This window comes from Diprion similis, chromosome 4, assembly GCF_021155765.1.
Source record: "Diprion similis isolate iyDipSimi1 chromosome 4, iyDipSimi1.1, whole genome shotgun sequence".
NCBI lineage: Eukaryota > Metazoa > Arthropoda > Insecta > Hymenoptera > Diprionidae > Diprion > Diprion similis.
The window spans coordinates 18,046,021-18,182,536 of record NC_060108.1 but is presented as its reverse complement, the minus strand read 5'-3'; the positions used below and the strand labels follow the sequence as shown (position 1 = coordinate 18,182,536).

The window sequence follows — 136,516 nt, the reverse complement described above, 5'->3', positions numbered from 1 at the left end:
CGGAATAGGGCATGCAAAAATTATTTGCAGCTTTTTTCGAAGTCGTCGAAATTTATGCCAAGAATCCAAAGGGGTTCGCCTTACTTTTTTGGTCATTTTTGGAGTCGAAAATTTCTCGTCTCGCAATCGATTTGTATGACCATCTCTAGAGTAATTGGACCGCCAGGAACTCAAAAAACACATAAAAAACAGCGTAGGACCAGCAGCAGAGAAATGACGATGAAAATCATTAGTTTTTCGGCCGTAACTTTTCAGCTATCGCTCGCAGCGTATTGGGACTGCGCTTAATCGATTTCTCTCGCGAAATTACGTCGGAATAGGGCATGCGAAAATTAATTGCAGCTTTTTCCGAAGTCGTCGAAATTTTCGCCAAAATTCCAAAGGGGTTAGCCTTACTTTTTTGGTCATTTTCGGAGCCGAAAATTTTTCGTCTCGGAATCGATTTGTATGACCATCCTCAGTGTAATTGGACCACCAGGAACTCAGAAAACACATCAAAAACAGCGTAGGACCAGCAGCAGAGAAATGACGGTGAAAATCGTGAGTTTTTCGGCCGTAACTTTTCAGCTATCGCTCGCAGCGTATTGGGACTGCGCTTAATCGATTTCTCTCGCAAAATTACGTCGGAATAGGGCATGCGAAAATAATCGCAGCTTTTTTCAAAGTCGTCGAAATTTTCGCCAAAAATCCAAAGGGGTTAGCCTTACTTTTTTGGTCATTTTTGGAGTCGAAAATTTCTCGTCTCGCAATCGATTTGTATGACCATCTTTAGAGTAATTGGACCGCCAGGAACTCAAAAAACACACAAAAAACAGCGTAGGACCAGCAGCAGAGAAATGACGACGAAAATCATGAGTTTTTCGGCCGTAACTTTTCAGCTATCGCTCGCAGCGTATTGGGACTGCGCTTAATCGATTTCTCTCGCAAAATTACGTCGGAATGGGGCATGCAAAAATTAATTGCAGCTTTTTTCGAAGTCGTCGAAATTTTCGCCAAAAATCCAAAGGGGTTAGCCTTACTTTTTTGGTCATTTTCGGAGTCGAGAATTTCTCGTCTCGCAATCGATTTGTATGACCGTCTTTAGAGTAATTGGACCGCCAGGAACTCAAAAAGCACATAAAAAACAGCGTAGGACCAGCAGCAGAGAAATGACGCTGAAAATCATGAGTTTTTCGGCCGTAACTTTTCAGCTATCGCTCGCAGCGTATTGGGACTGCGCTTAATCAATTTCTCTCGCGAAATTACGTCGGAATAGGGCATGCGAAAATTAATTGCAGCTCTTTTCAAAGTCGTCGAAATTTTCGCCAAAAATCCAAAGGGGTTAGCCTTACTTTTTTGGTCATTTTCGGAGTCGAAAATTTTTCGTCTCGCAATCGATTTGTATGACCATCTTTGGAGTAATTGGACCGTCAGGAACTCAAAAAACACATAAAAAACAGCGTAGGACCAGCAGCAGAGAAATGACGATGAAAATCATGAGTTTTTCGGCCGTAACTTTTCAGCTATCGCTCGCAGCGTATTGGGACTGCGCTTAATCGATTTCTCTCGCGAAATTACGTCGGAATAGGGCATGCGAAAATCAATTGCAGCTCTTTTCAAAGTCGTCGAAATTTTCGCTAAAATTCCAAAGGGGTTAGCCTTACTTTTTTGGTCATTTTCGAAGCCGAAAATTTTTCGTCTCGGAATCGATTTGTATGACCATCCTTAGTGTAATTGGACCACCGGGAACTCAGAAAACACATCAAAAACAGCGTAGGACCAGCAGCAGAGAAATGACGATGAAAATCATGAGTTTTTCGGCCGTAACTTTTCAGCTATCGCTCGCAGCGTATTGGGACTGCGCTTAATCGAGTTCTCTCGCGAAATTACGTCGGAATAGGGCATGCGAAAATCAATTGCAGCTCGTTTCAAAGTCGTCGAAATTTTCGCCAAAATTCCAAAGGGGTTAGCCTTACTTTTTTGGTCATTTTCGAAGCCGAAAATTTTTCGTCTCTTAATCGATTTGTATGACCATCCTTAGTGTAATTGGACCACCAGGAACTCAGAAAACACATCAAAAACAGCGTAGGACCAGCAGCAGAGAAATGACGATGAAAATCATTAGTTTTTCGGCCGTAACTTTTCAGCTATCGCTCGCAGCGTATTGGGACTGCGCTTAATCGATTTCTCTCGCGAAATTACGTCGGAATGGCGCATGCGAAAATTAATTGCAGCTCTTTTCAAAGTCGTCGAAATTTTCGCCAAAATTCCAAAGGGGTTAGCCTTACTTTTTTGGTCATTTTCAGAGCCGAAAATTTTTCGTCTCGAAATCGATTTGTATGACCATCCTTAGTGTAATTGGACCACCAGGAACTCAGAAAACACATCAAAAACAGCGTAGGACCAGCAGCAGAGAAATGACGATGAAAATCATGAGTTTTTCGGCCGTAACTTTTCAGCTATCGCTCGCAGCGTATTGGGACTGCGCTTAATTGATTTCTCTCGCAAAATTACGTCGGAATAGGGCATGCGAAAATTAATTGCAGCTCTTTTCAAAGTCGTCGAAATTTTCGCCAAAATTCCAAAGGGGTTAGCCTTACTTTTTTGGTCATTTTCGAAGCCGAAAATTTTTCGTCTTGGAATCGATTTGTATGACCATCCTTAGTGTAATTGGACCACCGGGAACTCAGAAAACACATCAAAAACAGCGTAGGACCAGCAGCAGAGAAATGACGAGGAAAATCATGAGTTTTTCGGCCGTAACTTTTCAGCTATCGCTCGCAGCGTATTGGGAGTGCGCTTAATCGATTTCTCTCGCGAAATTACGTCGGAATAGGGCATGCGAAAATCAATTGCAGCTCTTTTCAAAGTCGTCGAAATTTTCGCCAAAATTCCAAAGGGGTTAGCCTTACTTTTTTGGTCATTATCGGAGCCGAAAATTTTTCGTCTCGGAATCGATTTGTATGACCATCCTTAGTGTAATTGGACCACCAGGAACTCAGAAAACACATCAAAAACAGCGTAGGACCAGCAGCAGAGAAATGACGATGAAAATCATTAGTTTTTCGGCCGTAACTTTTCAGCTATCGCTCGCAGCGTATTGGGACTGCGCTTAATCGATTTCTCTCGCAAAATTACGTCGGAATGGGGCATGCGAAAATTAATTGCAGCTCTTTTCAAAGTCGTCGAAATTTTCGTCAAAATTCCAAAGGGGTTAGCCTTACTTTTTTGGTCATTTTCGAAGCCGAAAATTTTTCGTCTCGGAATCGATTTGTATGACCATCCTTAGTGTAATTGGACCACCGGGAACTCAGAAAACACATCAAAAACAGCGTAGGACCAGCAGCAGAGAAATGACGAGGAAAATCATGAGTTTTTCGGCCGTAACTTTTCAGCTATCGCTCGCAGCGTATTGGGACTGCGCTTAATCGATTTCTCTCGCGAAATTACGTCGGAATAGGGCATGCGAAAATTAATTGCAGCTCTTTTCAAAGTCGTCGAAATTTTCGCCAAAATTCCAAAGGGGTTAGCCTTACTTTTTTGGTCATTTTCGAAGCCGAAAATTTTTCGTCTCGGAATCGATTTGTATGACCATCCTTAGTGTAATTGGACCACCAGGAACTCAGAAAACACATCAAAAACAGCGTAGGACCAGCAGCAGAGAAATGACGATGAAAATCATTAGTTTTTCGGCCGTAACTTTTCAGCTATCGCTCGCAGCGTATTGGGACTGCGCTTAATCGATTTCTTTCGCAAAATTACGTCGGAATAGGGCATGCGGAAATTAATTGCAGCTCTTTTCAAAGTCGTCGAAATTTTCGCCAAAATTCCAAAGGGGTTAGCCTTACTTTTTTGGTCATTTTTGAAGCCGAAAATTTTTCGTCTCGGAATCGATTTGTATGACCATCCTTAGTGTAATTGGACCACCAGGAACTCAGAAAACACATCAAAAACAGCGTAGGACCAGCAGCAGAGAAATGACGATGAAAATCATTAGTTTTTCGGCCGTAACTTTTCAGCTATCGCTCGCAGCGTATTGGGACTGCGCTTAATCGATTTCTCTCGCAAAATTACGTCGGAATGGGGCATGCGAAAATTAATTGCAGCTCTTTTCAAAGTCGTCGAAATTTTCGTCAAAATTCCAAAGGGGTTAGCCTTACTTTTTTGGTCATTTTCGAAGCCGAAAATTTTTCGTCTCGGAATCGATTTGTATGACCATCCTTAGTGTAATTGGACTACCGGGAACTCAGAAAACACATCAAAAACAGCGTAGGACCAGCAGCAGAGAAATGACGAGGAAAATCATGAGTTTTTCGGCCGTAACTTTTCAGCTATCGCTCGCAGCGTATTGGGACTGCGCTTAATCGATTTCTCTCGCGAAATTACGTCGGAATAGGGCATGCGAAAATTAATTGCAGCTCTTTTCAAAGTCGTCGAAATTTTCGCCAAAATTCCAAAGGGGTTAGCCTTACTTTTTTGGTCATTTTCGAAGCCGAAAATTTTTCGTCTCGGAATCGATTTGTATGACCATCCTTAGTGTAATTGGACCACCAGGAACTCAGAAAACACATCAAAAACAGCGTAGGACCAGCAGCAGAGAAATGACGATGAAAATCATTAGTTTTTCGGCCGTAACTTTTCAGCTATCGCTCGCAGCGTATTGGGACTGCGCTTAATCGATTTCTTTCGCAAAATTACGTCGGAATAGGGCATGCGGAAATTAATTGCAGCTCTTTTCAAAGTCGTCGAAATTTTCGCCAAAATTCCAAAGGGGTTAGCCTTACTTTTTTGGTCATTTTTGAAGCCGAAAATTTTTCGTCTCGGAATCGATTTGTATGACCATCCTTAGTGTAATTGGACCACCAGGAACTCAGAAAACACATCAAAAACAGCGTAGGACCAGCAGCAGAGAAATGACGATGAAAATCATTAGTTTTTCGGCCGTAACTTTTCAGCTATCGCTCGCAGCGTATTGGGACTGCGCTTAATCGATTTCTCTCGCGAAATTACGTCGGAATAGGGCATGCGAAAATTAATTGCAGCTTTTTTCGAAGTCGTCGAAATTTTCGCCAAAATTCCAAAGGGGTTAGCCTTACTTTTTTGGTCATTTTCGGAGCCGAAAATTTTTCGTCTCGGAATCGATTTGTATGACCATCTTCAGTGTAATTGGACCACCAGGAACTCAGAAAACACATCAAAAACAGCGTAGGACCAGCAGCAGAGAAATGACGGTGAAAATCGTGAGTTTTTCGGCCGTAACTTTTCAGCTATCGCTCGCAGCGTATTGGGACTGCGCTTAATCGATTTCTCTCGCAAAATTACGTCGGAATAGGGCATGCAAAAATTAATTGCAGCTTTTTTCAAAGTCGTCGAAATTTTCGCCAAAAATCCAAAGGGGTTAGCCTTACTTTTTTGGTCATTTTTGGAGTCGAAAATTTCTCGTCTCGCAATCGATTTGTATGACCATCTCTAGAGTAATTGGACCGCCAGGAACTCAAAAAACACATAAAAAACAGCGTAGGACCAGCAGCAGAGAAATGACGACGAAAATCATGAGTTTTTCGGCCGTAACTTTTCAGCTATCGCTCGCAGCGTATTGGGACTGCGCTTAATCGATTTCTCTCGCAAAATTACGTCGGAATGGGGCATGCAAAAATTAATTGCAGCTTTTTTCGAAGTCGTCGAAATTTTCGCCAAAAATCCAAAGGGGTTAGCCTTACTTTTTTGGTCATTTTTAGAGCCGAAAATTTTTCGTCTCGGAATCGATTTGTATGACCATCCTTAGTGTAATTGGACCACCAGGAACTCAGAAAACACATCAAAAACAGCGTAGGACCAGCAGCAGAGAAATGACGATGAAAATCATTAGTTTTTCGGCCGTAACTTTTCAGCTATCGCTCGCAGCGTATTGGGACTGCGCTTAATCGATTTCTCTCGCAAAATTACGTCGGAATAGGGCTCGCGAAAATTAATTGGAGCTCTTTTCGAAGTCGTCGAAATTTTCGCCAAAATTCCAAAGGGGTTAGCCTTACTTTTTTGGTCATTTTCGAAGCCGAAAATTTTTCGTCTCGGAATCGATTTGTATGACCATCCTTAGTGTAATTGGACCACCAGGAACTCAGAAAACACATCAAAAACAGCGTAGGACCAGCAGCAGAGAAATGACGAGGAAAATCATGAGTTTTTCGGCCGTAACTTTTCAGCTATCGCTCGCAGCGTATTGGGACTGCGCTTAATCGATTTCTCTCGCGAAATTACGTCGAAATAGAGCATGCGAAAATTAATTGCAGCTCTTTTTAAAGTCGTCGAAATTTTCGCCAAAAATCCAAAGGGGTTAGCCTTACTTTTTTGGTCATTTTCGGAGTCGAAAATTTTTCGTCTCGCAATCGATTTGTATGACCATCTTTGGAGTAATTGGACCGCCAGGAACTCAAAAAACACATAAAAAACAGCGTAGGACCAGCAGCAGAGAAATGACGATGAAAATCATGAGTTTTTCGGCCGTAACTTTTCAGCTATCGCTCGCAGCGTATTGGGACTGCGCTTAATCGATTTCTCTCGCGAAATTACGTCGGAATAGGGCATGCGAAAATTAATTGCAGCTCTTTTCAAAGTCGTCGAAATTTTCGCCAAAATTCCAAAGGGGTTAGCCTTACTTTTTTGGTCATTTTCGGAGCCGAAAATTTTTTGTCTCGAAATCGATTTGTATGACCATCCTTAGTGTAATTGGACCACCAGGAACTCAGAAAACACATCAAAAACAGCGTAGGACCAGCAGCAGAGAAATGACGATGAAAATCATTAGTTTTTCGGCCGTTACTTTTCAGCTATCGCTCGCAGCGTATTGGGACTGCGCTTAATCGATTTCTCTCGCAAAATTACGTCGGAATAGGGCATGCGAAAATTAATTGCAGCTCTTTTCGAAGTCGTCGAAATTTTCGCCAAAATTCCAAAGGGGTTAGCCTTACTTTTTTGGTCATTTTCGGAGCCGAAAATTTTTCGTCTCGGAATCGATTTGTATGACCATCCTTAGTGTAATTGGACCACCAGGAACTCAGAAAACACATCAAAAACAGCGTAGGACCAGCAGCAGAGAAATGACGGTGAAAATCGTGAGTTTTTCGGCCGTATCTTTTCAGCTATCGCTCGCAGCGTATTGGGACTGCGCTTAATCGATTTCTCTCGCAAAATTACGTCGGAATAGGGCATGCAAGAATTAATTGCAGCTTTTTTCGAAGTCGTCGAAATTTTCGCCAAAAATCCAAAGGGGTTAGCCTTACTTTTTTGGTCATTTTCGAAGTCGAAAATTTCTCGTCTCGCAATCGATTTGTATGACCATCTTCAGAGTAATTAGACCGCCAGGAACTCAAAAAACACAGTAAAAACAGCGTAGGACCAGCAGCAGAGAAATGACGACGAAAATCATGAGTTTTTCGGCCGTAACTTTTCAGCTATCGCTCGCAGCGTATTGGGACTGCGCTCAATCGATTTCTCTCGCAAAATTACGTCGGAATAGGGCATGCGAAAATTAATTGCAGCTCTTTTCAAAGTCGTCGAAATTTTCGCCAAAATTCCAAAGGGGTTAGCCTTACTTTTTTGGTCATTTTCGAAGCCGAAAATTTTTCGTCTCGGAATCGATTTGTATGACCATCGTTAGTGTAATTGGACCACCAGGAACTCAGAAAACACATCAAAAACAGGGTAGGACCAGCAGCAGAGAAATGACGATGAAAATCATGAGTTTTTCGGCCGTAACTTTTCAGCTATCGCTCGCAGCGAATTGGGACTACGCTTAATCGATTTCTCTCGCGAGATTACGTCGGAATGGGGCTTGCGAAAATTAATTGCAGCTCTTTTCAAAGTCGTCGAAATTTTCGCCAAAATTCCAAAGGGGTTAGCCTTACTTTTTTGGTCATTTTCGAAGCCGAAAATTTTTCGTCTCGGAATCGATTTGTATGACCATCCTTAGTGTAATTGGACCACCAGGAACTCAGAAAACACATCAAAAACAGCGTAGGACCAGCAGCAGAGAAATGACGATGAAAATCATTAGTTTTTCGGCCGTAACTTTTCAGCTATCGCTCGCAGCGTATTGGGACTGCGCTCAATCGATTTCTTTCGCAAAATTACGTCGGAATAGGGCATGCGGAAATTAATTGCAGCTCTTTTCAAAGTCGTCGAAATTTTCGCCAAAATTCCAAAGGGGTTAGCCTTACTTTTTTGGTCATTTTCGAAGCCGAAAATTTTTCGTTTCGGAATCGATTTGTATGACCATCCTTAGTGTAATTGGACCACCGGGAACTCAGAAAACACATCAAAAACAGCGTAGGACCAGCAGCAGAGAAATGACGAGGAAAATCATGAGTTTTTCGGCCGTAACTTTTCAGCTATCGCTCGCAGCGTATTGGGACTGCGCTCAATCGATTTCTCTCGCGAAATTACGTCGGAATGGGGCTTGCGAAAATTAATTGCAGCTCTTTTCAAAGTCGTCGAAATTTTCGCCAAAATTCCAAAGGGGTTAGCCTTAATTTTTTGGTCATTTTCGAAGCCGAAAATTTTTCGTCTCGGAATCGATTTGTATGACCATCCTTAGTGTAATTGGACCACCAGGAACTCAGAAAACACATCAAAAACAGCGTAGGACCAGCAGCAGAGAAATGACGATGAAAATCATTAGTTTTTCGGCCGTAACTTTTCAGCTATCGCTCGCAGCGTATTGGGACTGCGCTTAATCGATTTCTTTCGCAAAATTACGTCGGAATAGGGCATGCGGAAATTAATTGCAGCTCTTTTCAAAGTCGTCGAAATTTTCGCCAAAATTCCAAAGGGGTTAGCCTTACTTTTTTGGTCATTTTTGAAGCCGAGAATTTTTCGTCCCGGAATCGATTTGTATGACCATCCTTAGTGTAATTGGACCACCAGGAACTCAGAAAACACATCAAAAACAGCGTAGGACCAGCAGCAGAGAAATGACGATGAAAATCATTAGTTTTTCGGCCGTCACTTTTCAGCTATCGCTCGCAGCGTATTGGGACTGCGCTTAATCGATTTCTCTCGCAAAATTACGTCGGAATAGGGCATGCGAAAATTAATTGCAGCTCTTTTCAAAGTCGTCGAAATTTTCGCCAAAATTCCAAAGGGGTTAGCCTTACTTTTTTGGTCATTTTCGAAGCCGAAAATTTTTCGTCTCGGAATCGATTTGTATGACCATCCTTAGTGTAATTGGACCACCGGGAACTCAGAAAACACATCAAAAACAGCGTAGGACCAGCAGCAGAGAAATGACGAGGAAAATCATGAGTTTTTCGGCCGTAACTTTTCAGCTATCGCTCGCAGCGTATTGGGACTGCGCTTAATCGATTTCTCTCGCGAAATTACGTCGGAATAGGGCATGCGAAAATTAATTGCAGCTCTTTTCAAAGTCGTCGAAATTTTCGCCAAAATTCCAAAGGGGTTAGCCTTACTTTTTTGGTCATTTTCGAAGCCGAAAATTTTTCGTCTCGGAATCGATTTGTATGACCATCCTTAGTGTAATTGGACCACCAGGAACTCAGAAAACACATCAAAAACAGCGTAGGACCAGCAGCAGAGAAATGACGATGAAAATCATTAGTTTTTCGGCCGTAACTTTTCAGCTATCGCTCGCAGCGTATTGGGACTGCGCTTAATCGATTTCTTTCGCAAAATTACGTCGGAATAGGGCATGCGGAAATTAATTGCAGCTCTTTTCAAAGTCGTCGAAATTTTCGCCAAAATTCCAAAGGGGTTAGCCTTACTTTTTTGGTCATTTTTGAAGCCGAAAATTTTTCGTCTCGGAATCGATTTGTATGACCATCCTTAGTGTAATTGGACCACCAGGAACTCAGAAAACACATCAAAAACAGCGTAGGACCAGCAGCAGAGAAATGACGATGAAAATCATTAGTTTTTCGGCCGTAACTTTTCAGCTATCGCTCGCAGCGTATTGGGACTGCGCTTAATCGATTTCTCTCGCGAAATTACGTCGGAATAGGGCATGCGAAAATTAATTGCAGCTTTTTTCGAAGTCGTCGAAATTTTCGCCAAAATTCCAAAGGGGTTAGCCTTACTTTTTTGGTCATTTTCGGAGCCGAAAATTTTTCGTCTCGGAATCGATTTGTATGACCATCTTCAGTGTAATTGGACCACCAGGAACTCAGAAAACACATCAAAAACAGCGTAGGACCAGCAGCAGAGAAATGACGGTGAAAATCGTGAGTTTTTCGGCCGTAACTTTTCAGCTATCGCTCGCAGCGTATTGGGACTGCGCTTAATCGATTTCTCTCGCAAAATTACGTCGGAATAGGGCATGCAAAAATTAATTGCAGCTTTTTTCAAAGTCGTCGAAATTTTCGCCAAAAATCCAAAGGGGTTAGCCTTACTTTTTTGGTCATTTTTGGAGTCGAAAATTTCTCGTCTCGCAATCGATTTGTATGACCATCTCTAGAGTAATTGGACCGCCAGGAACTCAAAAAACACATAAAAAACAGCGTAGGACCAGCAGCAGAGAAATGACGACGAAAATCATGAGTTTTTCGGCCGTAACTTTTCAGCTATCGCTCGCAGCGTATTGGGACTGCGCTTAATCGATTTCTCTCGCAAAATTACGTCGGAATGGGGCATGCAAAAATTAATTGCAGCTTTTTTCGAAGTCGTCGAAATTTTCGCCAAAAATCCAAAGGGGTTAGCCTTACTTTTTTGGTCATTTTTAGAGCCGAAAATTTTTCGTCTCGGAATCGATTTGTATGACCATCCTTAGTGTAATTGGACCACCAGGAACTCAGAAAACACATCAAAAACAGCGTAGGACCAGCAGCAGAGAAATGACGATGAAAATCATTAGTTTTTCGGCCGTAACTTTTCAGCTATCGCTCGCAGCGTATTGGGACTGCGCTTAATCGATTTCTCTCGCAAAATTACGTCGGAATAGGGCTCGCGAAAATTAATTGGAGCTCTTTTCAAAGTCGTCGAAATTTTCGCCAAAATTCCAAAGGGGTTAGCCTTACTTTTTTGGTCATTTTCGAAGCCGAAAATTTTTCGTCTCGGAATCGATTTGTATGACCATCCTTAGTGTAATTGGACCACCAGGAACTCAGAAAACACATCAAAAACAGCGTAGGACCAGCAGCAGAGAAATGACGAGGAAAATCATGAGTTTTTCGGCCGTAACTTTTCAGCTATCGCTCGCAGCGTATTGGGACTGCGCTTAATCGATTTCTCTCGCGAAATTACGTCGAAATAGGGCATGCGAAAATTAATTGCAGCTCTTTTTAAAGTCGTCGAAATTTTCGCCAAAAATCCAAAGGGGTTAGCCTTACTTTTTTGGTCATTTTCGGAGTCGAAAATTTTTCGTCTCGCAATCGATTTGTATGACCATCTTTGGAGTAATTGGACCGCCAGGAACTCAAAAAACACATAAAAAACAGCGTAGGACCAGCAGCAGAGAAATGACGATGAAAATCATGAGTTTTTCGGCCGTAACTTTTCAGCTATCGCTCGCAGCGTATTGGGACTGCGCTTAATCGATTTCTCTCGCGAAATTACGTCGGAATAGGGCATGCGAAAATTAATTGCAGCTCTTTTCAAAGTCGTCGAAATTTTCGCCAAAATTCCAAAGGGGTTAGCCTTACTTTTTTGGTCATTTTCGGAGCCGAAAATTTTTTGTCTCGAAATCGATTTGTATGACCATCCTTAGTGTAATTGGACCACCAGGAACTCAGAAAACACATCAAAAACAGCGTAGGACCAGCAGCAGAGAAATGACGATGAAAATCATTAGTTTTTCGGCCGTAACTTTTCAGCTATCGCTCGCAGCGTATTGGGACTGCGCTTAATCGATTTCTCTCGCAAAATTACGTCGGAATAGGGCATGCGAAAATTAATTGCAGCTCTTTTCGAAGTCGTCGAAATTTTCGCCAAAATTCCAAAGGGGTTAGCCTTACTTTTTTGGTCATTTTCGGAGCCGAAAATTTTTCGTCTCGGAATCGATTTGTATGACCATCCTTAGTGTAATTGGACCACCAGGAACTCAGAAAACACATCAAAAACAGCGTAGGACCAGCAGCAGAGAAATGACGGTGAAAATCGTGAGTTTTTCGGCCGTATCTTTTCAGCTATCGCTCGCAGCGTATTGGGACTGCGCTTAATCGATTTCTCTCGCAAAATTACGTCGGAATAGGGCATGCAAGAATTAATTGCAGCTTTTTTCGAAGTCGTCGAAATTTTCGCCAAAAATCCAAAGGGGTTAGCCTTACTTTTTTGGTCATTTTCGAAGTCGAAAATTTCTCGTCTCGCAATCGATTTGTATGACCATCTTCAGAGTAATTAGACCGCCAGGAACTCAAAAAACACAGTAAAAACAGCGTAGGACCAGCAGCAGAGAAATGACGACGAAAATCATGAGTTTTTCGGCCGTAACTTTTCAGCTATCGCTCGCAGCGTATTGGGACTGCGCTCAATCGATTTCTCTCGCAAAATTACGTCGGAATAGGGCATGCGAAAATTAATTGCAGCTCTTTTCAAAGTCGTCGAAATTTTCGCCAAAATTCCAAAGGGGTTAGCCTTACTTTTTTGGTCATTTTCGAAGCCGAAAATTTTTCGTCTCGCAATCGATTTGTATGACCATCCTTAGTGTAATTGGACCACCAGGAACTCAGAAAACACATCAAAAACAGGGTAGGACCAGCAGCAGAGAAATGACGATGAAAATCATGAGTTTTTCGGCCGTAACTTTTCAGCTATCGCTCGCAGCGAATTGGGACTACGCTTAATCGATTTCTCTCGCGAGATTACGTCGGAATGGGGCTTGCGAAAATTAATTGCAGCTCTTTTCAAAGTCGTCGAAATTTTCGCCAAAATTCCAAAGGGGTTAGCCTTACTTTTTTGGTCATTTTCGAAGCCGAAAATTTTTCGTCTCGGAATCGATTTGTATGACCATCCTTAGTGTAATTGGACCACCAGGAACTCAGAAAACACATCAAAAACAGCGTAGGACCAGCAGCAGAGAAATGACGATGAAAATCATTAGTTTTTCGGCCGTAACTTTTCAGCTATCGCTCGCAGCGTATTGGGACTGCGCTCAATCGATTTCTTTCGCAAAATTACGTCGGAATAGGGCATGCGGAAATTAATTGCAGCTCTTTTCAAAGTCGTCGAAATTTTCGCCAAAATTCCAAAGGGGTTAGCCTTACTTTTTTGGTCATTTTCGAAGCCGAAAATTTTTCGTTTCGGAATCGATTTGTATGACCATCCTTAGTGTAATTGGACCACCGGGAACTCAGAAAACACATCAAAAACAGCGTAGGACCAGCAGCAGAGAAATGACGAGGAAAATCATGAGTTTTTCGGCCGTAACTTTTCAGCTATCGCTCGCAGCGTATTGGGACTGCGCTCAATCGATTTCTCTCGCGAAATTACGTCGGAATGGGGCTTGCGAAAATTAATTGCAGCTCTTTTCAAAGTCGTCGAAATTTTCGCCAAAATTCCAAAGGGGTTAGCCTTACTTTTTTGGTCATTTTCGAAGCCGAAAATTTTTCGTCTCGGAATCGATTTGTATGACCATCCTTAGTGTAATTGGACCACCAGGAACTCAGAAAACACATCAAAAACAGCGTAGGACCAGCAGCAGAGAAATGACGATGAAAATCATTAGTTTTTCGGCCGTAACTTTTCAGCTATCGCTCGCAGCGTATTGGGACTGCGCTTAATCGATTTCTTTCGCAAAATTACGTCGGAATAGGGCATGCGGAAATTAATTGCAGCTCTTTTCAAAGTCGTCGAAATTTTCGCCAAAATTCCAAAGGGGTTAGCCTTACTTTTTTGGTCATTTTTGAAGCCGAGAATTTTTCGTCCCGGAATCGATTTGTATGACCATCCTTAGTGTAATTGGACCACCAGGAACTCAGAAAACACATCAAAAACAGCGTAGGACCAGCAGCAGAGAAATGACGATGAAAATCATTAGTTTTTCGGCCGTCACTTTTCAGCTATCGCTCGCAGCGTATTGGGACTGCGCTTAATCGATTTCTCTCGCAAAATTACGTCGGAATAGGGCATGCGAAAATTAATTGCAGCTCTTTTCAAAGTCGTCGAAATTTTCGCCAAAATTCCAAAGGAGTTAGCCTTACTTTTTTGGTCATTTTCGAAGCCGAAAATTTTTCGTCTCGGAATCGATTTGTATGACCATCCTTAGTGTAATTGGACCACCAGGAACTCAGAAAACACATCAAAAACAGCGTAGGACCAGCAGCAGAGAAATGACGATGAAAATCATTAGTTTTTCGGCCGTAACTTTTCAGCTATCGCTCGCAGCGTATTGGGACTGCGCTTAATCGATTTCTCTCGCAAAATTACGTCGGAATAGGGCATGCGAAAATTAATTGCAGCTCTTTTCGAAGTCGTCGAAATTTTCGCCAAAATTCCAAAGGGGTTAGCCTTACTTTTTTGGTCATTTTCGGAGCCGAAAATTTTTCGTCTCGGAATCGATTTGTATGACCATCCTTAGTGTCATTGGACCACCAGGAACTCAGAAAACACATCAAAAACAGCGTAGGACCAGCAGCAGAGAAATGACGGTGAAAATCGTGAGTTTTTCGGCCGTATCTTTTCAGCTATCGCTCGCAGCGTATTGGGACTGCGCTTAATCGATTTCTCTCGCAAAATTACGTCGGAATAGGGCATGCAAGAATTAATTGCAGCTTTTTTCGAAGTCGTCGAAATTTTCGCCAAAAATCCAAAGGGGTTAGCCTTACTTTTTTGGTCATTTTCGAAGTCGAAAATTTCTCGTCTCGCAATCGATTTGTATGACCATCTTCAGAGTAATTAGACCGCCAGGAACTCAAAAAACACAGTAAAAACAGCGTAGGACCAGCAGCAGAGAAATGACGACGAAAATCATGAGTTTTTCGGCCGTAACTTTTCAGCTATCGCTCGCAGCGTATTGGGACTGCGCTCAATCGATTTCTCTCGCAAAATTACGTCGGAATAGGGCATGCGAAAATTAATTGCAGCTCTTTTCAAAGTCGTCGAAATTTTCGCCAAAATTCCAAAGGGGTTAGCCTTACTTTTTTGGTCATTTTCGAAGCCGAAAATTTTTCGTCTCGGAATCGATTTGTATGACCATCCTTAGTGTAATTGGACCACCAGGAACTCAGAAAACACATCAAAAACAGGGTAGGACCAGCAGCAGAGAAATGACGATGAAAATCATGAGTTTTTCGGCCGTAACTTTTCAGCTATCGCTCGCAGCGAATTGGGACTACGCTTAATCGATTTCTCTCGCGAGATTACGTCGGAATGGGGCTTGCGAAAATTAATTGCAGCTCTTTTCAAAGTCGTCGAAATTTTCGCCAAAATTCCAAAGGGGTTAGCCTTACTTTTTTGGTCATTTTCGAAGCCGAAAATTTTTCGTCTCGGAATCGATTTGTATGACCATCCTTAGTGTAATTGGACCACCAGGAACTCAGAAAACACATCAAAAACAGCGTAGGACCAGCAGCAGAGAAATGACGATGAAAATCATTAGTTTTTCGGCCGTAACTTTTCAGCTATCGCTCGCAGCGTATTGGGACTGCGCTCAATCGATTTCTTTCGCAAAATTACGTCGGAATAGGGCATGCGGAAATTAATTGCAGCTCTTTTCAAAGTCGTCGAAATTTTCGCCAAAATTCCAAAGGGGTTAGCCTTACTTTTTTGGTCATTTTCGAAGCCGAAAATTTTTCGTTTCGGAATCGATTTGTATGACCATCCTTAGTGTAATTGGACCACCGGGAACTCAGAAAACACATCAAAAACAGCGTAGGACCAGCAGCAGAGAAATGACGAGGAAAATCATGAGTTTTTCGGCCGTAACTTTTCAGCTATCGCTCGCAGCGTATTGGGACTGCGCTCAATCGATTTCTCTCGCGAAATTACGTCGGAATGGGGCTTGCGAAAATTAATTGCAGCTCTTTTCAAAGTCGTCGAAATTTTCGCCAAAATTCCAAAGGGGTTAGCCTTACTTTTTTGGTCATTTTCGAAGCCGAAAATTTTTCGTCTCGGAATCGATTTGTATGACCATCCTTAGTGTAATTGGACCACCAGGAACTCAGAAAACACATCAAAAACAGCGTAGGACCAGCAGCAGAGAAATGACGATGAAAATCATTAGTTTTTCGGCCGTAACTTTTCAGCTATCGCTCGCAGCGTATTGGGACTGCGCTTAATCGATTTCTTTCGCAAAATTACGTCGGAATAGGGCATGCGGAAATTAATTGCAGCTCTTTTCAAAGTCGTCGAAATTTTCGCCAAAATTCCAAAGGGGTTAGCCTTACTTTTTTGGTCATTTTTGAAGCCGAGAATTTTTCGTCCCGGAATCGATTTGTATGACCATCCTTAGTGTAATTGGACCACCAGGAACTCAGAAAACACATCAAAAACAGCGTAGGACCAGCAGCAGAGAAATGACGATGAAAATCATTAGTTTTTCGGCCGTCACTTTTCAGCTATCGCTCGCAGCGTATTGGGACTGCGCTTAATCGATTTCTCTCGCAAAATTACGTCGGAATAGGGCATGCGAAAATTAATTGCAGCTCTTTTCAAAGTCGTCGAAATTTTCGCCAAAATTCCAAAGGGGTTAGCCTTACTTTTTTGGTCATTTTCGAAGCCGAAAATTTTTCGTCTCGGAATCGATTTGTATGACCATCCTTAGTGTAATTGGACCACCAGGAACTCAGAAAACACATCAAAAACAGCGTAGGACCAGCAGCAGAGAAATGACGAGGAAAATCATGAGTTTTTCGGCCGTAACTTTTCAGCTATCGCTCGCAGCGTATTGGGACTGCGCTTAATCGATTTCTCTCGCGAAATTACGTCGGAATAGGGCATGCGAAAATTAATTGCAGCTCTTTTCAAAGTCGTCGAAATTTTCGCCAAAATTCCAAAGGGGTTAGCCTTACTTTTTTGGTCATTTTCGGATTCGAAAATTTCTCGTCTCGCAATCGATTTGTATGACCATCTTTGGAGTAATTGGACCGCCAGGAACTCAAAAAACACATAAAAAACAGCGTAGGACCAGCAGCAGAGAAATGACGATGAAAATCATGAGTTTTTCGGCCGTAACTTTTCAGCTATCGCTCGCAGCGTATTGGGACTGCGCTTAATCGATTTCTCTCGCGAAATTACGTCGGAATAGGGCATGCGAAAATTAATTGCAGCTCTTTTCGAAGTCGTCGAAATTTTCGCCAAAAATCCAAAGGGGTTAGCCTTACTTTTTTGGTCATTTTCGGAGTCGAAAATTTTTCGTCTCGCAATCGATTTGTATGACCATCTTTGGAGTAATTGGACCGCCAGGAACTCAGAAAACACATCAAAAACAGCGTAGGACCAGCAGCAGAGAAATGACGATGAAAATCATTAGTTTTTCGGCCGTAACTTTTCAGCTATCGCTCGCAGCGTATTGGGACTGCGCTTAATCGATTTCTCTCGCAAAATTACGTCGGAATAGGGCATGCGAAAATTAATTGCAGCTCTTTTCGAAGTCGTCGAAATTTTCGCCAAAATTCCAAAGGGGTTAGCCTTACTTTTTTGGTCATTTTCGGAGCCGAAAATTTTTCGTCTCGGAATCGATTTGTATGACCATCCTCAGTGCAATTGGACCACCAGGAACTCAGAAAACACATCAAAAACAGCGTAGGACCAGCAGCAGAGAAATGACGGTGAAAATCGTGAGTTTTTCGGCCGTATCTTTTCAGCTATCGCTCGCAGCGTATTGGGACTGCGCTTAATCGATTTTTCTCGCAAAATTACGTCGGAATAGGGCATGCAAAAATTAATTGCAGCTTTTTTCGAAGTCGTCGAAATTTATGCCAAAAATCCAAAGGGGTTAGCCTTACTTTTTTGGTCATTTTTGGAGTCGAAAATTTCTCGTCTCGCAATCGATTTGTATGACCATCTTTAGTGTAATTGGACCACCAGGAACTCAGAAAACACATCAAAAACAGCGTAGGACCAGCAGCAGAGAAATGACGGTGAAAATCGTGAGTTTTTCGGCCGTATCTTTTCAGCTATCGCTCGCAGCGTATTGGGACTGCGCTTAATCGATTTCTCTCGCAAAATTACGTCGGAATAGGGCATGCAAGAATTAATTGCAGCTTTTTTCAAAGTCGTCGAAATTTTCGCCAAAAATCCAAAGGGGTTAGCCTTACTTTTTTGGTCATTTTCGAAGTCGAAAATTTCTCGTCTCGCAATCGATTTGTATGACCATCTTCAGAGTAATTAGACCGCCAGGAACTCAAAAAACACAGTAAAAACAGCGTAGGACCAGCAGCAGAGAAATGACGACGAAAATCATGAGTTTTTCGGCCGTAACTTTTCAGCTATCGCTCGCAGCGTATTGGGACTGCGCTCAATCGATTTCTCTCGCAAAATTACGTCGGAATAGGGCATGCGAAAATTAATTGCAGCTCTTTTCAAAGTCGTCGAAATTTTCGCCAAAATTCCAAAGGGGTTAGCCTTACTTTTTTGGTCATTTTCGAAGCCGAAAATTTTTCGTCTCGGAATCGATTTGTATGACCATCCTTAGTGTAATTGGACCACCAGGAACTCAGAAAACACATCAAAAACAGGGTAGGACCAGCAGCAGAGAAATGACGATGAAAATCATGAGTTTTTCGGCCGTAACTTTTCAGCTATCGCTCGCAGCGAATTGGGACTACGCTTAATCGATTTCTCTCGCGAGATTACGTCGGAATGGGGCTTGCGAAAATTAATTGCAGCTCTTTTCAAAGTCGTCGAAATTTTCGCCAAAATTCCAAAGGGGTTAGCCTTACTTTTTTGGTCATTTTCGAAGCCGAAAATTTTTCGTCTCGGAATCGATTTGTATGACCATCCTTAGTGTAATTGGACCACCAGGAACTCAGAAAACACATCAAAAACAGCGTAGGACCAGCAGCAGAGAAATGACGATGAAAATCATTAGTTTTTCGGCCGTAACTTTTCAGCTATCGCTCGCAGCGTATTGGGACTGCGCTCAATCGATTTCTTTCGCAAAATTACGTCGGAATAGGGCATGCGGAAATTAATTGCAGCTCTTTTCAAAGTCGTCGAAATTTTCGCCAAAATTCCAAAGGGGTTAGCCTTACTTTTTTGGTCATTTTCGAAGCCGAAAATTTTTCGTTTCGGAATCGATTTGTATGACCATCCTTAGTGTAATTGGACCACCGGGAACTCAGAAAACACATCAAAAACAGCGTAGGACCAGCAGCAGAGAAATGACGAGGAAAATCATGAGTTTTTCGGCCGTAACTTTTCAGCTATCGCTCGCAGCGTATTGGGACTGCGCTCAATCGATTTCTCTCGCGAAATTACGTCGGAATGGGGCTTGCGAAAATTAATTGCAGCTCTTTTCAAAGTCGTCGAAATTTTCGCCAAAATTCCAAAGGGGTTAGCCTTACTTTTTTGGTCATTTTCGAAGCCGAAAATTTTTCGTCTCGGAATCGATTTGTATGACCATCCTTAGTGTAATTGGACCACCAGGAACTCAGAAAACACATCAAAAACAGCGTAGGACCAGCAGCAGAGAAATGACGATGAAAATCATTAGTTTTTCGGCCGTAACTTTTCAGCTATCGCTCGCAGCGTATTGGGACTGCGCTTAATCGATTTCTTTCGCAAAATTACGTCGGAATAGGGCATGCGGAAATTAATTGCAGCTCTTTTCAAAGTCGTCGAAATTTTCGCCAAAATTCCAAAGGGGTTAGCCTTACTTTTTTGGTCATTTTTGAAGCCGAGAATTTTTCGTCCCGGAATCGATTTGTATGACCATCCTTAGTGTAATTGGACCACCAGGAACTCAGAAAACACATCAAAAACAGCGTAGGACCAGCAGCAGAGAAATGACGATGAAAATCATTAGTTTTTCGGCCGTCACTTTTCAGCTATCGCTCGCAGCGTATTGGGACTGCGCTTAATCGATTTCTCTCGCAAAATTACGTCGGAATAGGGCATGCGAAAATTAATTGCAGCTCTTTTCAAAGTCGTCGAAATTTTCGCCAAAATTCCAAAGGGGTTAGCCTTACTTTTTTGGTCATTTTCGAAGCCGAAAATTTTTCGTCTCGGAATCGATTTGTATGACCATCCTTAGTGTGATTGGACCACCAGGAACTCAGAAAACACATCAAAAACAGCGTAGGACCAGCAGCAGAGAAATGACGAGGAAAATCATGAGTTTTTCGGCCGTAACTTTTCAGCTATCGCTCGCAGCGTATTGGGACTGCGCTTAATCGATTTCTCTCGCGAAATTACGTCGGAATAGGGCATGCGAAAATTAATTGCAGCTCTTTTCAAAGTCGTCGAAATTTTCGCCAAAATTCCAAAGGGGTTAGCCTTACTTTTTTGGTCATTTTCGGATTCGAAAATTTCTCGTCTCGCAATCGATTTGTATGACCATCTTTGGAGTAATTGGACCGCCAGGAACTCAAAAAACACATAAAAAACAGCGTAGGACCAGCAGCAGAGAAATGACGATGAAAATCATGAGTTTTTCGGCCGTAACTTTTCAGCTATCGCTCGCAGCGTATTGGGACTGCGCTTAATCGATTTCTCTCGCGAAATTACGTCGGAATAGGGCATGCGAAAATTAATTGCAGCTCTTTTCGAAGTCGTCGAAATTTTCGCCAAAAATCCAAAGGGGTTAGCCTTACTTTTTTGGTCATTTTCGGAGTCGAAAATTTTTCGTCTCGCAATCGATTTGTATGACCATCTTTGGAGTAATTGGACCGCCAGGAACTCAGAAAACACATCAAAAACAGCGTAGGACCAGCAGCAGAGAAATGACGATGAAAATCATTAGTTTTTCGGCCGTAACTTTTCAGCTATCGCTCGCAGCGTATTGGGACTGCGCTTAATCGATTTCTCTCGCAAAATTACGTCGGAATAGGGCATGCGAAAATTAATTGCAGCTCTTTTCGAAGTCGTCGAAATTTTCGCCAAAATTCCAAAGGGGTTAGCCTTACTTTTTTGGTCATTTTCGGAGCCGAAAATTTTTCGTCTCGGAATCGATTTGTATGACCATCCTCAGTGTAATTGGACCACCAGGAACTCAGAAAACACATCAAAAACAGCGTAGGACCAGCAGCAGAGAAATGACGGTGAAAATCGTGAGTTTTTCGGCCGTATCTTTTCAGCTATCGCTCGCAGCGTATTGGGACTGCGCTTAATCGATTTTTCTCGCAAAATTACGTCGGAATAGGGCATGCAAAAATTAATTGCAGCTTTTTTCGAAGTCGTCGAAATTTATGCCAAAAATCCAAAGGGGTTAGCCTTACTTTTTTGGTCATTTTTGGAGTCGAAAATTTCTCGTCTCGCAATCGATTTGTATGACCATCTTTAGAGTAATTGGACCGCCAGGAACTCAAAAAACACATAAAAAACAGCGTAGGACCAGCAGCAGAGAAATGACGATGAAAATCATGAGTTTTTCGGCCGTAACTTTTCAGCTATCGCTCGCAGCGAATTGGGACTGCGCTTAATCGATTCCTCTCGCGAAATTACGTCGGAATGGGGCTTGCGAAAATTAATTGCAGCTCTTTTCAAAGTCGTCAAAATTTTCGCCAAAATTCCAAAGGGGTTAGCCTTACTTTTTTGGTCATTTTCGAAGCCGAAAATTTTTCGTCTCGGAATCGATTTGTATGACCATCCTTAGTGTAATTGGACCACCAGGAACTCAGAAAACACATCAAAAACAGCGTAGGACCAGCAGCAGAGAAATGACGATGAAAATCATTAGTTTTTCGGCCGTAACTTTTCAGCTATCGCTCGCAGCGTATTGGGACTGCGCTTAATCGATTTCTCTCGCAAAATTACGTCGGAATAGGGCATGCGAAAATTAATTGCAGCTCTTTTCAAAGTCGTCGAAATTTTCGCCAAAATTCCAAAGGGGTGAGCCTTACTTTTTTGGTCATTTTCGAAGCCTAAAATTTTTCGTCTTGGAATCGATTTGTATGACCATCCATAGTGTAATTGGACCACCAGGAACTCAGAAAACACATCAAAAACAGCGTAGGACCAGCAGCAGAGAAATGACGATGAAAATCATGAGTTTTTCGGCCGTAACTTTTCAGCTATCGCTCGCAGCGTATTGGGACTGCGCTTAATCGATTTCTCTCGCGAAATTACGTCGGAATGGGGCTTGCGAAAATTAATTGCAGCTTTTTTCAAAGTCGTCGAAATTTTCGCCAAAAATCCAAAGGGGTTAGCCTTACTTTTTTGGTCATTTTCGGAGTCGAAAATTTCTCGTCTTGCAATCGATTTGTATGACCATCTTTAGAGTAATTGGACCGCCAGGAACTCAAAAAACACATAAAAAACAGCGTAGGACCAGCAGCAGAGAAATGACGACGAAAATCATGAGTTTTTCGGCCGTAACTTTTCAGCTATCGCTCGCAGCGTATTGGGACTGCGCTTAATCGATTTCTCTCGCAAAATTACGTCGGAATAGGGCATGCGAAAATTAATTGCAGCTCTTTTCGAAGTCGTCGAAATTTTCGCCAAAATTCCAAAGGGGTTAGCCTTACTTTTTTGGTCATTTTTGGAGCCAAAAATTTTTCGTCTCGGAATCGATTTGTATGACCATCCTCAGTGTAATTGGACCACCAGGAACTCAGAAAACACATCAAAAACAGCGTAGGACCAGCAGCAGAGAAATGACGGTGAAAATCGTGAGTTTTTCGGCCGTAACTTTTCAGCTATCGCTCGCAGCGTATTGGGACTGCGCTTAATCGATTTCTCTCGCAAAATTACGTCGGAATAGGGCATGCAAAAATTAATTGCAGCTTTTTTCAAAGTCGTCGAAATTTTCGCCAAAAATCCAAAGGGGTTAGCCTTACTTTTTTGGTCATTTTCGGAGTCGAAAATTTCTCGTCTCGCAATCGATTTGTATGACCATCTTTAGAGTAATTGGACCACCAGGAACTCAGAAAACACATCAAAAACAGCGTAGGACCAGCAGCAGAGAAATGACGGTGAAAATCGTGAGTTTTTCGGCCGTAACTTTTCAGCTATCGCTCGCAGCGTATTGGGACTGCGCTTAATCGATTTCTCTCGCAAAATTACGTCGGAATAGGGCATGCAAAAATTAATTGCAGCTTTTTTCAAAGTCATCGAAATTTTCGCCAAAAATCCAAAGGGGTTAGCCTTACTTTTTTGGTCATTTTCGGAGTCGAAAATTTCTCGTCTCACAATCGATTTGTATGACCATCTTTAGAGTAATTGGACCGCCAGGAACTCAAAAAACACATAAAAAACAGCGTAGGACCAGCAGCAGAGAAATGACGACGAAAATCATGAGTTTTCCGGCCGTAACTTTTCAGCTATCGCTCGCAGCGTATTGGGACTGCGCTTAATCGATTTCTCTCGCAAAATTACGTCGGAATAGGGCATGCGAAAATTAATTGCAGCTCTTTTCGAAGTCGTCGAAATTTTCGCCAAAATTCCAAAGGGGTTAGCCTTACTTTTTTGGTCATTTTCGGAGCCGAAAATTTTTCGTCTCGGAATCGATTTGTATGACCATCCTCAGTGTAATTGGACCACCAGGAACTCAGAAAACACATCAAAAACAGCGTAGGACCAGCAGCAGAGAAATGACGGTGAAAATCGTGAGTTTTTCGGCCGTAACTTTTCAGCTATCGCTCGCAGCGTATTGGGACTGCGCTTAATCGATTTCTCTCGCAAAATTACGTCGGAATAGGGCATGCAAAAATTAATTGCAGCTTTTTTCAAAGTCATCGAAATTTTCGCCAAAAATCCAAAGGGGTTAGCCTTACTTTTTTGGTCATTTTCGGAGTCGAAAATTTCTCGTCTCACAATCGATTTGTATGACCATCTTGAGAGTAATTGGACCGCCAGGAACTCAAAAAACACATAAAAAACAGCGTAGGACCAGCAGCAGAGAAATGACGACGAAAATCATGAGTTTTTCGGCCGTAACTTTTCAGCTATCGCTCGCAGCGTATTGGGACTGCGCTTAATCGATTTCTCCCGCAAAATTACGTCGGAATAGGGCATGCGAAAATCAATTGCAGCTCTTTTCAAAGTCGTCGAAATTTTCGCCAAAATTCCAAAGGGGTTAGCCTTACTTTTTTGGTCATTTTCGGAGCCGAAAATTTTTCGTCTCGGAATCGATTTGTATGACCATCCTTAGTGTAATTGGACCACCAGGAACTCAGAAAACACATCAAAAACAGCGTAGGACCAGCAGCAGACAAATGACGATGAAAATCATGAGTTTTTCGGCCGTAACTTTTCAGCTATCGCTCGCAGCGTATTGGGACTGCGCTTAATCGATTTCTCTCGCAAAATTACGTCGGAATAGGGTATGCGAAAATTAATTGCAGCTTTTTTCAAAGTCGTCGAAATTTTCCCCAAAAATCCAAAGGGGTTAGCCTCACTTTCTTGGTTATTTTTGGAGCCGAGAATTTTTTGTCTCGGAATCGATTCGTACGACCCTCCTCAGACTAACCGGACGCCCAGGAACTCAGAAAACACTACAAAAATCGCGTAGGACCAACAGCAAAGAAATTGCGACAAAAAGACCAGCAGCAGAAAAATTGAGAAAGTACGTCTCTCGTTTTTTGGCTGTAACTTTTGATCTGTTGCTCGCAGCGCATTCGGACTGCGGTCAATCGATTCCTCTTGCAAAATCTCGTCGGAACAGTTCATCATCGAACTGGATTTAGCGTTTTCGAAACTGTCATAATTCTTAACAAATATCCAGAGACCGTCCTTACTCCGTATCATGATCTTCGGAGTAAAGAACTTCTCGTCTGTGAATCAATTCCTGCGATCTTTCACCGACCGATCGGACCTCAAGGCTTCTAAAAAAGGCGTCAACTTTGTTGTGGGACCAACAGCTTAGAACATACGAAGGAGATGTGGAAAAACTCAATGATGCATTCATTCCATCCTAAGTTACATCAAATATTAACAATACAATATCGTACGTAATATATTGTGTGTTGCAGAGGTGCGTTGCGCATCTACGCAAGCCGCAATTCGAACTCACATACTCTATAATATTACGACAAAGACTATGTGCCATAACAATTTTCCTAGTCTGCTTGAGATAACGTATATTGCACTCAGTCTTCCAGTTATAATAACCATACTTATTACGTTACATTCAATCATCATTTTGCATTTCTTTTTTTTCGTACTCTTATACTGTAAGTATATGTCACTTTATGTGGTAACTTGTTAAATTACTACACGCTGACACTTGGGCACTCGTACTAGAATCATAGCATATTGAATAAACTGTAAGTGAATTGAAACGAAAACTTTGTAGCAATGAGTTTGTCATTTTCATTTCCCTTCGCTTAAGACCGGTATGAAATTGATGGTTTTTAGCAATTACTTTTGATCCGTTGCTCGCAGCGTATTCGAACTGTGTTAAGTTGATTTCTCTCACGAAATTACGGCGATATAGTGCACCAAAGAATTGTTTGCAGCATTTATCAAAGTGATCAAAATCTTCACCAAAAGTCCAAAGGGTTCAGTCTGACTTTATTTTTGAGCAAAAACTTTCTAGTTACATAATCATGTGGTATGTCCCTTTCCAGACTAATTGGACCCTCAGGAACGCAAAACTAGTATCGAAGGGAGCAAAGGAATATCACTTGAATTATTCAAGTCCTCATATCTCGAACACAAGAAAGGTATTATAACATCCTTCTACATGCAATTCACCACAAAAACACTCCAATATATCTTAATTTAACGTCAAGCCCGAGAAATGGCATGATCTCAGAGTCATCCCAATAGTAAATTCCTGGTTAAATAACTTGATACTATGTGCTCAAATTTGAGTAAATTTTTATTGATTAATATCAACCTATCTTATACTTTAACAATCAGTATCCTGTTTTGTGATGTCCCCAATTTTTTCGTGTGTGTATACATACTCGATCGCAAGAATATTTCGAAAAAAAAAAATATGATCGTTTATTTTAGAATTATACTGGTTGATTGGTGTGATGGGAGGGGCCAGATTTTAGCATGATGGAGTATAAAACACCCAATTTCTCAAAATTAAATTATTTCTTGTGACACTACACTACGTTTGAGAAATCTTGCTATATTATCCTTTTCCGAATCAAACTTATGTATGGTCTCCATTCCATTCTCTTTAGCATCATTAATCAATTCTTTCGTAAATTTCTCCAAATCTTCTTTTCGCAAGTCTACCATGAATTTTCGTGATTCCACAAGTATTCTTGCATTGAGCTTTGCCAATGGTATCACATTTGATAAATGTTTCGTCATGTTATGGGCAATCCAGATCAGGTCAAATTTCTGTATAAATTCCTGCTTGTTTTTATACTTATTAATAGCTGTCAATGGATGAAAGATTACCTAGAGGTGTAACAAGTGAAATTTTATTAGGATTAAAACATTTATTTTGATATGATAAATAAAATGTGTAGATCCATACTTTGAAATCCGGAATATTTTTCCAAACAATTTTTCTCTTCCGACGATCATACTCATCACCTGTCGACCATGTCTCCTGTTCAATATCATTGTTTGGTATTTCTGTTATTATTACTGCATTGAGAAGGGACGGATCTCGATGAGCAGCGACCACATCCTCGCACATGGGTTCATTACATCTAGTTTCGTGTATGGCACGCATAACTTCACGCTCAGCAATGTCGGTGGCTCTCTGTTTTCTGTCAAGTATTATATTACAAATTAACAATACGACTCGGGATATTGTAATTTTAACTTAATATTCATACACTGCGTGAAAAATTTCCATCAATTTTCACTATCCAATAAAGACCTTTCCATTTTTTTTCTTTTCATTTTGTCAACACTCGAAAACACGGAGAATTTGAAAAATTACATTAACACTGGAACTACTAGACCATGGCAGTCAAAATGACTGGTTTTACAATTTCATTCTTAAATTCCTACCTTATGTAACATTGTTCTTCCGCAATGATGTAATGACTTAGCCATAACTAAAAGAGTAGCATAATGAATTTTATTTTTGTTTTATTCATTCTAAATCAAATTAATTTTGTATCATAGCTACTTATACCAATACCAATCGTTATGACTGGAACTTATCAAAGTGTAAAAAGGTCCGAAAATCTATTGATAGAACCCAAAAACGTTTAATTAGATTTCGTCGAACACCATATCCGATCTGGTGTCACAATATAAACATAAACAGAAACATAGCTGTAACGTAACGTAAAACTGCTCATCAGTGGATTTGGGGTTTCATTGCACACAGTCACACTGTATAAGAGAGTCGTTGGAATAGGACCTAATTTTCTTTTCTACAATGATATTTTACAAGCGCTCAAAATGACAAAACAATTGAAATATATTCTTACTGATTTGTCAATTCTCATTAAAGGACTATTGGTGAGAAAGTAATAAATCGATAAACATAAAAATACTCTAATACTACGTATTTTTAACAGACCAGTCAAAATGGCTGGTTTTGGTAGAACTAACATTGTTTCAATTTCGGTAGTTCTAGTGTTAACTGACAGCAACTGTGTATATATGGATTTTAATGATGTACCGACACCATTTATAAGTTATAGTTTAGTTCTGAGTTACATCTGTAAATTGATTTATTTATTTTTACTAGATTACTCTTTTTTTTTTTCAATTCCCAAACTCCATGTAAAGTATGGCCCAACATTAATGTCTCCCATGTAGGCATAGTGTATAAACCCTTTCCCATGACTTATAATGTTGTTGATGAGAGTGGGATTACTCCTTGCAGGTTCACCTTCTATCCATGTGAAGGCAATACCGGTCCCTCTCCAAAATCTGCAGAAAAAATCCATGTATGTATTCGTTCAAATTTAGGCTACTCACACTGACAATTCATGTGTTAATACTGAAATTCGTGAAGAGTGCTCAGCTAAGTACATCATTGTCATAAATTCTGAAGGTTGACCTGTACTCATGGAGCGTTAAATTGGTATTTTCTCTATACTTCAACACCATGTGATAATCCCAGTCAAAAACACCCTCTCGGCAATCGTATCGTACCTCTAATGCTTTCCGTATTCTGCGATCCCAATATTCCATAATGGGAATACCTTCGCAAGTTGCTCTTATCCAAAACCTATAGATGTACATACGTAATAGAAAAAACTTGCATCCGATGTTATTAGGAGAATGTCAAGATAGGTAATGACACCAAATCTGGTACAAACTTGAAAATTGATTCCAAACTATCTCTGTCCTTGTGCTTAAGCTTTTCCAAGTTCACCCACGGACAGTTCACACTTTGTGTTGGAATATCAATCAAGCTCTGAACTCGTTGCACTAAATATTTTGCTGTTGCTGGTCTTAACAGTATGTTTCCCATCAACTCCAAATAATATCTTGTAGCTTCTTGTAGTCCTTCAGTAGGGAATAAGGTACAATATTTGATGGGGAAAATTCCGTGGCTGTTAGATATGCTTTTGGTGTAATATTTTTTTTTGTGAAGGTTGAAAATTCAATGTATAAGGCTAAGAATCCCATATCTGTTCATTAGTTGAAACTATATTCACACTTTGTTGAAAAATTTTTAATAATTTTTGGATCATCAAAGTTTACATTTTCTCTATGCGTTTTCGGGAATTATTCTTGACGAATAATGATTTTTCATTGCATGTAAAATTCTACTAAGCTCACCTAATCCCACTTCAAGGATGGTACTCAAAAGCAGAATAGATCTTGCAATTTGTTCCAGAAATGGTTCTATTACATGAAAGTTGATACTGCGTCTTTTATGCTTGTAGGCTGATGCGATAGTTTTAACAATATGACGAGCATCACCCGAACCTAGGATCAAAACTTCCAGAGGTACATCTAAATCATCGTCTTCATTTTCCCTTATTTCTTGCCTCAGGTCCAATGGTTGACTGTAACCCCACCACATCGCGAATATTTAATCAAGAAATAATATAGATTTTTCTTTTTATTCTTCAGATTGACTATGATCTAAAGAGGTTGACTAATGAATAGACGCGATAGGAAACTAATAGCAGTTGCGTATAGCAACCACAGTTGCTACGGTTTCTATAGTTACGTGATGTATGTACCAAAGTCCCCTACAGTTACATAATCCAACCAATTTTTTTTCAAAAAGACCCATTCTCTTTGTCATCAAGTTTTTAGTTTCATTACCCTTATCATTATATTTTCAAGCGTATAAAGTTAGAAACCCGATTACATAAATTTTAATCATAACACAGCACTTGCTATTTGCCAATTAGTAATGATAATTATAACTTATCACATATAAAACCATTTATTTATTTCACATAATATAGGTTCTATACGATACAGTTAAAAATAGGTATTGTAATAGAACCTCATTCTTCAAGAAGCTTATACTTCTCTATAGTATTAACAATTCTGATATAGATAACTTACAGTTTTAAGTTAAAATTACTTGTCTCTTTTTTTCTGAGCCCGTTTATTTCCGCAACGTTGCAAAATCTCAGTAACATGGCTTTTGTGCTGAAAGATTGCTACAAGCTGCGTGCGAGCCTCATTCATCCCCTCACTAATTAGGCTACTCCGCTGCATATTTCCTTTTATCAATTCATTGGCACGCTCCAATCCTTCCTCTTGCCTTCCTCGGCCACCCTGTTGTGACTCGAGCATTGACAAGGTTGACTTCAATTTTTCATGCACCTAAGAAAATTTGTTCAAATTTATTGGTACATGTCATATTCAGTTGGAAATTTTTCATGGGCTTAAAATTTGTTTGACAAACAATATCCAACATTGCAATCACTTTGCATACTTGTTTTTCAAGATCTGCTAAATCCTCCATCTGTGTTGTGAGATGATACACTTTCCAACCATTCAATTTCTGCAGAACATGTTTTTGTTGTGCCAATTCAGCCACTGTTGGTCTACGCTCTTCTCGCGGGCGCACGTCACTAGGTCTTCGATAATGGTGTAATCTGCTATCGCATCTATTTTTCCATGATGATCCTTTTGATTGATCAAACCAGAGAGAACAAAATAAACCAATTTTACGACCTTTAAATTAAGCAGTCTACAATAGAACATCATGCAATCTCACTTCTTTGCCTCACATCTCTGACTCCACGTAAAGTCGGTGAAGTGGAGGATGTTTGTGAGAATTATTGATATACTTTGAAATCACAATCTTACCTAACAATGATGGTGTTGGTCGGCTTCTGACAGGTACAGAAGTTTGTTGTTGAGTACTGAACGAATGATCTTGCTGATTATTAGAAGATTGTTTTTTATCATGATTCACCTTATCTTTCATTTCTGTTTTAATTTCTTTCTTAATCTTCTCTTCAGTAATAAATTGCATCTCCTCCTCGGTACACCTTGGTTCAGTTAATTCAACACCCGTAAGTTGTTGTTTACGGGGTTTTTTCCGTGGTGACATTTCAACTGTGGGATTGATAGTGATTCTCGATTGTTCAGGCTCTTCATCCAGGCCAGGAGATGAAGTTGCTGACACCGTCGTAGAGCCAGAACTCTGGCAACCACCAGGGTCCCGATCTCCTCTTGGAGAACCCGGCGGACTCGAGGTTGGTACTGCTGGAGGTAAAGATGCCAACACTGGCACTAAATTCTTAGCTGCACCTGCAGGACAAAACAATGACTCAATTACGCAATTATACGAAATACATCCTAACAAAACTAGACAACTATGACTAGAGGTCATTAGTTGTTTTTCAAAGCATTTAACTAACGAGGTACTTATAGAAAATGAAAATAGCTGTGCATAGAACAAAGCTTGAGCCTATACATCCTCAAAACTTAATTACAGTAAAATTTGAGATATTAGTGTATAAGAATGGCTAACTGAATATTAGGAACCTAGTACTGCAACCTACTTTTTGCAGGCGAACTGTCATGGTCTCGCTTTCTTAATATACTTGGTCTAGGCGAAGCGTTAGGCTTAACATGTGGCTCCTCATACCCTGGCTCAACCAGAAGTCTCACCGGTTGAATAGAAGCTTGACGATACTGAGGATATGCACCTACGAACATAACAGAAACAATCCAATAATATCTTCATTATAATAAATTCTTGTGATCCCTAATTTTTCAGTGCTTTAGAATTTCAATAAACACCATATGTTACTTGTAATATCTTTAAGCAAATGGCTTACTGATATACAACCTACAGTTGCATATAAAGTACATCATATGAACCAAACAACTTGAAATCAGAATCCATTTCACGCGCCCTGAAATCCAACTCAATCAACTACACACTTACCAGAAGCTTCAAATGAGTAATAAGTAGTGGATTGTGGGGAGTGCAAGTATTGACCTTGAACAGATTGCGTCGCACCGGACCCAGTGATTGGTGTGTTTGTTGAAACTCTTAGCCCAGGTTGTTGGGTGGAAGTTTTAAGCTGAACAGTTTGAGATAATGCTGTTGGTTGAGTAGTCTTCACAACAGCCGGCATAACTCTTGTTGAAGACATTGGCAGAGGGTGCAGAGGCATAACGTTTCCAGATATCCGAGCAACAGATGGAGAATTTTGCTGGGTACCTCTCGGTATACCAGAGACATTTGCTGTTGTCGTAATGACACGAGCAACTGCACCAATGTTTGGAAGGGAAGTTACTGTTTGAACAACACGAGGCGAGCATTGTTGCGGCTGTTGCGGCTGTTGTTGTTGCTGATGTTGTTGTTGCTGTTGCTGGACCTAATAGATGGAATAAAATATATTCAATGAGAATGGAATATCTTCGCATAATTAACAGTGAGTTTTTATAGTTAGCGAGGATGCAGAAATTAAATGCGGCATTAAGAGAAAATTATATATCACGAAAACAGTAAGATTTTTGAGAAAAGATATTTGTTATTTATAACCATAAGGTATTGTAAAATCGGTTAAAAAACTGACCTGTTGTTGAGGAATCACTATACGACTAACGGTTCCACTTTGTGTGCTCACACCTGTATTGATTGCCAATTGTCTCCCAACATTTGGTTGAATTGATCCAGTTGTAGCTATTCTACTAGTAGTAGACATCACAGGTGCAGATACAGTCATTCGATTGACTGTGCCAGGAGTGGTTAATGGCCTGCTCGTTTGATTTGTCTGAAATCAACAATGAGTTGATTGTATATGCAACGCTTTCAAATCTTTTGAGCACTAATAAAACTGAATTTATAGTTTATCCATTTTTCTAACAATATTATTTGCGAATTCAAAGTAAAAACCAACTGACTGAGGTGATAAGATCTATAAAACTAGAAATACCGGGATCGTTTGAGCCAAGGATCTTCCAAGCTGTGGGGTCAGGTTGATCTGCGGTATTGGCAGTCTCGACTGGGTAACTGGTATTCGAGTAATAGTACTACTACTTTGTAATACTGGTGCAACCAATCGAGCTGGTGCAGAGGAAACTCCCGTAACTACAGTAGCCTGTACTGGCCTCCCAGACGGAGGTGTTATTAGTCTAGTTTGCTGGCTTGAATACACAGGAGTCACAGGTTTCGTAACTCTACTCACAGCTGGGGCAATGTGTCGTTGAGGCTGTGTAGCGTATACAACAGACGTCGCTTTTGGCTGCCACTGTGTGCTCGACGATGTTGTATTTGGACTATTATCAGGAAAATAATAAACAGTAACAACCACAACAACAACAATATAAAGAATTCATATTTACATCCATTATTGGAACTGAATTTAATAAAAATGAGTTTAAACAGAATTCATTCTCAAATGGAGCAAAATGGAGTTTACACAAAACATTTAAATTGGAAATTATCCAATTTGCTACTTGCATGGTTTGAGCTAGGATAAAAAAAATAACAAACAATTAAAGACTTGCCCTATTGACTTAAAATGACAAAAAGTGCATACCCAGGCCTTGAGATCGGTACCGGCTGACTAGTACTTGCTCTAACAATTGGAGTAGCAACCGTAGATCTAGGAGCCGAAATGTTAGCCACTGCAGCTGGACCTCGAGGCACATGATAAGTTGCAGGTATGCTTGAAACGATTTGTGGTGTCTGCTGAGGTTGGTCCCTCTGCCTTTCCACACTGTTTAACATCCCGGGAGATATTATCCTTACCGTTGAACCAACAGGACATAACTGTAATAGGAAGATGTTGAAATGCCAGTCAATAAATCTAGTATTTTGAATTTATCTGTATTCACGTTGGATTTATACTAGAAATTTGAGTAAAAAATTATTGAATGATGGGTTTCAATATCTGACAATATTCAAGTAAACTCAACAAATTTTTTCATCTATTATCAATAACATGCAATATGTAGGCAATTATTACATCTTGAATTAGATTTTGTAAAATTATGTATACGATCTTTGGCAGATCTTTTTATTCAAATATGCTTGCATTCCAACCTGAATCAACCATTGTGAGAATAATGATTATTTTTTTGCTAAATTCTTTGCTACTGGGGACTTACAATTCATTTATAAATATCTCATTATCAGATATTCACATTTTCATAGATGGAAACATTAAAAGCAATATTGACAAAATAATTTGTCCCAATAATACTGGAAACTTTTTGTAAGGTGAAAGCCAATGATTCATACTAGTTGATTAAAATGAGCAAGACCATATCATATACAAACAGAAATATTCTTTAGTATAAATTAGTTTTCACATCACCGTTGCAGTAATTTTGCTCTGTTCTGTTGATACATTTCCAGGTTGACTGAGAGGTTTCATCAAAGACAGTTTTGGATTAAGATCCAGAGATACAGATTTTCCAAGAAGTGCAGATGATGTACCAACAATTGTCTGCTGAGGCTGAATACTTGGAACACTACTCGGAGCAATGTTTTGAGTATTCTGAATCGCAGTTATATTTTGTAAAGTTTGGCTGACCTCCGGTGGCCTCTTTTCGACGCCACTACTATCCAAGGGATTCATATTAGGGTTCATTGCTTTTTTGGCTGAAATATCATCAAGCATTAATCAGGTTTAAATATAGGACAAGTACTGCATCTATATCACAGGGCTGTCCAAGACCCAAATTATTTCTCTCTGTTTTCGTTGTTCACTGATTATTGTCATTTTCTAACCATTTCAACACATTTATTTTCACAATTTCCATAAAAAAGAAGGTGAAAAGTTATAGAGGTTAAATAACCCATTAAAAATTACTATTGCTTCAGCCCAAGATTTTATTAAATTTCTCATATATTTCTAGATGTGTACAGTTTAGCTTGAAAATTGACAGAAGTTGAGAAACTTTTCGGAAGTTGATTACAAACTAGACCGTACCTCTACTACACACCACAATGTGATAGTGTCGTTACTTTAGAAAGGAAGAACGTAAATTAAACACTTATAAAGGAAGTGCGACAATGTTTCATTGATTCTTTCTGTAACTTATCCATTTGACTTGTAATTCAACTTTCAACGAACCAGCTTGTTACTAATTTTTTTAGTTATTGGTTGAAACCTCACATCTGACCGCTACCCGCTAGGAGCCTTTAGCTTCGTGGGGTTCCGAAAACAACTAAAAAATACCTGCTAAGCTGCTACGAGCAAAAATTACCATGGAATTACGAAAAGGTAGAGCGATGGAAATTTACTTCCCTATCCGGCCACTCGGCCAGTGCCAAAATCAGCGCTGCAACATAGTGTACTGCAATTATTCTAGACAACGGATTCACGTTTAATCGGTCTAATATCCACTTTTCGCGACCCTAATGAGATTCGAAATTGCTGGTAATGAGAATAATACTTTTGGCGAAGGGTCCATTCTGTTCGCTTGCAAATGTACTTCATGAACAACTAAAAGCCACTGTTTTCTACGAATTTGCATCCCCGCAACTTCGTATTTTCCGAATTTAGACATTACTCCACAGACAATTCTTTCACTTCCGTACAATCTAAAAATCTCCATTTTTTCTTCTACCTGTAGACTACATTCATCTGTATGAGGACAAGTGCCGAAACATTTTCTTCCATTTTTTCATTCCGATCATGAACAACGTAACTCTAGCCTCCAACTTTTAATTTTCTTTTATTAGTATACGACGCCAATTGAAAATGCACCTGAAATTAGGCTCAGGTTGGAAGGGATTGTCAGGTGACGTGCCATACATGTACAAGTTGTACACTAATATACATATGCTGTATGGATGTATAAGCGATTCCACGTGTACATACGCACCAAAGAGCGTATCAGGCAGCAGGGGACTTGCAGGGAACGTATCCTGACGTCGGTGTCCCCCCTGCGCATACCCTCACCTGGGTCACCTGGCCTAGCCAGGTTCTAGACTCTCTATAGTATGGGATACTCGAGTCGAACGGTTCACGTCGCGTATCAGGTAAGCGAATGCGGTCCGCTGTTTTATTCACACTTTGCCACTAAACGCGCTAATTTGGGCTCGCCTATCGAAGCGTCAAGTAGGTAAACAATTGTCAATCGTAACCATTTTCCGGCAATTGTTTATTACCTGCTCAAGTATTCTTATAAGATTCAATGCGCAATATAATAAATGTACGTATCGTGTCACACCCACACGTCAAAGGATTTACAACATTTCACTCACTGCCAGTATAATTTTCACAACAATACCAACATCACGTAAGTCATTAGAATTTTTGTTACGTACGCACAGTTTGAGTAAAAAGGCATTACGAAATGGTTTCTCCGAATTCTTTTGTGCACTCGTATCTTTAAACTCGGTAATTATATTGTAGAAATATGAAAGAAAATTATTTTTTAATGTTTGCAGTGTTGAATATAATTATTTTTTCGTCATTTTCACTTATGTTTTTAATTGTTTCAAAGTGATAACAAACTTTAGTTATCATTAATGTTAACGAATTCTCAATTTAACACCAAACTCTTGCTCATCCAGAAAAAATGAGCTCGCTGTCTCAAGACACAACCGACGATGTGCGAACATCCAAGTCACCGAATTCATCTGGGGATGTACGGGACAAGACTAAGAATTGGGTCCAATTTGATGATGAAACTCCACCAGAAACGCCAGCACGTTTAAAACCACCCGAGAAGGTAGAAAAATCAAATGAAAATAATCCTGTGGTAATGAGACCAGACACGGTAGCTGTGAATGTTGAGAAAATAGTTAACTCTGAAGAAGTGGTCGAAGGTGCACGAAACAAGTCGAACGATGAATACAGTGGTGCAGTAATAGCCACCGAATCAGTTCATATTAATCTAGATAGATCTGGTCTAAACAGATCTATATCCTCAGAAGGACCTGACCTAAATTTACCATCTGATATTAGAGTGTCGGATCCAAAAAGTGCTTCTTTGAAAACAATTGACCTTCGGGATACTTCGAATGGGAGACCAAGCACTAATAACGTTATTAGCACGCCGATTGGTAACATTAGGCAGGGCTTTGCCAATGGGGACACAATTGTCACACTTTTACCGGTTAACACAAGATGGCCTTGGATTACACCCGCTAAATTTCGACCAGAGTTGGTTCCTGAAGAATTAATGGCTCAGGGTTTAACCGTAAGTTCAACTCATCACTATAACATATTATTATTCAGAGTAATAGTCATGAATGCATTACTTGTGAATTATTCACAGTATTCACAAAGTTATTCACAAAGTGTTTCATAAAACTCATTAATTAAATATTTCATTTTTCAGCTTACAGTAGAAGATTATGTGTATATAATGGGAGTACTTGTGAACGATGTTCGATTCAATATGTACAACATATGCTACAAACGTATTCTCGTTTTATGGATATTTACTGCCTTTGTAGTATTACTGGGATTGTTATTCTCAGGAGTAACAGGATTGACTTTGTTCGGTCTTGGTGTTATGTGGCTAGTCTTGAATGCAGCTGCAATATTTTTGTGCATGTTTGTTAAGATAAAATTGAACCATAATCTAGAAAAATGTATGGCTCAAGTCAACCGCCATTTATTGCGACACAAGATATTACTGGGATTAGATGACCGTGGCAAAATATCATGCCATAAAGTCAACTTGTGTTTTATTTATTTTGACACGACCGATTGCATTGTAAGTATGAAAACGAAAACATGATTGATATTGTAACCATTTCACAGAGCATTGCTGGACAAAGAATGTATCTCATATTAGCTTGATAACCAATTGATATAAAGTAATAAAACAAGTATACAACAAGGAGAAATTGGATTTAAGAGAAAAACGGAAATCTTATTTTTTGTGAAAGCTCGAAATGATGATTTTTCGGAAAAACACATTGAAAAAAGTCCCTTGCTAGTTCAGTACTTGCCAGCGAGTCCCTTGAGTGCCGATTTTAGTCTTACTATTTTTTTCAGAAAAAATTGCAAGAAGTAATTGAGAGGGAGGAGCGAGAAGGCAGAGTCATAGGAGGTGATGAGGCAGCTGAATCAAAACGTAGACAGGACCTGCAACAAAGAATGGATATTGATGACAGTGATATCGTTATACAGGGTAGCACAACTACGAGAGTATCACGCAAACAGGTCAGTATAAATTCCATAATTTCTACGATGAGTCAAACAGTGTGTTGAATGATATTCGTTGCTTGGCAATTTATAATAGTAAATTAAATTTGGTTTACAATCCCATCCACAAATACTAGCATCGAGCATTAATCAGAAATAACAAGAAAACTGATGATGTCTTTGATAGTCATACAAAAAAATATTATGTTTTCAAAGCTAAATTTTTAAATCACCTGAATTCAAAACGGGAACTATATTAAGTTTTATGGCTTCCACATTTCGTTAAAGCTTTGTAAATAGTTTCTCATCTAGAACTGGACTAGAATTTGTACTATTGTCATATCTTTCTGTTAATTGTAACATTTTATGAGGTGAGTCAAGAAACAGGAAGGCAACTGTATTCTGCTTTAAATAAAGCTGAAGTAAAATACCAAACAAAAATTTTCGAAAGATTTGGGAAAATTATGCCACAACTCATATTATTTGACAAAAGAAAATTTACCATACGGTTCTAAATAATTGCCCTAAAACGAATTTCAAAACAATTTGATAAGATATCGTTTATGAAACTATTCGTTTTACTTTTGTATCCAATTAAAAGTATCCTACAGTTGCTCTTCATTCTTTGACCTACTTTGTGGTATTACAATGTAAATTTTATCAATACCCGATCACACGTATCATATTATTTATTTTATCACGTCATTACAATTATTTTACTTAAAATGATATATTAGGCAAAGGGCGAACTAGTACTTTGTCGGTACGTACAACGATGGGCTAAGGACTACTTGCGACGACGTTTGGATTGGACAGTTGAGGAGGAGGGGGGTAACCCTTCATGTCCACGTCATTCCGCATCCTCTTTATGTCCTTGTCAATATATTGAGGAATGGTTAAGAAATAAGCCTCGTATTCAGGGTAGGGATTTCTGCCCTGCATGGAGTGGGTTTCTGAGGGATAGGGGGATCTAGCAATTGATCAAAATGTACTTGATGCATTATAGTTTTTCCTCCAGAGCTCAATGTTAACATTGTTATTCTCATGGACAGTTTGTTTTTATATTTCTAATCAAAAGGAATTAGTAATTATTCAATTCAGTTATTTTCTGTTCTGAGTCTTTTAAATGTTAGCTTCTACCTCAAAATTTATGTCTTGAAATGGTTATATTGATGACAGTTTATCAGTTTTTTGTGATACGACGTGCCAAAATATGTTTACCTTTATTTTGGTCTGCATTATAAGTTGATTCGAAAAGATCGTCCATCTTGAGGATCTGCATTTTATATAAAGTTGAAATGGTTGATTGCTATTTCAGAAACAAGTTATAGAATTTAGAACAATGGTGGGAAAAAATATTCATATAGGAGGCCATAGATTATGGTAAAAATGTTGAGTGAATCCCAGATTGAAATAGATCTGAATAAGATATGCAATACCGTGTTGATTGATGTTAATCTACGTAACACATAGCAGCAAGAAAGTACTAGTTAAAACTTGGATTTGCAGGTTGAAAAGAAAATCCATTCCAATACTGTTAAACTTTCGAAATGTATAGAAATAATGTAATACTAATTTAATTTCACAAATCTATTTCCGACCTTCTTCCTATTTTGCTCTTTACATCACATAAAAAAAAATTAATTGTTCGACAATACCCAAGATAGAACTGTATTTTTATCATATTTATAACATATGTCATTACTCAACAAACATATGTATATTGAAATAATCACATCAAGTTCTGTCAATTTCGACTTACGTTAATATTTTTTCAATTTCCTTTGAGAAAATATCTGGCATTGTTAGTCAATATTTGTACTAGTATAAAATGCATGAAGGTATTGAATTTCAAACATTTGAATGTGAAGTGGTATTATTGTATGCAGTATTATTCGAATACACGAACACAATTAAGTATTTATGTTTTGAATAACAATGATTCATTCCATAAAAACGTGGCAGACATAAATTTTTTCAAATAAATCTATACACGCAAGAGGTTTGGAGTATACAATAAAAAATGTTGTAAATTTGTAGTATATGCATCACTTTGCAACTAAATTATACATCTCTCAACCGTTCCGTGTTACAAGTTGTTTCTTTGAATTGCTTGCATTACATGCTACATTTCACTTCTTGAAGTTGAGTCAACTCTTAAAAATCTTCAAATAAAAATTTGTTTTCTGAGATTTTAAGAATATTTTCGAATACATTATATAAATTAATTAATTTTCTCTACTGAAGCATCAAATTTTGTTGACCACTGTGTTTTGTATTCTAAATTTAGCATTATTGTCAATAATGTTGAAGTACTGTCCACATTATATAGATGTAATTGTACAATGCTGAATAATTATTATTAGTGCTTTAGTTTTTTAACAACTGCAGATTGCTTATTTATTTACTCAATCTGACTGCTTTTTTTGGCGCTTGTAATAAGTCACGATGAGCCAACAGATTCTGCAGTTTTGATGGCAGTGACAACATAAAACACATTTCACCAATACTGGGAAGTTGCATGGCCATTTTGTATGTCGATTGGGTGTTTTTACTAAATTCATAACCAAAAAAACTAATCCCGTATGCTGCTATCACCTGTTTTCTAAAAATTCAGCTATGCACAAACTTACAATTAATGTTTATTACCTAAAAGTAAATAGAAGGTATTGAACGGTGCTGGTCTGTGTTGGTAGGAGCGGGCGGAGTTGCTGCTGCTGAGATATGCGTCTAGATGGGCGCGACACTTTGCAAGGCGCAGACTTGACCTGGTTATAGATTCCCAGGAACGAAATAGAACTGTTGTGGGGACATCGGTCGCACCACGACACTGCGTCTCCGCCCGCTGCCCCTGCCAGTTTATAGAAGATCACCTCAAATACAAACCCAAAGGCAAGTTGACCATACGTCGATTCTTTTCAATTCCAAATTATGGCTTCAAATGATAGGGGCAGTGTATGATCTGTGGAAATTTCAAACGTACCTTTATTTTTCCAAATTGCATTCTGAAACAGATGTGTGCTGAAAATGTCCTAGTTTTATTGGTCGGTTGGTCAGTATTAACTTTATAACTAAATGAAACGATAATTGTAAAGAGATTTGAAGAATGATTAGAAAACACCTGATCTGAAAACGTTATTTCTCACATCGTAAGATACTTGTGTTAGATATGTGACGCAATGGTTACCTTTCTGACGAATATTCACTCATTGAATGTAACATGAAACATTGCACTCTGATACATAACCGTATAAAATACAGGTACTTAATGGGATGAAAGAATTTTTTTTGAAACGCTTGAATCTGAAAAGTTCCTATTCAATATCTCATTATGGCTATAAATTTTTCAGTATTCAACGAAGAATACATACTTTGCACTAGAGCACACTTCGGCATATTTGTCACAAAATAGCACTATACGTTGCACATTTTTATTGTTATTCCATCCATTTTTTATTTTCACACATTGCGACGATAAAAACTGTACGCACTGCTATTTAGTCACACTGTAAATAACCCATTATACTTTGGTTGGAGTTTGACAGATAACACACTTCAATGAAATATTGCAACAATGAGGCAAGTCAAAGGCTAATGTTGAAAATTTCAAAGTTGAAGATTTAAAAATTCATGAAGAGTAAATCAAATTGCTTCATCATTGCATAATACCATTCTCTATTCTATGTCGATTATACTAGTTTAAGTGGTGTATAATTGATTATTTTGTTTGAGCAGTTTGATGAATAGTTCTTTGTAGTGATCAAGATATTTCATTTATGGATTTTAAATTTTTTCGTTAATCTAATTTAGTGCGCTTCTCCAATAGTACCTCTTTCCCTATTTCGTACTCAAACGCTTCCCCCACCAATGGCTAAGTCCTATGGCTCTTAACACAGTGCCCTGCGCTATGCGTGCGCTATAGTGCTTTCCTTGGAATCAAAGTTATTTTCCTACACACCCATCAGTGGCAGCGTTGAAAGCGGACTATACTATTACAGAAATATTGAAAAAAAGTGATAAAATCCAAGTATTGCTCAATCAAAATATGTATATATAACAGCTATTTTAAACATGCTTTTTGGTGGTAGATCTTTGGTATTTTAAAAGACTGACTTTGCAATCTAATTGATCTATGTATTCATAGAAAAAAATCTCATGTTCACAATACTTCATAAATATTGGTGCTAGAAAATCGAATAAACGATGTTGTATGTATTATAGCAGTATTCAGATTTACTTACTTACTTATTTACTTATTATGGAAAGCAATGTGTATAATGCAAGTTTTAACACATTCAACTCATCTTTGCAATGAGAATAATGTAAACCATAATCGTACTATACTTTATACGCTGATCAAATGGCAGTAAAGAAGCAAATATCAGTTCAGCGGTCTTTTAAAGACAATAATAATTATAATATTTGTACAGTAGGAATTTGAAATTCATTACCTTGATTGATTGTTGCAAAGCATTCTCGGGAATCATTGAATTGGTATTGATCATTTCTACTGTACGAATTGATATATGTTTTTTATCACACGTACATGAAAAGTGGGGCTTTGGTAATAAACATGTAACACTTCAATTCTCCGTCCCTATTGAGTTTGGTTAGCTAATTTTAGCATTTCCAATGAAGTATAATTAACAAGCTTAGATTAGAGTTCTATAGTTCTTACTCAATGTTACACAAATCACCTGGATTGAATTTATAAATTCTGAGGTAACAAAAACAAATGCAAAGCGTTTGATATATAATTATTAAAGTAACAAATGATATATTTTTATGTACACATATTATGTATCCTTGTTATAAACTGTATTAAATACTTATTATACAATTTTATTTCCGTTTTTTTCTCATTTATTTCCTCATATAGATCGATGTCATCTTCGAGTTACTTACTTCATTACCGATTATTTGTTCAATACTATATTTTTTTTGTTTATTCAACCATCATTCATCTGCTTTTACTATCTACTTTCAAACAAGGGCTCAGTTAAAATTGGTTGTATGCCCAAGTTACTAACAGAAAGTAGAGAGCGGAAAGGAGTGAATATTTGTTACTATTTGAGCATGTAATACAGTAAGACAGTGAATATCGAACAGAGGTAAAAAATCTGTGTTCATCGCACGCATTATAATTGACATTGCACTGCTTACCATTTTTTAAATTGCTGATCATCCGTCGTTGCATTGAACAAACGACAATAATTAAAAAGAAACTTCACTTTTTACAGGGAGTCTTTGCACACTTTTTAACAATTGGTTGGGTTATGAATAGAACGTTGTGATTAATATTAACATAACAATTTCACGCAGCTGGACAAAAAACATTACAGGTGGCAGTTTTATCGGATTCTCAGACACATTAACTGCATACAGCTTGTTCACAATTACCAACTTTGTAAGTATTAGAAATGGGACTATAATAAACATGTATTGAATTATTAATTGTAATGTCAGTCCGCTTTGGTTATATGGCAAATAATTAGAATAAGTTTTCACAAAGTTAATTTGATTCACCTTTCCGCTAACAGAATTATTTAACAACTGCCATCTTGACATTAACTTTAAATACAATAAGAAGGCGCTTGAAATGGGCCTGTTTAATTCATTTCACCAATAGGTTTGCACCTTTGGCCAGACACAAACACTACACAAGGCATCTCGGATATGTTTCGACCAATTTACTGTACGTTATTGCATCCTAGATTGTAACAAATCAATTTGGCTAATGGCATACTATAACTCATTCTTCGAATTTTACAGGATATCCACCTGGTTTCACTTGGTGCGCTTATCTTAGTGATCCTGCTGTTAGAGTCAACACGTTACCAGATTTAAATTACCATTAATACTAATTGTCTTACAATTAAAACTTGATGCACAAAATTCTTGCAACTTATTTTTTCAGTCAACTCAATTTTTTTTTAAATCCAACTAATGAATACTGAGTGCTTGGCAACTCATTTTACAAAATAATTTCATGTTCTGATGAATCAATCCATTATTTATCGTAGAATTATTATGTAATGCGAGAACTTTGTAAAGGCACCTGAGTTCAAGCAAAACATAATAGTATTCTCTTGGAAGAATATTGTGCCTTTGATACGAAGTTTGGATAAGAATAAATAGATTTTGACGGGTCGAGAATGTATCGATATATACAATGTGACTGAAAAGTGCCTATTTATTAGTTTGCAAAAAATTATACTAGCATTCTCAAATATATATCTATTGCTTTATAATTCTCCAATGTGAAATATCTTCACATTTGGATTTCAACAAACCTCAGATGTATAAAAATATATAAATATTGCAACTCTGTATGTGCAAATATTTCTCAATCAAAGAATCCACTTTTGAAATTCACTAATCACGATCTGCTTCCGAATTTTGCAAACAAATCTACTCCCAAGTGGTATTTTAATATTCTATGTATAACTACTGTGTACAGGCATTAATCCATTGATTCAAACTTTTATCCATATTTTCAAGTTTTCCATGTAAGTTTGAAGATTCATGAATGGTACTTTTCAAAAGTGGCTTTAAATCTGTTGAGCGTCTTGTCTTCCGAACAACTTGACAACAGGAATCAGATTCAAGTGCACTTTGATTATCTTATTGTACAACATTCCAAGTCTAATATTCGCAGTATATTGTGAGTACATGTTTTTTCTTTGCTGATCGACAAAAATAAGTAAACAGACACTTATGCATACTGTACACTAGGCTTCAGCTAAGATGATTTTGCAAATGAGAAATTGGAAGTTTTCGGCAAAAACTTGTTATACTGTGTGGCTGAAATTAATATGGTAATATGCACTGAAGATGTAATCTTTGCAGGTAGAGAGTAACTATTGAATTACTATTTGAGCTATTGCTAATGATGATGTTAACACATTCTTCAGTAAGGATCTTTGCAGTCTACAAAGTATTTTTTATTTTTATTCTTATAATTCTCGATAAGTTCAAAGAAGTAGTAATTTGTGAGTTTAAAAAAAACTCATTTGAAGAATTTAATTATCACAGATGAATATTGTGATGTAGCATAAATTATGTTTAAAGTAAAATTGTGCCTTTTATACAGGGTGAATAAACCTTTCTAAACCTCGTGGTAAGGGAACTTTGTAGCTATGAACGATGACTTGGAAATATTTATGTGAATTTAATCAAATATTTACACGTGATAAATAAGTAGTACTGTTGTGTCCCGTGGGAATATTTTAATTCCTGACATACTACAACTTGCAGATACCCAAAATCTGTTGGTAAAATTTGAATTTAATTTTTGTAAGTGGACTGTAATAATAAAAAAAATTTTAAATCACGTTACAAAACAGCACATTACGCACATTCCATATGACATATCGCAAACGAATATTACAATTTAGAATCTCAAGAGTATATTTACCTTCTTTTAAGTGTGTACCTATATGCGTATCTCGATGTTGAACGTCCATATACCGTAGTTTAAAGGGGCTAGAGTTAACAAAAGTCTTTGAGACAGTAAATTGGTTTTTGACAAACTTAATAGTAATGGAATGAAAAAAAATTGTATTTGAAGGAGAAAAGTTTCACACCTCGATTTCAGATACTTTGAATGTGATGTCTAATTTTTTTATGTTTCAAATAAATTTTGAATCATGATTCATAAAGGGACATTAGGTGATTCCTTTACAAAATAGCTGTCCAATTTTTATAAACTTGTTCATACTTTACAGTGAAAGAGTTTTTACCATTACTAAATTTAGATTACGCTTAGTGTCCTCGAATCCCCGAGTAAGTGTATTAAAATAAGTTAACAATATCGAGTTATTAACATATCATCTGTAGTTTATAACGAAATATGTTTATCATTACATTGAATTAAAGTAAATTAGGATACATAGTACGTAAAACAATTTATAAGTATATTACTTTTTAGCTAGATATTGAAAATTACATTTGTTGATTATACTTATGCATATTGTGATTACACATTATAAACAATCATCATTGTTACTGTTTAACAAGGGCATCTTGAGCTTGTTTCCTTATACCCTCAGCCATCCTTTGCATCTCTACATTGGCACTTTGCAATGACTCATTTTTCATCGACAATGCGCCACTTAACTTTTTTAAACTTTCTTTAACATTTAAATATATTTTCAACCTTGCATACACAGATTCTGCATCATTCGTATTCATCGGATAATGCAAATTTTCACCACCGGATTCCTCTATAAATAATACAAGTTAAAGGTATGAATTTTCTCAAATTTCTTTAGCTGATTATATCGACTTTGAATAAATAAAATATTAAATTAGACATGAGAAGTTATAATTAGTAATCCAGTAAATTATTATTGATACTTGATCTACGTACCCTTGTTATTGAATATGAAAACCACATCATCTTTATTCGCATTGAGAATATCTTCCAATACCTGTTCAGGTAATAGCGGATGAGGCCTCGGCGGTAAATTATTTTTTTTATTTCCAAACATATTCAGCTATCAATTTTCTTTTTATACAATCAATTAACTTTCTTCACATGTTTTAACAATACTGGCGTTGACAGACTTCAGTCAACGATACTGGTCAACTAATTTTTAGGTTATTTATAATCCCTTGGGAAGTTCGTAGTTTGAAAATATGCAATAAATTTTTTGTTACCGAGTGTTACTGCAGTTTTACTTAGTTTTTACTTGTGACTTTTGTGAGCACTTGTGAATCTAGATTATTACTGCTTCGTGGTCTAGATCACTAGATTTTGACGTGCAGCACAGACTGCACGCACCAGGTGGCACTTTTCTGCTTTTTCGGCATTCCTATTGGCCAAGACCCCGGCTGCAGCATTTTGCTGCCCGTCGAGTTATCAAAAAAAAAAAAAAAAGAAGTGTTCGCTGACCTCACGAAGTAAATAAAAAGGCTGGACAGCAACAAAAACAAATATCAAATGCTGTTATTTTCGAGGTCAATATTTACTTAGGAATCTTTAATATTAAAAGTTAATTTTCATGACATTGTGTAGTAATCGTCACCGTTATGAGTCCAAGGCGAAAAACTCCGAGAAGGTTAAGAATTTCGAGTATTCAAAAAACCTACAACAATCGACGTACTTCACTGAATGTGAACTTAAGCTACGTTTCAGACCCAAGTTTATCGCCTCACGAAAATAGCGTGAATTCAGACAATGTGAATAATACTATCGTTGTGAAAAGCCCATCGAGGTTCCAAGCTACCTCAAGAAGATCGCTAGCCCAAAACCACACGTTTAAGAGATCCAGCTCCAAGCTACGGTGTATAAATGAAAGTGGTGATAATAATAATGACTCTACGGAAGGAGTTACTGGTGAAAATGTTGAAAATAAAATTACCAACGAAAGTAGCAGATTGTCAAATAAAGCAAAGATGTATGGAATCAGACCTTCCTTCGTTAGGCTAACTAGCACACCTGTAACAGGTAGACATGGAATGGGGCTTGGTCCTAATAATTTGCAAGAAATGTTTTCGCCGTCAGTAAATACCAGGCACTCCAATGCTCTTAAGCCAGTTTGTTTTCCCCTTCAAGTAAGATCCATATTTTGTGTAAAGTTCTGGCAACGGTTTTGTAGTTTGCGCTTAGACATGAAATGGATACAGCCCAAACAAAGGTATCATAAGTTTTATTTTGAATTTCCAGGGTGAAATCTTTGCCTCTTCTGGGACCACAGTTATGGAGACTCCAATGGACATCACGTCTGTCCAAGGACAATCAATTTTGAATTCCAACCAACAGAGATCTGATATCACGCCAAACTCACATCGTGATACAAACAAAAGTGACAATGCCTCATTTTTTATTCCAGATACAGATCCATTAATATATGTAGAAAAGAGAGTAGATACCAGAGTTATTTTAGACTCTGAAGAACAAGATGTCAGTATTCATACAGTACGCACCTCACTGAATGTAAATACGTCGTTAGACTCTAGGTTCAGCTCAGTGCCAAATGCAAGTCTTTGTGACCCCATAAACATTAGCAAAAATCAATCCGTTATTCATGATCAAGTAAATGGCACTGATGATAACTCACAATCTTCAGAGGACAGTGATCCTACAAATTCTTTAATAATTACTACCGCTTTAATTGAACATGACAATTTGTCAAATGACTATAATGAACAAATAGCTAACGAAGAGACTGTTAACAATTTGGAATCTTCAAGAGAATTTGATTTTCCACACAACGCGTCTTTTCTTGATAGTATACCACAAAATAATAAATCTTGCAACGAGCAAAACCATGCTACTATTTCAGTAAAACTAAATGAAATAAACAGAGCGACAAATACTCCTCAGACAAACGATAAGGAAAATACAACTTGGAGCAGAAAACCTATTCGTAATATGCGAACAGACTTGTTGAATTCAGATGCTAGGAATGACAGCAGGTCATCGGATACTTTGTAAGTTACTCTCATGTAAATTGTGTTTTTTAACATTCAATTTCAATTTTTCATCCATAACACAATATGTCATCTACGAATTGTGTCAAATTGTCTTAAAGCAATTGACATAAAAGTAAATCATTTACGTAATTTTATATTGCTATTATAGATCATTAGAGAGTCTACATCATAGCAGCCTTCACCCAAGAGTTGATCAACCCAATGTAATTCGTGGTTTGTCTAAAAAACCAGTTGGGAAAGGGAAGAAAAAATTATTGAGATTGAATATATCTGAAATGGTAGACTTGTCGCCAGTGTCAACTCAAATAGTGCCGGAAATTCCGTTGGTTTCTAAAAGACGGGTCAAAACACGTAATAAAACGGCTAAAAAAATTCCCAAAACTAAGGGTCCTAATAAGAAGCTGATAGCTTTGGCTGACGACAATACCGAAGAAATTGAACCAATACCAGAGAAAGTAAAAAGGATCAGAAAACTAAAGGCAAAAAAAATCGTGATTAATAAGATGGCAGATATTGATCTATGGAAACAAATGAATGAAAATGCTCATACTCTCAATGAAAGCTGCGACAGTATCAGCTCAGCCATGGGAAGAACGTCTCTAGCCGATTTTCAACCAAAAAACCAGCTTACTCAAAACACAAACAAAAAGCAAAGACCAAAAATAATAATAGTAGCGACTGGATTATCGATAGAGTAAGTGTCTTATTGTTTTTTTGTTTTGTTTTTAAGTTTCTTTCATAAAAGTTTTTCAAACATTTTTTCATAACAATCTAGGCAAAAATTATTGGTACAAAATACCATTACAATGCTGAGATCAGCCAGACTACAAAAAATTGTGACTCGCCATACCACACATGTTATTAGCAATGGCACACGTACTGTAAATTTGCTTCGTGGACTACTCAGGGGTTGTTGGCTAGTGAGTTATGATTGGATTACAAAGGCACGCGAGGCTAAGGAATGGGTGGATGCAGAAAAATACGAGATGGTCAATTTTTCTGAAGCCGTACAAGTGAGTTTCAAAGAATCCAATAAATTTATAACAAAGTCTCCTGTTTGCATATGTCGGTTTTTGTAGGAAAACCGCAAGGAAAAGCAACTACTTCGTACAGCATATGTGTCGGAAATATTTCTTACATGCGGGCTGATACATATTAAAGATAAGACGTCTACTCCAGCTTCAATTTTAGAAGAACTGGTTTGCATGGCAAGTGGTCGAATTACCAGGAAACCAGAAGAATCTAAGATAATTGTTGGCCGTGGAGGACTAAAAGAAGCTTGGATTTTAGACTCAATAACACGTGGAGAAATTCAACCTTTAGAACTTTATTCGAAGAAAAGGCCACCTCGATAATTTAGTTCTGAAGTATATAGGATAACTCAGGATTATCGCCCCATAGACTACCAATATGTTCCTCGTGAAAATTTGCGAATGACACGTTTTTTACGATAGTCCTGAGTCATCTTGTATACATATTCTTGCAAGTAGAACTTGTTGCAAATCTACATTTGATTGCAAAAATCTCTGAAATTGAGAAATTTATACTTAACGGAGGTATAATACGTAGGGAAGAATCAATGAAAAAATGTAGAGATTTACATACTTTATATGTATGTATATTATTATAAAATAGGTATTTACTTTTAAACGACTGAGTTAAATTTTCATGTAAAATATCCGGGATCATTTACGTTCCCGTGACATTTTGTACATTTGTATATTTGACATAGCTAATATTTATATATTTATTTATATACTCTAGATGAAAGTCGTTCTTAATGACTTTGACAGGCGCAGTTTATTAGCAAATCATTCAATTAGATCTTATAAATGATCGCGAAAAATATTTATCGCTTCGTAAATATATATGTATGTACAATGGGGTATAATTAAGAATAATTTACTTCTTTTTGATGAACATTGATTAAATTCAACAATCTTCTGTACTGTCAAATCCGTTTTCGGAGTGAGAGTGAAAATAAATGAAAAATCATAAAAACTTACCAGAGCCACAAGTCAACCATTGAAGTCCCTAGCCCTGCGATCCATGTAGAGGTATAGAGATCTTGCGGGAAATTCACAACACGTGCAGCACCGAATCAGCCGATTCGTCCCAACTGACGGCGCATTTTCCACTGATAACTGCCGTGGTGGGATTTCGGTCCGGATTGATAGCTCGGAGCCACTCGGAACTACTCGGAGGTGAAGTGCTGTCTCTTTCTACTAGCTACTGCGTGGACAGTCTAAGCAAAAATGTTATGTTAGTTATTCACGCAGTTGATTTAGCCCGATTCCTCCAACCTTAATCGAAGTTTAAACTAAGTTCAGCCTATCTTCGAATGATCTCCAAACCATACAGAAAAACTTAAACTTCGTTTAAACTGTGTCGCGGGTAATAGGCGTAAGCTTTTTGAAAGACTGTACCAGTGCGAGAGAGACGGCACTTCATCTCCGAGCTATCGCTTTCGGCGTTGACTGAAGATTAAAGACTGACTAAAGCCAGCCAAATGCTGAGCCATGCAATGAGAGTTCCACTTGTATTACAGTTCGGTGACCAAACTCTGCTGTATTTAACATCACGGATGCAGAGGATATTTGTATTTGTTCAGTTTCGAGACTTTTAACCATTTCGATTACTGATTTCCATAGAAGTATTCTGTTTCATTCAGTGCTTACCTGATACTAGATACAGTAGAGTATTGGTCGGTTAGTGACATGCAGTACTTACCGACCAAGCACCTTGAAATCTAGTCTAAGCGCTCTAGGCTTCTACTAGTAAAATCAGAGAGCAGCACGGGCAGCATAGAGTTAGTGATCAGTGGTCAGGAGGTAATCCTAGACTCTTTAATATTACTTCTATTATTACTTCCTGTCAGTGGTGAACGTGGGGGAAGGTTAGGTTAGCATAACAGTCCAGTGCGAAATTAATTACGAAGCTGTCAAATTGACAGATGTTTGCTGAAATATGTTTTTGGTGATCTATCAAAATTAAAAACACGTCACTCTCAGCCTAGAATCATGGATGATAATGACAATACGTGAGTGACAATTGAAGAACCCTGCGAATATAACTAGTTTCTTATAATATCTTGTTTTGTTTTTTTGCGGGTTGAATTATTTCACCAAGCATTTCCTCGATCCTACAGAATAATTGAGTCATTGAATTTCTGTCGCACTTAGATACGAAGTTCGGATGTTACACAAAATTTGTGAAAGTAAACTCATCCTTTCACTGACCAACTATAATATATTGTTGTTTGATTCATTATCTTTTTTTATTTTATTTTCACCTAGATATGTATAATACAGTTTTTTTCAACGTTTCTAGAGGAAATAGAATTATACTAATAAAGTGATATTGGGTTAGCCAATATATTGATAACAATAATAATCAGAACATACAGTATGACTAATCACTAGATAGTTGCTCACTATCATATGTAATTTGCTATTTTTTTATAGTTAGTATGGCGTGTACAACAGATTACTATTCGCATTAGTAAGATACATATATATATATACATCATTCTAGAAGAAAGTGAGATCTTGTAATCATACTTTTTCTAGCTCGCTTGGATGGGATTCTCCGTCTCCAGACACCTGCATCCCTTTCCCAAGACACAATGCAACGATTATTACAGATGTCTACTCCGGAATCCCAGAAAATTTATTGTTGAATACTATTGGTTTCTTGGTAAAATATGGTTATCCTTTTTTTATTTTTTGTTATGTTTTAAACCTTTTTTTCATTGTAATATACATCAATTGTACCATTTTCTTTGTTACTTGATAGCAAATAAAACTTTCCTTTTTTTTCTTCAGATATTAGTACTGATATTTGGATTACTGCGGAAAAGAGCATGGAACTATGGGAGACTTGCCTTATTACAAAAATCCGATAATAGATGGACTGAATTATTTTATGGGGATAATGATGGTAGAGAAATTGATGTTGTGGGTGTCGAGGCTTCCGTTAATTTCCAACTAGCTCACGTGGACAGGGGATTCCTATCATGGATCGTCACTGCGTTTAGAATAACGTTAGTATAACGAATACGACAAAACTATAAATTATCAATAGAATACGAATATAATGTTTTATCTTGAAATTGAACAAATTGGATCTAAAGAGTGGGTCTAAAGGGAGAGATTCCTTAATATGGAAGATCAACAATTCCATTTGTATTTACTTCTACTGATTTTCAGAGATGAAGAGTTACTGAGACGTGCAGGCCCAGATGGCTTGCTTTACGTTTCATTTGAGCGGTATTTGATACTGTTGACAGCATTAATGACAGCAGCTGCTCTTTGCATCGCTTTACCAATTAATTTTCACGGGAATTTGCAAGGCAATGGGACAAGATTTGGTCACACGACTCTGTCTAATATTGATCCTACTTCCGACTGGGTTTGGGTCCATAGTCTCCTAATTTTGTCTTATCTTCCAATCGGAAGTATTATAATGAGACGTTTCATGAAACAGGTAATAATATACTCCTCTTTTCAAAACTGATCTATTTGAAAAATAACAAAAATATTCTAATCCAAGAAGACATAATCTATGGTTTTAATGGAAATATGATTTTCGTTACAGGTTCGAGATGCTAGACCAGCTGGAGAACTTGCTGCTAGAACATTACTCATTACAGATATACCAAAGCACCAATGTAACGTAGAAGCTCTTACTCAATATTTCAGGTATACATAACTAAATGTATTGTTCCATTATTATTGTCCTGATATGTCTCCAAATTGTAATACTGGTAGTGATGAAAAAACAAAATCTCATTATTAAATTTTACTAGATTACTATCAGAGAATTTTGGTAGAAGTATGAACCAATGAGAATTACTATCATTGTTCACTTTTGATGGTTGTGTGGACCTTGTTAGTTTTTTTTAGTAAAAATTTAACAGTGTCTGATTTATAGAGAAGCATTTCCTACACTCACAGTCGAAGATGTAACTCTGGCACACGATATCAAGCGGCTCACGGAACTAGACCTTCAAAGAGATTGTGCAGAGCAAGCAAGGTTGTACTGTGAAAATTATGCAAAGCAGCGGCCACCTTTAAAAATGTATCCATATCCTTGTGGAGAAGTTCTTGGTTGCTGTTGTCATACGGTATGTGATGCAAGGATAAGTTCGACGTGAGAATGTATACATCTGGTTTTAGTAATACTATATTTTCACGCACCAGGTGGATGCCCAAGAGTTTTATGCACTGGAAGAATTCAAGCTAACTGCGTTGGTTGATGAGGAAAGAAAAGCAGCTTTAGCTAGGCCACTAGGAATGGCATTTGTTACATTGGGTATGTTGAAAGAAATCCTGAAATTATACAACGCGAAAGTTGCTTTTTGTATCAGTGGTTGAGTAATTTCTGGTTAAATAACTTGTAGCTTGCATTAGAAATACTTATTTTCAAATTTTTCAGGTACACCAGGTGCAGCTAGAACTATGAAAAGACAATTGAGACTATCTCCGACTATAAAATGGTCAGTTAATTATGCTCCAGCACCATCAGACATATTTTGGGAAAATTTAAGCATAGCTAGACCTTGCTGGTACCTCAATGCCGTTTTAATCAATTTGATACTTGGTGTCACCTTGTTCTTCCTTACCACACCTGCGGTAAGTCATTTGAATTCAAATACATACTTTTATAATAATTATAAAATACTCATAGAATGCAATGAAAACTCATTGCCTGAATATTCTTTTCACCCTTTAGGTCATAGTATCAGCTTTGAATAAAATACCAATTACAGGAGAAATAAGTAATTTGAGTCCCTTAGTTTCCTCCTTCTTGCCAACAGTGATGTTAGTAAGCGTAGCTGCTGTGATGCCAGCATTGGTTGGCAAAAGTGAAGCGTTGGTAAAACATTGGACTAGAAGTGGTTTAAATCGAGCAGTTATGCGAAAAACTTTACTACTGCTGCTACTGATGGTCCTCATATTGCCAAGTCTGGGATTGACTAGTGCACAAGCACTTTTAAGTTGGACCGTCAATGTTAGTAATGGCACAGCAAATAGGTGGGAATGTGTATTTTTACCAGATCAGGTAAAGTACCATTTGGAATTTTTTCATATTCATCTAATGAATAGCATCTTAAAATTAAATTAATTTACTTACTTTATTAGGGTGCTCTATTCGTGAACTACGTAGTGACTGCCGCGCTTGTGGGATGTGGGTTGGAATTAGTGAGATTTCCTGAACTAGCTCTGTACACATTCAGATTATGCGTAGCCAGAAGTCGTGCTGAACGTGTTGCAGTCAGGAGAGCAGTATTATGGGAATTTCCACTTGGAGCCCACTATGCATGGCTGTTACTTGTCTTTACCATGACCACGGTCTACAGTTTAGCCTGTCCGTTGATAACACCGTTCGGATTGTTGTACTTATGTGTCAAACATCTGGTACGTGGAAACTGAATTTTAAAAATGATATCAATTTTGATGAACCTGTTTTCTATCATAGGAAAAACCACGTAATTGCTATTCTTTGAGATTTCTGATTTGTTATGTTATCTCTTTTTTCACAGGTTGACAGACATAATCTGTCCTTTGCTTACGGACCTAGTATAGGTGGAGGTCGACTTGCTGGAGCAGCTACCTCAGCAGCAGGTGTTGCTCCTGTTTTAGCTCAAACAAGTCTTTTAGCACTAGGTATAGTGCGTAGAGGTCTTTCTCCGCTTGCTGCAGTTCAGCTTATTGGACTAGCCATCAGTGTTTTGGGTCTTGTTACTGGTGCATCATTACCCACATCAAAATCAAAAGTAAGACTCAGTTATTCAGTATTGAATTAATAATATCAGTACTCTGTGAACCGAAAGAAAAAAGAAGAAAGGATTAGCGCTCACTTTACTTGCATTCAAATTTAGTAGCTCCTCTAGTCTAGAATATTCACCTTTTTAGATGCAAACCCCAAGAGGGGATCTGGGTACGGCACAAAGTTTTATACCACCAGTATTGAGAGTAAAACCTATACCAAATAGTCCTGTGGAAACTGGTGTCCAGAATTCGACTGCTACTCTATCATCAGAAATCGTTGAGGATCTCTCCGATGTTCCCACTGACTCCAACATGGTGGTAATGCAAGAAAGTCCAAGGTTGTATCAAGATTATGGACGGGAACCAAGGGTTTAATTTATTCCAGTGGAGAATTATTTTTGTTTTGATTTTTAAATTACTGTGGTTATTTTTAAATGATTATTTTGGGATTCTATACATACTAAATAATTTTGTAAAATGATTTTTTCTTACAGCTAACCAAGTAAACTCATATCATCCAGAAAGTGGATTCTGATGTGACAAAAAGTTTGCATTATGATTAAAGTTATCAAAAATTATCGCTATGTTCGACTCATCTGTGCTTGAAGAGTATAAATACCGTATAAACAATAGATGAAATAGTCTACACAGCTTCTTTAATCAAGTTTATCAGAGATCTACTAAAACATTGCTTACCTATTCTAAGGTTATAAATTTTTATACATCGATAATTTTATATGGCTTCAATGAGTTTCACATCCAATTTTTGATAGCAGAGTAAATATATGTAGTGTAAATAAGAGAATTGCTTTGATAGAAATATTTTGTGGTAGCTAATAAATACCAAGAACTATGAATATTTACATTATTATCTTCGAAATATTATAAACCACATAAAACTTGTGAGATTAATATTAAATTCTATACATAGTAATATATATTTACATCAGAGTGGTCCTTATTTAGGGCTCGGACGAATTTTTTATCATTCGCCTCCCATATCGAATACAAATAATTCAAAAATAATCCCCTCATTTTTTCAGATTTTCATCTCAACTCTAACTCGAAACCTCTGCCTGTAAGAGGATGGATTTCCCCATTTAAATACATGTATTTTGTCTGCATTGTCAGTATATATTTTCTTGTCAGAGTAATAATTTTCAAAAAAATCTGCAACTGCGAGATTTTAGTGGGCGTTGGTGCTACTATCTGATAAAAAATCCACATCATCATATCAGGCAAGCTAGACGAATTGCACACCCACTAAACGAAAAATTCGAATCTAGAGGGTGTGTATATTTTAATTATTACTGTTACAATAAAATATGCACTGAGAATATAGCCATAACACGTGTATTCTAAGTAAGGAAATCCATCCTTTTTTTCGATCGATATGGAATCGATTTGGTGTGCGAATGATAAAAATCTCGTCCAAGGTCTAAATAAAGGCCACTAATATACATTCTACACAAATAGTCAGATGTAAAAACTTGTAAAAATATTAATGTAACTTCGTTAAGGTATATAGAAATTACGTATACATATATAAAATTATAGTTGATTTGTAATATATGTATAAGCCAGTAAACTTTACAAATTAATATTATTTTGGATTTATTATTACGCATTCATTGGGGATCTGTAGTTCACTTAAGGTATCTACGAAATAATACCTGCTATAAATGCTTACTGGAAAACTAAAAAGTTTCTTCAAATCGCTTTTGTCAACTTTTTTTCATTAGTTATTCATACATTAAAAAGTACTCTAAGAGATCAAATAATGATGGTCGTAATCGCTGCTTAAAGAAACTTTTGACACACCATACAGGATTCAAATGACATATAACGGATGTACACTAATTTGTATAATAAAATTTTTGTGATATGAGTATGAGAGTTGGTTTCATGAATTATGAAGTGAGCACGATGGTGAATGGCAGTGATTGACGTCCAAAAAGCATTGTAATACGTGGAGGTAATAATTTAACAAGTTGCTGATCATTTTAAAGTGAAGATAGTTTTTAAAATCCACATCTCTGTATCGGATAAGGTTGCGATTGGACTCAAAACTTCATTTCAAACTAATATGCACGCAGCAAGATATCAGTCCTTGTATCCATAGGTATCAAATGAATACGATTTTTTTTTTGATCGTGAACTAGCTAAAATAATGATTGGTTTTAAGTAGAATCACCTTTTCATACTTTTAATGCACATCTTACTAATACACAGTTCAAGTAACAATAAATCCTAAATCAATGAATACTTTACAATGGATAGTTTATTTTGAAACCCACAACTTAAATCCTATTTTAACCCTTTGCGTCTGTTTGTGTACTCCCAGCCACCAAACAACACCCATGTCCAATTTAATACGACCGCAAAGGGTTAATGCAGTAAATGTGGCGTTTTTTAAAAGTATTTTTCACCTATAGAGCGCATTTTACACTATATACAATTTCTAAAACACATTAAGAAAAAAAAAATGGGATTTACTGTTTGCAAGTTTTATTACTTTTATAATTTTTTAAAATTATAAATTTTCAAAACGTAACAAATTTCAAAGACCGTCGTTAACATTGATCATACTGTATAATGTATGTATAATAAATCTATCTATCTTTACTAGCGATTAGATTACTATAAGAAAGTTTTATTCACACCAAACAATTCATATCCATGTACTACGACGGCATGTTAACATGTGTTAATTACTTGAATCACCTGGGAACATATTGTCATTACCCTATTGCCATCATTGAATTATTATTAGGCATGTGTAATTGCCCACACAATTTCAATAATTAAAATGACTGTTGAAGAATATTATTTTTTGTTTATTATTTTCTACTTTAAGTAAAAAGAGTACTCATAAACGGATTTTATGTTTGTTTTATTCTACCATATCGAACAAAACAAAAACTATTTTTCACGTAATTTAAATGAAAGTAAAAATTGTCAGAAACTTTGAGTAAGTTCAGATTCTATACATTCATCATTTTTCATGCACGACCGGATTATGTTATTTCATTAGTGATTATATTGTTAGTTAACAACTGTATCATTTTTTGGTAAAAGGAGTATGTTATGGAGAGGGATAAATTGGTAGAAGTGCTAACCGTTCATCTCGAGTAATATAACTTCATACCTATTAGTCCTTTTTTTGTCCAACATTAAAAGGATCTTGATATATTTTTGTTTAATCTTTAATGTAATTTTTATACTACAAATGAATAGTCCCTCAATATAATTTTAACTGTAATTAGTTCTACCATATGCATACACACCAATTAACTGTTTCTCAATAATTTTTTTCGCCATTTAAAACGCTACCTCCGATTATCGCTTCTAATTGACTAGAGGTCAAAGCGTTCAGAGTTTTTGCTGCTTCTTCTTGCCGCTGCTTCCTTACAGAGAACCGCCGGGATAATGGCGTGTTTTTTTTCGATATCTTTTTTTTACCGACTTCACTAACTGGCTGAATTCCATTTCCAACTTGTTCATCGTCGTCCTCTTTCTGGGATTCCTCTCCCTCCTCGCTACTTCCGTGTACCTGTCAAAAGTAAATATTTATTTGTGTTTAAATCTCTAACGACTGCTTGATCCGAAATAATATTCTGAGATATAATAGTACAATTTTTATTCTCTACCAGAAATGTCTTACTTTATTGCACGGGTAAGGAACTACAATACCTCAATGATAGAAACTCTTGGAGAAGGATCTCTGGTTGGTGGGTTTCCAGTTATAAGTGGACTACTGAATTCAATTGGAGATTCCGCTTTTTCAGTTTCAGTATCATTATCGGATTCATTATTATCAGAACCTATGGTTCCATGGGAGTTACAAATAAACCCTCCTTTATCACCATATTCTGTTAACTTTCCTTCGATGTGAACTGTGTGAAAAGTATTTCTTGTCAATTATGTTTATTTTTTCACAATAACTCATGACGATTTCAACGTTAAAGTAGGCTATCTTTTTCTTTGCTACATCATTTACAATACGAATTAGATCACGTTGTACGAAATGAAAATTGAAAAAAAAAAAAAAAGGAAATTCACTATTTTAATCCTAAAATGATGTAGAACATTCAGAAATATAAAAAAAAAATGCAAGCTTTATTGAGACGCAAAACTCTGTACTATGAAAGATAATAATTATTTTAGTACTAGTACTTACTTTGACAAAATGCTGTGCTACAAAATGAGCAATGAGCTGAAGTTCTACGACTGCATGCAGCACAATGATGCCAAGGGCAGCTAAATCTTGATTCCGTGTCTTCAAAAGTAACACACGATTTATGATACCTCTTACCACAAGTTTTCTGATCACATTGTAGTAAATCGTCATCTGATATTTTATTCCCACATGTCCAGCATGACTTTACTTTACCAGATCTAAGAATAAAGTCAAATCTTATAGTTATATTATATAGTATGAAGAAGTTAAACTTGAAAATTTGCAGGAAATTCTATAAAGTTACCGATAACGACATGAGCTGAAACAACAAAATTACCGCTTTTGTTTTGAAATTTTTTTTTCCTGCGTGGTATTCAGTTGCTGCATCAGTTTCGGGGCCTTCAGCCCAATAAATCCACTGCAATTCGGCGAACCACAAAGGCATGGCTTCCGAGTTTCTCCATCACAAGCCAAGTTGTAATTAAAAGTTAATTCTTCATCAATTTCTATGTCTCTGAGTGCGAAGAGGCCTATTCGCGTATCACCATTCACTGTCCACTTTTGCGTTTCGCAATTTGGTTGGCAGGAGTGATCTTAAAATGACAAAGAATGAAGAAAGTAGCATATTTCAGTTCAGGAGTGACAGATGGCTTGGTTTCTCGTAATATATACTTACTCATGAACCGGCTAAGGTTACCCTTAGGTTCAGCATCAATCATTCGGAAGTTATCTATGGTTAGAAAATAGAAATTTTCATCTTTTAATTCTTTCTTGCGATGTAACCTACGTTTGTACTCAGCTTCGTCAATGACTTCGCCTACATATTCTACTACGAACTGGCCAGATTTTATTGCTTCAAGGGCTTTAAGTCCCCATCCTCTTCCAGCAGTATGGAAAGGTATCATAGAGGGATATTGCCGCCTAACAAACGCTTGATTTCCGCACTTGGGTCCTGCTGGACATATCCCCGAACTACATTCAACGGAGAGGATGCGATTTAAGCAATCTGTTTCTGGGGCACAAGGATTATCCCAATCTGCATCGCATTCACAAGCAGCAATACTCTCGACTTCAACAGGCTTAACGTTTCCCACAGGCTTGTTCACCTGCAGCAGGAATTTGATTCAATTTTATTCTAAATTAAATAATATCAAGCATCCAATGTTAACAGTGTCACTTTCTGTAAACTATAATAGTAGTTGTATTCAAGAAGTTTCACTGGCAGTCTGCATGGTCATAAACGTATGCAATAAAATTGATTACGACCAAAGTTAATTTGGAATTGGTTTATCAAGTAAAGGTATAATTTAGGGATTTTCTATTGTCTTAGAGAAAAAAAAAAACCATACGAAAACAAATCTAGTTGCACATCAACAATTACAATTTTCTTGAGTTTCATTGCAGACTGTGCGAAAAAGCCTAGAATACAACTACCTGTACAGTAATTAAAAGTAACACAGTAACTACAGGTTATTTGGTATTTATGTAAAGAAAACGTTAGTATAATACCTTGAGTTTTACATAATGTGGAGGCTTCAAGTCTTTTGGACCATTTTCCTTAACAGCAGCAGCTCTTTCTATCTTTAATCGAAGATGCATCTCTTGAGCTTCTTCCAATGCCTTTCTATATGCTTCATCAACGTATTTTTTACCTGTTGAAGTTTTGGTATTCGCATCGCCATCTTGGTAAAGAAATGCTCTGCCTCTATAAAAGATAAAAAAACAAAAACAATTAGGTGTTCTGTTTTCAGATCTGTAAAATGGAAGTACCTAAGTGAAAAACTTGAGAAAATTTTTCTCATTGTTATGTTAAATAACAAAAGGCTTACTCACATAATCGCAAAGGAATGACTATTTTAAATTGAAAAGAAAGTATTTCTATAGTGTTTATATCCTGTTTACCTGTGGACCCAGTAGTAGTTCTTAGTTCCGAGAAACATAACGCAAAATTCACCAGGGGTGTGAGGAATAGTGAGCACGTTGTGAGGTATTTCGTGAGGATAACAGATAATTGAAGGCCACCATCTATAGTTACCCAACTTTACCCATGTTACCTCACCATATAGTGGTAAACGCCCAGTTTCACAGTCTTCACAAATAAAGGCACCATCTGGTGCATCTATTCCTACGATTAGGAATATTAAATTCTCAGACAATTAAATTGTACAGAAAATGATTTTGGAAAATGAAAATTTTTAAATGAATTTGAAAATGAATTAATTTAGCATATAAAAATACAGTTTCTTTTTACTATAAGGAGTATTATAATTTACCTAGACATTCCGGATGGAAAGAAGTTGGACAAGTGTCGCAGCATATCAGACTACCACCTTGCGTGCACAGAAAACACCACGCAGCATTCAGCGGAGGATGAGGAGCTTTGTAGTGTTTCGGACAAATGATTTGACTACCAGTTAATATACCTGAACCAGCTGGAAGGCAGATTATTGATGGATGGTAGGATGACGGACATCGCACACATCGAACCAGCTTTTCGTTCGGTGACCTCAAATGATTACTATCTCGAGGATTGTCTGAGCTACAAGTGTGGCATACGTGATACGGACAATACAGTCGTCCACCTTGCCAGTGCGACTAATGTTGGTTAAAAGAAAAAAAAAAAGAAAACATTCAGTTACTGGAGAATCATGAACAGAAGTATATAATCAATAAACTAAGGGTTATGGAAATAATATAGCATATTAATATTTCCTCAGTTTTCAGTGATGATAATTAGAGCAAAATTAAATTGAATTAGACAACTGAGATCAAGTTTTCAATTGGATAGATGAAAGAACAATGCAGATATTTGTAATTACAATACCGCAGGGTAAAGCAAGAAGTTTATCATTTCAGAAGCTTGTAAAATCTGAGTAAGTCTAGCAACAGGATTACATGCTATTTTTGATTATTGAGAATGTGGGGACTTTTGAGAAATGATATACTTCTGGCTCTGCGAATGCCATAGAAAATCGTAAAATCTCTTCTTATAATGGAGATCCTGTAAGTTATTCGACAAAGTAATTGACCTTTTAAAAAAAAATATTTAGTCAATATGAATAAATCACCTGTGGCCAAGGTTTCAAGCACGCTGAATGATAATGTTTTCCACAAGCAAAAACTGTGCACCTAATTCTATCACCTTCTCGTTCATTGCATATAAAACAGGCTGGTGCAACGCCAGATAAACAGTCTATGCACTTGAATGCTTCTTCTTCAGACTGTTCAACCGGGTCATCGCTTTTGTCTGCAAAATAATAGAAAGTTTAGCAAGAAAAACGGTTGCTGTTTACCGAAATTAAGCTCGGACAAATTCACTTATACCATATCACTACCATAGACTAATATCTCACCTTCCGTTTTGTCATTGGATTCAACTTCTTCCTGATTATTCTCATCCTCTTCTCCTGATATTTCCTTGGTGTCTCTAGAATTATCAAACAACTCATCCTCAGTAATATTCCCATCTATGCTATTTTCAGGGCTAGATTCACCCGGTTTGACACATGACAAATGAAAATACGAGTAACAAGGTCCTCTGCATCTCGTAAGCTTGCCAGTTTTTTCACATATTTGACACACTCGTTCCTGCTTCATACCTTTGAATAAATTATGAAGTCGTTTTTTTTTTCCATTCGTATTTTCAATCGTACCAGCATCAGGTTTTTCTGCACTTGACTTCAGTTTTTTGTTCGTCGTGAAGATCTGCTCCTCTTCTAATGAGACATTTACCTCTTCTGTTTCCTCTTCAGATGAGGAGGAACTTTCCTTTATATGGCGTCTTCCCTTCACTGGCGAACTGTTATTTTGCTTTAATCGCACCTGATACGAACTTTTGGAAGCAATGTTCATGCTGCCCCAAGTCTTTTTCAAATATCTTCGAATTTCTGATTCCGAAGCATCAGGCTGTTCTTCCTGTATTCTATCTCTGTTTCTTTCAAAATAAATTTCAAAATCACCTTCCACTATTTTTTTCAATTTCTTAGGTTTTGGTTTTTTAGGAAGCGGTGCTTCGTCGCTTGAATCTTTGTGACTAGAGGGTGGCGTCGGTGGTGTATTTGCACTTAGATTCACTTCCGCCTTACTGTCATTGTTTTCACGTTTCTGTTTACGTGATTTTGGTTTTTCTAGCTTCTCATCAGTATCCACTTCCGAATCAGCCTGTGAGAACGATAGTAAAGGATAATTTTTTAGAACAAAATAGGTATAAAAAAAATTGATTGATAACTTTTCTATTAGAAAGAGACTGATTATCAGATAAATCTTACGTTTTCTGCCTTCATTCGTTTTGGCGAAGTTTTGTTATTATCAGGCGAAAGTTTCCTTTTGCGAACTATTGTTTTCTCTTTAGAATTCGTTTTCGGTGCCTCCGTTGCCACAGATTTGAGTAACTTTATTGGCGGTTTAAATACTTCAGCTCGTTGTTCATTAGTCATCGTCAAGACATCTGTAGCCTCTGAGACAGCTTTGTCCCATTTAGGTTTCATACCAGACTTAACAATGAATGCTGCTGCATATTTAGGGTCTTTTTTTTTTATTTCTGGGGTCAATGACTCAGCTAGGGTTTCGAAATTCTTAATACCACTAAAAGGGATCATATAATGGGATTTTACCCAATTATGCCGTCCTTTATCACCAAAATACTGGACGTGTATGCCCATTTGCTGTGCCCTACCAGTTCCTGATCAATAGAAATTAAGTCAATTTCCAAGCGATGTAAATATTTGATAATGCTCAATTCATGTAACACTTACGTAACACTTTGTGATATATCATCGTCACTGGTTCTAAAGTAACAACACAAGGCCAAAATGGAAAAGTGCCGATCCGTGCCCAGGCTAACTGACCTAACAGCCAATTACACTCCATATCACTACTCAGGTTACTTGCATCTTTTGATAAATTTAAAGTACTATTAAAACTCTCTGCTGGAGAAGGATTTGAAACGGATTTAACTTGGTCTTCAAAAATTTTTTTACTCGTACTTCCACCGTTTCCATTTATGCTTTGGCTAGAGAGTTCTTGCTTGTTAGAGAGCAGGTTATAATCACTCTGAAATGTAGAACAATTGAATTCATTTATTTATTGATTTTTTTTGAGCCTACAATTTTTATCATTGCATTATAAATATAGAACTCGAAATATTCCCTTTTTTCAACTAATTCCCACTTAGAGCTGAGCAAAATATGTCTGAATCTGATATATTTGATATAGAATTATTTGTTTCATAGGAAATAATGTATAAAATATGACAGGTTTGTTTATAAGTATAATACCAACTGAGTATTTAAATTTTGTACTAATGGATAAGGTAAAATGTCTTTTGTGTACTGTGTGCATCTCATATTCTAAAACAATACCGCAAAAGCTGCTACCGTGCTACTACATGCTACTTTAAATACCTGCAAGGCACTTTTGCCCATTGAAAACAAATGAAAATCAATTGGTGTGTGTGTGTGTGTATGTGTGTTTATATATATATCTCATGCTGCACATGAGTGATATGCACTAGCTGTATTAAAGACCATTTCGCACTCAGTTAACTTGACTGAAACATTGTATCAGTGTTTATTTCCGATTCATAAAAAAAATTGGAAAAGCTCTTCACGGTAGTCATATTTACTAAAGATTAAAAGAAGATTTAAATAATATTTATATCAGTTCTGTGGTTCAAATGAGAATACAAATATAAACGTGAACCATTCGGATTTCAAATAAAATAAATGAACCATAATTATATTAGCATGATATAGCTATTGGCAATGTCAGCACCGAATGGTGTTAATTTTTGTAAAATTAATTATAAGTGTCTGAAGATAACAAAAAAGATTGTTTGTTCAAAATCAAATTACTTTGGTAAATGGATATACATGGGTTATCTTTGTACCTGAAAACTGTCAATTATGAGCAAAGATGTTTAAAGCTACAAATTTTGGCACAGTACGTAAGATTAATTTTGGATCTAATAATTTAACTATAAAAGAGAAGGGTCAATGTATACGAAAGCTGGAAAATATTTGGGGCAATTAGATTCATCAATGCAAAGATGAAAGGCCGGCACTACATTAAATATGTCAAATATACTGGGTTCTACAAAGATGGTATTATTATAGCGGTAATAAAGTGTAGAAATGAAAGCGTATAAACATTGAACTGCGGCTTGCAGCTTGACACTTGATTGTTGAGGAAGTTAAAGGATAAAAATGGGCAAGCGATAACTTGGAGTGAAATAGAAAAGTTTGAATGAAAAGTTTAAAAATTAGGGGACGCTAGCTTTTAGAAACGAATGATCTTACCGAAGGCAAGCTGCCATGCAGCTTTGACTTTATTATTCTTCCATATCGGCTTGTGTTAGGTGAATGATTGACAGATTTAGAATCTGTTAAGCCATTAACAGTATCCGATGAATCCTGGGTTTTGGTGGAATCATTGGCTCCGCTTTCCGTTACAGTAGATCCGAAATTTTTGGTATTATTCGTGGACGCCTCTTTTGGCCCCTCTGCATTGAAAGCACTCATAACTCTCTGCGTTGTTGATACATTTGGCAGTTGTGTGTCTGTGAAATACGTATAATTAATGATATCTGCATACAAGATCAACTTTGATAGTTTTTTCTTGGTCAATGATGATAATATTTTTTGAACACGGATCAAAATTCATTCTCACTACACGAGGAAGTGGTGGTGTTCGTTGCTACTAGGGTAGGTAGCCTGAATGAGAGTGCGATGGCCGAATGCAAAGTGTGTGCCGCTTTTCAGAATGGTCTGATTTACCCAGTACTTCAAATGCTTATTGACGTTCTCGATTGAATTTCGGAAGGTTTGGTTCGGCCCGGTTAGTTGAACAAATTCCACTGCTATCTTAATTCTTACTACAGACGAGAACGTCTGATTATTGATGATAATGAAATTACACGGGGAACGGAGCTGCTGAGCTGCAACAGGGCGCGTTTCCCGCGATTTCTATGGCCCGTTGCACGCACAGTCGGTAATGCCGACAATCCACGACAGATGTCATCAGATGTTATGTAGAGTCTCCCAAAAACAAGTCCTCAAATCGAAGAACGGCAACGCACATAAGACTCTGTGTTACTTCTACAGTGATTCTGTAGTGACTCTATCCTGAGGATTTATAGCACAAATAATACGATCGAATATTTACAGTTGGTTTGATCTTTACATAAGGTTTTTTGATTCATTTGCCGAAAATCGAACACGAATGTTTGGTTGAAAATCGCGCTGATGGCGCTAGTGCGAGAGTCTTGTCGCTGCTTCCGAGTTCCGGTCCCACCAGCACCTCTGTCCTCTCTTTTGTAGCTAACAATCGGTTAAAATGGTGAGTTTCGTGGCGTTATGCAGCATAATCTTGAAATATCCAACGAATCCTTGAAGATACCCTGTGAATTTATTGTGGAAATGCATGAGCGATATTTCAGTAGAGTTTCACACTAGATATTTCGCCGACTTTATCGTTTTACCTTAACTTTACCGGATGCCTTACCTATGATGAAAGTCCTGTCGTCAGTCCCGAGAAGACATGGCGTGATTTGACCACATGTTTATGATTTTGACAGTTCTGAGCACACTTATGATACATATTGATTGGTATGTTTCAGTCGCTCGTTATACCGGAAAAGTTTCAGCACATTCTTCGTGTTATGGGCACGAACATCGATGGTAATATAAAGGTTATGTTCGCCATGACTGCCATCAAAGGTGTCGGACGGCGTTACGCGAATATTGTTCTCAAGAAGGCCGACGTAGACTTGGACAAGCGTGCTGGGGAATGTTCTGAAGAGGAGGTAACGAAAAAACTTACTTCAATCAACTCTTGCTCAATCGCGTCAAAATTGATTACTTCGTCCGAGGTCAACCATGATATACCTAACCTCTTCTGCTCTCTTCTCAAATTGAGACATCCTTCCGATCTTTTGACATTAACAGTTCAAATTGGATTCCTGCAATGTGTAAAAATTTATTACTGAACTGATTTACAGATCGTGCTTCACACAACAATGACAATGTTTCAGTATCAGGGTAGAGAACAAAAATTATTCTTCTCAGTTAAAGACTATTTCCCTTAGTAATCAAGTGTCTATCCTTGTCATATCAATAAGTTATCAATCTATGTAACTGTAGTAACGAAATCTGCATTCTCAACAGGTGGAGAAGATCATCACGATCATGTCTAATCCAAGGCAATACAAAATTCCGGACTGGTTTCTTAACAGACAAAAAGACATCGTCGACGGCAAGTACTCTCAGGTAAGGGATGAATGAGAGCCAGTTATTATTACCAATGAAAATTAATTTTGAGTATTTAGAGTATGCACGGATAAACGGCGGTGTTTACTTTTACTTTGTATAACATCGCTGGTAGCCTGTGCTAAATAAACTGCATTACGGTTCACTCTTTGATGATACAGTATTGCAAAAAGTGTTCCAAATAGCTAGAAACTAGAATGCAACAAAGTTAAAAGTCAAATCACTCTTGCACAGTTTTTCTTTTTTTTTTTTATAAACTATCTTTCCATTCACACCATTTGCATGTATATTCAACAGTTGACCAGTTCGAATTTGGACTCTAAATTACGTGAGGATTTGGAACGTATGAAGAAAATTCGTGCTCACCGGGGTTTGAGACACTACTGGGGTCTCCGTGTCCGAGGTCAGCACACTAAGACTACTGGTCGTCGTGGACGCACTGTCGGTGTATCGAAGAAGAAGTAATTTTACACGTTATTGGATAACAATAAATATTGAAAACCCTATTCTAATTTGTGTATTCATTACTTTGAGTAAACCTATCCTAATTGAGCACACGCTAAAGTTTTTGATTAGCAGATTATTCTTTTTTTTTTTCACACATCTTAATTATTGCGTCACATATTATCGTATGTGATAGTTGACAAGTTTAGCTTTCATGTCTAAACACCGAACATCCACGGGAAGAATTCAAGTTATTACTACTATTATTAATACCAGTGACACGATGAGAATTCATTTTTGCCGTAAGAAAAAAATCTATCTCGTCAGGTTCAAATCGAGGTAATTATTATCAATTTTAATCTGGTAATTCAAAGGATACAGGTCTTTAATCCATATCACGTTTAAGAATTCAACCCTCAGCTGGCTGATTATTTGATATTATATAAAAAATAGTTATAAGATTAATATGATCCTCGTATATTTTTACTCAAAACCCTTCAAATGTTTCTTCTTAAAGCAAAAGAATATTTTACGTCTGAAAATAGGTTGTAGAAACAGGGATTCCCTATTCATTGTCATTTGCCCCACCAAGTCGAAAGATGAATAAATTAGAAGTAACTATTTTTTTTCTAACTATTATAAATATAAAAACTATTTAAAATTGTTTAGTAATTTATTTTCAAATTGCATAATTTGAATATTGAAATATTCTGGTAAGCTATTGTTCTGACTGTAATGGACTGATTCATTACTTTTGTGTTCCTTATTGCTTTAACTTCATTTTTGCTATTAACATTAGAACTAATAATAGAAGATGATAATAATTATTCAAATTTCCATGATATGCGTATATTTGTAAATATTTTTTCCATCCATAAAGTGAAAAAAGGTCACAACATTAGATGTACTTCATTAATTTGCATTACAATCAATTCAAAATTATAGTGTTTCAAATTTATTTATATATGGTAGGGTTTTTATTCTTTTTTCACTGAAATCTTTAAAAAAAAAGATATACAATTACTCCCAAACTGGGCATTACTAAAATTCGTATTAGTTGATCAACGAACAACAAGTTTCAACTTAAATCATTGTTATGCCAGTAATTCCTTATTCTGAATTGATTACCATCAACGAAGTACATAATGGTTATGATATGAAAACAATGATGAATGTTAAACTTTCACAGTAGATATTATACAAAATTTAATGTACTTTAAAACATGATTCATTGAGTTATTTATTTATTCATTTCTATTACCAGAATATACCTAAGTGTATATCAGTGATTGACATACGGATGAAAGGCAAGGATTGAACGATGAAAACTGACACGGTTAACGTACTATCTTGAAAAATTAATCCTACTTATTCATATAGTGTTTGTGTGTGTTTATGTGTGTGTATATATATAAGTGAGTATGTAAATAATTATTATCATTTTATTACTAAGGCACTTGATAACAATTCTATAAAAAATGTACGTCATAATTATGATTGGCCAATGAGCATATTTTAAATACTGACATCAAACAACTAATTAATTTTTTCATTTATTTATTATAATCTCAGATGTTTTTTTCAAAATCTTTGCTATTATTATGTTCTTTTTACGCGTGTGATATTGTGTCCCGTAAGAATAATAATAACAAATATTATTAGTGTTAATTTTATCGTTTCATACGTATTGCTCTTTTATTTTGCATGCTCACTTTTCGCGTTGGTTTCGTTAGTTTTACGTGTTCATTAGATTCAAGTAACATCTGTCGCGCTAATGGTAGATCTATTGCAGGGAAAAAATATGATTGCTTACGGAACATAATTTCATTTTTCACCAAGAAAATAAAAGTATATCATAAGTAATGGATTTATCAATGTATATGTGTATAATATTATTAATATTGATAACATACTAATAAAATAGTACAGGATTACACGATTTAAAAAAGGTACGCTATAAAACGCCTGTAATACTGAGAAAAGACATTTTTAAAAGAGGAGAGTCTTAACTTCTATTCAGTGTTAAATTAATTCAAGTTTAACAAAGAAAGGAGCATATTTGTTCTTAGTGAGATCATAGTGGAGAATAATACCTACATCGAAGAGTATTTATTATTTATATCCAGCAGCTTTCGCTTTGTTTACAAGTTTTATGTGAACTAGCGTTTAGTTTTTTTTCTGAATAAATTATAAAAACTTTTTCACGTGGTACCAATTTTAAATAGATTATCCTGTACAAATATGAAATTGTGTTGATCCTGTAACTTATCAAACAACTTAGATTTTTTGCTTCGTTATTTGTTGATATGTGTTGTATTTGACTGGATAAATTTATTATCAGTTAATTATATTTCACGATGCTATGTTCGCGTTGCCATCGACATACTGGAAGTTCGTACGTTTATTTCGCATTCCTTGAAATGACGTGAATGTCTAAGGTTTCATGTAATCTGCTTGTCGATAATATTCAGGATAACAAAATTTTCGCAACAACTGTAATTAATATTATTGTTATTCTTATTGCTATTATACCGATAAAAATTATAATATTATTTATCAATTTTCAGTCCTATAATACAAATGTAACAATTAGGTAAATATAAACGAAACCGTTTATGAATTTATTTATTTGTGTATGCATGTATAATTAAGGCGGACTACTTGGTATCTGCACAGCTAATAATTTTATAACAATTGAAATATTAGCGTACAAATAATATATTTATAAACATACTAATAGGCATCTCCAAAAATTTTTCTTTACAGAAAGATGAAGAGCCCGTCGTGTAAATAACATCAATCAATTTTATCATCTGTATTAAAAACACTTAACAATGGCAAGGCCTAGGTACCATATCTTCACCAACCCCCATGCTATGTGCACCATGAGTCAACTTTTTTCCCCTCTTTTGTTTTCCAAATTAGGAGCACCGTTTAAATTTTACAATGAACTTTAAAGATATGAGCTAAAAATATTTTTTAAGGCAATTAGACGCTACGCCATTTTACAGGCATCACGATGTGCTTAGCTGTCACATACTAGTTTAAATTTATATGCAAGTATAATATCAGTTTTGTCGACTTGATTGTCGACAATATTTATGCCGTCGTATTACTTAAGAGAAAAAAAAAAATTATACAGTAAAGAGTTAATCTTCATCTTAATCCTAAAAACTACGATACATGCGTATGTACTACTACCAATTTATCTAATTTTAATATGTCTGTAAACAGTATAAAATGTAGGGTTACGGGGAATTTTTACTTCTAACAGGTCTCATACCAATTTATAACTGCAATTTTTTCGGTATTCATAACAAGTATAGACTTTTATATATAAAAAATATATATATATAGGCGTGTGTGTGTGTGTACATATATACACACTTTATATATATATATATATATACACACCGTATTGACCCGAATATAAGTCGACCCTAAATTTTTAACCTCTGACTCAGGACTTTTTTTTAGATCCGAATATAAGTCGAATTTCAGAAGCAAATTATCTTTTTAAATACATTGCCTAACTTCAACTTGAGTCAAGCAAGATTAGACATTGTTTCAGGTATATTTTGTTCAGCAGAGGCAGCAGAGACTTTGTCGGTGCCCTCGCCAGCTGGTTTTGTTCACCTGATTTGTCTGAGAACCTTTAGACTCCATTTCATCTGCACTGCGAACATTCATTTTAACAACAATTCTTAATTATGGCACGGCCGAAATGTCTAATTGAAAATTTGTTCATCCCAACTTCAGACTGATGTTTTAAAAAAATTAAAGTTGGAATTTTCGATCTTCGAGATTAGGAGTGCACGCACAGTGCGCGAATGTGCATTGCAATGCTAAAATATTGCGATCATCGGTTGATAGCGAAGTGTCCAATTGATAATGCAAATCTTCTAAAAAGTCCCGAATGTAAGTCGAGCCCGAATATAAGTCGAGTACGCTTTTTGAAAATTAGTAAAGTCGGTAAGGTCGGTTACCAAAAATCTGGACTTATATCCGGGCCAATACGGTATATTGTATAAGGTATATTCGTTTCGTGGTTTAATGATACATTAAAAATGTGTCGATAACAATTGACACATGTATGTATATTTAAACAAACATTATGTATGGACGGTTATATTGCTTTCAAGAAACAATATGTTTTCAATTGCAAAAGCCAAGGCACTTTTTACTTATCCACATGTAGAAGAATATTTTTCTTCTCTTTTTCCCAATCACATCCCATTTCAAATTTAGTAGAATATTGTATGTTAGATAATAAACTGAATACTTCTTCTTCCAACTTGATTCTGAAATTTTTAGTTAACGATTCGAAAATATTAAATTAAATTTTAGAAACGATGGCAGTTTTTGAAAATTATCATTTTTCTCTCATCTACTATCGTTTTCTATAATTACTACAGAAATCAAACATGAAAACTACAATTCTCGATAATGACATCAAAAATCAGTAATTTGGCATCCCGCATATATTCCATCATCATTGATTGCATCTAATAAAACAATATAATTTTGATTTGAAGGCACTTCTCTCTATAGGTAGAAACTTGAATTAACAAGAATGTAAAAAATAAGCCTCTTATATTAGCTGCATATCATATTTTTATACATTTTGTCAGGACTGTTACAATTCTCTACCCAACTTTTATTAACAAAAGTATTTGAATGTTAAATTTCAACTCTTAGTATAACTTCTTCACGCGTTTGTTACTGTTTCCGATACGTCATGGTATCAGAATACTGTTCAATATTTGCCGAATCAACTTAGGAAGAAGAATTGAACAAAACTTCGATTGATAAAATGGGAGGTGTGAAAATTCTCATATTGTTGGGAAATAATTTCGAACTTAACACAAATGATGCCAAGTGACACAGCACAAGTCCCAATGTGACGTGTGTTACGGTTGTTATTGTTGTTTTTCCCTTCTTTTTTTTTCATTTCTCTTTACGCTCATTATTTGATTACGACTGGCTGTACAAAGTTTACACGAACAAGTAATATATTCATATTTAACGCTATACAGCACAGCCTCAACGAGTTAATGTAAGACTATTTATGTAATAATACCTACGATGTTGTCGCAGTTAATTTTCATTACTATCAAATTAAAAATAACTTTGTAAAACACCTTATAATACTTACTAAAATACTAATGAAAAGAAAAAAAATCTTTTTTTTGTTTCAATTATTCAGCACCATGAATGCAAACGTTAATTAACTATCAAATTGGATGCTTTTACACCTTTGAATTTGATAGTAGATAATATGTTGTGTTCTCAAATATTTTAATTCTTTTTCTTTATGAAACATACGATTACGTATTTACTCTTCTTCTTATTATTGTCGAGATACTTTTTTGCTGTTTTTTCTTTCCTATGTAACCTCAATGATATAAACATGTTTAATATTATATACACGAGGATTTTTTTACTCGTTCGCATATGCATATATGTATACGTATAAGTATATAGAAATTGTTGAGCAGATGTAAATTAATAATATCAGGTCTTGAAAAAAAAGAAACAAAAAAAAAGTTATGACATTGAATCTTTGCAAATCTACAAATTACTTAAGCACTTGCACCTCACGGTTCCCTTGTTCTTCATAAGAAATCGGTTTGAGCGATTTCAGTTGCAACATACGCCGCGCAATATTGCAGTTTCCAAGACTCAGCTACCGATCGATTTAACCAATCGCTATCTGCTCATACTAGCTACAGCCACGTTAATTCATTTTCAGATTTACTAATGTTAGGATTTATCAATGATTGAACGTCATCCAGAATATCACTGGTGAAGTCTTCTCCCAGCTGTAACGAAAAAATATAACATTTATTAAATGTAAAATACGTTACGCATAAATGTCTTTCATCTGATCAAGTTTTTGTTACACAATTTTTAGTACTGTACTAGCAATAGTAACAATATGATGATACACAATCATCTGTTTGAAGAGTGCAGATAAGCATGGTTAAATACTTGCTTACTACTCCTAAAAACGCTAAAACATACAGAACTACGGAATAAGTTTTCTTGTAAATTGTTCTGCAATGAGAAAACTATTCTGGGTGTAAAATAAAAAAGCAACAAATTATCTACGTATATCATTCCTCGACATACAGGACAATAAAGAAAAAAACGTTGAAACACGGTTTAGAAAGCAGACAAGAACTTGATCAGCTGGCTATCAGTCGTAAAACTGTAATCTATAATAACAAGTATTACAGGTTTTTCCTCAACCACCTCTCTATTGGAATGTAACGGTACAACAAATATCGTAACATATTACGTCACTACTGATATTACTTCAATTTGAACATTCGAAGTTGAATTTGTATGACAAAGGAGAGAAGCTTGAATATTAAACGTCACGAATTTACATTTCCCCATTGATCGCAGTGCGTGTATTTTTTATGAGATAATAATGAGAGGTATCACTTGCAAGGATACAAAAGGAAAAAAAAAAGTAAAACTCCTCTTATCCGCCATCATCATACCATCAATATAGTAACAATGTGCTTTCAGTGATACCTGAAGCGAAGGCACGAGGTCGTCCGTTGATTCTATGTTGTCACTCAGTGTAGATAAATCAGGTGTCTCCATCGGTGCTCCTTCTGCGTAAGAGAAAACGTTTATAAAAATAAAAAGAATAAAGTTAAGCCCATACTGAATTTACATATACATATGCAATTCTTTTGACTGCAAATCTTTACCGCTTCTACCATCCATATTGTCATCTATATTGCCCAGAAAATCCTCCGGCGTGTGAGGAAGGGAATATGCCGTTCCAAGACCCAAACCGCTGTCGGCACTCTCCTGACGAGCGTGTTGCTCATTTATCCCTGACAAAAATGGATCCATTGCTACCTCCGTTGTTGTTTGACGCATAAGTTCTTGCTGAGGAAGGGAAACATAATTAATTATAGAATAGTTTCTATGAATTTTCGTGAATTTCACTCTGAATAATACAAGCGTAAATCTTTTACTTTCATTTGACAAATCTCATGATCTGGGAACTATAGGTTTCAACGGAGTCCCTCATGAAAATATAATACCTAAGATATTTTGGTTGACAATTTTTGAAAGGGAAATTTATTTCGCGACCTGAGAATACCGAGATAATAATCTTACCCTATTCTACATAAAAGTCTCACAACGTCAATACAGAATGAAAATATCTTGAGTGTTTTCAACATAATTATTATTATCCTCGGAGCAACACAATTATTTATTTAACCTGACAAGTAGATGTTACGGTATTTATAGGTATACCTTTATTTACAATACTGCACACTGATAATATATACCGCATGTTTGTTTTCATATCAATCATTGCATCACTTTGTACAACTGAACATTTCTATCAATATATTATCCGGCTTTAACGAGACCATTATCATGCTCAACTATACTTCGAATCATTTTGAATCGATAATTGGAGTAACACTAAAACAGATTTCTGACAAGTTGTACACAGAAAAATTTCTTTTTTTTTTTCGTCTAAGATTTTTGCAGTTAGTTCTAAGTATAATAGTATGGATTCAATGATATGTTGAATTATTTTTGGTGTTGCATTTCACATGTTAAAATAGATTATCCACATCCAGCCCAATTACTTCAACTATTCAGAATTTGAAAATGGCCAATTAGCCAAATTGGCAATTAATCAATCTTCTAGAGCTCGGTATACCTGTCTCATTATTTCCTGCTGACGCTGTTTCAAACGTTCCCGTTCTAATTGAAGGGAATGAAGACGTTGACAAGCCTGAATCGTTTGACTACTCTGTATTGTTGCTGCGCCGGGTTGCTGCAGCCATGTTTGTGGTAGCATAGCGCCTGAAGTAGGGGCACGCTGCAAGTGTGTCGCTATGAAAAAAAAATAAAATAGAATTGATAAAAATTATGCATCGATATTTAAATTTCTATCAAAAAATCACCGGACAATTGACTTACGAATTCGTGGATCGAACCAGGAAGTTGTACGCGTTTGATGATTGATAAAGTATATTTCACCCTCCGGAGTTCTAGCTTGTTCCCATCCGTCAGGTAAAGGTCCAAGCGAACTTGTAGCCGCACTAGAATTCTTAGTACCACTTTCTACTGCAGCAGCTACAGCCGCTACGCTGGCAGCTGCTGCTGTTTTTCTAGGATCTTCCCACGTCGTAGTCCGTGTCATGTGACTGTAACAAAGAAATTAAAGCATATTATATTTACATATAATTCATAAAACTTTTTTGGCATATTTCACAACTTAATTGATTAAAAATTTTACGTCTGACAGATAACTATCAGTTTGATAGAAAAATGTTATTCTGACTGGTTAGAGTTTTAAAGATTCAAAATTGAGGCAAAAGTTGATTGATTTCTCTGTGACAGCGAAGAGACTTGGTTTAGTTTATGAAGTTGGGGTTAATGCCACATGCAAACGACATCTATGTACATACATAGCAAGTCAGATTTCAGCATGAGAAAGATTACGATTTCTGCTTTTTCTACATAACAGAAATGCCACGTTGCGGGATACTTATCGACATTCTCTAGAGGCAAACTCTTTGAACATATTACTTAAATTATAACTCGAGAATCTATTAATAAGTAAGTTATATATACGCCATATCTCAGACGGCTGTTGTGTTACATATATACATATACATTTTCGCAAGTGTCTGTGTGTGCGTGCGCGTGTGTGTGTTCAATATTAGAATCAATTATTGTGTGCGAAAGGAGCAAACATAAAAGTTACGACTCTCGCCATCTTCTGCACATTAATCTCATAAACACGAATCATTTTATTGTGAAAAATTACGATTATCAAACATTAGGTGTCGATCCCCGCAGAGAATTTCCTCAATCAATATCTTCGTCAATGTTTAATTTTACATAATATTCATATAATATTAACGTTATAATATGAAGGGCGAACGCTAAATTGACAAAAGAAACGATGAAAGGAAGTGAGAAAGACAGAAAGACAGAAAGAAAAAAATTACGACAAAAGCGACGACTTGGATTTTTTATTTGTAAATCAAGCTAAGTTTAGCCTTTCACATTACCGTACGTACAGGCTAAGATTAACTTGGGGAATCATCCCGTGTGTATAACCGCATTGAATGAAATAGGGAAAAGGCGTGTGTTGCAGCAGCAGCAGCAACTGCGGGCGAGTTCTGAAGTATCTAACAATGAAGAGTGTATTTAAATGCGACATTCTTTGACTTCCGGTATAGAGCAACTGGTCTCTATTCACCACCATTCGTCGTGCTCCCTCGATTGTGGCAAGCAACTTCCATTCGTCTACATATGCCACATTCGAGGAAACGATTTAGTAAATTATAAATTTATACACAATTAAAAGAAATTTTTTTAAATATATATATGATATAACAATGCAAAAAATTGTATTAAGAATAGAAAAAATCAATAAATAAATAATAAACGTAGATAAAAAGAAAAGCACGTCGTATATAAGAAAATAAGTAAGAACCGCCTTTACGTCGTCACTTGTTTTCTTAACGAACGCGACGAAGAAGCTGCCTCTCTACGTTTCTATATGTAACCCATGTCGTAAATATACGATGCTGATTTAAAAGGCCTCAAATAAATTCTTGCCTTTTATTGAGGGGGAGATGAAAAAAAAAAGAGTGGAAAGAAGACTGGCGCCGTATTGTTTACCAGCGTGCAAAGAGATCCGTATAATTCAACTCTGTAATCCGAAAATGTATACAGACTGAAAACTTTGACCAAATATCTGAAAAACAAGCGATTGCACCGAGAATACTGATATCCTCTTTGAAAGAAAATTAAGAATTCATCTCGACCTACGACGTTGAAATTTACTGCTTATATTACGTTTACGAATCGAATTTCACGACTCCATTATACACGTACAATTCAAAAATTTCAAATGAAATAACATTAGTTTTAGAAAGTTAAAATCTTCATTCAAAAACCTCCATCAGGACTATTCACCGTAAACGTGAAAATAGTCCAGTTATGTTATATTATCAATAAGACGATGACAATGCGACACGACAGACCGATTCTACATTTATCCCCAATTAATCCGAAGATTACTGCAAAATAAAAATCGACGACAGCCCGATGATCGAACCGAATCCATGTAGCTATATGTAGGTATATCGTGCATGGCATTAGGACCGCGATAACGTCTTGCGTCCGACTCGAAAGGTACACACCAACACACCCATCGGTTCTCCTAGTTCCAATTGGTTAAAGTTCGAGGGGATTATACCGTTGCATCGTTTCGAAAGCAGTCCAAGAAACCACGGGGGTATCTCCGAGCCGTTGGCAAGATTCCAAAAAGCGAGTAGAGAACGGCACAGAGAGGGTTCTGTGTGTGGCATATGCGGTGTATTTTTACCCCGGACATCACGGCGCCGGACAACTCGTAAATAGACACACGTAGCTACCACGGTACCTCAGAGTTCCTCTACGCCCGATTTTCCTTACGAAAGAACCGCGCACTTCTTCTTCTTCTTCTTCTTCTTCTTCTTCTTCGTCTTCTTCGCCATCTCCATTTCCACCTCCTTTATCTCTCTCGCTTCTTCCTCTTATTCCTCTCATTTATGGGTAAGATCAATGCGCGACTGAACCCTAAAGACTCGAGCTAAAGGTAAACCCGAGTATCTATAAGGTCCGATTTCTGAGCTAGGTGGTCACGCTGTAATATATGGGGGTTACATTAACACTCCAGAGGTGAATTAAAAAAAAAGTCAAGAAAACCACCATCATATTTCTGATCAATGGTTAATTCCTCGATTGTTACAGACTCGGAGATGTAGTTTGAAACCGGAAATAAAGCCGATATCCTATTTGACCTTCCGCGATGGCTTTAAACTGCAGTAGAGAAAGAGGAAAGTTAACATTATTGTTTGTTGTAAATCAACTCAGGATGCAACAGAGACGGATTTTCATTTTCCATATATATACACACACTACACATAAATAAATAAATGTGAACTCTTTCTTTACGGGCGCAGAATCATTATACGCAATCTGTCAGTTTATTAGTTTGAATTAAGCGATCCCAATATAACAACGCAGGTACGCACGTATTTTACTACCATACCGTGAAGGTGTGTAAGCTGCGAGCAACTTTTACGCAGTCGTTTCCGGTTATGCGCCTACATGCATATGTAGGTATGTAGGTGTATGAACGTATCTATAAATGTGCGTCGTACACAATACCTACGGACATCATGTGTAATCTATGTACGAAAGAAAGCGAACCACGCATTGAACACATAATACACATAGGTACAGCGATAAAAAAAAAGGGAAAAAAAAGGAATAAAGAGAAAAAAAAACAAAGGGGCCAGAGGTGGAGGAGGAGCGCTGCTGCATATCGTGCAACGCTTTTTTCGAGCTGCGTATGAAAAAAGACACGCGTACCTACGTATAATGTTATATTTATGCACACGTGTATAGGTATGCGTATTAGAGGGAACGTACCTATACATATACATATGTATAGAGGTTCTACGCGAGGAGGCATAAATACGACAATATATAGCGCAGAGAGGGTAATATGAACGTGGGCCGTTGAAGCGAGATTTTCCCGCATCAATGAATGAACTCACGGATATATTTTGAAAGAGGCGAGAGGAGAGCGTTATATACCGCGTCTCTTCACCCCCCCTCTCTCTCACTCTCTCTTTCTCTATTCTATCGCATTTTGGTGCGTGGGGGGGGGGGGGGGGGGGGGGCATCGTCGTCGGTCACGGTGCAACGTCCACCTACACCCTGCAACCCCCTCGAATCGTAAATTTTATACGCAACTCGTTGTTAACAATAGGTGATGAAAGATTGGCACACGTTCGTTGGGTTTGGTAATAAGCGATGTATGCTATAGATAATAGAAAATTAAAGATTCCCGACGTAAAATTTCCAAAATAATAAAAACATATGGGAATAGGTAAAATGTAGAATGAATTCTGAAAACATAGTGAGACAAACAATAATATAGAATCGTGGTTTAAGAAGATAAAGCAAAGCGAAATATGTAATTGTGAAAATTCATTCGAGTACAGGTTGTCATAATTGATTCTCCGAAGGCGTCGAATCGCCGCGCAGCATCACGTTGACCACAGAGAAAAAATTTGTGTCACATTTATGCGGTTCGTTATCCATATCGCTGGTAAAAACGACGTGGTACCTACACGGATGCCGACCAGTCGTCGTCGCCACTATTCTAACAATAATGAATCAGTGACATACCTGGAAGTGGTGTCGGCCATCGTCACCTGTATCCTCAGTATATACGTGGTATACGTGCGGAGTACGAGTGTATTATACACAGGCAATACCGTTGTGCCGCAGGCACGTGATATTTCGCAATGGAGATCGAAACGATTCGAGGGAATCAGAAATAACCGCGTGTCCAATGATATGAGTCAAAATAAAATTAATGGATTTTCTCCTTACAATTTTTCGCTTGTCAACAATCCTAGGAATTGATACTATACCTATATATGTATACATGTAACTCATTGTAAGCACTAGATACTTTTCGCCTTCGTTTTGTTACAATACCTGTACAATTCCTTTATTTTCTCCTCTTTATCGGTATACGCAAGATTAAGAAAAAAAAAAGAAGAAGAGAAAACATTTTTCGACGTGACGTTACGATCGAATCGTTCAATTAGACAAAATAAATATAGAAAAGAGATTATAAATAATTCAGCCCTTAAACAAGCTGCCCTCATGTATGCACGTCATACTATAGAAGTGCGCTTCACGCAAACTATACAGTAAATAGATACAGCACGGTTGAAACCTTCATAATCGGTAGATAACAAACAAAGTTCTGTAAGGCTCTTAGCGGGTGTATATATGTAGATATATATGTGTGTGTATATATGTAGATATATATATATATATACTCGAGAGAACGATGACGTGGACGGTAATAATAAATATGTATAGAAATGGTGCATTCGAAGAGATGCAGTAGGTATACCTATATCACGATCTTTTAATCGCTCTGCAATAATTATTATATTACTATGCCAGCCAAACTGATCTGCAACATTTACATATCTTTATAGGTATACGTATAATCGCAATACCTATACTCTAAGGAGTGTAATAAAAGCACGAAAAAAAGTTAAGAACAGACACACACAAAAAAAAAAAAAGAGAAGAGAAAAACAAATCCCAAAAGTGTCGCTGCGGTGCAAAGGATACCTGCAATTTCAATACTCACAGATTTAACAATAACGCATGGTGTCTCGACAATGATCGATCGTTCATTTTTTATAAAGACGAATTGGTTGGTGATTATTTTACCCTCCAGCTATAAAACGAGTACATACATACATAATATGTATTTTTCACCTGCATAGCGTTATACTCATACATACACATATATTAGAATCGTATCAAGAATTATGTGATACGTCGATGTACTAAATTGCGACATACCTACGTTGCGTATAAAAGCGAACTGGTTTGTTATACCCGTGTGTGACATTGATTTTTTCTTCCATCTTTTTACGTTTTTCCTTTCATTTTTTTTTCTCTTCTTTTTTCTTCCTTTATCCGGCTTGATTTTGCTTGAAGAAGGAAAAGAAGGGAAAATAAAAGGAAGGAAACTTTTACGACATTTTGCAGCCAATTACACGTGGCGCACAGGTTTATAGGATCCATTCAAGGTCTTTCCTTCATGGCATTTATTCGACCCTGGAACGCTGCTATATGTTCAGTAACATATGCTTGAACAATTGACAAATAATTCTTCTACACGGTTGAGGTAGAGTTACCGTTTCCGGACATCGTAATGTACCATGTACGTGTGTATGTCCGTCCTAATTATAGATCGTTGATCTGCATCCTCGCAACGTTTACAATATACGACCCTATACGATTATACGATTGAAGAAAAATCTTGAAATTTGTCGTTTGAAACAATTTTTTTGTTACACTTGAAAGGAAAAACACACGTCTGCAGAAAGAATTGAACAACGCCAGGTACATACGTATGCACATTACACATGGATGTTATATGTTCTCGGAAATATTAACATGCATAATTTCTATTTTTACATAACTTCGAACATTTATACCGTTATAAATAACTTGTGTGTATGTGTGTGTGTGTGAGTATGTATAATATAAATACACTTCGTTGTTATTTCTCTATGGAAGGAAATTTTGCGAAATCCACGCGTAATTGATTTACCATTGATTGTGAGAAAACGCTAAATACATCCAAGTATATACGTATATACCGTAAACGTAGTTTATTGGTGGTTTTATCAGTTCCAATTACCGTGGATTATCATTCTCCTTAGTAGTAAAAAGACAAACCGTGTACGTGAAGATAGCATACACAGGTAAGAAGTACATAATATGTATAGTTATTTAGATAAACATGCTCGTAATAACAGTGACTTAATTATTCGTCGTTATCTCTCACTCGGTTATACTTTCAACGCGTTTGTGTATACACACGCAGCGTAATCTGTGTACAAGTGTACAATAACAACGTCAACAACAACGATAACAACAATCATTACATACACAACAGCTGTACTCCTACGTGCATGTATTACATGCATAATATAACAATATAAGACGTATGTATGGTTACGTCACGATATTCGTTCCCGGTGATTATTATCGTTATTATATTATATTATATCACATGCATATTAAATATATACAATTACATGCACATATATGTGTTAATATTCCGCGAGAGAACGTTAACCTATTTGTTGCAATTACAAATTGTCTTTAAACAATCGTATAATTCGTAATAATAAACAAATCTTTACACGTGAGATCGACATTGCGTAAAAGAAGAAGAAAAAAAAAAAGAAATTAAATAAATAAAGAAAAATTAGACATGTATACTCGTGTTCGTATTTCGATACCTTATTGTTTTCTTCCTCTATTTCCGGTTCCAATATTTATACACGAAATTACGTATACATCGGTACAGGATTTAAAATTGAAAGTGGCGGGGTTAAAAAAAAATAAAAAATAATAATAAAATTACAAAATTCCATTGGCAATACGTCGATCGCGTCGACACTTACGATGTATAACAATGTGTTCCTCGGCGATGATGCTGTGCTCGAAGGAACTATCCAAGTGTATATGAGTATGTGAGTATGTTCTCGTATGTATAATGATATCGAATGCCGACGTGACGTGAGACGAGACGGCGATCGCAGGATGTTACACACGAATATCGACTTCTTGATCCTCGTCTCCTGTTTCTCAGCGATCGTACCTCCCCCCCCCCCCCCCAAACTCTCGCCGCGCTACACAGATACGCACATATTTTTCCATTTTCCTTTACCATGAAGCGTTATCACAATACTTGATAAACCGTGGCTCGAATTTTAAATAATAATTAATTAACAGGGCATTGAGACGTACTACTGTAATTGGTTTTTTTTTCCACTACCTCAATCACGCCTGATCCTAATTAAAATCTATTACGTTCAGCCGAAGCCGTAATAATTATTCGAAAAACCGTTCCAGGATTCAATATTTATGAAAAATGCACGCAAATATTCATTCGACGTGTCAAAGGTGTAATAATAAACGTATAATACTTGTATGTGCAGGGCATAGATATAATTGCAGCGTAGGTATGCACCAACGAGTTCTATACAATATACATATATAAATTATTATACGGTATATAATAACGTGAGCCATTGTTGCAAATCAACGATCTTTACTTTCACTCGAGAACTTATAAGGAGGATTCTCCTCTCGATTATTATATTACATTATACCTATATCTTTCCCATTGACACGAGTCACGCGGCGCATTATTATAGAATAAAAGACGTCGAACAACAGCTGCAGCATATTGTACAGTGTATGTATTATACAAGTGATATACATAAAAATCATGTGTCTTATAAGCATAGCCTACCTAAGAACGAACGCACTTCTTACATTTACGGTATTACGTTATAACTCGTCCTGCAGCCTGTTTTCCCTAAAACGGTAATTTTACTACCTCACAGGCAGACGCGCATGATATTATATGAGATATATAATGTAACATATATATACACTCACGATATTCTATTATAACGCGGGGTAATTAGCGCAGCGTAGCTGTACATATATAGGTATATGTGTTACAAGCTGCACAATCGGACTTGCTACTTGACGAGGTTTGTCATGGAAATTCTGCTGCCGCATATACCTATAAACGTATAACGTATAACGTATAACGTAACATACGTATATGCATCGTTTAAGCGAGATATCGCACGATTTACCGTTAGAATAAATTTACAACATTTTCGAAACCTGCAATATCATAATAAGCGCTCACGTTGTGTTTACTGCATATTGCTGTACGTACAGCATATATATATATATATATATATATATATATATATATATATATACACGTAGTTTATACAGATAAGAAGCCTGATGCAGCAGCACGGTAAAATGCTTATCGCACGCACACCGGCGGCGTGTACTCTCTGTTATATCGTAACGCGTCGTACGTGCAACAGGTGTCGGGATATGAAAAACAAAAAACAAAAATACCTATATATATATACCTATATATATATATAGGTATGACTAGAAAATTTAAACACAGGACGTTAAAATAATATATGATTGTTCTAAGAATGAACAGTGATCGTGGGTGTACAACAACAGAGATGTTCGATATAGATTTATAAGAACAAAAAAAAAAAAACATATATATATAATTATACATATATGTGAGTATATAATAAGCCTTGAAACGATTAAAACAATTTAATATGTCTGTACTATATATGGACAAAAATATTATCAAGATAATTGACTGGATATATATGTAAGGCCCAGTAAGGCTACATCAACACCTTGAATCGAGGAACTTCTCGATGTCCCTGCAGGGTATGAAGTATATGTATACCTAATTCTACGTTATGAGGCGGCTGAAGGCGTACGTGCGCGTTTCGAACCACCGAAAAGTAGTTAAATTATCGTTAAACTGGGACGTTGTTGTTAATTGCATAGGCCACGGCGTCAAATTTAAGCCAGTGTGTATTATGAAACTGGAAGTATAATAAGATCGGTTATTATACATACTGTTGTACGGATATTGTTGGCAGGATATATACGCACGCGACTCTACTTTCGTATATCTAGTGTATCCGTATTCTTAAGAACTTTTTCCTTCCCCCCTTTTTTCCTTCTTCAATCGATAATAATGATAATGATAATAATAATAATACTGATTGTGCGTAAAATATTACGTGTGTGATGATTTCGCACCGCAAGGTGGCCGTGCAACAAAAACTAAGTCAGTCGACGTTTGTACATTATTCATATCTATCCGATGATGATCTATACGTGTGTCAGACTATTTGAGAGAAAAAAAATCATGCGCAACAAGACGATCAAGTAAAAACACAATAGGTATAAAAAACAAATATATAGTAACAGGTGTGAAAGCTTGACACGACGAATTGAGATATTTAAGTAAAAGAAAAATAATTAAATGAAAACTTCCGAGACACTCGAAAAAGAGAGAAAGTAAAGAAAATGAGGAAAAACAATTGAAAAGAAAATATGTCTAGGGAAATTATGTGTAGTATAGATATATACATATAAAGAAATAAAAACAACTACTCCGAATAAGGAAAACAATAGTATAAGTTAAAACACCCCACCCTGGTATGATATCCTTTGTTTGATAATCAAAGTATACGAAGTATAACTTTCTTTCTCTCTCTCTCTCTCTCTATTTTTTCAGTTGGCCAGAAATAGTCGGGATTCTATTTATAAACGTACAGTAACACCGTCTAAAATTACCCAGTTGTATCAATTGCACCAATTATACGTATCCACATACTCTCCTCTCCCTCTTCTTTCTTTCTTTCTTTCTCTCTCTCCTCCTTCTCGCAATCTCCTCCCGCTACATCCCTGCCAGCCACTCTCTTGGAGCACTGACTAAAACCTATGTATATACACGTGTGTACATACACGGCACTGTGTATATATATATATATATATATATATATATATATAAATATTACATGGATGCATATCCATACGTATATACAATTATACATATATGTATAATATCTCACATGCGCGTGCGTGCGGTGATATTAGAAATACGGGGTATCCGCGCTCTCTCGCCTCCGTGTCGTCTAAAGTGCTTTATTATCTATCTTCCGTACCTATGTGTGTTATATATGCACGCTTCTTTTTCTCAAGAGACGTTTTTCACCGAGAAACATGCGATAAACTGCAGTTTCTTGTCTATTTCTTTTTTTTTTTTTTTTTTTTTTTTTGTTTTTTCGTTTTTGTTCTGCCTATTTTACCTGGAATAATCAATATTAAGGATTTAGAAGCCTCGTTATGTATGTACCTGTTATACGGATAAAGCGAACGACAACTTCGTTATCACTGGCTCTTTTGTGTATTATACGCTTCACGGAGAAGAAGACTAATGTTTGAACCGAACCTTTATCGATTTCAAAATCACTAATAAAAATCATACACGACGTATATACAAAATAAAATGTGTGTGTGTGTGTGTGTGTGTATATATACACATATCGTCACGATGTTACTCAGCCAACGCTCAAGCGATATATTTATATAAGTATTGAGCATATATAAAGACACACCCACTCACACGTATATATTTCGAAACACCTTGAGGTAGGAATACCTTGTACTTTGTACAAGTTTTCAATTTTAATTCAATGACCTTTACTCTTATATATACGTGGCGCTTGTATTAACATACATACGTATACACGTATACGTACATAGAAAGACACGTTACAATGTAAGATATGAGTGAAATAAAAATGCAAAAAAGATGAAGAAGAAGCAAAAAAAAAAGAAGATTACTAAACAAGATAAAAACACTAGCTTAGAATGATTCGGACAGGTTTTTGTACGTGTATAATATACATTAAACCGAATATGTATGTACTGACAATCACCAACTGGTTACGGTTAATTATTATCCGATCTGCAATATAAATATATATATATATATATATATATATATATATATATATATATATATATATACAACTAAATACACGTGTGTATTGTATACGTGATAGCCATACAAGTGGAAAAGAAGAGAGTAGATAAGGAGAAGAAGAAGAAGAAGAAGAAGATATTAAGCATAAAAAGCGAACAGACGGGGGAATCAAATACTTGATTAATATCTACGAAAAACTCGAGGCCATAGTCGGCTTACAGCTTTGAAATAGCGACACGACGATTCCAAGTTGACAACCTGCACCAATGCACGGATGGAAAGGACGGACCGAGGCGCTCGACCCCGAACCTCGCTGACTGCTGTGACGACCGTTACATTATATTATACTTGCGAGTAAGAGAGCTGTCCTATTGGCAGGATCGACAAACTGCGAGGCGCTACGTTTTTTCATCATTTTTTTCCGCTTCCAATTCAATATCGCCGATAATTGAAATTGAACGTTTCCTTTTAGTTTTTTGTGTTTTCTTTTCTCCTTTTTTTTCCTTTATCTTTGTACTTTTCATATAATTTTCTTCTTTCGCCGATACAACAACTCTGTATGCTTTCATTTACCAACAAGTTTTTGGAAGAGAATATGTTCGATGATAACAATGTGGTGTGCGTAGATTATGTGTAAGAGTCGCGTGCGTGTGGTGCCTCGTCCTGGTAATCGCTCGATATAGCTCCCGATGCGTTCTCATATTTCTCGGAAACGACGTGTGTGTGTGTGTGTGTGTGTGTGTGTGTCGTTGATTGCATCAAGATATATATATATATATATATATATATGCACGACATTGGTAGGGTGAATTAGGTACTCTATGTATGAACATTGTACATAAGTATAGCTAATTGCGAACAAGAAAGTCTCCTGCAAATATTCATATATAATGTATGTGACAGAAGCAGTATGTTAACATAGAGTTTCCTCGTCGAGTACATAGAGAGATAGATAGATAAAATTAATTATGCCCATGAGAATGTTGGACATGAATCAGAAACACACATAAAGCAGTAACAGGAAATAAAAAGAAGTAAAACTATATGTAAAAGTATGAAGGTGTATGTGTATGCAGAAAAATAGAATGATACTATAATGGCAGGTATGACAAGTACTCGTAGAATAAAGTAAAACTAAACTTAAATAAAAATAAAATAAAACAAATAAGCAAACGAAGAGAGAGAGAAAGAGAGAGGGAGAGAGAGAGTCAGAGAGACAACTTGACGTTATTACACAGCCGAGGAGGAAGATTACCACCGTATCTTTTATTATATCCGCGAGCTGGAGTCTCAAGTGCGTTACACGGCACACATACGTGTATGTATATGCCTACGCTCCACTTACACCTACTTTGCCAAAAACAGTATTGAAACATATTAGACTGGTACACATTGTAAATACAATTTACGACTCGATAAATTCGTTGACGTATAAAAACTCGATGAAACAATTATCGTTGATCAATTAATTAACAGCGACGAAAGAAGAAGAATAAGAAGAAGAAGAATAAAGATTGGCCACGTCAGAAGATTGCACTATTATAACGCAGCAGTTACAACATAATATCGTCTTTGCTGCAGTGTGTTATAGCGGTTATAGTTTCTTAGGTCCGATGTATCCCGTGGTCTATCGTCGTCGTCGTCGTCGTCGTCGTCGGTTAGTCAGCGTACGTGTGTGTACAATAACATGGTAAGAGGTATGAGAATGAGAGAATGTATGCGTGCACATGTGCGTCCATAATTATATGTATATTACATATCTGGGTATACGTATGTAAAATGTGAATACGTATAACAGCGGAGTGGTTACAGGGAGAGGAAAATTCTCGGAATATGTACAAGCGATGAATGGACAGTGTTTTGAGAGAGCATCGTACGGAGTGTGAGTTGATCGTCTCTGCCAGAGTTGGGCGAGCCACGAGTGGAAGAGAGCCGGTACGGACACATATGTGGGTATGGGCCGTATGGGTATACGAGTAGAGTGCGCAGCAGCAGCAGCAACAGCAACGACGACGACGACGACGACGACGACTTCTCTTCTAACTATACCACCACCACCACCACCACCACCAACTAGGTACTACCCACCACTGCGTATAATGCAGGCCGGCTATCAGCTTATTTATTTAGTATAAAATTTCACGACAGTGTTAAAACTGTACGCCGCCTATAACCGTAATACGAGACACGGTGCAATTCAATGCTCTCCATACCGACGTATACCGTCGTCGGCCATCTTCTCTCTCTCTCTCTCTCTCTCTCTCTCTCTCTCTCTCTCTCTCTCTCTCTCTCTCTCTCTCTCTCTCTGTCTCTCTTTCTCTCTCTAAACGCTGCACATTATACGCTACACCGTCTTCATCCATGTCTCTCTGTACGTTTGTGTGTTTTTTTCATAATGTATTGCAGACATATATATATATATATATAATCTACGAAGAAGCGTGCGACCGGAAGGAAATTCTTATCTCAAAGTTTATGTTTTTATTCCTCGGTTTAATTCTCGTAATACGTATTATTATATTCGGAATATATTTGCACGTGCGTTTTCGATGTTGTTGGATCAGTAGGATTCAATAATCACAGTGCATAGTGCAAACAAATACGCCCCCCCCCCCCCCCCCCCCTGTAGGTGTCATTATTCAATATATACCGATGTTCACGCGTCGGTTAAGGAAACGAGGAAAATTACTCAAGTTATGTATCGCGTCACGACGAATCGTGATCGGTAAAAGTGGTCATTTTTCATCATTATAATTCACCACCGAATATATATCTGCTGTGTGCTCAAGTCTATACCTAAGTCGGGACTCGCGATGATAAATTATTTATATCAGACGCGAGGACGAGAATCTTGTCGGTATCTTAGTTTTCAATTTATTAAATTATTCGTTTCTTAAAATTGTCTTCTGAAGAAGTCTCCCGCGGTTGTCGAAAATTCGGAATTCCTCTATCTAGCGGGTATGCCTGTGTATGTAGCAACGTCTTACGCATGCACATACTAAACGAGAGAATTATTGTTTCTTAATATTTCCTTTACTTCTTCTTTGCCCTGTTGGTTTTACTTCAGATGTAAATTATCCACCAACACATAGCTACGCATAACCTATTCGTGACATACTTTACGCTACTTTTCTACGTATAAGATATATAGTTTTCGTCAAAATGGCAGCCAGACTACAAGTGAATACAGAATGTGAGAAAAAGGCTGTAATTTTCGACAAAAATATCTTTTCTCATACAAGTACCGAGCAATAGTTTCGTGTAATTCATAACTGTCTTCAATCTCAATTCAATCGAAAGATACTACTTACAACAGCTGCAAGTATAAAATACTTGCCAAACATTGAACCCAGTTCATAAAAAATACCATGTACATATACGTATATATGTATATATATATATATTTATATATTGTCACCGATGCATAAGGTATACGTATATAGATATACATAATACGATATTCCTCAAGGACGGGGAGAACAAAGTGTAAGAAGAAGCTTCAGGCAACAGGTAGACGGAAGACGGGGCACGGCAAGTGTCCGCAGGTGAGATGGATACAGGTAGGTAGGTAGGTAGGTAGGTAGGTAGGTAGGTAGGTAGGTAGGCATAGGTATGGGTAGGTTAAGTAAGAAGAAAAAGGTGCAGAGGCCAGCCAGTCGGCCAGGAGGGACCCCCCAACGAACGAACGAACGAACGAACGAACGAACGGTACGGAGTAGCATAGAACGACGTTGTGTTGGGAGCTGAGGTCGCAGCAGGTAGATGATAGAACCTCGAAGCTAGGTAGAAGTTTGCTAGAGACTGACCATCGCGCATCGACAGGTTACTCTACTCTACACAATACATTCGTACATCATCGCTACGTGTTCACGTATATGTACATACATGATGCACATGCAGAGATACCTGTAAGTAACGACACAACACGAGGGCGTATGCATCGAGCTCTATTGCTTCTCGCGAGAGAAACAAAGAGGGAAAGAAGGAATGAGACGAAAAAATCAGGCTGATGCCGTGTCCGACTGTGCAATTTTAATATATGAGCCAATATTTTATTTTTTTCCCTACTTTGCATTCTTTTGATTGAAGAAACAAATTATTCTACTAAAATCTCTGACGCTAGGAGTATATATATATATATATATCATGGATTGTCATTATTCATATATTGTGATATGTATACGTAATCCGCTGGCGATTAACGCAACAAGCTGTTCATCGTATTGCAGTTGGTAATATTATCGTCCCGATCCATGCTGAGAAAAAACCGTTATTACGCGATATTGGAATTGTGTGAAATTCAGTAACCCGTAATAAACTTAAATATACTCATATTTCGAAACCTTGGTTCATTCGAAATGATTGTAAAATTGAGAAAATAATTATTTTTTCCCTTTTCACTAACCATAATTGGGTTATTTTGTATTTATCAGTTCTTTCTCTTCTTCCTTTGCTAAAGACAGAAATGCACAGGTGGTGGGATCTTAAATATCGATGTATTGTAATATATTTATGCGTTGACGGATGAAGTCTACAGTCAATGATTTGTATGACAATCGACGGAATGAATATTATTAGAAAAAAAAACCGAGCCGTTTCGTTCTTATCTCGCCGATAATTTAGAATACAAGAATGCAAATTATTGATAATTGTACATCGCTTATCGTGAAAATGATCACCGTAATAATAATCATATTTTATACAAATTGTCACGATCCAATAATAAGAACTCAGCGCAGTTTACTGTCCTCACGTTGAGAAAATTGAACTCTGTAAGTACACAATAACGGTATATACTTACATATTTCCGTACGGATCGTAATTTCGCCGAGAGTTGGTTAGCTAGTTATTTAGTTATCTAATTAGTTAGTTAGTTAGTTGTAGGTGTAGTTACTAAACATACGGGTTAAATCTCAGATTTAATCCCATGACGACGACGACGACAACGACAACAACAACAACAAAACGTGAATAACATAAAACCTGAAAGCCTGATCATTGCAATCATAAATCCTCCAGTAGAAGTGTGTCCGAAAGAAACTTACTTGAGGAAGTAAACTTGTCCCTCGGGTGTCCGCGCCTGTTCCCACCCTGGTGGAAGAGGTCCGAGATCATCGACGGTGCTGATAACGTCATAGCTGCGTTGCTTGTGATGATGATGACGAGGATGGGGCTGGGGTGTGTGCTGCTGGGACTGCTGGGCAGAGGCGTAGGTCTGCTGCAGAGAAGCGGGGCTGCTGTGGGCCCGGGGATGGGAGACGGTGAGCCCTCCGTTATTCGATCCGGCCCCGGCGGCCCCCGAAGCCCCGACGACGACGCCGGCTCCCGAACCGACGACCGACCCCGGGGTGCCGGCAGCGCTGGTGGTGCAACTGCCGACGGCGCCGGTCGTACCTGAGGAAACGCAACCACTGCCGGCGGCGGCGCTCCCGCCTGCCGGTCCCCCGCCTCCGGCGCCGCCCCCGCCTCCGCCACCGGTTGCGCCGAAGGCCGAATCGGCGCTGTTCTCACGGGAATGGCTTATCGAGGGGCTCTTGCTCCCCGTCGAGGGCGGGTTGAAGAACGAGTCCGGCAGGTTGCGCATACGCAGCGGCACCTGGAGCGGCCTTTTCGCGTCCGGCTTTAAGACGCTGTCGAAAAGCGCCTGGAGGTCCGATTCGGAGTTTTGATCTATGCGGACTACCAGGCTCGACTTCAGCTGGTCCACGTCCTGGTTCAGCGCCATTTTGGAACCTTACGTGACAACAATGATTACTGTTCAAAGTTAACGGTGCGGTGCGATATCCACACTCTTCCTTTGCCGATCTTCTATCACGCTCCCATCTGTCCGTAAATATGTATACCTACACGCACTCCTTTTCTCGAGATGATTAGGCAGGCACCTCCTTCCGATTTTTCGTTTCCCTTCCTTTTTCTTTTCAACGCGACCGTCTTTTGCTTATCTCTCTCTCTATCACTCTATCCCTTCCTTCGAACGCCGTGTTTCTCCTCCTTCTTCTCTCGTTTCTCAGTGTACGTGTGGTAGTACACTACTATTTTCGTCTTCAACTATTTATTCAACACACAAGGCACACACGGTTGTGCATACATGTAATAATAATAACAACACGGTATATGTATGCGTATGTATACATGGACGCGCGTGTAGACGTACACAACACGCATAGACGGGAAAATATGGTATTTGTAAATATATATGTACGTATCTACGATTGTGTATATCTACGTTATTTAGCCACAGCACTGTGTTTTAAAAAGGCACTCCGATAAACACCCGACACTCCGGCTCGATCTCTGGTTCCTCGACAGCGACGATACTTTACGAAAGTTGTTTAAATCAGGACGAATTCCGAGGAAGACGAGGAACGATGCACTAGATCTGTTGACACACCGGTGGACAATTAAACTACGTCTATTACTAATGCTACTATTACTACGCATAAAGAGGCTAGGCGGAGGGAGAGGGGCAGAACAAGAGACGACCGTCTCCGACCGGAGGACCGACCGTCCGTCCGTCCGACCGACCGACCGACCGACCGATCAAGACACAGTGCCGCGCACAAGAAGAGACAGACACCACCAATCTCGGTCTTAACTATGCGCAGCGTCGCTGAAACGCCGTGCCCAGGCAAGGCGTGTGGCCTGGCCTGGCCTGTTGCTTTTTCTTCAAGATTTTACGTGGAGGGAATATATGTACGTACGTAGGTAGGTAGGTAAGGATCTATCGTCGTGTTGGTTGAGGAGGTGAGGTAGCGGCGTTGCTAGTGTGATTGTGGCGTGGTGACCGCGGAGGGATCGACGACGATGGGTAGCAGCAGCAGCAGCACCAGGAGCAGCGGCAGCGCGCGCACGCACATTCTCTTTCTTACGCGATAACAAGTAATTCCATTGTTGTTATCGAGCCAGCGGAGCTGTGAACATCGTTCGGATATCTTGATAATACTGCAGTCCGATTTAACCGCTTACTTCACGATTCACCTTTTCTTTGTCAACCGCACGACGCTGGGAACGGTCCCCGTTTCCTCCTTCAGGGAATACACACTTTCTTGTTACAACCCTCCTGCTGCAGGTCACTAATTCCTACGCGGCACATACGATGGATCGCGATCGCCCCGACAACGCTACCTCCTCCAAACCCTACCGCCATACTCTACGAACACCGCACGCACACTGCTCACTGCTGCCTCGCCGAGAGTTCAGAGTAGTTGGGATTTCCGACGAGAGGCTTACGTGCCCGCCTCCCCGCCGCCCCGCCGCCCCGCCTGCCGTGCCTTGGATCGCGAACTGCGGTGCAAGCCTGCTACTTAACTTTTACCGATACACCGCTCACTTCGGATTCTTAGCCGCGGGAGTTTCGAAAATCCATGATTTCACCACTTCTAAATCTGAAAATATTCTTTGCTTTGTCATTTTTTTTTAGATATTCTATTACCCTGTACTATGGAAATACACGCTCAGTATAGACTCAATGTATTATTTATTGTTATGTTAACTTTCTTGCTTCTGCAGTGACATGAGTTCCAATATGCGGTACGCATGCCGTATTGGAAAGAGAAACAATCGAACGCTTGTTTTCAATTATTATGATGTTCGAAAGCTGACTAGTTGAAGCAGACAAGTTGAACCAGAACATAGGTTCTAGTTATTAAAGAAGTGCCCTGTCTGTATCTCAAATGCGAAAAAAGGGTTAACAGCCCCGTCCCATACACAATTTTGAACAATAACACTCCGATACATTTTCATCCGACGCAAAAATAAAGAAATAATTCATAGAAATGGTATGAATTCTACAAATTTACTTTTGCGATTTGGTAGAATCTGCGTCATTTCTATATTTCTGCGTCGACTGGAAATTTATCGATGTTGGTCTGTTCAGAATTGTGTATAGAATGGGGCTTGTAAGTCCTTTTTCGCTTTTGTGATACTTAGACTTGATATTTGAAAGATATATACGTCAACGTCGAAACCGACCAAGGCACAGCCTTAGACAACGCTAACAACCGTTTTTTTAATGACCTATAAGAAAGTATTTTTCAAAATTGATCACCTTACGCCAGTAGCGAAAAATAAAACATAACCAGACGTAATCGGTTTTTTCATCACAGTAACATCACAGTCGCAATCGTTATTCTCTTTTCCTTCTTATTCCTTGTGGGCTATCCTCTGCACTGTTATTCAAGTTAAGAATAGTACAGTGTAAAAAACGCTCTTATTTATGCACAGATAAAAAGTCTCAGATTATCATTTGCAAAAATATAGCTGATTAATTCTTTCAAATTTGATAAATTTTCCTTCATACGGTAGCTGTAATTGGCTGTAATTGAAGACATGTAAAGATCCTTCGATCGTAAGATGCTCGTTCGAACGTTGACTGAAGCTACGATTCGACACTCGCCCTGACATCAATCGGCGTTATTATGAACTAAGACAGTCTAACTATGTAGTTAGTCAATAATGTAGGTATTTGCTTCGGTTGCAGACAAATAAGAGTTGAAAGTCTATGGACGTCTTGGTCAAGGGTTTCGATATTTCAGTTGTGGTTAAAATTAATTTTATTGTCAAAAAATGTAATATTAGTTATTTGAATTGAATATGATTTTATTATCAATGTATAATGTATTTTTGACGTATTAAGTTGGTTATTTACGTACTGAATGTGTGTTCTTTTTTTTATACAAGTTAATATTAGATTGACGTAAAAACGAAGATGTCTTCTAAAAGGTATATATGTATATTTATTTAATTGTTTTCCTTTTTTTATCTGGACCCGAATGAATCCTACCCTTATATGTATGCGTCAAAATAGTTCTGATTTTCAAAATGATGCCGAGGAATGAAAACAATCATTAAAAAGAATATTCAGCTGTAAAATATTTCAGTCAATCTCCATTTCACTCGAAAATTACATACTTATAAATTAACAATAACAGTACTATCGCAAACTTGCAATTGTTTTCTTTCTCTGTTAACCTTTGTCACTGTAAAGTGTAAACTACTCTTCATCGTTTACTCCGCTCACAGAGTATTTGATATGTGCTCAGGCGGTCAAGTTGCATTAATGAATTTCATACATGTCCTAGTCTGAATCCAAAGTCCATTTTCTTAACAAATGAACTAACAAAAATATTATTCTCATTCCTAATTTGTAAATTTCATTTCAATCTCGATGCTCATATGCTCTGGTTTCCGATTTCGAGAGAATTCCATCTCAATGTACATTACTGCCTTTAGGACAACCTTTATTTTACTTCGCAGTTTTTGCGAACACAGAGTGTGTACGTAAAACTTGTCAAATATTTACAATACATCATTCCAAACCTCTAATGGACACAAGGTATTCTTATGTCGTTCTTATCTGTTTGATCGTCATCCGACCATTGTTTAGAATACGTACAGATCTGCCCTACAACCTTTGATTTAAGTCCAGCTGCCATGTCTGCAAAACATGGCACTAGATTACTTTATTTTTAGAAACAATACAGCAAAGCCTTATTACAATCAGAGAAATCAAAATTTTGAACAAAGATAAAAAATTCCCTCTACTTTTACAGTGAGTTGAAAAAGTTATCCGAGGAAAGCTTGACAAGACAACCCGAAGAGGTTTTTGACATAATCTGCAAGCTTGGTGAAGGGTGAGTGTTACTTTGTGAGAATTCTACTTAGTAATCTGATTATGAGTGGGCCATACTAATTTAGTATAATTTGGATATCTTCTCAGATATTGCTCAATGTTGTTTCAGATCTTATGGTTCCGTTTATAAAGCATTGCACAAAGAGAGTGGGCAGGTGCTTGCGATTAAGCAAGTACCTGTGGATACAGATTTACAGGAGATAATAAAGGAGATTTCAATAATGCAGCAATGTGATTCACCGTACGTAGTGAAATATTATGGAAGCTACTTCAAGAACACAGATTTATGGGTATGGATTGAGTTTCATGGGTTACACGAATCTTATCAGTTCAAACGAAGATAGTGAAGTGATTTGTTATTACAGATTGTTATGGAGTATTGTGGCGCTGGTTCTGTCAGTGATATAATGAGGCTGAGAAAGAAAACCTTGCAAGAGGATGAGATAGCTACGATATTATGTGATACTCTTAAGGGTCTGGAATACCTTCATCTTAGGAGGAAAATCCACAGGGACATCAAAGCTGGAAACATCTTACTCAATAACGAGGGGCATGCTAAGCTGGCTGATTTTGGTGTAGCTGGACAGCTGACGGTGAAACAAAGAAATAGCAAAATTTTACACAATTATACGGAATAGCAAAAAAAAAAATTCATCCACATTTACTTACAACCAGTATTTGCCAATTTTAAAACAAATTTGGCACATTTTTTTATAGGATACAATGGCTAAGCGCAACACTGTTATCGGAACTCCGTTCTGGATGGCACCGGAGGTAATTCAGGAAATCGGATACGATTGCGTCGCGGATATATGGTCATTGGGTATTACGGCTCTAGAAATGGCAGAAGGAAAGCCACCGTATGGTGACATTCATCCGATGCGTGCAATTTTCATGATCCCCACTAAACCCCCACCAAGTTTTAGAGAACCTGACCAATGGAGTGCAGAGTTCATAGAATTCGTTAGTGGCTGTCTTGTCAAAAATCCTGAAGAAAGAGCGACAGCCACTGAACTACTCAATCATGAATTTATAGGTATTCATACTGTGTTTCATGCTAGTAATTGAATTAGGTCTCAATTACTACAGATAGAAACAATTCGAATCACGACACATGTAACTCAGTACAGTCTTGACATGTGTTTGGAGTACAAATTTAACATATCAAGAAAGAATATAATTTAAATTTAATGCTAATGACAACAACACTTTTGATATACTTGCTAACAAAACTCAGGTTTTCTTTTACTTATATCAATTTTACTATTGAATTGTTGAAGGCAACGCGAAGCAGCCAAGTATCCTTAGTCAAATGATAGCAGAGGCACATGAAATTAGAGAAAAACAGACCAACCGAGCACACGTTATTAATAACGTGGCTATTAAAGGAAAAATTCATGCCGATGATTCGGTAAGAAAAACTTTCATCTCGATTCACTATTCAACTATTTTCAAAGCCAACTATTTTTTCCCAATGCTCATTGAATTTTCGCACCTGAAGGACGAAGAAGACTGCAGTGGAACTATGAAACCCCTTCCAGAAGATGTTGGGACCTTGGTACCAGGTGTAGATCTCCCTGACACTGGCACTCTAGTTTCTGCGATGTTGGATCTAGGAACAATGGTTATTAATAGTGACACGGACACAGAAGCAACGATGAAAAGTGCGTATACTACTCTCGATGTATGGAGTCAGACAGTGTCTTCAAATTGTTAATTTCCTTCCAACAGGGCATAACACAGGATCAGTTGAGTCTGGAAAAAAGTATCGCCCGTTATTTCTTGATCATTTTGACAAGAAAGAAGCAACTGAAATTGGCAATGTGAGTTCAAATTTATCGTAACCTTTTTAGTGTTCCCTTTTTGCCGTGGAGTATTGTCTACCATAATGAAGATTTTGTTTCTTGTTCTCAGGACAATGGCCACATTCTTGCCGTACATAATACAGAAGCAGAACCTAAACTGGAACAACAGAGTCCAACAGAATCTCAAAGGTTTCAAAGCCATCTACAATTACAACTCAATCAAATATCATGTCCTGTGCAAGAGCCGGCTCACAATAACATATCGAAATTTCAAAATGCCTTCACAGAACGAGACTTTGATTTCGTAAGTATACTCCACTAAATTTTCTTCCCACTGTAAAGAATAAGACACTCTCTACTGCATAATTACTGTCAATAATTACATGTGGATCATGGGGAAAACCCATCAGCTTCATTATTGTAATTATAACTAACCATGCTTGAGTATAAATTTATCCAAAAATCGCAGTCATAGGCATCATAACGAAAATTCAATATAGATAAACAAGCATGTCCTTCAGCTGAAGTTCCTCTCATACGAGGAGCTGCAGCAACGCATGGCCAGCCTGGATGCAGAAATGGAACGCGAGATAGATGAATTAAGACGGAGGTACCAGACTAAGAGGCAACCAATTCTTGATGCCATGGATACCAAGCGAAAGCGTCAGCAAAACTTCTAACGCTTCGGTATAGTTTTATTGATATACACATACTTTTTTTAAAACTTTTTTTCCTAATTGTTTTCTGCTAGACAAAGTAATAGAAACGAGCGTGATAGAGAGATAAAAAGTGTGTACAGTTGTATAAATGAATGAATAGATTATAATTATACGTTCTCAAAACCTAGTTTCACTAATAAAAATTCATTATATTCTATTTTTTAATACGTCATTAAAAAAAAAAAGAACTGCAATAAAATTTCTCTAGCAATGAATATTTTCTTCGTGAATCTAGGGATCTACAATTTATTATAATATTATTAGCGTAATAGCGATACGTCACTCAATGTAAATTATTTTACACAAATTAAATATGGAATCGCAACTATACTTAATTTTTTTACTACATATGTTAACTTTACTTACTGTTATACAAACAATATTCTTATAGAAACATTATATACACGAATTAAATATAAAGTCAATTTAGAAAATAAATCATGTCCGGTATCATCGGTTCATTCAAGTAAATCCGTTTTTTTCAATGATTGTTATTCATATTAAATTGAAGATTGTACTACATTCAATTACATTTTTACCATTTTACTGTTTTCCCAGCTTATATCTGTTATTACATTTTCTAATCATAGTGTTGTCGTGATTTAAAAATTTACCGATGGAATATTAACATTATATGCTCCTAATAACCCCTTGTCGTACCTTTTTACCTTACGAAAGATTTTTTTTTACCTTCAAACCAAATGGTCACAGTTAAAGGTAACACTTTGAAAGTTATTCATTTCAACGAACACATGTACCGGTGTATTAAAAAAACATATATTCTAGTTTGAGGTGAGTTGTTTTGTTTTTTTGGTTTGTATGTAATATTATGTACGTACACGATTTTCTATTGGGATGAATTTAATATTACACCGGGAGTAGCTGGAATTTTTACTTAGTGAAAATACGTCTTATTCAATGATGACCTAAGTTTGTTTTTAATTTTTTTAACGTAGAAAATTTAACTTGTCTTTATTTAATTTGCAGTATGAGGCTTCACGCTAATGTTTGCACGAGAAACGGTCTTGTCCAATGCATCAGCATGCTTACATACATATGTATACCCATATCAACGTGTCTACATTACGCTTCAAGCATTGTCAGAAAATGGCTCTCTTCTATCTGCACATCCGGTGACCTTGCTGGCCAAGGTTTCCTCCTTATGAAGGCGGAGAAGGTGCATCAGATGGGCTTTTGAATTGTCTTGAATAATATTAATGCATAACTTTCCCATGATCAGCTCATTTTAGAAGTATACGTTTTGAGTATGCAGTGAGGTTTTTTTTAATCCGACAAATCAAATATCACCTGATACATATCTCGTAACTCAATAACTAGCATTTAATAGTTCTAGTTTGAGTAATTCCGCACTTATACTAGCTACTGTACATACCGACGTGCCAAAAAAAAAACAAAAAAAAAACCAAGAACAACAAATAAGTAGACAGTGAAAAGGATAGATATTCAATTTCGTATGGATACATGAAGCAATACATTTTGTTACCTCCCGCAGTATGCAAAAGCTTTTACTCATTGAGTCTGTAATGCAGGAAACAGTTTCGTATCAGAAGTGATGCTAATGAGGTCGTTCAATCGAAATTTATCTGAATTTATAAATTGTTAGTACTTATGGAGCTACTGATTACAGATGACTTATTCGAATTTTTTTTGCAATTGATTTGTCTATTGGGTTTGAGGGATATCTAAATATCTGCCTTATTGAAGTAAATATCATCAGGTTTAGCAGCAGGAATCAATGTTGAAATAATGAAATATCAAATTGAAATTATAGAAATAAAGTGTATCGACGACGTCGCGCTATTTTTGTAGATAATAAATATGTAGTATTACATAGTTAACCATATAGTCAAACTGTCATTAATACACGTATTTTCTTCACTAAGAACACATAATTACGGATAGAATAATCTTGTATATTTTTTATACCCACGACGTAGAAATCATGTAGCATTGTAAAGTTGTATTACTTTACAACGCCCACCTTTGTCGAAATCTTTTCCAGAATTTATTTATTACTTTTTTTTTTAATTAATTTAGTGCAGATGACATTGAACTCACTGTGAATTTTTTTTTTTATATAGTCTTAAATAGTATATAGGTTTGCATATTTGTATGAAAGTGAATAAACCAATGTGCTTTTATATTGAATTTTATAATTTAATTAATGAGAATGACCTCCACAGTTAACATTGCTGTATTACCAGCAGGCATTAGATGATAATAAAATTTTACGGATTTAGTACAAATATAAAAATTTATTCATCTTTTGTATGTTTACAAATAATAATTATAAAGTTCCATTACGCAAGAAAATATCCTGTGGCAAACGGTTCTCTGTTCTACGTGCTTCCTAATATTTATAATGAAAACTATCATAGTATTGTACGTTTCCTTAGATAAATTGTTACATTAATTTATTACAAGGATTGGCATCAAACTTTAGTGGCAACATTTCGAACAGTCATCACTATATACCTAGATATGTTTTGTCGTATTAACTGCGCAATTTAAAAAAAAATTAATATTTGTTTATTTTGTTACCCAGCGATTTATTTAATGGACTATTAATTATTATGAAAATACGTTGTTCATTCTATTATTATACATGTTCTTATATCACAGTTTTATTACAGACTATCTATCTGTGTGATATAATAAAAATCGTATGATACCAGTATTCCAAACAAATCGAACTCACTGCACATTTAAAAACCATATAAAAAATCACGATTATATTAATAGATGCATGCTTCACATGATTCAGCTAATCGACTGTTTTTCTTTCAAGTTTTAAACTGTAAGTAAAAATACTGTACAGGATGTTCCGTTTTCTCATTTATCACACAATATGGAGATATTGCTATTTGAGAATGGTGGTAACGTTCAATCCAACACACTTATACAATTCACTAAAATCATGCTCTAAGCGAAGAGATCTAGTTTTATTATTAATTAATATTAATCAATAAGTAAAAAATTAATGTTCTTATCAAACAATCTAATATTAAGTATTGTTTTCAATACACCATATCAGCTGCACTTAAAACGTAACTGTTATTCAATTAATACTTATTTTCTATAGGACGTATAATCATCTGATTCACATATATGAATATGTATATCAATTATTCAGTAATTCCTTACATTATCGAATGTTCTTTTCCATAAACAGTATACCCTTAAATCTTACGAAATACGCCATATTTGAGCACATTGTCACCTTTCTGATAATTTCATATTGCACAGATTTATCCATCGAAGTGCGAACAGCAAAATTAACAAACCATTATAGGAAAAAATCTGTGACAGTGTTTAAATAATTTCTAAATATTTGTCAAAAAAGAAATATGATCGTCATTATTAAGATTTCTTTTTCTCTTCAATAATTATTTTGCGAAAAGAGAAAAAACCGCCCTAAGTAAAATCCTCCTTTGGACAGTTGGTAGAAAAATAAATAAACCTACCAATTGTATTACAAAAGCTTATAAATCATTTCTCTCATACAGAGTAAAAAATATTTTACTTCTGTTTACATTGCAAGTATAAATGATATAAATTCAAGGGGCGTTGCTGTGTAAAAAGTATTTATGCCTCGAATCTAAGTTGTCCACAGGTTTTAAATATAAGCTGTAACAGGCTTTTAAATACAAAATTTATATCAATGATGACGTCAATATTGAGTAATTTAAAAAAAAAAAAACCGAAAATATCATACAAAAATAGGTCTATACATCGTAATTGTAGTCACTGTTTCAGAAATTTTAACAGTATTTAGCAGCCTGATTTATCTAGTATAATGAAAAATTGATAATGCTCTATTCACAATATACAAATATATTAAAGTGGCATAATTTTATACCTAATTTTTTTCTATATCGAATTCACTAAAAATTGCATCACTAAAAATTGCGCTTTTGTTTACATCAAATTGTAGACATGAAACACATTTAAATATACCCTCAAAACGGTTACAATTAATTAAGGTAATCAAAATCGTTGATGTGGATGCGTAAAATTAACTGAATTCTTCAATAATTTATATTACATCTATGTTTTAAATCATAAAAATAGTTGAAAACCTAATATGGTTTTTGTCTTGAGAGTCAAGACATGCGAGTAACAAGATTATCTACTTTTGACTTGATTGATTACTTGCGAACACGTATTTGTTTGTCAAAAATCAATTTTGAAATTAGGAGAAAAAAACATTTTTCTGTGAGATCGCGAACTTGAAAAAAGCATATTGATAAAAAGAGTGCCACTCTAATGATACTAGTATGTCGAATATTTGAACAATTCGATTTTGGCAATATTATTTTGGCCCATTAATGATGTACGATATGAAAATATTGCCCCGTTTAATAAAACCGTTTAAAATAAATTCCAAACCTGTTAGTACTGAGCATCAGTTTGTTAGAAGCTGCACATATTGTCAACCATTCTTATTTCAAAACGAATGTTATAGATGTTCAAAGATCATCGTCGCCAATCATATGGAATGCATTATTTTCACTCAAGCCATCTACTTTATTCAAAATATTTGTTGATCTCTTTACCCCATCGGACTTCTTCACAGTTACTGCTGATAATCTCTCAGTTATTTTTCGCATAATTGGTTCAGTTTTTGGTGGCATAGATTGCTGCTCTCTTTCCTGGAAAAGAAAAAAGTCATTATACATGTTAGCGCCAGCAATGACTTTGTCACCAACAGTTTACAAACCTGGTCCGTTTTATTAATACTGTCTGTAGAAGGCGATGTCGCTATGACTTGACTGTTACCATCTCTTCTCATATATGTCCAAGTTTTTGATGATTTCTCCTATTAAAATGTAAGATTTTCAATGGTGAAATGGGATTTGAAACATTACTGAAAAATACTGCTAACAACTTTTATCTATGTTATTTCAACCTGGTTTTTATTTCCGCCAATACTTTTTATCAGCAGCTCGTCGATCATAGCTTGTAAACAAACGGACATGAGGATAGCTTGTTCGGATGAAATTGTAATCCATTGCAACTGGTTTTTAGACATCAGATATTCAAAGGATAACTCAAGGCTGTATTCTTCATCTTCATGTTTTTCTGCAGTCTATATTAACAAAGTTGCATTGTATTAGTATATCTATATTTAAAAAAAATTATCCATCTAGTGGACATATCATCTCATTTCAGCCAGCTAAAGAAATGTCACTCACATTGTGCAGTGTAGTGATGCGCCAACAGCGCATTCTAGTAACTTCAAATGTAGCTTCACATTCCTCTTCGCCTTCTTGATAAATTCGCAAATTAAGTTCGTTTTTACCAATGGATACCAAAACCCTTGTGCGTGGTTCAGGATAGTCACTGAGACACGCAGCAAACTGAATATATCCGTAGTATTTAAAAGATCTGGCCAGTTTCAAGTACTGTAAAATATATTTACAAAGTTTGAAAATTTTCCAGCTTATTATTTGCGTGTGTCTTATTTTTGATAAGTATGTAATCTTCCAACAAAATCTTATTAATCTTTCGACAAATTTTTGAAAATGGAAAATGAATAAGTCCCTATGCTCAAACCAAATATCGAATCATGTATACACGAGTGAAAGTTATCATCATGTCAGACCAAGAACCTGACGTATATTACTGAATTTTGATATCATGTCACAAAGCAATTTATTATGTTCAGATAATGAATCACCTCCTTTTTATTGCTTCGAGCTCGTATGCTAGCAAGACGATCTCTTGATTCATTGGGAACAGAAATCCATCCTCTGTCAATTTCTGATGTTGTCTGAACATAGAGCAGATTTAAAGCAACTTTATCCTGCATCAATTCTTCGTCATAGGCAGGGTTCCAGTAGCTTTTAGCCAACACTATCTTGACGCTAATAAGAGGTATACTCTTGTGAGTGATGAGAGGAGACTCAAAGTTTTGCAGCTTTCGTAGCACTAAAATCAAATTAATTGACAATTTGTGACATGGGACCTCTTGGATTGATTGTAATAACTTACCATTTATATTACTATCGTCTTCTTCTTGATGCATAAGAAACAATGCGAAGTAGCAAGCATACTTTTCATGTAATTCAATTAAACAGCAGACTTTCTGTAAATTTACTTTATTAAAATTTGGAACAAGATCAGTCTTACGTTCTGTAACTTGTTGAAAGAGCTCGCACGAACCATTAAAATTTGTTCAGAGTTTTCTCTTGGAGATGCAGATATTGTAATTTTGTGTCCGTTAATCAAAAAAATATCTAAATTTTCTACTCCAGAATGTTCTCCTGCTGTTTCTTGTTGAGCATGTAGTAGAAATCCATTAAGCAATTCAGAACTGTTTATAGCAGAATTTTGCCCAATTGTTTGAATATATTTTTCCAAAAGAGCACGTCTTTCCTCCTGCTGATTTACTGTCAATGGGAATAACTTTTTTGGCGGAAATTCAGGAAGCACAACGTCAAGCTCTTTTCCCAGTTGCACATGTAGGTTCAACAATTGTTTATACCTCACAGTGCAGTGAAATAATCCATTGATATGTATGTTATAGCCCTATTTTAGTAAACGAACGACATGTTAGTACATAAAAATTGAAAAATATGAATAGATACGATTAAGTTATGGGTAATGTATTACCAGATATGCATTCCCACCGTCGTCAATGAATTCCTGGGTATCCGGTATTGAGAAATGCATGCTTGATGATTATATGATCTTTTATTATGCTATAGAACATGTGTCTAATATTCGTTCACGTACTGACATCTAGGATAACTGAAATGAACACATAATGTTATATCAACATAACACAATAATAGTAATAATAGCACAGATACATACTGGGTGATAAGATATTGATATGAGGAAATGGTTTAAAAGGAAATGTTATGGGTTTGGAAATAATAATTAAAAAATTAAATCTCCAATGTTGCTAATAAAATTGGGCTGAGCATGATATAACTAATTTTAATCGAAAGCTACATATGTCAGGTTAAAGTTAGGCGAAATGAATTTTCAAGTACCGGGAATTATTGGGGAATCAATGATATGTCACAATAAGAGCGGAATATTTAATGTTTCACTGGGACTGACATAAGGTGTTTTAAATAGATCGAGTATACAACATTTCAAACCATCTCTTCAAAATAAAACATATAGCATGTTCAGAGATTTTTCGTTATCTGCCGTAATATTACCTTCGGGTTCGACTGCTTCGAGTGTTTTTCACTAATTTTGTACATCTGCATTCGGTGAAAAGTTGATTCAACAGCTGATTAAATGACAGCCCATATTGCTGTACATTTGTGCCAAGTTGTATGCAAGCATGACATACACATGAATCTTAAAACGAATACATGCACAACTACATGCCTATAGCCCCTATAGCCCCTATATCCTATAGAAATATGTAGTTTGCGAAAACTGTAGATTACTTCCGCTAGAGTGCGACGACGCTACCACAGGTGGACGTGAGCTTCGGTCTTCTATTTCAATTCACATTGCCAATGCCCAAACAGCTGTCATTTGGGACCTTTTCAATTTGACGCTGAATGTATGCAAGAAGTGGTTAATAATTTTGTTGATACGTATAACGCCGAAGGTATCTTGCTAATAATTAATTGATTTATCGGTATTGCAAAGAAATACGGATTGAGTTTCGGTTCGAAGTTTACGATTGAGCAAACTTCTTAGCCATTCAAAATCGTTATTCAATATTTGAAGAGTAAATTAATAAATAAATAGCGGAGACAAGCACAATGTCAGCAGTCGAATTGTCTCCTCAAGTTAAAAAATTTTCGCGTAAGTATACAATTAATCCCCGCTGTTGAATTTCCATTGAATATTTACCTCTGTGTTTCTTGTAAATCTTTGCAGCAGATGATCATGAATTTGTTGTTCCAAAAAAGGCTATTAAAATACCCGACGACATGATAAGTTGGCAAAAATCTGAGGCCTATTTCGTGAGTAATTACAATAAAAAAAATTCAAAAATCACTGGTATCAAAAATAATTTTAAACACTTTAACGTTGTTCTTAAATTCTTAAATTTTTCCTCCTTAGGAATACCTTGGTTTCTTATTAGCCCTCAATGAGTCTGTACAAGGAAAGTCATCGGACGTAGAATGTTCGCAATCACAGACTGTTGTCAAAACTGTTGACATGTTGAAGAAATTTGATGAATGGATCGACGCTATCCCACCCATAGATCAGCCTCAGCGTTTTGGCAATAAATCTTTTCGTTTGTGGCACGCCAAGTTATTAGAAGTAAGATAGACATCTTGTCGTAAGTCATTAATTTTATCCCCATTATAATTAGGTGAGGTTCTGATTCTGATGAAAAATCTAATTACTTGACAGGAAGGCCTCCAGCAATTGCGCAATGTTATACCAGCAGAGCTCCATCGAGCTGCACCCGAAGTAGTCCAGTACTTATATGAGAGTTTTGGGAATGCCACACGCATAGATTATGGCACTGGTCATGAAATGGCATTTATTATGTTCTTGTGCTGCATGTTCAAGATCACAGCATATGAGCCTGAAGATAAAACTGCTGTTGTGATAAAAGTTTTTGATAGGTAAGCATGGAAACAATAATCTTTTGCCAAAGTTAAAAAATAATCTCATATAAATTGTATTCACCAGGTATCTTCAGCTAGTCCGTAAGTTGCAATTAACCTATCGCATGGAACCTGCAGGAAGTCATGGTGTGTGGAGCCTTGACGACTATCAATTCGTACCTTTTATCTGGGGAAGCTCACAATTAGTTGGTAATTGTGAATTTTTGCTAGCATATCTTCATATTCACTATGGGTTTCAAAGGGGTGATACTACAAATTTTTAGATACAAACAACTTGAGGAAATTTTATTGATTGAAAATCTAGTAAATTGTTCGGAAGAAAAGTTTGATTTTGTTAATATTGGAGAGAAAATAATATTTATGTCTTAATGTGTTACAGGTCACCCACGCATAGAGCCTCAGCATTTTTTGGACAAGGATGTGTTAGACCGATTTAGTAAACAATTCATGTTTCTCAGCTGCATTGAATTCATATCGCAGGTAAACAAATGAGTAACATTCACCAATATTAGAATTTTAATTGAGTTTCAGCTTTGTTCCCCATACTGTGTTTCACTTTATGCATGATATGTAAAATTTATTTAAACGCAGGTTAAAACAGGACCATTCGCTGAGCATTCTAATCAATTATGGAATGTTAGTGCTGTTTTTTCCTGGTCCAAAGTAAACAGTGGGCTAATCAAAATGTATAAAGCAGAGGTAAGCCTTTGTAATACCTGTAGAATATTGAGTATTATTTACTGAACTTATTGTGAAATTCACAGTTTTAAAATATTCTTAATCTACAGATTTTGGCAAAATTCCCAGTAGTTCAACACGTATTGTTTGGATCTCTATTGCCCATAACTCCAGCGCCTCCTCATGTCACCTGTAAACCTCTAAGTCGACCACCTCCACCTCCACCAACGCGCACTTCATCGTCACATTAAACGGCGTGAACAAAATGTAATTGTGAATTCTATTTTTCCCGATGTATAATAAAAGATATTATCTGTGTTACATATGAATAATATATATATTGCTGAAATTTATTTTCATCTTGATTCTTGTATACAACGAAAAAAATATGCTGTGGGCATAATATTTTCGAATCTTAGACATCGATCTGTTCTATAGGATAAAATTTATTGACTATCTAAATAATTTGACAAATTTACGGTAAATTTTGATCGACGTTTGCGGCCTGAACCTTTATTTCCGCTATTGGTGTTGCCATGGAAACCACCGCACGTTAGAGAACTGTTGTCAAGTAGTTTGACAGTTTAGGTTTACAGAGAGCTGATTGTCGTAAAGTAACAATTAAAAATGTTCAAAGTCCTTCTATTCATTATATTCTTTGTACAAATTTATACGGGATATTGTAAATACGCAGAAATCGACAAGAATGGCTACATTCTTTACTGTCCTTGTATGGGTGAGGAATTTTTTAACTTTTAAATTACAATCTTTGAGTCGGATAATTTTCATTTAACCTTAGTACCTCTCAAAGTCGCTTCATTACTTCTGAGATCCACATTTTGAATATTTTTCGGGGAATTGGAAAGTGAATTGAATTTTTTCAACCCCCGACTTTAAGGTTAAGTTTATGCTTATTGCAAGGGGGCAGAATCTAAGTTGATATTATGATGATACATTGAATATTCTTGTCTAATTTTTCATGAAGCATTAGTCTATTTGTTGACAAGAAGTAATAATCCTGTTGTTTCGCGCTACTTATGAGAAAATACTCCGAGATGTGAAATGAATTATCATAGATTTAGTTACCCATCTATGGGACTAACTTGATTAAATAAAAATCACATATACTGGAAAGCGTAGTTTTCTCACGATCGAGTACGTAATTTGATCAAGGAATACATTCTCAATACTTCCATACTTAAATAATTATGAACTGGACAAAAATTATGATTACCGGATTTTCATTTATTACTTACCAAAATGAATTTTCCGACTCCAACCCTGGTTTAAATTGACTTCATCCATGTTTATTATTTCATTGACATCAATTTCGTCACATACAATATTTCCAGGTAGATTTGGCAACCAAGCAGATAACTTTTTGGGTGCATTGGGTTTTTCCATTGCACTAAATCGTACATTAGTTGTGCCGCCATGGGTTGAATATCGCACAGGGGAGACGAGGTCGGTAAGTAATATATTGGCACGTTTAAAAATCCGGCAGGATGAAAAATGCCAATTCCATTCTCAATTCCTTCGCCTTCCTTATTTTTCAGATACAAGTACCATTTGACACCTATTTTAATGTATCTCAACTAGAAAGTTGCCATAGGGTGATTGTAATGGAAGAATTCATGAAGGAAATTGCACCTGCTGTGTGGCCAGAGTCAAAAAGGATTTGTATGTATTCAAGACTTAAGTAGTTGTGTTAAGCCTCTAAAATAGTAAATAAAACAATTATGTTCGAGGTTGGATTTGAATTAATTTCTTAAGGGGTGAAAGAAACTTGGAAATACTGTACTGAAAATTGGATTTTCGCCACTGTTCGACGTAATTAGAATTTTATAGAATTGTTAAGCATAGAGCGTATGAATGTAATTGAGTGAAAGAAAGCAACAATAAACTCGAAATCAAAAATCTGTTAATTAAAACGAGACTCACAAGGTTTTTGTATCCATAATTCGATTCAAATAAATTTAACATGTCTGATTTGTATATTGATGCAATTTGATGATTTGTGCAGTAAAAGTTTACTTGAAAGGATCACAGTCAATCTCTGGAGTACTTGGAATCATATTGCCATAGAATTTCTTATTGATATGTACTCTGACATCTTGCTTTTCTTTTAAGCTTTTTGTTACTCTGTACGAGGAAGTACAGGGTCGTGCAACGCGAAAGAAGGCAACCCCTTTGGACCATTTTGGGATACATTTGACGTAGAGTTTGTTGGTTCAGAGTTTTATGGGCCACTGCATTATGATGTTTATCACAGCGACATGGTATATCAGTGGTCACGTAAATACCCATCAAGTAATTGGCCAGTCTTAGCATTCACTGGAGCTCCTGCTAGCTTTCCTGTTCAAATGGAGAACAAAAAGCTGCAAAAGTGTGTCGGCTGGAATGATAAGATTGCAGATCAAGCTAAGTCGTTTGTGAAGAACCACCTGCCAAGAGGAGCTTACATTGGCATTCACTTACGGAATGGAGTTGATTGGGTAAATTCAATTCTCTCTTTTTTTTTTTTTTAACCAAAGAACAAAATTGATTCTCTACTTATCTGTGTGTGAAATAAGAACTGACTTGTACTTTTGTTATAGGTGAGAGCCTGTGAATTCATTTCAAGTTCACCCAACTTATTTGCTGCACCACAGTGCTTAGGGTACAGAAATGAACGAGGCAAAGCTACATCTGCGATGTGTCTACCGCCGTTTGAATTAATAATCAGACATTTAAAACGCGTTATTCGTGCAAACAACGATGTTAAATCCATATATGTAGCATCAGATAGCAACCATATGATACCAGAGCTCAGTAAAGCTTTAAAACGAATGGAAGTGAGTTTTAGTTTCTTTTTATTATACTATAATGGAAATAAGTTTGGAATTGATTGATTTTACAAAAGAAATTTTTTATTCACCCAATTATTTTGGAATATTTGTAACTGCTAATTAATAATTTGCTGCTTACAGATTACTGTACATAAACAAGAAGAACCTGCATCTCCTCACTTAGACCTAGCAATTTTAGGAAGATCTAACTACTTCATTGGCAACTGTATTTCGTCATTTTCCGCATTTGTGGCCAGGGAGAGAGAAGTACGTGGGTATCCTACTTTCTTTTGGGGTTTCCCCCCAGAAAGAACTGTTTCGTCCGTTTCGCACGAGGAATTGTAAATATTAGTGATGTTATTTTTATTATAGTATATACTTGAAGGTAATATTTATAACGAGATAAGGCAGATTGTACTTTCAAACTATTTAACCGATCAAATTTCAGTTGAAGCTCTTTTACGACAATGCTGATTTAGTATTATTTAGATTTATTTAAACTTGAACAATATACAAATTTATAAAACACGTCCCTTTGTAGAAAAAATCATGATTATGCCATATATGATAGTTTTAATTGCAAATATTGGCGCTTCAACATTCAGCGGCTAGTTCCATCATATCGCAGAACGATTGTTGCAATACTTCTGCAAATTTCTTAGTGCACGTCTCTTTACACGCATTAAAAGAAGAGCAAGACACTCGTATATCTTGAGGTCGTGGATTATAGCAGCATCCGTATCCATCTGGTGTTACAGGTCCGTAACACATGAATGAGGCAGTCTTATATGGAACCTGGTAACATCAGTAATTGTATCAAATTTTAACTGCCTGCTGTGTGAATATTCCATTATTGAAGAAGTGGTGAACAGAGAATGATTAGAAATGTACATTTACCTGGCTAGATGTTAGAGTGAAATGTGTGCTCCTCTTGTATCCAACATCAGTAAAAATTTGTGGAAGGGTTGAACCTTCTTTCGTTGCTATGGTTTTCAAACCAAATAAGTGCCGATCTACACCTTGACCTGTAGCAGCCTATGGAAGCCAAGTAAATGAATGTGTTAATGTATGTATCAACTATAGATTAGCAACGAACTGCTGCTTAGTGAAAACTGACCTCCCCAGCTAATTTTTTGTGGGCATTTATAGCTTTCATCATTGCTTCTTTTTTTTGCAATTTTGAAGTGTTGCCGCTAATCACTGCCTGTGCAAATTGAACAGATTCTACACAAGTGGATCTGATGCATTCGGTTCTTGAGTCACGGAATCTGCGCAGTCCTGCAGATTCATAGTGGGCCGGAGGTTTCCCATGAATTCTGTAATACGCGAGCTGCATCGCCATTTGTATAAAACTGTCAGGGCTCATTTTATTCTTCTTGATCAGCTCAGTTCCAAAATTTTCGAAAGTAAAACACTCCATGTCAATGTCGTTTGAAATCCTGTTGATCAGACACAATCTTCAGTTTGTTAGGAGCCGCAGTTTACGTGAATAATTATTGTACAAGACAATTCAAATTCAGACATGGAATCATTTTTTCCTATCAACTTATCCGGTGTAAAAAAAATTAGTTTAGATTCTTATTTTTTGTGGGTCGAGAGAGCTAGAAACGATGTTAGAAAAAAAAAACTTGCTTGAATTTTTTTTTATGATTAGTAATAATGACTTAATGTAAGATATGCATTCAGTACGGGGACGACCCATATCAGACTTCCAATTTAGACCTACAAATTTTTCTCAAATCCAAAAATAATATTTCATGTTGGGATTAATAATATTACACGTACTCTTCAACTGTTGATGTGGCTACAGATATGGATTTTTCTATTCCTTCAGGAAGATAAAATTTCAAAATCTGAGCTTTAGGAAATTCCTTGGGCTGGTCACATTTATCGTCCTTTTTGTTAGCTCTAAAACGAGGCAACAGTTAGATATAGAAGTTATTTGAAGGTGAAGTAAATAAATAAAAATAGAAACAAAACAATTTTTGCCCAAGTAGCGAACAATGAATATACAAATACAAATTCTTACATATATCTTAATACGTGGTCATGTAGAACTGCAATTGGAACACCCTCACACGGACTATGTTCGTAAGTCATGCCGACGAATCCATCATATGATACTATGAACTGTTAAATAGGTGGAAAAAATAAATATCTGAATGCTAAAGATCAGCTTACTGAACAAACCTGAACAGCTTTGTCGTGCCAACGATTCCCAGCATTAGTCTCGCAGGTGATCCCCGTCATGCTCTGCACTGCTCTGAAAGACTCATAATTCTTTTCTCCCGAAATATCTTTTCCCATTGCTTTGTCCAAGCAAAGTACAAACATTGCTTTTTCTATATCTTCTAATATTTTTCGGTTACTCCCACAAGCTGTAATTGGAATAAACATTCATTCTTTTATACACTGTAAAATCGTGAGCACTATACACAACTTTTATTTCGTAAAGTTTCTTGCATTTGCTTTCGTATTATAGGAGATGTAAACAAGAATTGACCCTCAAGTTTTTTGTGATCCTTCGCCCAGGTATCCCTGTGGTTTCCTGTCAAGATTCCTATAGGTATTCCAGCAGCAGCCGATTGCCCAGCTATATCCTTGAGCGATGCAGCAAGCTGACTTTCGGATATAGGCGTTCGATTTTTGCCAGAATCATCGAAAACATTTAGTTTAAAAATCTGTAAAGAAAACACGAATCCTTTTAATGTATTGTGGGACAAGAATGTAGAAGTAAAATGATTATTGAATTGATAATAACTGTTGACGTAAACTAACATGATTGTTGTGTATCACAATAATATGATCTGAAGTATCCGTATGCAACTGACGGTCCAAAGGAATGTCGGGGCGTCGATGAGTCCCAAGTATCATAGCATATGGTTGCATGTCCAGCGGATCCTTTCCTGCCATTTCTTGTTTCATTTTGCCACTGTAGAAGGGTATCATTATTTTATGATAAAGATATATGTATATTTAGATCACCTAATGTATAATATAATACAAATACCTTTTTATCATAGAATCATATTCACAAACAGCGGCAATCAATTTTCCTCCAAAGATAAACATCTCTTCCGGGCAAGTAAATTTTTGCAAAGGACCAACAGTCCCTGGACTGGAATGAACGATTACAGGGACTCTGTATCCCAGGTATGCAGCATGCAGAAACCATTCGTTCATCTACAAAGAAAGAAATATTTAATGCATCAAAATATTGTGGCCATACAGAGAAAATTGCTTTTTTATAACATGTAACATGTTGGGCAAAGAACTAAACGAATAGTCTTAATAAAATAATGTTTGATATAACTATGACCCACAGTATATCCTTTACCCAGTTTTCTGTGTTTTCGTAACGCTCCAGTAATTTGCGATGTAATTCAGCACCAACACCTTTCTCAAATTCTTTGGCAATTTTTTCACTCTCGCAGTACTCCTTGTCGCATAGTAATGGCTCAAGGGATCTGAAATGGACAAGAAACTTGAATAAAACTAAATATTTATTCAGGAAATAGATTCGATTGCAAGTACTAACTTTAAGTAACGTTTGATAGTGTTTTTTAGGTCAGGAACAGGTTGCTTGGGTGGTATTTCCTTGTTTAATTTAATCGAGGTGATATTAGCGGCTTGTATTGACACTGGTATAAATTTGACCCTAGTACCAACCTGCAATTTGAAATAAATAAACGTTAAGAGTCTTCTAAAACGTTATATATAGCTGGAAAGAAGGCAAAGGTTAGATAAAAAACAAACTGAAAACGTTGATTTTCGTTAAAATAATGGTAATTGTTATCTTGATCCCATAGTAGGAGCAAAAAAATACAACGAATGACTATACTTACCAGAAATCTATTTAGTGAGGGAAGTGTCATTAGAGATCTCTGCATGGTTGGTCGATTTTTATTTATTTGATCTTGGATTTTTTCCCCAGATGAGAGGCTGTAATAACAAAATAATTATTGTAATGGAAAATGAGAAATTTTGAAAAGTAAGAGTGACAAAGAATTTTATGGAAATGAATTGGCTAACTATCAGTGGGCAGTCGATATATATGTATGTACCTGTATTCTAGAAAATCGTGATACGAAAGCATGAAGCGCTTTTCCAGAGCTTTTCCTACTAATGATACTCTCTGCGGGAAATGCTAGGCTCTGCTAATTTTGGCCAGTTCAAAGATCATCGGAGATAGTGAACGTAACACAAGTACAGTTCGATGCAGCTATAATTGCTTAATGAACGGTATGTCATGTAATGTTTTTATTGAAAGTATTTGTGTAGTTAAGAAAATAGGCAGCGTACATTGAGTCCATGATTATCCGATAATTATAGAAGAATACTCGTGAGGTGAAATGGGCGGCTTTGTATATTACACGTGTGAAATTTGATTTATTTTTTAATGTTTTGCACGGTTTCGAATGACTAATTACATTTCATGTATCCAAACATTCTAACCTCGACTTCCCGCCGTTAGTTCCACCTCTCGACGTAATTGCTACGGATCGCGCTACCGTTTGACACTGTTTGAATTTAAAAAAAATTTCCTACCATTGTTGCGGAGCACTAAATTTTTTATAGTGGAACGCACCTTTAGATTGATAAAAATTCTTGTGAGATGCGTGGTATTCTGATTTCTTTGATTATTGCAATATTTTTTACGATTAATGAGCTGTAAGACGTTGACTAGAATCGTGGAAAGAAAGTGATGACTGATCATAACGAGATAGCGCCTTCGTAATGGCAAGCGGTGTATTACATCAGTAACACAAGTTGCTTATTGTTAGGCGTTGCAGAATAAATTCAGATTCATGGTCATTGTACCAATTTTCGAAAACAAGACTTTATGTCCTCAACGAGATGTGGTACGGTTGGAAAACACTCGATCAAGTAATGAATAAAATCGAAAATTGTCTTGGGTACTATATCGATTGGACAATATATGATTGACTTGGAAAAAAGTCAGGTTGATCAAGAAAAGTTATATAGATGAATTTTTTGGTCAGACCTTTGCGATTTTATGTCATTCAGTTGCTTAGTGTAACCAAGCTTGTACTCAAACGTGCCATCGCGTTACCGACATTTTGAAATAATGGATCATCATAAAATAACAAAGGTCACATACTAGCGAGGAAATCGCTATTATTCATCAAAATGAAGTATAGCGATATCAGAAATAACATTTGTTTTCAGACGTAAGTCATTTAGTCATCGTGACTTTGATCTTTGCAGAACATAATGATGAAGGGTATAGGCTTTACATTACGCATATGCGTATTTCAATTATCCAAAGTATGGTCGTACATGCATGTAGATGTTAACATTCATTCGCTGAGTACTCTTTTCGTGTTGAAATTTTTTATAGTACTTACAATCTATTGTTTTATAGTCAAGTAAAAACTGAATGTCTTTCATTCACAGGCTTTTGTACAATTGACATAATATTCAACAAAATAATTCCCCACACACCATTTTTTCTACTTTTAGCTAGAACACGGTGTAAGAATAATCCACCGTGAGCTAGAACACCTCTTCCTTCAGCTACTGCATGAGGAATTCACTTTTACGGCTTATGGGTTTTTCACTCTAGACTTCACACTCTTAAATACGGTGAATATAAAAAACACTATTATTTAAGGTCTCCATGGTTGTGTTTAAATATTTTCAAGTTTTAATAATACACAAAAACAAAGTCTGTAAAACATCATGTCATACGAATAATATTTTCATTATAGATGATGGCAACTACGGCAAACTACCTTTTCATTCTGATCCAATTCCGATAGCTGTGTTTCTACCCGCAGGAAGATCAACCACTGATCAATCCTAATTATTTCGATATCGACAAGCACATGCAGATGATTCAATCAACCCTGATAAACAATCAATCAATCAATCGATCCCAATTCTTATTATCTTTACAAGTATCTTCGCAAGTGTAGTGCTTGAATCATCTGCCAACTTGCCTTGACTCCGATGTCCCTGTTGAATGAAGTCTCATTACTAAAACTACATCAACACTTATGAAAGGTGGATACACGTAACAATCAGCGAGAACTCTACATTTCATCGATTATTCAGAGTACGTTGTACGCGCCTATCGCAATTTTTTATCGCAACTCCATTTGCTAAGTGATTCATTTTTCTCGGCACTCTTCCAGAACAATGTGATTGAATATTGTTGAGTTCAAAACAATTACCTGAAACGGGAGAAATTGATGAGACTTCCTTGTAATAACAAAGGCTGTCAATCCGTGTTTCTGGAGATAATCGAAATGTCTGAAAATATTAACTTAGCTTATCGCTGAACTTATAGATGCGTATCTACTGTATGCTAATTGAGGCTTCAGTGTCATTCGTGAGAAGCTACCGTAGTTCCATTCACATAGAAGCCATTAGTTGATTAATCATTGATGGTGCGAGGTATGTAATAAGTGTAATAATTAAGTGAGTGAATATTCGAAGCTCTCCAAGCATAATATTGAGGCAAGTACTCAAGGCGTTCAGTGCGCAAAAAAACTCCGATGGGTATTGACGCTTTGTACGCTTTCCGCGATAATTCATTACTGCCATATTTATACTCTTGTAATATTAACACGCTATCATTACGCACTGGCCGTAGTAAAATACAGCGATTGTCAAAATGGCCGCAAAGTATTCGGTCAAGTTCTTTGGAATCATCAAAGTAATGCTTTACGGTTTCAAAATTATCGGGCTTGCACCCTTCTCTGTTGAAAACTTTGAAAACTCCATTTACCTTTGGGCCTTGCATTCATCTAATTTAGGATTGGTCTATAATATTCTACTCTCGCTACTGCTTTTAATTCTGACCACAGTTTCATTTCGGAACTCGGTTTCTATGAATTATGAAAACAAATCAACATTGACTACAATAAACGATGCAGTTCTGGGAATTTTAGCAGCCTGTACAGCTTGGATTATCATTATTTCCTGGGCTTTTAAGCAGAGTAAAGCTGCAGACATTGTTAACAAAATTTTAGAGCTCGACTTTCGCGTGACTCTGAAGAAGGAACGATCGAATGAAAGGACGTTTATAATGGTTTCAATATACGTGACGATCAACGCTTGTTTGTGGATTTGCGAGTGGGTCCAGCAAGCTCTTCTATCCACAGTTCCGACCCTCGTTCTTATTTATTTCACCATACCATATTTGATTATTTCCATGTTTATTGTAGAATATTGCGTGGTCGTCAGACTGATAGTCAAGGAGCTTGAAAGCGTGAACGAGATTCTATCGGATTGCATCGATTTCCGCAATAACTTGTATCCCCGCGCACTGTTTCTCAGCTGCAATAATTCAGAAGTATTGTCTTTGCCGAATAACAACCAGCTGACTGTGCTTCAATCAGTACATAACATTCGTACCACGCTTTTTGAGATTTCCAGTGACATTTCCAACTTTTTTTCCTTCCCAATTTTAATAAGTATCGGCGCTTCTTTTTTCGCAATTCTGATCAACGTTTATTATCTCATCACTCCACTCGTTGTACCGAATGGCGTATTTTCGCTGAGCTTAATGACTGCAACGTTACTTGTAATTCTCGTCGTCGCGTACCCCATCGTCTTACTTGTTTACAACATTGAACACGCCACGTATGAGGTAAGAAAGTTCCACTTCATTTTCTTCTGAATCAGTCGACAAATTCTTCTGAAACGAATTGTGTGACATTCTAGGCGAAACTTACCGGTCGGATAGTGCACAAATTATTATCGAAAACAACGAAACCGGAAATCAAGTCGGAGGTAACGTTCCAGTAAACCGAATCGAATTCAGTGCGGTAAAAACGCAATTGACGCGAATGAAAATAAATTCAAACGAATCCAAAAGAAATGGTACATAAGTCTTTTTAATTCGCTTCAATTAAAAGTTAATTCTGTTTTTGGACGTACTCAATTCCATTAAATTCGTTTTGGTTTACGAATTATATTCGGTTTTGGAATAAACGAATCATATTTTACACTACTTTCCTTCAAGCAGATGCAAGATTTAATTAATCGTGTGTTTGGGTTACAGCTCGAACAGTTCTCTCTTCACTTGCTGCATGAAGAATTCTACTTTACTGCTTGTGGATTTTTCAAATTGGATTTCACACTTTTGCATGCGGTTGGTATGCATATTAACGTTTGAGAGCAGACATCATCCGTAACTTTCGGTGTTACTTCTTTCATTGCAGATGATGGCAACTATGGCAACCTATCTTGTGATTTTTATTGAATTTCAATAGCTGCCTTATTACTAAGTATAACATAATGCGCTCAAGTACTGATTGATCCTGACAAAATGTAACGTCAAGCATGAAAGAAAAATAAAAGATTATCATTGACTTAAAGTATCAATTATCAAGTATCAGTATCGAAGTCTATCAAGTCAGTATCAAGTAGTTCATGAACGGCTAGTACCAATGCAATGTGAAGCACACAGTGTGTACGATACCGCGATTCCAGTGTCTTAAATTTAAGAGGGAGTGATTGGCTGTTAATAACATTACAGAATAAAGTAAGAATATATATGTGACACAACAAATGAGGTAGTTGATTCGAAATGTTTAAAGTTTGAAATTGAATCTAATAAAAGTATTGAAATGAACACTTGGGGGTTAAATAATTTACTGGAAGCTGCAAGTTTTGCAGCATTGGTGGAAGAACAGAGCTCAATCAAGAATTTTTTTATTTTTTTCTAACCACCTCTAATTAAATGTCATTCAATTTGCTATTGTCGAAGTACTATTATTTCTAAAGTCTGAAGAAATTCAGAAAAGTGCAGTAAAAAATAATGGATAACGAATATTGTAGCCCTCGTCGATAATAAAGTTTTCATTTCTGCTAAAGATACGTAGTTGTGAAGGGTAATTCAAATTTTTAAATATAATTGCAGAAATGAAATTTTAGTACAAGGAGAAGAAAAGCGCATTAGGGAATTACAACGCAACGAATATATTGCAACGTCAAATAGTCTTGGTTCATGAATATTTGTGATGATTTGAAAAATTGAAACATACCCCGGGCTGTAAAGAACACTTCATTTGGGATAAGACTTTTCTGTGCTTTTCTTTAATTGTGATACAACATAACGACAACCTAGTATATTTCGTATTAACAACTCCACCATCTATACTAATTTCATGCTTTATTACCGAATATTTCTTGGTTGTCGCACTTTTGGAGACGGAATTTAAACGAGTTAACCATATGCTATTAAATTGCACGGATATTCGCCACCTTTCACCCCCCACACCATTTCTCAGGAGCGAATCGGAGATGTCGGATTTGCCAAATTACAGTCAGTTGTCAGCTCTTCGATCCCTTCGCAGCATTCGTACGTTGTTTTTTGAAATTACTAACGATGTCGCGAACTTCTTTTCATTTCCAATCTTAATGTGCATCAGTCATCCCTTTCTCACACTCGTTTACTGCGTTTATTGGACAATTATCCCCCTCCTTGGCTCAAACAACGCGTTTTCGTTAGTTTACACTTTTCGTGGTTTTTTCTTTACACTCTTCTTTACTCATCCCGTCATTCTTCTTCTGCACAAAGTTACAGCAACTATAGACGAGGTAATTGGCTTTCTGTCAATATTACTATCTATAACTGCTGCAAATTAAATCTCGTTGTGACAAAATTGATGCGATATTGCAGGCAAAGCAAACCGGTCTGGAAGTTCACAAGCTAATGGCTACAACAGCGATACCAGAAATCAAAGCAGAGGTAACGCGTAATATTTCTTTTTGCAATTACGTGTGTGTGAATGATGTTTTTCTATTTTCATTATTCACAGGCATTTATGTTATAAAAAATGTAATCCGAGGTTTTCTTTTCAGCTCGAAGAATTCTCTCTCCGGATACTACACGAAGAATTGAATTTCAAGGCGTGTGGTTTCTCTCAATTGGACTTTACGCTTTTACATTCGGTCAGTGCAATATTTAAAAAAAATTGAGGGAGTTAGTGCAAAAAAGGTAAAAGTTACAAATTTGAAAAATTCGGAACTGCCCGCTTTCAGACAAACAATGGTTTACGTCAGTTGGAGTTCGACTGCGGCCTCTACGTGCGTATCATTGCAGATGATAACTGAAAACTTCGAATCGCTTGGTGTAAAAACTGTACAAGTGCACTCGAAGCGTCGTTCTTCATGCCCGTTCGAACTTATAATTCTCGGTATCATATTCTTAATGAATTTTGACACCGAAATGACGAAGAATACTTGTACCGAAGGGCATAAGTAAAAGGTATCGTGAGTATAATGTAATCCGGTTATGAACAGAATTACGGTTGTAAAATTGTACACTTTTTTCTAGACATCCCAATGGATAAACGTACTCCCAAGCTTGCGGAGACTTTTCAAAGGGTTAATAATTTGGAACGTCAATACCTCAAATCGAGTAAACGTGGACTTACACCTTTATTCCACCGACCCCCTCATTATTATTCCAATTCTCTACTCTTATCATTTTCATCGATCTTTCTTAATTGCAGATGTTCGCGAGTTTGGTAACTTACCTCGTTATCTTCATCCAATTCTCTGGGTAGCTGCATCACTCTGCTAGCAGTTAAACAGCCATTCGGATTTCGATTTCAAATCCGTTTGACTATCAGCCCTCCACACCAACTAATTACGATTCACCTGGATACGGGGTGATCAGATCTATTAATAAAAAACCATTGAATAATGATTGTGACGTGCAACCGACCACGAATTGCGCCTGGCGGAGACGAACTTGTCCGGCGTACCGTTCGGTTCAGACTGCGAGTCGTCACTGGCTACGCTCGCTTCCGCGCCGCTTCCAGCACCCTCTATCGGCGCACGCACTCGCCGCCGCGCATGCGCAGTACAGACGCGCGCAATCAGCCGCCCTCAGACGCGAGTAGGGCACAACAGCGCTTCGCTCATAAAGGCGCCTGACCAACGGCAATACCTCACGTCTGACTCGCTTCTTGGGTGCGCGTGTACGACCCTCCGCCATCTCTTGCGCAGGAAGATGCTGAGATCGTATAACCACCTCGTAGGCTTATCCCTCGTAAGCTCTCAGGGACTCTCGGTCGGCTAAATGGCTCCAAGCAGCTTCTTGGAATTAAGAAGCTCACGGGTCACTGAGAGCCAAGAAAAAGTGACCTTGTCACTCTCTTGTCCTTCTTTTCTCACCTTCCTCACGCGTGCGATTTATTTGCAAAAACTCGTGCGACGTAGTGGGAGTTCATTGAGTGGATAAGTCCCGTTAATTGTAAATTAACGATTACACGAACTTGATTCTCGCTCTGTGATGAAATGAAAGAAAGAATCACACTAATCGTGGATTAGATAGTTTAATGTTCAAGCGTATAGAGCAAGTGAATAACTTGTTCGAATCTAGGGATAAAGCTACATGGCAAATAAACAATGAACTTCATTTCAGAACATAAATTAAGAATAGACAATCGATTTTCGGCTATTGATGATGATAATAATAACACTGAACTTCCAGTTCACTCGACGTAAGAACAAATGGTCAGTTGACGGTTATTCAAAATAATTTTCAGGCTGCATTGTCTAAATATACCTTCACGATATTGTACAACTTTTCTTACATATAGATCGTAACACTGTTATTATTTTGTAAGGATTATTCAGTTTTATTGTATTATGCGAAATGCTCGCACGGTATTTTCTTTCATATACTTATGAGATAATTCCATAGTTGTTGTTAAATTTTTTATGTAAAAAAATAAATTGCATCGTTTTGATCGTATACATTCATTGTTAAGTCACACATCAGTAGTAATGCGATAGACTGGAATCACTTGAGTCTTCAGAAGCTTGCCAGAAGATTTGGCGGTTAACTTGTTTATTGTTCTTCACGAGAAACAAATGTTTCAAGTCTGTAATGCAAACGCGATTTTGTTCCTGTTTTTTTCATTCTGTTTTTGAAATCGCAAAGAGCGAGTTAAGTATTTTGTTTCTTTTTCTTGTTGTATCGCTTTGATTAGGTACAGAATATATTACTCTGTTTTATTTTATTTTTTTCAAATTTTCTATCGTGTTGAGTGTCCGTTCTTTCTCTTCACAAAATTACCCCTCGCCCCTCCGCGCTACTGAGCTATCAAGTGCAGAACAACAAAATTTAGCGATATCGCTCGTAAGATCAATTTTTTTTTTTTTTTCTTTTCATCGTGAGCTATGAAATTATTGTGCGCACGGTAAGTTCTTGATAAACTTCTCTGGGTGATTCCCTTAACCATTGATCATATGCCTGATTCAAACCGTTATTACGGCCTTCAAGCTTGCGGACTTGCCCCATTATCCGTTCAAACTAAAATCTCACCCGGAAACTTGTGTAATCCAATTTAGACTGAGTTTTTTCCTACTCCGAAGAAGGTTTGCGATGCTTTTTGGGATTTCCAACGACGTTTCGGCATTTTTTACTTTTCCAATTTCAATCTGGATTGCTCAATATTTTTTCACCCTCATTTATTACGTTAATCATGTCATTGCTTTCGCCATTGAAATTGAAAACTCCATTTAGGATAAGACCTTAAAATTTTTGTGGAATGCCCCCTCATATACATATTATATACACGAAGATAAGAATGTAACGTGTACAGGAAATTGAAGCAAAAGTTAGTGTGTGAATGATTCGGATCACAAAATAAAATCGGAGCCTAGGACACGCACCTCGCAGGTGGGGGCTTTATGTTATCTGTGTTGCCTTAACATTCGTCGGATCGTCAATTATTCGTTCTATACTAGACAGCGGTATAAGTGGAAAATATTTTTAAATCTTTAAACATGCACAACTCAACGTTATAATCAAAACGTTCAGTACAATAAGGTACCTCAAACGGCATAACAAAAGTTCCGTAAGGATTGATTATTGCCGAACGTGAATTAATTAAAAATTCGTGTGAAATTAATGTATCACTGCGATTACTGATCTTTTCCTTATTTACGCAACACTTACAGCGGTGATAATGGCAACAGTGAAAACGACTGCGAAGCATCCAAAAAAATTTCTTCAGTTTACAAAAATCATCGTTTATAGTTTCAAGATTTTCGGCCTCGCTCCATTTTCTGTTGAAGCCAAAAACTTGTTTGCAAACGTTGGCAAGCCCGTATGCATCTGGGCGGTCAGTTTCTCTAAAATCGGACTGGCTTACAATCTCCTAATGGCGATTTTGATTCCGATTTTATATGCGTTGTTACTTCCAAAGTTTGCGTCGACGGATTATGAACAAAAATCTACGCTGACTTTAAACAGTGACATTGCGTGGAGCATCGTCGCGTTTTCTACAGTTTGGGTTATCATTGTTTCCTGGAGTTTTAAGCAGAGCACTGCTGTAACTATTATGAATAGACTTATCGATGCTGACTTTAGACTTTCTCTCAAGAAAGGGCCGAATATCAGAGGTAGATTGTGGCTATTGGTTGTACTCGCGGCGATCAACGTTTTTCTGTGCATTGCTTTAAATGTAACATATCGTGACCCGGAACTAGCGTATTTCGCAATAACAATCCCACCATCTATATTAATTTCATGCTTTGTTACCGAATATTTCTTGGTTGTCGGGCTTCTAGAGACGGAGTTTTATCGAGTAAACAATATGCTATTAAGTTGCAAGGAGTTTCACTACCCTTCATCTGCCATATCTTCTCTTAGGTGCGAATCGGAGATATCGGATTTGTCGAATCACAGTCAGTTGGTGGCTCTTCGATCCCTTCGCAGCATTCATACGATGCTTTATGAAATTAGTAACGACGTTGCGAACTTCTTTTCATTTCCAATCTTATTGTGCATCTGTCATTGCTTTGTCACACTCGTTTACTGTGTTTATTGGACAATTATTCCCCTTCTTGGCTCAAATAGAGTGTTTTTACTGGCTCATACTTGTAAGGAGTTTCATTTTACACTTGTCATTTTATATCCTGTCACTCTTCTTGTGCACAAAGTTACAAGAACTTCAGACGAGGTAATTGGTTTTCTTTCAATATTACTATCAACAGCGATTGCAAATTAAATCTCGTTTTGACAAAATTGATGCGATATTGCAGGCAAAGCAAACCGGTCTGAAAGTTCACAAGCTAATGGTTACAACAGCGATACCAGAAATTAAAGCAGAGGTAACGCGTATAATTTCTTTCCGTAATTACAAGTGTGTGAATGCCATTTTTTTATTTTCATTATTCACAGGCATTTATGTTGTAAAAAATTTAATCCGAGGTTTTCTTTTCAGCTCGAAGAATTCTCTCTCCGGATACTACACGAAGAATTGAATTTCACAGCTTGCGGTTTCTTTCGGTTGGACTTTACGCTTTTACAATCGGTGAGTGTAATATTTTACAATAATTATTTCAATTCTCTGCTGTTATTTTTCATTAATATTGCTTAATTGCAGATGTTGGCGACTTTGGTGACCTACCTTGTTATTCTGATTCAGTACACTGGGTAGCTGCATCACTGCTAGTAGTGCAACAGCCACTGAGATTACAATTATAAATCTGTTTGGTCAATCGGCACTCCGCACCATCTATTCATCATTCGTCTGTATACGATCAGTAATCTAATCCTTTGCAGTGCGCTTTGAAGTCACCAAGTTGTAAACGAAATTGAGTAATGATGTAACGAGCTTGTGATAATTGATCGTGACATAAAAATAACCAAAGGGAAAAAGCACCAACTTGTCATCAGCACACATCGATTGGGATGATTTCATCGTTCTCTACAGAGGGATGACCAACTTGTTCAGACCCGAGATCTACTGTTTATTGTCCAAACTCTGTGCGATCTAATACCAATAACAAATCTTTACCATAGAATTAAATGAATTTTTTGTCACAGAGTCATGTATTTTTCTTTGCCTTGTTCCGATTGACTGGCCTAATAGCCACGATCAAAATCCTGCTCCATTTATGCTCCATTTATAAAAAAAAATCCAGAAGTTGGAACAACATAAAAAATCATAACTTTAATCGGAAGGGGTCAGGGTCAGAGGTTGGTAGGTTTTGGGTGGACTGCCTCATATATATTTCACTGCAATTTATTATTTATTGAGCATTTTTTTGCTGGCGCTTACGTGTTGGTGTCTGCCGGCGCGCCTGCGTACCAACAAACTACGTTATCGCTTATAACATCATTTTTGTTCTATCAACTAGAGGAGATCTAAAATCGATGAAAAAGATGAAATGGGGTACACATATGGGGTACTCCACTCCAAAGCTGACCCACGTCTGACCCTGATTCTGACCCCTTCCGATGGGAGCCGTGATTTTTCATGTTTTTTTATGTTTTCAAAAGACCACTCTTAATTTTATTACATTTTTCAGACCAATCAAAAGTTTGTTATGAATTTTGGAAACTTTAAAATCTTTGGACAACTCCGATCGAAAAATGTGAAAAAATTCTGAAAAATCCTGCTTTATCTACCAAAAATTTTAATCCTTCACCCAGAGTGAGCATACGTTCGCTTCTAGTTTTTTCCGATAGCAACGTTGAATAATATGAGAAGCAAACGTCTGCCCGCTTTGGATTCACGCTTCAGTTTATTTCGAATTAAGCGCGTCGCGCGTGCACCACGTGACATGTCACATGGTAAAAGGGGGGCGCGGCACATCGTCAGCTGATTTGGCGAACCCTGTGATGGCAGATATAATCATGGGGGAAGACGCTGTGGAGCCGCAAGAGAACAAGGAGAATGAGGAGAACGAGGCTGACATGGGAAGCGGAGACGACAACATCAACGAAGAGGGTAAATTGCGGGGAGAGTTAAATTCGCGAAGCGTTATCGCGCCGTCAGGATACAAAAATCTGACATCGAAATGCCTCATAACCCTTAAGTCGTGGAATTAGGGATTTGCTTGATTCAGGAAACTGTGGTAATTGAAAGAACTGATTACAGAATTTGAGGCGATCAATGCCCAGCTGGACCAATTGAATTCAGCGCTGGATTCCCTCGAGAGAAAAAATGACGACATTCATGCAGAGCTAGTGGAGCTGTTAAAGTCGAACCGCGAGGCCAGAGAACAATTCCAGGAATCGCAGAAGGAGCAACTGCAAAGTTCCGAAAAGCCAAATCCGTAATTCATCGATTCTAAAACACAGGCTGTATCCTTGTCGACCTCGAACGGATCAAGTATTACTATCAGCCGAATGTCACGATATAAAAACAATGATAATATTGTTGTTAATTGTATTGTCGCCTTTATTTCTAGACAAATTTAAACATGTTTTCAGCAGTTTACCTCAAGTGCAACGCGGTTTCAAATCTGACAGGCTTTAATTGGAGTTTATTGGTCTTGTAGTCTTGGGATACTTTGTTGTATTTGAGGGAAATAGCTATGGCTACTTGTACTACAGCCAATGTACTTGTGGCACAAACTTAAAGAGAATCGAACGAGAAAGAAAGAATAACAATCCTGCCAAAGGTGACTGTGGCTGATTTTTGTTTTCCTTAAATTTTCACTTAGATGCAAGAATATTTAATTTAGTGGGTGATAGACTAGGGGAAAATTATTTACTACTTGGGTTTAGAATGTGATCAAGTAACGATATGGCTCACGAAATTGTATGTATAATTGTATACCAATAACTGCATTGTTACTATGTTAAGCTTAGCGGATTTTTCTTAGGCTAAAACATACTTTAGTTTCTTCTTTAACAAAAGGCACTTATTGCACATAGATATATACAATATATATGTGTACACTGGTGTAAAATAATCTTTTAATGATTATTCATAGATTGACTGCATTATTCTTATGAACGAAATGTAAAAAGATTTTTGACAATAATAATCATGGAAACAATGATCAAGCATGATAAATTTGAAGAAAATTTGTTACGTGATGCAACGTCATCAAGTTTGCACTATGCCTAGTTGTACTTGCAGAGAATAGGCATAAACTTATGGATATGGAAAAAAGAGGCATTGTTGTAGCTGGAATAAAAGGTGGATAAAATTTGTGTATATTAATTAATAAATATAAATAATAAAGAAATCGAACTATTATCAGAGTTTATTTGAAAAAGATTTTGCCGTAGCGATGTTGTATGGCTGCTGATAAGACACGTTCGATATTGGAAGTTTGAACTCATTCGCATGTACATACATACATTCTGAAAGTTTTTGATCAACCTGCATAAAAGATTTCGTTAATGCATCAAATGCTGTTGATTTTTACAAAACATCTCCTTCATAGTTCTCAGGATCCAAGGCGAGTATCAGCAGTTCTTTAAAGATTTCTGAATCGTATTCTATAACGGTGCTTGTGTTGGGTTTATTCGATTCCAAGTGATCTATGACAACCTGGCCTCTAGTTCGACATCCAGTCAATTCTATATCTGCGTGATGTTCAATTAGTTTTGTAGCCATGTCAGGTCTGAGAACTATAGCAGCTAAAATTGCATCACAAGGCTTGTGAATCGCGTATCCTTTATTATTATTTAAGTAAAATTCATGAAGAGTGTCCATCAATCGCACTTCTGGAGTATCAATTTTCCCAAATACATGATTTTTCCATTTCTGTAATTGTCAATGAGACAAACAATTAAAGCATGTTGGAATAACTTATAAAAAATACTTTAATTTGTAGCTGCCCACCGTTATTTGTCCATTGATTTACATATAAAAATTTATCATCAAACTATGAAATCACAAGTACTCACAGGATCCACAGCGTATTTCATGCATGTCTCCCATGGTAAAAGTACATGTGGTTTTATGTTATTTGCCAAGAAAATGTGAACGCTCTCGGGATCGCTGTAAAAATTAAACTCCGCTTGTGCTGTGATATTACCTTGAGCTGAAAGAATTGATTTTATTCATACAAAGGTATAGAATTAATAATAATTATTTTCAAAACAAATTTAAAAAAATCTTGTTGGCATACGTAACAAAATTATTATTTACCGGTGTAGTTGCCGCCCATTACATAGAATTCTTTAACTTTGCTGATGAAATCAGGGTATAACTTAATAGCTAATGCTATATTGGTCAAAGGACCGATACAAGTTATGCTTACTTCTCCTGGAAATAGTATAAATTTGACAGGCTTTTATAATTGATAAAAGTGGTGGAGATTAATCCTAAATTTGAGTATTTTCGGTTAGATTCTGTGTTTAGTACCAGGATTTTCGCAAACCATTCTGTACAACGCGTGTACAGCATGTTCTTTCTGTAGTTTGCTCGTGTCCGGCTTATCGATAAACATATTTCCAAATCCATCAGGGCCGTGGAAAAGCTCAGTAGCGGCTATCCTGGCACTTTCTGTGCTCAGTAATGGAGAATAAGCACCTTTATAAACTGGAATCTAGGGTAGAAATCGTCACTTGACACTTGTCAGATTATTATTAATGTTATTTAAACAGATTAGAATGTATAATTTTATGGAAATTAAAGATTTGGTAAAATTCCCACATCTTTTTAAGATTTAATTGAAAATATCTAAACTTACATCCGCAAGACCACATGTCTGTAATGTTCGGAAGACATTATTAACCACATTTTCTACGTTTGTATTTCCATTAACACATGTCACTGCGAGTAGTTGAATTTTATTCAATTTGTGCGCCCCAGCTAGCAGAATTAACGCAAGAGCGTCATCAATTCCTGCATCGCAGTCAACTATGACCAGTTTTCTTTCCATGTCAATAATCTTTGATGAAAAATCTTCTCTCTTTGAACCAAACTACTTTAGCTAATGATTCCACTTAGGCGGTCGCAAATGTTGTAATACTTTGCGGTCGATTGATAAGAAAGGTCGCAGGACAGATTAGTAAACAAGATAAATAACGATGGGGATAGATTTCTAAGTCATCCTCTTGCAAGCAAATGGAAATATTACTTATAAAATCAAGATTTTGTATCTTCTATTTGATCAGTAAGCAATTGATAAGATAACAGGATAATTCTGAGGTCAGGGGCAGAGCTATGATAGTGAAAAAATCGTTTACTGAAATATTCTTGGTTTATTGTTAGAGCTTAAACTTGTTCTTAGTACATATTCTCCATTTGGCTTTAAAAAAATAGCGTAGCTATTGTCCCCATCAATGAAAAAATTGTGCTCTTTTAATTCCCAGCTTGTAGGGCTGTCCGAAAATCCTTGCACGTCTATACTGACCCAAGGTATGGTTTCTCTTGTTTTGACGTAGCTTTTTAACTCATCAAATACTGTTTCGATTTGTTTCTGAGTTATAAAACCTGTCCATCTGATACAGCGCACTTGTCCAACTTCTGTCCACGGCTCTGGACACTTATAGCTATTCAAATAATAATTTTCTGCACTGTTCTTTCTGTAAAATAAGAAACAAAATATTTTTACAAAAAGTATGAGATAATTTAGCAACGCTATGAAGAGGTCGCAGAAACTGTTGAAAATCAACTTACAAATCACCGCCAATACTCAAAACACCCAGCCATTCAAAGAGCTTTGCATGATTTGTGCCGCTGTTGATGATGGGGATTTTTATGGAATACTCGCATTGGTCAACTTTCTTTTGACGGCAAAGCTTAACTTTGTACCCGCGCTTGTCAAACCATGCAGCTATTGATGATGGACACAATTTTTTGTCTGTAATGTGGAAAATAATCACGTTTATATAAAAATCTGGGTCTAAAAAGTTGGGAGTAATTGTTTGCCAATCGAAGTAGAGGTGAATAATCATAACGCATCTTAATTCGATGTACTAAGTTTCAGCTCTTTCCTTTATAGTATTGTACTTGGAAAGAATTCAGTAATTGAGACGAGTGCTAAGCAGTACAGACAAAAATCTCATCTGTTGTTCTTAATATTTACCTGGAGGATCCCAAGCCAATACAACGTCGAACCTCTGATGAAGATTATTTGTCAATGACTTCCTGACGTGTTCATAGTTCTTCTTGCCTGGTGTAAAACTTTCTTCTTTCAAATCAATAGTCACGACTACGATCGCATACCGGTAATCAAAAATAAGAAGAAAAAAAATGATTTGAACATGCGAGTGACCCAGTCAAAACACAACATACATATTTCAAATGATAGTTATTACACTAATGACGAATGGAACAGAATTGTTAACGTTTTGTGTGAATTTACAAAAACCACTACGTAAAATGTCTCAAATGATAAAATTTAATGTGTTCATGTGAATTTGATTGAAAATAAAAAATAATAATGAAATAAAAACCAGCCATATAGCAATGATTAAAAATTTATAGTATATTGTCCATTGTATTAAAACGGTACATTGTATCGATCAACAAAGAATACAGTAATATAAAAGTTGCCAACATTCCCAACCGGTAGAAACGTCAGTTAAACGAGATATAAAAAATACGAGGCACTTAATTAATACTTAGTTATCTATTCGTAGTATCAATATGACTAGTACGTAAGTAGCAGTCACAGAGAAAACTGAATTATTATACCATTGCTAAGTAATTTAAATCAACTCCAATCCCGTTTTCTTTTTCTTTACATTGTTCACAGTTTTCAACATTTAATTTAGTTCACATGAATATTAAACACATGTACATATGATTATATGGTACAATTAAAATTCATTTCAGCAATTTTGGTAGAGTCACAAAAGTGTTATTATTCTATCATTACGGACACATACTACAATGCTAGTCAGCTATTAATATTAATATTGATTAATATTATGTGTATATTTTTATAAAAGCTTGTGCTCCGTTGATCAAACTTTAGATATGAGACATATTTTTTTAACGCTTCCTTTCAAATACTTCAAACATTCATGAACAAAAACTACATCGTCGAGGGTTTACTACATTAATTAGTAATTCTCTTAATTATTTTCATTCGCAATATTTTTTTGCTCGTTAATTACCAGCCCATAAGAAGAACCACCAACTCTTATTTCAACCAAATTGTGTAAGGAATCAATAATTAGAATTAGTTTCAACATTAATAACACCTGTCTATATGACAGTCTTGCACCAATGCATATATTTTCCAGATGAAAATATTTCTCTGAAATTTTCCTAAGCCGCAGACATCTAACGTTTGTTAGACAATCGCCTAAATTATTCAAAGAATTCTTTTCGAGATTTTTTTCGATCACTCAAATGACTAGCTAATCTGAAATAATAAAGATTTGCTGTGAAAAAGTGCGAAATGCCTTGCCCAATTTATTTTTAAACAAGAAGAGAATTTTTCTCACAAATTTCCGAACCAGACGGAGATATTTCCGACGGTCATTTTGTTACTTTTCCGAAAATGTATTAAAAAAAACCATTTCACAGCGATTTAGACCAAATCATGTGCCTCGACTGACTAAAAACAGGTTTATGTAAATTACAAATTATTCACGTTGTAAAATTATTGTTAATACGCTTCTCGACTATTTTAATTCATAACGGTCAATTCTTCAACAACATTTAAGCGTGAACAACCGTAGTAATATTGTCTAATAATTGCAGTAAACAAATACAATAAATACTTGAAGCAGGTATAATACAGCAAACTTTTTGAGAGATCTGAATAAATATAAGTCTTTCTATCCTTTAATTTTTCAATAATAACAATTAATTCAAAAATTACTAACGCATTTGACAAGTCACAGAAAGGGAATTAAAAGTATAAAAAATAAACAGGAACAATCTGCAAGGTCCGGTAACGATGTCTATAGTTTGTAATGGAAGTTGTTATTGAGCGTATCAATATTTTTACATGTAGGCAAGTATTTTGCACGCGATTATAAAATTGAAAAAATGTTTCTTCATTATACTTGTGTAAATTGTCATAAAAATAGAATTTCACACAGATATTTTGCGCATGACTATCATTGCTATTATTATTAAAATCGTACCGCCTTAGAAGAATGCCCATTGTATAATTAATTAAGCTAACGACAATGTCGGACTTATATCCAAATTGATGTTGTTTATTCTCAGCTCGTTTTGGAATACGTTCAATTCTGCAAGTGAAATGCCTTGCCAACTTTCTAATTCCGAGAGGCGGCGTAAATTATCACAATTCTGCATCAACAATCTTACAGTTTTCATTGATAAATCGTCGCTGTAAAGTATTTTCAACTCCTCCAACTTGTTCATTGGATTCTTAGACAAAACTCTGGCCATTGTATCATCGCCGATACCTGTCGACGATCCTAATTGTATAAACTTAATGTTTACGCAATGAGAAAGAAGGAATTCAAGATGCAGATGCGCACAGTCAGCTACACACTTAATGCGCTCTAAATATTTGAATGGCGGAACAAATAATTTTCCCGATAGTATCGCCGCGTGTTCAACGAATTCACAATTGTAAAGAACTAGATGTTTCAGCATCGGGCAAAACTGACTAATGTAAACGAGCGCATTTAAATCAATTTCGTTAACATGCTCCAAATGAAGACTCGTTATTTTGGCACCCTTAGTTTCAAGCAGTTCCTTCATTCTATCCGTAAAGAAATCTCCGCACAAAAGTTTCAGCTCTATTAAATTGTTCAGCCTCGATAGGATTAATAGATCATTAATAGACTCGTCAAGGACGATCGAGACCTTATTTAAATTTGGACACATTTCTACCAAGAGGTGTAAATGCTCTGTGGTAACGTCTCGGCTTTCGAATACCTTCAAGTTTAGTGGCTTTTTGTAACTACTGGTATTTCTAATATATTCTAAAATGTATCCAAACTCGTCGCATCTACCGATATTTTCCAAGTTCGGATGTCCTAGTAATAACTCAGCGTAACCAGCTTTAGAAACTGAGGTTCTGAACAATTGGATTTCGCGCAGCTGCCAGCACTTCTGTAGTATCGTCAGGCAACGATCGGTGACAGACCTTGAGGCTGTGACATCTAGTTTTTGTAACTTGGGACAATTTTGCCCAACCGCCGTTACAATACTGTTTGTGCAATCGAAGCAGAGCGTAAATGATATTAAATTGGGCATCGCAGATACTCCTTGGATGATCATCTTCTCTATACCGGAAGTTTTCCACCCCGCGGATCCCGACCCTAAATCTAATATCTCTAAGCCTGTCATGGCGTGTAAATTTTTGTAAAAAATATGTCTCATTATTTTAGGCCATATGGAAAACTCGATGGTTTTCAAATTTGAGTGTATCACAACCTCGGTGAGATTCACAACGACGTTCATCTCCGAGAGATAAGTTGTTATGGGAAAATAATGATTGCAACTGTTTTTAGTTTCCGTGATGAGATTCAATATCGATTTCAACACTTCCACTGACATCCTGTCGTACAAATACCACGGAACGCAGGATACCAACTGCAGTTTTATCCACTCTAGCCACGAATTTAGAGTAGCTATACTACGAGCAGGATCAGTTAACGATATAGTACAAATAGGCTGCATAATGTGCCGTCCGACATCGGTTACGAATTGGCCAACGGACTTGAGGGCCAATTCTTCCAGCGAAGCTATTTGGTGTTTCTTTGGCATTTTGTCAATTTGATACCCCTTAAGTTTTCCGTGCGTCTCTTATTCTCTATTATTCAGAGATTCTGTTTAGTCTAGTTTTCCAACAACTCACCGAAGCGATTTTTGATATTACGGTCGAAGAACGAAGGTCTTCCCTCAATACCGAGCGCTTGGAAATCTTCTTTAACCAAAGAAAGTATCAAATGGCCAGACGGAGTTACAGCGAGTGAATTCTGGGTGTCGATGTGGCTCTCTATAGCCAGCAAACTGACCTCACCTGAAATTGTTCATTCAATGATATTCGGTAAGAAGCCAAAATTAGAAGAGGGGTTCCGTTAAATAATATTTGCATACATGCGAAATAATGTACTCAGAGATCTGGAAAACAGTTGCTATTAAAAAAATTCGGTATAATTAAAACTGATGACAATATGAAAAAGTAGTTTCCGTTAAAAAAAATATTTGAAAAATTCGAAACACCATAGGCGACATTCTATTTTTTTTAAACACCTGCTGATAAACAAATGCATACGAGGTTTTGAAAATTTGCTAAAAATGGCGATTGCAAATCGATTGTAAGTTGAGAAATACGGAAAATTTTCATCCTATCAGTGTTTCACTGGCGGTAAATCGAGAGTAGAAAAGGTGTAACGAAGTGTTTAAAAACTATAAGGAAAAATCGATGGAAATATTGAATTACCGTTTTTGACAAAGGCCTCGATGAATTCTTTGTCAACCAGCTCGGATGCTGATAGATTGTTGACCCTGTAGTAATCGTTGTCTTCGTTAAACGATTCGAAATAATGCGGTGGTAAATTAACTGTATCGGGAATGACGACGGATACCTGGCAATAATCCAAAAATTATTTAAAATTACGTAAATCTCTCGTTACAGCTACACAGCGCAGCGTAATAAAGTCAACCTAACCTACAATTTATAGTCGCGATATCGCGTTATACCGCTTACCGAGTGGTTGAAATAGTGTTTTTTAATCACGCCCGTCACGTTCTTTGTTAAACAATCCGATTGATCGACCTTGAAGTAGTGCTGCGGGGCTTTAAAGTCCCACACTTCTGGGCACAGCATTTCCCGATTATTAAGAAAAATACGTAAACCGCGTTGTATGAACAGGCATTGCGGTTACTGTCAGTCAGAAAGGTAAGAACCAATGCAAGGAAACACCGAGAAACTATCCAACTGTCTATGCGTAGTTTTGAATTGTATTTTATTTCATTTTTTATATAATACAACGATCTTCGTATTGGGAACAATGGAAAATAATTCAGAAAAACTGAGTATGATGACGTTTTGAACAGCTGTTTATTTTCTACGTATGTATTAAATAAAGCTTTATTGAGACGGCCGTCGCATGTGCGCTCATGCGTACTATATACCACAGCTCAGCATTTGTATGTATGTACGTACATATCTTATACATGGGTATGTATATAGTACAGTCCACGCATTAATTTTCCTCAAGTCTGGCTTCGGATTAGCAACTGCTATACAAAGTTTGTTGGTTCCAACACTCGCCGCGCGCTTCGATATAGCGCTTGTGCATAACAAAGGAGCATCAACTGACGCTGCCATCGAACATCTAGATTCTAGATGTGGAAAAGTCAGAACGCGTCGCGTTTTCAGGACTCGGTGTGTAAGTTCCAGCGGTCAAAGCTTTCAGTTAGTTTGGCCGGAATTTCTTCCTGATTCAACGTAGATTTCCAGCGTCTGCTAAATCTGGTATTTTGTAATATTACAATCTTGTGGGTAAAATTAGTTGGCAAGTACGCATAAAATAAGGATATCTTGACGAGCGATTGTAAAGTGCCGCATGATCTGATGGCGAGTGCGATCGAAACTCACGCGAGTCAAGAAGAATATACGCACATGCCACAAATATTATTTTCTATGCTACCTGCGTTAAAGACGAGAACACAATGTGTAGTTTCATAAGCACTAGTGCTTGAAAGTCGAATTTCAAGCAGTCGTGCTCATAAAAACTGCAATCTAGCAGAGTTGTTGACAACGGTAGATAGCGCAGAAAATTAGTTCCGAATCCGTTACACAGATGGTTGATGCGCGTTTGTTTCACCAGTGTTTCAAATAAACTAACGCGCGTCGGCATCAGTGCAGTTTACAAGTTAACATAATTCCTAGACATTGGCAGGCTGCCTTGTAATAAGTGATTGTAAAATTGAATTTACCCGCGTTGGTAGAAATAAAAATTCTCTATTGTTTCGATTAACACGCGAGTAAGACAGACGCGATTTCTAGTTCGATAATTTCGTATGTTCGTTTCCTCAGAATCCATCTTGTTTTTCGATTATTGTATATACGTATCA

At 36.7% G+C, this 136,516-nt stretch overlaps 20 protein-coding genes across 36 annotated transcripts; 10 read left to right on the top strand and 10 right to left on the bottom strand.

The window, feature by feature from the left end:
* Positions 1-25,975: 25,975 nt before the first annotated feature.
* On the bottom strand, positions 25,976-29,096 carry LOC124405224 (dynein axonemal assembly factor 3). Its single transcript, XM_046879938.1, has 6 exons — positions 28,681-29,096; positions 28,215-28,404; positions 27,953-28,123; positions 27,643-27,822; positions 26,462-26,699; positions 25,976-26,382 (listed from the first exon to the last, which is right to left on the bottom strand). Exons 1-6 carry the CDS (start codon positions 28,925-28,927, stop codon positions 26,059-26,061), a joined length of 1,350 nt encoding a protein of 449 aa, XP_046735894.1. The 5' UTR covers positions 28,928-29,096; the 3' UTR covers positions 25,976-26,058.
* A 187-nt stretch (positions 29,097-29,283) lies between these two features.
* LOC124405539 (mucin-5AC) lies at positions 29,284-34,467 on the bottom strand. 3 transcript variants are annotated; one of them, XM_046880519.1, is made up of 10 exons: positions 34,269-34,462; positions 33,651-33,937; positions 32,871-33,103; positions 32,265-32,607; positions 31,905-32,102; positions 31,268-31,703; positions 30,879-31,025; positions 30,178-30,624; positions 29,801-29,994; positions 29,284-29,688 (listed from the first exon to the last, which is right to left on the bottom strand). In XM_046880519.1, the coding sequence occupies exons 2-10, from the start codon at positions 33,924-33,926 to the stop codon at positions 29,440-29,442; spliced, it is 2,523 nt and encodes an 840-aa protein (XP_046736475.1). In that variant the 5' UTR covers positions 33,927-33,937; positions 34,269-34,462; the 3' UTR covers positions 29,284-29,439. The 3 variants fall into 3 exon arrangements, 2 of the variants coding, with proteins under 2 accessions (XP_046736475.1, XP_046736477.1); XM_046880521.1 differs by having other exon boundaries at positions 31,322-31,703; XR_006929119.1 differs by having other exon boundaries at positions 29,550-29,688; positions 29,801-30,011; positions 34,269-34,467.
* A 701-nt stretch (positions 34,468-35,168) lies between these two features.
* LOC124405210 (transmembrane protein 268) lies at positions 35,169-44,144 on the top strand. 5 transcript variants are annotated; one of them, XM_046879913.1, is made up of 7 exons: positions 35,169-35,323; positions 35,861-36,489; positions 36,631-37,011; positions 37,296-37,463; positions 40,142-40,337; positions 42,768-42,851; positions 43,218-44,144. In XM_046879913.1, exons 2-6 carry the CDS (start codon positions 35,866-35,868, stop codon positions 42,818-42,820), a joined length of 1,422 nt encoding a protein of 473 aa, XP_046735869.1. In that variant the 5' UTR covers positions 35,169-35,323; positions 35,861-35,865; the 3' UTR covers positions 42,821-42,851; positions 43,218-44,144. The 5 variants fall into 5 exon arrangements, with proteins under 5 accessions (XP_046735869.1, XP_046735866.1, XP_046735870.1 ...); XM_046879910.1 differs by lacking the exon at positions 42,768-42,851 and having other exon boundaries at positions 43,218-44,142; XM_046879912.1 differs by lacking the exons at positions 35,169-35,323; positions 42,768-42,851 and adding an exon at positions 35,330-35,406.
* Positions 44,145-45,360: 1,216 nt separating this feature from the next.
* LOC124405211 (UPF0449 protein C19orf25 homolog) lies at positions 45,361-46,018 on the bottom strand. The gene is made up of 2 exons (XM_046879915.1): positions 45,817-46,018; positions 45,361-45,670 (listed from the first exon to the last, which is right to left on the bottom strand). Exons 1-2 carry the CDS (start codon positions 45,935-45,937, stop codon positions 45,450-45,452), a joined length of 342 nt encoding a protein of 113 aa, XP_046735871.1. The 5' UTR covers positions 45,938-46,018; the 3' UTR covers positions 45,361-45,449.
* A 307-nt stretch (positions 46,019-46,325) lies between these two features.
* Positions 46,326-49,330, top strand: LOC124405650. The gene is made up of 5 exons (XM_046880724.1): positions 46,326-47,003; positions 47,116-47,882; positions 48,034-48,579; positions 48,661-48,898; positions 48,965-49,330. Exons 1-5 carry the CDS (start codon positions 46,479-46,481, stop codon positions 49,238-49,240), a joined length of 2,352 nt encoding a protein of 783 aa, XP_046736680.1. The 5' UTR covers positions 46,326-46,478; the 3' UTR covers positions 49,241-49,330.
* Positions 49,331-50,719: 1,389 nt separating this feature from the next.
* LOC124405796 (calcium permeable stress-gated cation channel 1) lies at positions 50,720-55,131 on the top strand. Of its 2 annotated transcripts, none has more exons than XM_046881005.1 (12): positions 50,720-50,925; positions 51,455-51,581; positions 51,710-51,927; positions 52,094-52,370; positions 52,482-52,585; positions 52,818-53,010; positions 53,087-53,198; positions 53,322-53,518; positions 53,619-53,948; positions 54,029-54,304; positions 54,430-54,663; positions 54,786-54,999. In XM_046881005.1, exons 1-12 carry the CDS (start codon positions 50,906-50,908, stop codon positions 54,858-54,860), a joined length of 2,163 nt encoding a protein of 720 aa, XP_046736961.1. In that variant the 5' UTR covers positions 50,720-50,905; the 3' UTR covers positions 54,861-54,999. The 2 variants fall into 2 exon arrangements, with proteins under 2 accessions (XP_046736961.1, XP_046736960.1); XM_046881004.1 differs by having other exon boundaries at positions 50,722-50,925; positions 54,803-55,131.
* A 2,731-nt stretch (positions 55,132-57,862) lies between these two features.
* LOC124405795 (histone-lysine N-methyltransferase NSD2) lies at positions 57,863-65,775 on the bottom strand. Its single transcript, XM_046881003.1, has 14 exons — positions 65,505-65,775; positions 65,135-65,394; positions 63,593-63,890; positions 63,107-63,519; positions 62,192-62,999; positions 61,907-62,085; positions 61,112-61,433; positions 60,741-60,963; positions 60,348-60,543; positions 59,515-59,944; positions 59,176-59,431; positions 58,839-59,056; positions 58,352-58,554; positions 57,863-58,211 (listed from the first exon to the last, which is right to left on the bottom strand). Exons 2-14 carry the CDS (start codon positions 65,354-65,356, stop codon positions 57,960-57,962), a joined length of 4,020 nt encoding a protein of 1,339 aa, XP_046736959.1. The 5' UTR covers positions 65,357-65,394; positions 65,505-65,775; the 3' UTR covers positions 57,863-57,959.
* Positions 65,776-66,152: 377 nt separating this feature from the next.
* Positions 66,153-67,614, top strand: LOC124405798 (40S ribosomal protein S18). 2 transcript variants are annotated; one of them, XM_046881008.1, is made up of 4 exons: positions 66,153-66,173; positions 66,454-66,639; positions 67,001-67,102; positions 67,400-67,614. In XM_046881008.1, the coding sequence occupies exons 1-4, from the start codon at positions 66,171-66,173 to the stop codon at positions 67,565-67,567; spliced, it is 459 nt and encodes a 152-aa protein (XP_046736964.1). In that variant the 5' UTR covers positions 66,153-66,170; the 3' UTR covers positions 67,568-67,614. The 2 variants fall into 2 exon arrangements, with proteins under 2 accessions (XP_046736964.1, XP_046736963.1); XM_046881007.1 differs by lacking the exon at positions 66,153-66,173 and having other exon boundaries at positions 66,445-66,639.
* A 4,651-nt stretch (positions 67,615-72,265) lies between these two features.
* Positions 72,266-92,524, bottom strand: LOC124405797 (transcriptional coactivator yorkie). Its single transcript, XM_046881006.1, has 6 exons — positions 91,610-92,524; positions 75,512-75,738; positions 75,249-75,424; positions 74,272-74,455; positions 74,090-74,172; positions 72,266-73,368 (listed from the first exon to the last, which is right to left on the bottom strand). The coding sequence occupies exons 1-6, from the start codon at positions 92,287-92,289 to the stop codon at positions 73,273-73,275; spliced, it is 1,446 nt and encodes a 481-aa protein (XP_046736962.1). The 5' UTR covers positions 92,290-92,524; the 3' UTR covers positions 72,266-73,272.
* Positions 92,525-95,055: 2,531 nt separating this feature from the next.
* On the top strand, positions 95,056-100,156 carry LOC124405379 (serine/threonine-protein kinase 3). Of its 6 annotated transcripts, XM_046880225.1 has the most exons (11): positions 95,056-95,285; positions 96,116-96,196; positions 96,305-96,485; positions 96,561-96,788; positions 96,913-97,231; positions 97,473-97,606; positions 97,697-97,859; positions 97,927-98,018; positions 98,110-98,304; positions 98,501-98,687; positions 99,707-100,156. In XM_046880225.1, exons 1-10 carry the CDS (start codon positions 95,272-95,274, stop codon positions 98,678-98,680), a joined length of 1,587 nt encoding a protein of 528 aa, XP_046736181.1. In that variant the 5' UTR covers positions 95,056-95,271; the 3' UTR covers positions 98,681-98,687; positions 99,707-100,156. The 6 variants fall into 6 exon arrangements, with proteins under 6 accessions (XP_046736181.1, XP_046736184.1, XP_046736180.1 ...); XM_046880228.1 differs by lacking the exon at positions 99,707-100,156 and having other exon boundaries at positions 97,476-97,606; positions 98,501-99,049; XM_046880224.1 differs by lacking the exon at positions 99,707-100,156 and having other exon boundaries at positions 98,501-99,049.
* A 2,890-nt stretch (positions 100,157-103,046) lies between these two features.
* LOC124405381 (sorting nexin-17) lies at positions 103,047-105,489 on the bottom strand. The gene is made up of 8 exons (XM_046880232.1): positions 105,356-105,489; positions 104,906-105,271; positions 104,735-104,828; positions 104,421-104,671; positions 103,936-104,145; positions 103,650-103,829; positions 103,461-103,559; positions 103,047-103,392 (listed from the first exon to the last, which is right to left on the bottom strand). Exons 1-8 carry the CDS (start codon positions 105,413-105,415, stop codon positions 103,210-103,212), a joined length of 1,443 nt encoding a protein of 480 aa, XP_046736188.1. The 5' UTR covers positions 105,416-105,489; the 3' UTR covers positions 103,047-103,209.
* A 753-nt stretch (positions 105,490-106,242) lies between these two features.
* LOC124405385 (serine/threonine-protein phosphatase 2A activator-like) lies at positions 106,243-108,325 on the top strand. 2 transcript variants are annotated; one of them, XM_046880236.1, is made up of 8 exons: positions 106,243-106,519; positions 106,598-106,680; positions 106,781-106,984; positions 107,078-107,295; positions 107,363-107,487; positions 107,678-107,778; positions 107,890-107,997; positions 108,087-108,325. In XM_046880236.1, the coding sequence occupies exons 1-8, from the start codon at positions 106,477-106,479 to the stop codon at positions 108,225-108,227; spliced, it is 1,023 nt and encodes a 340-aa protein (XP_046736192.1). In that variant the 5' UTR covers positions 106,243-106,476; the 3' UTR covers positions 108,228-108,325. The 2 variants fall into 2 exon arrangements, with proteins under 2 accessions (XP_046736192.1, XP_046736191.1); XM_046880235.1 differs by having other exon boundaries at positions 106,244-106,519; positions 106,595-106,680.
* A 214-nt stretch (positions 108,326-108,539) lies between these two features.
* LOC124405382 (GDP-fucose protein O-fucosyltransferase 1) lies at positions 108,540-111,335 on the top strand. The gene is made up of 6 exons (XM_046880233.1): positions 108,540-108,712; positions 109,329-109,444; positions 109,533-109,656; positions 110,107-110,471; positions 110,574-110,810; positions 110,946-111,335. The coding sequence occupies exons 1-6, from the start codon at positions 108,604-108,606 to the stop codon at positions 111,147-111,149; spliced, it is 1,155 nt and encodes a 384-aa protein (XP_046736189.1). The 5' UTR covers positions 108,540-108,603; the 3' UTR covers positions 111,150-111,335.
* On the bottom strand, positions 111,279-115,255 carry LOC124405376 (carnitine O-acetyltransferase-like). 3 transcript variants are annotated; one of them, XM_046880221.1, is made up of 13 exons: positions 114,869-115,255; positions 114,650-114,746; positions 114,343-114,473; positions 114,142-114,271; positions 113,815-113,987; positions 113,583-113,736; positions 113,308-113,485; positions 112,995-113,182; positions 112,834-112,934; positions 112,590-112,712; positions 111,922-112,243; positions 111,702-111,839; positions 111,279-111,599 (listed from the first exon to the last, which is right to left on the bottom strand). In XM_046880221.1, exons 1-13 carry the CDS (start codon positions 114,898-114,900, stop codon positions 111,399-111,401), a joined length of 1,968 nt encoding a protein of 655 aa, XP_046736177.1. In that variant the 5' UTR covers positions 114,901-115,255; the 3' UTR covers positions 111,279-111,398. The 3 variants fall into 3 exon arrangements, with proteins under 3 accessions (XP_046736177.1, XP_046736178.1, XP_046736179.1); XM_046880222.1 differs by having other exon boundaries at positions 115,107-115,254; XM_046880223.1 differs by lacking the exons at positions 114,343-114,473; positions 114,650-114,746; positions 114,869-115,255 and having other exon boundaries at positions 114,128-114,229.
* Positions 115,256-117,444: 2,189 nt separating this feature from the next.
* On the top strand, positions 117,445-120,893 carry LOC124405918. Its single transcript, XM_046881189.1, has 7 exons — positions 117,445-118,170; positions 118,497-118,565; positions 118,837-118,926; positions 118,997-119,023; positions 120,460-120,528; positions 120,642-120,731; positions 120,822-120,893. The coding sequence occupies exons 1-7, from the start codon at positions 117,445-117,447 to the stop codon at positions 120,891-120,893; spliced, it is 1,143 nt and encodes a 380-aa protein (XP_046737145.1).
* Positions 120,894-124,138: 3,245 nt separating this feature from the next.
* On the top strand, positions 124,139-126,095 carry LOC124405917 (putative gustatory receptor 28a). Its single transcript, XM_046881188.1, has 5 exons — positions 124,139-124,759; positions 124,842-124,942; positions 125,011-125,113; positions 125,186-125,235; positions 125,945-126,095. Exons 1-5 carry the CDS (start codon positions 124,139-124,141, stop codon positions 126,093-126,095), a joined length of 1,026 nt encoding a protein of 341 aa, XP_046737144.1.
* A 279-nt stretch (positions 126,096-126,374) lies between these two features.
* On the top strand, positions 126,375-127,795 carry LOC124405387 (bublin coiled-coil protein). Its single transcript, XM_046880239.1, has 2 exons — positions 126,375-126,535; positions 126,686-127,795. Exons 1-2 carry the CDS (start codon positions 126,376-126,378, stop codon positions 126,865-126,867), a joined length of 342 nt encoding a protein of 113 aa, XP_046736195.1. The 5' UTR covers position 126,375; the 3' UTR covers positions 126,868-127,795.
* Positions 127,796-127,915: 120 nt separating this feature from the next.
* LOC124405386 (pyrimidine-specific ribonucleoside hydrolase RihA-like) lies at positions 127,916-129,537 on the bottom strand. The gene is made up of 5 exons (XM_046880237.1): positions 129,240-129,537; positions 128,912-129,095; positions 128,696-128,812; positions 128,452-128,588; positions 127,916-128,308 (listed from the first exon to the last, which is right to left on the bottom strand). Exons 1-5 carry the CDS (start codon positions 129,429-129,431, stop codon positions 127,964-127,966), a joined length of 975 nt encoding a protein of 324 aa, XP_046736193.1. The 5' UTR covers positions 129,432-129,537; the 3' UTR covers positions 127,916-127,963.
* A 151-nt stretch (positions 129,538-129,688) lies between these two features.
* LOC124405383 (ribonuclease P protein subunit p40-like) lies at positions 129,689-135,476 on the bottom strand. Its single transcript, XM_046880234.1, has 6 exons — positions 135,144-135,476; positions 134,877-135,021; positions 134,289-134,453; positions 130,581-130,706; positions 130,172-130,355; positions 129,689-130,077 (listed from the first exon to the last, which is right to left on the bottom strand). Exons 1-6 carry the CDS (start codon positions 135,261-135,263, stop codon positions 129,735-129,737), a joined length of 1,083 nt encoding a protein of 360 aa, XP_046736190.1. The 5' UTR covers positions 135,264-135,476; the 3' UTR covers positions 129,689-129,734.
* Positions 130,959-134,343, bottom strand: LOC124405380. Its single transcript, XM_046880231.1, has one exon. The coding sequence runs from the start codon at positions 134,195-134,197 to the stop codon at positions 132,629-132,631; it is 1,569 nt and encodes a 522-aa protein (XP_046736187.1). The 5' UTR covers positions 134,198-134,343; the 3' UTR covers positions 130,959-132,628.
* Positions 135,477-136,516: the final 1,040 nt, after the last annotated feature.

What these genes read in the sequence shown, in the direction of transcription:
- LOC124405798 (XM_046881007.1), top strand. Translation starts at nt 66,445, where the DNA reads ATGTTTCAGTCGCTCGTTATACCGGAAAAGTTTCAGCACATTCTTCGT. An exon ending in GGGAATGTTCTGAAGAGGAG is followed by an intron (nt 66,640 to 67,000) that starts GTAACGAAAAAA and finishes CATTCTCAACAG; the next exon opens with GTGGAGAAGATCATCACGAT. An exon ending in TCGACGGCAAGTACTCTCAG is followed by an intron (nt 67,103 to 67,399) that starts GTAAGGGATGAA and finishes TATATTCAACAG; the next exon opens with TTGACCAGTTCGAATTTGGA.
- LOC124405918 (XM_046881189.1), top strand. Translation starts at nt 117,445, where the DNA reads ATGGCCGCAAAGTATTCGGTCAAGTTCTTTGGAATCATCAAAGTAATG. An exon ending in AGCTGACTGTGCTTCAATCA is followed by an intron (nt 118,171 to 118,496) that starts GTACATAACATT and finishes GTGACATTCTAG; the next exon opens with GCGAAACTTACCGGTCGGAT. An exon ending in TACCAGAAATCAAAGCAGAG is followed by an intron (nt 120,529 to 120,641) that starts GTAACGCGTAAT and finishes TTTTCTTTTCAG; the next exon opens with CTCGAAGAATTCTCTCTCCG.
- LOC124405387 (XM_046880239.1), top strand. Translation starts at nt 126,376, where the DNA reads ATGGTAAAAGGGGGGCGCGGCACATCGTCAGCTGATTTGGCGAACCCT. An exon ending in CGACAACATCAACGAAGAGG is followed by an intron (nt 126,536 to 126,685) that starts GTAAATTGCGGG and finishes AACTGATTACAG; the next exon opens with AATTTGAGGCGATCAATGCC.
- LOC124405376 (XM_046880221.1), bottom strand. Translation starts at nt 114,900, where the DNA reads ATGCTTTCGTATCACGATTTTCTAGAATACAG. An exon ending in CCTCACTAAATAGATTTCTG is followed by an intron (nt 114,474 to 114,649) that starts GTAAGTATAGTC and finishes TTCAAATTGCAG; the next exon opens with GTTGGTACTAGGGTCAAATT. An exon ending in ACTATCAAACGTTACTTAAA is followed by an intron (nt 114,272 to 114,342) that starts GTTAGTACTTGC and finishes TGTCCATTTCAG; the next exon opens with ATCCCTTGAGCCATTACTAT.
- LOC124405381 (XM_046880232.1), bottom strand. Translation starts at nt 105,415, where the DNA reads ATGCATTTCTCAATACCGGATACCCAGGAATTCATTGACGACGGTGGG. An exon ending in ACTCTGAACAAATTTTAATG is followed by an intron (nt 104,829 to 104,905) that starts GTTCGTGCGAGC and finishes GTAAATTTACAG; the next exon opens with AAAGTCTGCTGTTTAATTGA. An exon ending in GTATTAATAAAACGGACCAG is followed by an intron (nt 103,393 to 103,460) that starts GTTTGTAAACTG and finishes TTTCTTTTCCAG; the next exon opens with GAAAGAGAGCAGCAATCTAT.
- LOC124405539 (XM_046880519.1), bottom strand. Translation starts at nt 33,926, where the DNA reads ATGAACCCTAATATGAATCCCTTGGATAGTAGTGGCGTCGAAAAGAGG. An exon ending in CCTTGGCTCAAACGATCCCG is followed by an intron (nt 32,103 to 32,264) that starts GTATTTCTAGTT and finishes TGTTGATTTCAG; the next exon opens with ACAAATCAAACGAGCAGGCC. An exon ending in TAGCAGATCTTGAAAAACAA is followed by an intron (nt 29,689 to 29,800) that starts GTATGCAAAGTG and finishes AAATTTTCTTAG; the next exon opens with GTGCATGAAAAATTGAAGTC.
- LOC124405795 (XM_046881003.1), bottom strand. Translation starts at nt 65,356, where the DNA reads ATGAGTGCTTTCAATGCAGAGGGGCCAAAAGAGGCGTCCACGAATAAT. An exon ending in TTTCCATCCGGAATGTCTAG is followed by an intron (nt 60,964 to 61,111) that starts GTAAATTATAAT and finishes TCCTAATCGTAG; the next exon opens with GAATAGATGCACCAGATGGT. An exon ending in TAGCACAGCATTTTGTCAAA is followed by an intron (nt 58,555 to 58,838) that starts GTAAGTACTAGT and finishes CTTTTCACACAG; the next exon opens with TTCACATCGAAGGAAAGTTA.
- LOC124405210 (XM_046879912.1), top strand. Translation starts at nt 35,866, where the DNA reads ATGAGCTCGCTGTCTCAAGACACAACCGACGATGTGCGAACATCCAAG. An exon ending in TAATGGCTCAGGGTTTAACC is followed by an intron (nt 36,490 to 36,630) that starts GTAAGTTCAACT and finishes TTCATTTTTCAG; the next exon opens with CTTACAGTAGAAGATTATGT. An exon ending in CGAGAGTATCACGCAAACAG is followed by an intron (nt 37,464 to 40,141) that starts GTCAGTATAAAT and finishes CTGTGTTGGTAG; the next exon opens with GAGCGGGCGGAGTTGCTGCT.
- LOC124405917 (XM_046881188.1), top strand. Translation starts at nt 124,139, where the DNA reads ATGAATAGACTTATCGATGCTGACTTTAGACTTTCTCTCAAGAAAGGG. An exon ending in ACTTTACGCTTTTACAATCG is followed by an intron (nt 125,114 to 125,185) that starts GTGAGTGTAATA and finishes GCTTAATTGCAG; the next exon opens with ATGTTGGCGACTTTGGTGAC. An exon ending in ATTCTGATTCAGTACACTGG is followed by an intron (nt 125,236 to 125,944) that starts GTAGCTGCATCA and finishes TATCAACTAGAG; the next exon opens with GAGATCTAAAATCGATGAAA.
- LOC124405383 (XM_046880234.1), bottom strand. Translation starts at nt 135,263, where the DNA reads ATGCTGTGCCCAGAAGTGTGGGACTTTAAAGCCCCGCAGCACTACTTC. An exon ending in AACACTATTTCAACCACTCG is followed by an intron (nt 135,022 to 135,143) that starts GTAAGCGGTATA and finishes GATTATTGCCAG; the next exon opens with GTATCCGTCGTCATTCCCGA. An exon ending in TAATATCAAAAATCGCTTCG is followed by an intron (nt 130,707 to 134,288) that starts GTGAGTTGTTGG and finishes ATGCGATCGTAG; the next exon opens with TCGTGACTATTGATTTGAAA.
- LOC124405650 (XM_046880724.1), top strand. Translation starts at nt 46,479, where the DNA reads ATGAGTCCAAGGCGAAAAACTCCGAGAAGGTTAAGAATTTCGAGTATT. An exon ending in AGCAGGTCATCGGATACTTT is followed by an intron (nt 47,883 to 48,033) that starts GTAAGTTACTCT and finishes TTGCTATTATAG; the next exon opens with ATCATTAGAGAGTCTACATC. An exon ending in ATTTTTCTGAAGCCGTACAA is followed by an intron (nt 48,899 to 48,964) that starts GTGAGTTTCAAA and finishes CGGTTTTTGTAG; the next exon opens with GAAAACCGCAAGGAAAAGCA.
- LOC124405224 (XM_046879938.1), bottom strand. Translation starts at nt 28,927, where the DNA reads ATGTGGTGGGGTTACAGTCAACCATTGGACCTGAGGCAAGAAATAAGG. An exon ending in AGTTTGGAATCAATTTTCAA is followed by an intron (nt 28,124 to 28,214) that starts GTTTGTACCAGA and finishes GTACATCTATAG; the next exon opens with GTTTTGGATAAGAGCAACTT. An exon ending in GGAATTGAAAAAAAAAAAGA is followed by an intron (nt 26,700 to 27,642) that starts GTAATCTAGTAA and finishes AATACTTGACAG; the next exon opens with AAAACAGAGAGCCACCGACA.
- LOC124405797 (XM_046881006.1), bottom strand. Translation starts at nt 92,289, where the DNA reads ATGGCGCTGAACCAGGACGTGGACCAGCTGAAGTCGAGCCTGGTAGTC. An exon ending in CTGGTTCGATCCACGAATTC is followed by an intron (nt 75,425 to 75,511) that starts GTAAGTCAATTG and finishes TTTTTTTCATAG; the next exon opens with CGACACACTTGCAGCGTGCC. An exon ending in ACCTCGTGCCTTCGCTTCAG is followed by an intron (nt 73,369 to 74,089) that starts GTATCACTGAAA and finishes TTTTCGTTACAG; the next exon opens with CTGGGAGAAGACTTCACCAG.
- LOC124405211 (XM_046879915.1), bottom strand. Translation starts at nt 45,937, where the DNA reads ATGTTTGGAAATAAAAAAAATAATTTACCGCCGAGGCCTCATCCGCTA. An exon ending in TTTCATATTCAATAACAAGG is followed by an intron (nt 45,671 to 45,816) that starts GTACGTAGATCA and finishes TATTATTTATAG; the next exon opens with AGGAATCCGGTGGTGAAAAT.
- LOC124405382 (XM_046880233.1), top strand. Translation starts at nt 108,604, where the DNA reads ATGTTCAAAGTCCTTCTATTCATTATATTCTTTGTACAAATTTATACG. An exon ending in TCTTTACTGTCCTTGTATGG is followed by an intron (nt 108,713 to 109,328) that starts GTGAGGAATTTT and finishes CAATATTTCCAG; the next exon opens with GTAGATTTGGCAACCAAGCA. An exon ending in GCACAGGGGAGACGAGGTCG is followed by an intron (nt 109,445 to 109,532) that starts GTAAGTAATATA and finishes CTTATTTTTCAG; the next exon opens with ATACAAGTACCATTTGACAC.
- LOC124405379 (XM_046880225.1), top strand. An exon ending in ATCTGCAAGCTTGGTGAAGG is followed by an intron (nt 96,197 to 96,304) that starts GTGAGTGTTACT and finishes ATGTTGTTTCAG; the next exon opens with ATCTTATGGTTCCGTTTATA. An exon ending in AAATTCATGCCGATGATTCG is followed by an intron (nt 97,607 to 97,696) that starts GTAAGAAAAACT and finishes TCGCACCTGAAG; the next exon opens with GACGAAGAAGACTGCAGTGG.
- LOC124405380 (XM_046880231.1), bottom strand. Translation starts at nt 134,197, where the DNA reads ATGCCAAAGAAACACCAAATAGCTTCGCTGGAAGAATTGGCCCTCAAG.
- LOC124405385 (XM_046880235.1), top strand. Translation starts at nt 106,477, where the DNA reads ATGTCAGCAGTCGAATTGTCTCCTCAAGTTAAAAAATTTTCGC. An exon ending in TCAAGTTAAAAAATTTTCGC is followed by an intron (nt 106,520 to 106,594) that starts GTAAGTATACAA and finishes AAATCTTTGCAG; the next exon opens with CAGATGATCATGAATTTGTT. An exon ending in GGGAAGCTCACAATTAGTTG is followed by an intron (nt 107,488 to 107,677) that starts GTAATTGTGAAT and finishes AATGTGTTACAG; the next exon opens with GTCACCCACGCATAGAGCCT.
- LOC124405796 (XM_046881004.1), top strand. Translation starts at nt 50,906, where the DNA reads ATGGATGATAATGACAATAC. An exon ending in GTCACTGCGTTTAGAATAAC is followed by an intron (nt 51,928 to 52,093) that starts GTTAGTATAACG and finishes ACTGATTTTCAG; the next exon opens with AGATGAAGAGTTACTGAGAC. An exon ending in GCTCTTACTCAATATTTCAG is followed by an intron (nt 52,586 to 52,817) that starts GTATACATAACT and finishes TCTGATTTATAG; the next exon opens with AGAAGCATTTCCTACACTCA.
- LOC124405386 (XM_046880237.1), bottom strand. Translation starts at nt 129,431, where the DNA reads ATGGAAAGAAAACTGGTCATAGTTGACTGCGATGCAGGAATTGATGAC. An exon ending in AGACATGTGGTCTTGCGGAT is followed by an intron (nt 129,096 to 129,239) that starts GTAAGTTTAGAT and finishes TTTCTACCCTAG; the next exon opens with ATTCCAGTTTATAAAGGTGC. An exon ending in AATGGGCGGCAACTACACCG is followed by an intron (nt 128,589 to 128,695) that starts GTAAATAATAAT and finishes CAATTCTTTCAG; the next exon opens with CTCAAGGTAATATCACAGCA.